This window comes from Cavia porcellus, unplaced genomic scaffold, assembly GCF_034190915.1.
Source record: "Cavia porcellus strain 051 isolate PalLab524CR breed Dunkin Hartley unplaced genomic scaffold, mCavPor4.1 scaffold_5, whole genome shotgun sequence".
In the NCBI taxonomy this organism is placed as follows: Eukaryota; Metazoa; Chordata; class Mammalia; order Rodentia; family Caviidae; genus Cavia; species Cavia porcellus.
The window spans coordinates 73,704,559-73,828,455 of record NW_026947488.1 but is presented as its reverse complement, the minus strand read 5'-3'; the positions used below and the strand labels follow the sequence as shown (position 1 = coordinate 73,828,455).

The 123,897-nt window shown below is 36.2% G+C and overlaps 2 protein-coding genes across 3 annotated transcripts; both read right to left on the bottom strand.

Annotated features, from left to right (window-relative positions):
- Positions 1-14,130: 14,130 nt before the first annotated feature.
- Positions 14,131-41,433, bottom strand: Cpa3 (carboxypeptidase A3). The gene is made up of 11 exons (XM_003476540.3): positions 41,337-41,433; positions 41,164-41,239; positions 38,287-38,411; positions 29,597-29,699; positions 29,407-29,508; positions 28,337-28,435; positions 26,852-26,962; positions 25,901-25,991; positions 24,647-24,849; positions 22,811-22,895; positions 14,131-14,896 (listed from the first exon to the last, which is right to left on the bottom strand). Exons 1-11 carry the CDS (start codon positions 41,402-41,404, stop codon positions 14,709-14,711), a joined length of 1,251 nt encoding a protein of 416 aa, XP_003476588.1. The 5' UTR covers positions 41,405-41,433; the 3' UTR covers positions 14,131-14,708.
- A 5,675-nt stretch (positions 41,434-47,108) lies between these two features.
- On the bottom strand, positions 47,109-75,481 carry Cpb1 (carboxypeptidase B1). 2 transcript variants are annotated; one of them, XM_003476766.2, is made up of 11 exons: positions 75,341-75,481; positions 75,163-75,238; positions 68,190-68,314; positions 61,934-62,033; positions 61,744-61,845; positions 60,797-60,898; positions 59,307-59,417; positions 59,128-59,218; positions 58,017-58,219; positions 49,166-49,250; positions 47,109-47,460 (listed from the first exon to the last, which is right to left on the bottom strand). In XM_003476766.2, the coding sequence occupies exons 1-11, from the start codon at positions 75,406-75,408 to the stop codon at positions 47,273-47,275; spliced, it is 1,251 nt and encodes a 416-aa protein (XP_003476814.1). In that variant the 5' UTR covers positions 75,409-75,481; the 3' UTR covers positions 47,109-47,272. The 2 variants fall into 2 exon arrangements, with proteins under 2 accessions (XP_003476814.1, XP_063105230.1); XM_063249160.1 differs by lacking the exons at positions 75,163-75,238; positions 75,341-75,481 and adding an exon at positions 73,048-73,236.
- Positions 75,482-123,897: the final 48,416 nt, after the last annotated feature.

The following is a 123,897-nucleotide window of genomic DNA, read 5'->3' as shown; positions in this document are numbered from 1 at the left end:
TCTCTCCTTTACTTTAACTTTTTTTCTGAGAGGGGGATCAAACTCAGGATCTTGTGCTTGCCAGGCAGGTGCTGTGCCACTGAGCTATACTGCCAGCCTTTCATTTCCTTTAGTTTTAGACCTTTTCTCTTTTTAAACATCTGCAATACTTAGCTGCATTATTTATTTAAATATTCTGTCTGCTTTTATTTTTCTGTCTTTCTGTGGTTGTTACTATTTTGTATTTTAATTCTTTGGCTCTGATTCTTTTTTTATCTATTGACTTTCCTATTTTTCTTGTCTTTGCCTTTCCTTCTTTCTACCTTAGTGGTGTCCTTATATAAAAATATGTCAGGTCTTTGTGGTCTTTATTTTAAATATTCTAATTTTATCTGACATAATTCTTGACTTTTAAAGGTATTTTTAAATCATATTTACGTATTTTTCTTTTATGAAACGTGTTCATTAAACTGATTTAAAATTATTGGTTTCCATATTTCTGTTTCTGATAGACTCTGATATCCAGATGCTTATGTTCCTTAATTGTGTTATCACTTGACTTTGTGATGTCTTGGTTTTCCTTGGGAGATTTTACTCAGTCAGGCAATGAGACAGGGGAGGGCTGGACCTCTGCCTCTGCCACCATAATCGTCTCAGGGATAAGGTAGGCATATACACAAGCCTTGGCTGGAGAGAATCAGCAGATGAAAACCTGTCTATCACTGTTTCACTGGAAAACCCAGGTCAAGGTAGTGCTTTGCTCTTTGCCTGTACTGGTCAGCTTGCGTGTTGTTGGAACAAAATATCTGACATGTGTAATTTAGAGATTTATTTGGGCTCATTTCAGAGGTTTCAGATTATTGTCTATAAGATTCAAGATGGAAACATCGTGGTTGAAGGGCTTGGCAGAGAAAAGCTCCTCCATTCATGGTGGCTACAAATACAGGGTAGGGGAGGAGTCAAAGGAAAGGGCTAGAGACCAGGCCTGCTTTCCAAAGTCCCACCCAGTACTCAACGAGGGGCATCTGGAAGTGAGCTTGACTAATCTAGGCATGCCTCAAAATAATCCAACTGACAAATAAGATTAGCTATCACGCTGATGCTCTGGAAAGAGTAGCTTTAGGTGATCTTCCTTAAACATAGCAACTTTGAAATCTTTGCTTTATATCATTACATTTAACTAAAATGGAATTTGACCATTTTATTTTCTTCTATATATTTTTTTTTTTTAGATCATTGAGACTAAAGGTCTGAGCTGCTGTAGATGTGGGGTATGTACCGTATCCTATTTTATCTTCTCTAATTCTACTGATCTGCCTCTAGTGGTGGGCAAAGCCAGCCTCTCCCTCACACATCAATTCAAAGCAAGCTTCTGCCTTCATCTCAGTGATGTCTCGACCTTTCCTAGTGTCTTTTGTGATGATGGGGGTGAGAGCCAAAAACAGTACCTGTTCACCTTCCCACCAGGAACTGGAAAGGGATCCATCCGCTGCTACTACTGTTTTAAGAAAGCAATATTTTTTTCCCCCAACACAAACTGGCATAGTTTTATCTGGTGATTTCATTTTTGCAAAAGACATTTACTGTATAAAAACTAAACTACAAAATACCAGCCATGCTCTTTGTGTTCTTTTTCTAACCTGAACTGTATTGTATGCAACCATGTTTTGCTATTGAGTTTCCTTTACCTTCAATTATTTTGATTGTACTGCTTTTGCTTCATTTTTTGTTTATTTTTATGGTTTTATTATAGTTATTTTTAATATATTACATAATGTAAAAATATATATGCCAAAATTTGCCAAATTTATATTACCATAGAATGTTTAGACCCTTTTTAGTTTTACTGCAATAGATAAATATAACCTTTATAAATAAAACTTTGAAAAATTTCTTGGTCTAGGTTTATTCCTAAGAATGAAATTACAAGGTCCACGGACATAAACACTTTATGGCTCTTGCTTAGTATTGCCAAATTGCCCTTCAAAGAATGATGCTATTCTTTGAATGGTTTTCTATACACTTATTCCAATGTATAGTTAATTGCATATGCACAAACTTGCTGTATATCACTTAAGACAAATCCTTTTCTGTGTTTTTGCACTGCTCTGATTACATTTTTTAAGGATACATTAAATTAAAATGGTGATAGACTATCTCATTTTTTTGAAACTACTATTACTTCCAAATAGCCCTGTAAAATCCTCTTAATTCTAATTCTAATTTAAGTAATTAGGAATATAAATATAAATTAAGACAATGGGTGACATTTACTTTCCCTGATTTTAACAATATAGACAGCACATGTGATAGTCATATATTTGGAGGTCTTAGGTGTCCAATAAAGATACAAAATATCTTTTGACATCAGGGTGGACTTTTATAAGTTGTCTAAAAGTCTGGCTCTTTTATCTTTTAAATCTTAACATTTCCCATTATGCCGAGAGAAGGTTGGGGCTGGAGGAGAAGTCATTAGACTTCTTGTCAACCTTAACATGTGGTGCTCAAAATAGATTTAATCTGGCTTAGAAAAATGCAAATATGTAACATCTTTTACAACCTAAGGCCAAAGGACATTTCATATGTGCTATTATCTGTAAACAAAGACTTGGAATGTATTACATTTTAATAGCATAATGTAGTTTATAAGATTCTTGATATAATTATGGTTAATGTGTGCCAAGCAGTAGTTTAGATATTATAGCTTTGCTCTTTGCATTCCTCATTGCTATATAACACCATCAAGGGCTGGTGGGTTTACAACAGTAAACATTCATGTCCTCCCTCCCGATTCTGTGGGCTACCGCTGGCTCAGGTGTGCTGCCGGAATGGTGGGCCTTGGTTCCAGTGGTGGGTTGGATTTCTCTGTATTTTATCAGTGTTAGTCCCTACCTGGGGCCTGCATTTCTTACGGAAGGTCACAGAACTGCAAGCAGGCAGATCAAGCTACATAAGCATGCTTAAAAGTTCTGGTAATGTTGCACTGGCCCTCGGTGGTCATCTAGTGAAATTTAGGGGCAGTGGGATGGATATATATCCTGCCCACTGTGTGGGGCAGACTATGAATGAGTACTTCTGTTAAGAGGGTGAATAAAAAATTGATAATATTAAGCTTATGCATCTTAATCATCAAAACAAATCTGTAGATTTTCTATTGTTAACTCCCCCCCATCCCCAATATTGTAATAAAGATTTGGGGAATACGACCTTTTAAAGGAGAACCTTGGAGAGCACATTTTTCAGAATCTCTTGTCAGTAGAGTTCTGGGTCAGATTCTGTTTATGAGAATACTTATTTGAGAGACTGAAAGTGGAAAATTAGAAGACAATATTTTCTTCCAGCAAGTGATAATCCTACTTGCTTCGGGACTCACAGAGGTCTTTCATCTCTTTCAGATGATTTGGCAGTTTCTTCTTCCTTTGTTTTCTTGTCAGTTGAGGTTCCACTGAAAGCAGAACCCAAGGCTGGGGCATGCATACAAAAGAGCACAGGTAGAATGTGATCTATGTGAGCAGATGGCTCTGCGGAGCCATTAACTCCATCCCCAGGGACACTTACTGTCCTTTATTCCCAAGGCTCCTGGGATAGAAAAGCAGACATCCTTCATTGCTTTAAATAAAAAGAAAGAACAGTGACGAAGACAAAGAGGTGCTTACTGGGAAGGACAATATGGTTTTCTTTTTTTCCAGACAAAATGCAGAAAGTTGAGACTTCACATAGTACTTGCTCAATCAGAATGCATGAGGTTGAGATCTAGTCATGTTTTATAGTGTTTATACTTTTAGCCTTTGCATTTCTTCCTCTTTGATAACCAAGGGACAAATGTCCTTTGCCCAAAGTCTTGACATTTTCTATTCACTCCAAACCCCTATTACCCCATAGTGAGTTAGTAATTTGGTTGTCTCACGTAGACTGTAGAGTGTGACTGATGCATGTTCTGCAGTTGTCTGCTCCCAACACATCCTGTGGTCACTCCACACTGGCCTTGTTATCCCAGGAAGCCTCACTCTTGTTCTTATCATTGCACAGACATGTTTGATACTTTGGAGATAAGATGCAGTCCATGTAATAACGGTGATTTCCAGGAGCTGAGATGCATGTTTGGGTACGGTCCTACAAAGGCAGCTTACCAAATTAGCAACTCAAATTCTAGGTGCAGTTGCAAAAAAGAAGAACCTGTATGGACAGAAGCCCTTTGGAAAAGCCCCAAGAGGAGGCCAGGTCTGAGCAATGCTTGAAGGATGGATAGAGTTGATTTGGGGGAACCCTGTTGATAAATGTCTCTGAAGTTATAATCATTTTGCAGGCTGGAATTTTTAAGCAAATTCCATTTTAAAGATTTTATTCTTCTCAGTAACCCAGTTATCCAGTGTGTTCACTGAAACCTGTAGGTCCTAATGTGGTATTTGCCAAGAAGGAGGCTACTTACACATAGCAGAGTACTGGGAGAGACTTGGAGGGCTACCTAGGCAAGGGCTGCTTAGTGTTCCAATGCTTACCAGCTCCGAGTAAGGCTATGAATATAGTGAATCCTACGGAGAGGAAGACCTGGTGGCTCACTGGAGCAGCCAGATATACTATTGTTGATGTACTACCTAGCCCAAGCCACTGGGTCACATGTCCTGGCATTTGCTTATGGGATTACTGTCCTGATTTTGTTATTTGAGGCCAACCAGGTTTTGAGTGGACTTGCACCTAAGTAGAGATGGGCCTCCCTCTTCATCACTAGGGGAAAGCTGAAACCATTTGCTTTCCCTTGGGTTGTGGACTTCTGATGGAGACAGAAGTCTGAGAGTGACGGAGAGGGCATTAAATTTTCCTCTTGTTTACTCGTGCTTGTGAGTCTATGTTGCTCATCAGAGGGAAAGCAGTGCAAGTTTTCCACTTTAGAGACTACAATAGTCTTATGATCACCTTTGGAAGGCACTGTACTTTGGTCTCAGACTAAGATTTTAATCCTAGTGCCTTTAGCTGGAAATCATGTGTACATTCTCTTACATTAGTTGGATCTGGGCTTTCTTTATGAATAGCAGTTAATTACACCTGTCTTATAGTTTTGCTGAGAGTTTAAATATAGTTATGATGTAGAATACTTACCACAGATCTCCGGTAATGTCACTTCTCTTCCAGGGTAGCTTGACAGTCAGAAATGTTCCTTGTCTTCTAATGTAAATTGAAATATCATACTGTGATACTTGATACTAACGTTTAAAAAAACCCATTTTAAATTTAATGAAAAGCAAGGTATTTATGTATCATTTAAAAAAAACAACTCAAGGAAAAATCTTTAGATTTAAGCTGAGGAATTTTGAAGGTGGAATTACAGTTTTATTTCCTAAATGCAGTTGTTTCCAGTGACTATTTTATTCACTTTATATGGAAAATATGTCATATAGAAGAAGCAGTATAAAAGCATCTGATGAAATGCAGCTAATTAAAGACATAATTTGGTACAGACTGTGTACCCAACATATTTTGGCACATAAAATATTTACTCTGATAGACTGAAGCTGTTACTCTGAACTGGGTCTGAGTTGTTATTGAGACTGAGTGTTTTTAATCTAGTAAACAATAATGACTTCATCACTTCTGACTTTGTGTCTGGCTTACGCCTGCAATGAGATTTTATTGCCGTGCTTTCAGCTTTGCGTAAGAGTGCTAAGATCTTGTTTTTGAAATGAACATTAAATACTTATTAATTTATATTTATATTCCAAACTTTAAATCTATGGTAAACATAGGCAAGTCTCCTAATTACAACTTTTTCTCATAGTTTCCATTTATGTAAAAGGCACAAACTTACACAGTACAAAAAGTAGATCAGCTTAAATTTCTTAAAATAGTTTAATGTCTTGGTCTCTGTTTCTCCCTGCTTTCTGATACAATTGAATTAGGAGAAAAGTATAATTTTGCTCATGTTTTAAGCAGGTTTAATCGGAAGGAAAAAATGCAAGCTGGCCTGTGCCCTGAGAGAGCACTGCTGGGGTTTAATTCAGTTTTAAATGAACTTAGCTAATGTATTTAGTATAGTTCTTGGCACTAGGTCTGACTAGAGTTTTAGGACAGGAAAATTCTGTTTCTGTTCAAGAAGTTTTTTCCCCTTTACTAAGTCTTTGTATGGTTTTTAGAGATTTTGTGCTTTAGATTTGTGAACTCTAGGGAGCACAGAATCAGAGTTTACTAAGCCTCTCTACAGCTCAAGGCCCTAGCACACTGCCCTGTGTGAAGGTTCCCGGAAGATGCAGCCCAAGGGCTGAGTACAGATTCCGTGAGTCTGGAGTCTGGGTGGGTGTGGCGCTGTGATCTGCACTTCCAACAGCCTGGGAATTTTAAACTTTGACCATATGGGTTTGAATTTTTGTTTCATTGTATTTATGAGCTGGAATGGAGGCTCAGGGAGTGGGCTAGGGAAAATTGGATTTTATTTTATTTTTCTTACTGATTATTTTCTTTCCAGTCTTCTGCCAAAGCTATTCAGCATATATTCCTTACCTTTTTTTCCCTTTCTTTGTCTTTGTGTAAAATTAACCAGAGCACACACAACTCAGCATCACCATGTGGCAACTCAGAGGATGCTACACCTATGTGAACTTAGGTTACCCTAGTGCCTTTGTCTATGACAGCCAATCAACACGTCAGGAAAAACCCTCCCCTTGCTTTTCTTGAAACAAATGCTCTGAAACTCCCAACATATCTCTGCAAATATTTTGCACAGAATTTGCCCAGTTTTACTGTTAAGAAAGTTTCTATTCACTGCCAAGGGAATTCATATAATGGTTTCCAAAACAGTTTCTTAGTTGGATGAAGCCATAATAAACACAGGCCTTGAAAGAAATCACATTTTTCATACTCCAAATTTTTTGTATATAGCATTTGTGTTTAACAGTTAAGATAGACAGTAAAAGCATCTTAAAATTTAATAAATTAGTGCATAAAATAAAATATAAAAATTTAATTAATGTTAATTACCTTAAATGTTTAGAATCAGTAAAATTTCAAAGCAGGGAACGTCTAGTGTATTAAATTATTTATGCATATTTTAAAAACTATTTACATACATAATGGATTTGAAATATATATTCCAATGTTCAAATATTTGGGTTTGTTTTTATAAACTTTTTTTAACAGAAGGTAGGAATTAAAGTGGAAATTCTTATTTCTGGCCTTTACAGTCAAGATAAGGCCTATGAGTAAATTATTTTTGCCAATATGCTTCAATATGTACAATAAAAATCACACAAATGACTGAAAAAAATAATCATTGAAAAAGAGAAAGTTACTTTAGAATTATTCAGTGTCCAAGAATGAAATGAATTTGAATTTTTAAGTGAAGACCTAGTTTCCAATTTGAATTTTTAAAATGCAAATCATTAAAGCATTTTGAAATATAGTCTCTAATATAAGATGTAAGTAATAATATCTTTCCTCAATAAGTTTCATAGACCTTCAGTGATCAAATGCAGACATGCTTATGAGGGGAATTTTTAAATTATCCATCATCAAATGTTACTTTTCATATGCTTATTACTACTAGTGTGATTACACTGTTCAAAATTTACCTCTTACCTCCTTCCCCCTAACTTGTCCCATTAAAACTTAATTATCTTTTTAAGCTTAAGCTTTCCAAAGCAAAGGTTTTAAAGAAGTTGGAGACTTTAAATAAGAAGCTAGAATTCTTACAAACTATTTTATATATGAAATGGTATATACAGATTTTTTTCTTTGTCTCATGAGTAGTCTTTTAAGGCTTTAATCCACAATGTAAAATGAATCAATAGCACACTTCAGTGATACCAAGACAATAGTAATGCATCTGGAGCATTAAGTGTCAAATTTCCCTCACATATTTCAAAAATTGTTTTACATTTTTCTGGTTTAACCTCTCTTGACACCAATGAACTTAAGGCTTGTAATTGAAGGCTAAGTGAGCAAAAAGGCAGCTCAAGTGATAATATATCCATTTCAATTCTGATTTTCTGGACGGAGACCTTTTATGCTAAGTTCATGTGAGAGTAAATTTTTATGACAAAATTATAACCCTCACATAGACATTACTCAGGCAGACTGAGATCTGTCCTGGCATAATGGATTTTGTGACAATGAAATGCAAGAAAGTCTCCCAAAAGCTTTGCCTAGGAAAATTCTGACAGTAGCCTATATGCTGCCGAAATTCTCAAGATGCTATTATGACTCATTATAGAAAAATGCCTGGGTATTTTAATCATAAAATACAATTGTGTTAAAAAGGAGTGGTATAATCTTTGAAATATTGCTTTGTATTCATATTAGCCTTACTATTTAGAAAATGTTGCTTTTAATGTATTTTTGTACAATACAACTCTCCAGTTTGGAAGGGCTTATGCATTTGTTTCCTCTAATTTAAGTTCCACCCATGAATTGCTACATGTTATCAGCTGAATGAAAAGGAACCATTTGAACTTCATAAAGTTTTTTATAAGCTTTTTCTTCCCTAGGTGGTAGAATACTGTTTCTTTTCCCATTTCAGTGGGCTAATTTTTCGAGATACATGTGTAAATCTGCAATATTGTACAATCACAGTTAAAAATACTACTATGGTGGATATAATACTGTGGAGCTGTACACCTGAGGTCCAGCACTCTGGGAAGCCGAGCCAGGAGAATCACGAGTTGGAGCTAAGCTGGTGCAAGGTAGTCATTTAGTGAGGCTGTGTCTGCCGCACCTGGAAAAAGAGGGCTGGAGACCAAAAGATGGATGAAAAGGGGAGGGAAAGGAGGAGAAAGGAAAATAAATGGAACTAAGGGAAGAACAAGAACTAAGATGTAGTATGTACATGTACCAACTCACAGTGATGAATATAATTATTACATACTACAAACGTGTACTAATACAGTTAAGATTATTAGTAAAAGTATTAAAAATTGAAAAAGAATTGTTAAAATTGAAAAAGAAAAAACAATTTGGCAGGATTTAATAATTTTGTTAAATTTCAGGATTTTTAATTTTCCTGCTTTTGATCATTGGAACTGTCTTATGTTATACATCCACCTGAAGGGGATTTTATATTGTTTTCTAAATATCATTTAAAAAGCACAAAAATAATCAATGATAATAAGCAACAGTGAAAAGAAAAGATTAGACAAACTGAGATCCCCAGGTTGGAAATAAATTTTACTATTATATATCAAAATATTCTTTCAAATAATGTTTGGATTTGTATTTAAATATACTTAAATCTCGGGGAGACAGTTACACTCCTAACTGTAAGACTCATTGGAAACTTTGTATACAGGAAAATGTGCACATTCCTGAGATGCGTGTTAAATCACAGGTCATGTTGAATCTCATCACTGCAAGGCTGAGTGAGGAGTCACCTTTGAGGGAAGCAATAGCATTGGTTGTTCTGATGTCAACTAAATTTTACTCAAAAAGAAAGTGTCTGAGTCCATTCCTTCTCAAATACAAACAAAATGGAAGTTGGCAGGTTGACTTGGTAATTACATATTACCTCAAATTTTAATAAATATCTAATGGCGAGGCAGCAAGGCAAAGTGTGACAGCATTTCACTGGATGTTACAGAGGTAGAATCAGCATTCCCATCTAAACCTCCAATTATCTGGTCCCATGATTTTGCATAACGCTGTAGACTTTTCCAAGGACTGCTATGTAGAACATTTCTGGAACTGTTGTGCTAGTTGTTTCTGGCTTGTTGCATAAGCTAGGATTAACTTTGGTTGAGAAGAAGAGTGACCCAAGTCAACTGTAGCTTATGTAAGGGGGACAGTCAGCTCTATCTGACTCTCCCTGTCTCTCTCCTTCCTTCCTTCCTTCCTTCCTTCCTTCCTTCCTTCCTTCCTTCCTTCCTTCCTTCCTTCCTTTGTTTCTTTCTCTCCTTCTCTCCTTCTTTCTTTCATTTCTTTTCTTCCTCTTTGTTTCTTTTTCTTTTTTTCTTTCTCACCTCCCACCCTCATCCCTTTCTGTTGAGAATCAAATCTAGGCCCTTGTGAATGGTAGGTACACACTCCACTAAGCTGTAACCCCAGTCCCTACTTCTTCATCACATTTAAATCCTAAGTAGGTGGCGTGGCCTCAGCCTTGATCAGCATCTCTCTTGGTGAAGTCTTGATGCATTGGCCTACTCCATCATTTTCTTTGCTTCGTTCTCAAAATCATTTGTAGTCCAAAATGGTAGACCACAACTGTATTATAGCTGAGAAAAGAAAAAAAAAAAAAAAAGAATGATAGGGAAGACAAAGGGGCAAAGTGCGTGTTCCAGGGGTCTGTAAAGTACATGCCCTACCCTTTTCCACAGGATGCTTCTCACGGCTCATGGACTGGAGCAGCACAGTAGCCACCACTGTTTATAAGAGAGTTTTGAAAATAGAGGTTTTATTTGATGGCCATCTCTCTAGTTCAAAATCGGGTGGTTTATTACTAGGGAGAGTAGAGCCGAAAAAGAAGGAAAGGGAAAGAAAAAATGAGATTTTAGAGAATAACATGCAGTCTCTAAGGTTGAGGTGGTCCGCCAGTCTGGACTCCATTGCTTCCTGTGGATGCTGCTGTTAATAGGGCTTCGACCAGTGTTACTGCTGCTGCTTTGTATTATGTCAACTCAGGGAAAGTCAACATTAACTGAATACTATAATACGTTATTGCAGGTTTTGGGGACCAAGACATATTGGTGTTGAGAAAAACTCTTACTTATGTTTTTAAATATATGAAATATTAAAGGTTAGTTAATAGTAATGAGAATCACTTGGTGGATTAAGAAGAGTCCTTTATTCTTGATTTATTCCATGTCCAGGAACGGATGCTGTGTCAGTTTTCACTAGAGGAACAGATTTAACATAAAATACATGTGTAATTATACACAGGGTTTACTAGGTAGGCTTACACAATAGGAATCAGAAGGGTCTCAATGGCTGTCTGCCAGGTCAGAGGAGGAATGTAAAATGACTATGTGTTGGTGGACTGGTAATTCATTCACAGATCAAAGACCTGGAGCTCTCTGCAGAGTCCAGTGCGATTCTGTGTCAGAAAGCTCAAGGTCTGTCCTGCAAGCCTGAAGCTAGTGGAGATGGAAGACAATAGTGAAGTCCTTTGAAAAATAAAAAAATTAAGACTTCTTTCTCCTTTCCTCTTAGTCTGTCTAAGCCACCAGCCTATTGGTTGGTGTCACCACATCCAAGGCAGTGTTCCCTCCACGGTTTGCAGTCTTCCTGTTATTCACCCACAGACACACAGAGCTTTGTCAATCTACTGTAGCCCTTACTTAAGTTGACATATCAGAGTTAATGATCACAGCCATCACCCATTCTTTGGAATGGTCAAAATAATTTAAAAATATTTTGTGAGGATAAGAAGGCTAGGAAAGAAAACGAGAGCAAATTTAAACATCTTTTGTGGGGCTAAGGAAGAATATGAGAACAGACAAAACATTCATGTTCTAGGTAACACATTCTAGATTTCTCTCGGGTTTATTCTTTGCTTTTTTCCTTTAAAGAAAATCTCAGTACTGTTAAGAAAGGAAAAGAAGAGAAAAGAAAAGAAAAGGAAGGGGAAAAATGAAAAAAGAAATGTGTATCGGGCATAGATGTTGTGTCACATAATTAATGGAAACTCTTATCTGAATACCTAAAAATTCAGTTAACCAAGGAGCCCTTTTGTGGTTATAGACAGTGTTCGATATGTGGGATACAAAGAGGGTTTTCTGAAAGGACGTTTAAAAATCATTTTGGAGTTCTAATGCTTGCTGGAAATTCACTTATTTGCATTAGTCAAAATAGCCAAAGAGATGTTTCATTTTCTTGTAGAACAAAGATATGTGTCACAGGCACAAGGCCTTTGCCATAAAATGACAACTTCAAAGATAAAACATCCTTTGAGTGAATTTGATAGAAAAATTGAAAAAGGAATGATAATTCATATGTTTTGCAGGATATATTGTCAAAAATACCATTGAGAAAGTGCTTGTGATTTTAATACAAAGCCCTTTTACTGATAAAAAAGAAACAACAAAGGACAAATTGCAGTACAACTACTCCAAAGTTTTCTTACAAATGAAATTTTATTTTTAAACTTTAGTGTAGATATTTTCATCACATTTTTCATAATTCATATGAGTAAAGAGACAAAAATATTGTGGGATGTCATACAAGACCTATTTAATTAGGATTAGGAATGGTCTTATTAAAATTCTTGATTTTTGGTCACTCAGATATTTCTCTAATTTAGAAAAGAGATGTTAAGCTGCACAATAGCTCAAGCAAGTGGTATGTAAAACTTCTAGGTCTTTTGTAAGCTGGGTAATAGACAGACATGAGGCAGTGTTCAACAGTTGAGATAATCTCACTCATTTCCTCCACCTAAATCCACAATGGAATTAAGAGAGGTTTTTTTCGAGTATTTAAGCCCTGTCTCAGTTGAATGAGTAGGAGTGAGTCAATACATAATTTCCACATGATGTGTTTAATGGAGTAAACTTACATTCCCATGTTCAAAACCAGTTTGGAATACTGAATATTTAGGTATGGATACTGTATCTTTCCTGAGACAATAAAATCTTGTCTTTCACTTTCTTGTCTTTGTTACATTTTCCTCCTCTTATAAAGCAATTACATTCATCTATTTTCATTTCCTCCAGACAATTTGCATGGAAAGATTTTACTATATAAGATATCCTGATAGAAGAGCTCAGTGGAGGAAAGTGACCCACCTCATGGCATCCAGGAAGCAGAATAGAGGGAAGGAGAGAGAGGGAGAGAGAGAGAGAGAGAGAGAGAGAGAGAGAGAGAGAGAGAGAGAGAGACAGAGACAGAGACAGACAGAGAGACTAACAGAGAGAGACAGACAGAAGAAGAAGAGGAACAAGAAGAAGAAGGAGGAGGAGGAGGAAGAGGAGGAGAAGAAGAAGAAGGGAGAGAGAAAGAAAGTGTTACAGGCTTCTGAGTTAGATAATAAATATCATAGGCAGTCAGACAGGGCTAGGTCCTCAAAGGAGCCAGTACAAAAGCCCAGATACCTTGCAACTACAGGGGAGACAGGCACCTCCTGTGGTGAGCCAGGCCTCAAACAAAAGATCAAACAAACGCACCCACATCCTAAGGGTTGATATTCTAAACAGGTCTCTATCACCCTGAAGAGCCCAGGAGTCATCATCCCAGCCCTCTGTGGAAAGAGTCACTACTCCTTAAGCATGCTGACTTGCTAGGTGACTCATTTCCTCATTTGTCCCCTACTTAATTTTACCTGAGCAATTAACCTTATTGGTTAACCATAATTCTGTCCCACCTTATGCCCACTTTGGGAGTTTCCAGGTTTTCCTCACCTTGAACTTGTCTCACTTCGTGGTTTTACTTTATAAAAAGTCCCTGGAAAAGACTCGAGACCTCTTCTGTCTCTCAGACAGCTTTCTTTCTCTCAATAAGTATATTCTGCTCACTTCTGTTGTTCCTAAAATTCATTCTTCAATGTTAGAGAACATGAACTCATACTGGGGCATCTGCTAGGTTGGGAGTTTCATTCCCTTATAACAAAAGGGGTCAGATACTAAAGTTATGATGCCATGACCTACCCAGGCCCACTAATTCCCTAAGTGGTTCCCCAAGTCAACCATATTGACAGTTGAGTTTAACCATCACAGTCCCTAAACTGTGAGTATTGTCTCAGGTTGTTTGTAGATTTAATTCTGAGAACTTTACAGGATCTGTGAAAATTATATCCAGAATATCCAGAGTATTCAGAGAAATACATTTATGAGAAACCAACTAACTATATGCCTATCTTTATTCTGGTCAGCCTTGTGGTGGGTGGTGGTCTTCTGAGTTTCTAGAATGAGAACACCACCTCGTTGTCACTTGATCAAGGGATCAGTGTTGACGGGATTGAGGGATCAGTATTGCGAGAGTATTGTGTAACAGCATCTTAAGCAATAGAATCACAGACAGTGTATGAGTGACAAGTTACCGTGACTGCCTTTGGTAATCACGACTTTGCTCCTTCAATTTGAGATCCTTTCTATGCATTGGCAGGGCAAAGGTCACAGCTGTGTCTGTGGCTGCTGAGAGATGTTTTGGCAGATTGTTTTCTTTTACTGTTTCAGGTTAAATCTATTTTGAATTTGTATATTATGTCAATGAGAACTGAATTGGTGCTTAAATAAAGTACTGAGATTCTTCTCATCAAACAATGTTTATTTTTATCAGAAAAAGTATGTGGGCAACAGATATTTAAAAACAAAAGATATTGTTTCTTATTAACAGAATGAATAAAATAAAAAACCTTGATTATTAATCTTAATAGAGAAATGCAGAGCATATAATTTATAAAAAATAGAAGGTGCATTTTTAAAAGCATTGAATACAATTTATTTTGTCATTATATCAGCACACAACATGATGAAACAATGTGATAAAAATAAGATTCTAGAGAAACTACAAGTTTTTATTTCTTTCTTGTATCCTACAGTTTGTCATCTTTTAAAATACTAAAAAACAACAAAAAAATGCTTTCTGATGAGTCAAACTTTCCTTATAGCAAAGACACGTACTTACAGATTTTACTTAAAACTACTTTGCTAAGGTATTAGTGGGAAAAATTGAAAGAAAAAAATAATAAAAAGCAGGACTTAAGTGAGGAAAATCAGGACCTGTTCAGGTGATGTGGAAGCTACGTCCAGGAAGATTGACTTCCTGGCGTGAGGCACATGCATACATGAAGGGCTGGTGTATTCCAAATGAAGGGAGATTGTTTAGCAAGCATGCTTGAGAATGTATTTGGCAATAAATTTGACAGCCAGCATGGTCTCTTTGCAGGTTGGCTTTATCAATGACTCAGGAAGGAGGAAACCAAACTTGCCTTTATCACGGAGCTCAAAGGCAAATGTGTATTTGATGCCCAGGTCATAAGCCCAGTCTATAGAAGAACCTCCTACTGGATCTGCAAAACATAAATAATACATATTTAATTAGAGATAAATGCTAACATTTTCCTTGAAATGAAACTCACTGGTGTAAAAATTAACAATAAAGTTTATGTGTACAGTTAATCGCAGTAATGAATGAGAGTAGTGATCTGAATGGTACAGAGCACATAATCATTAATTTGTAATCCACTATACATCTTAAATACATGCTATATTTAAAGAATTACACTTTGGTTGGGTCAGTACTGAATGACTATCTCCTGGACACACAGTGCTGCAGACAGATCAAGTACAGGCAGTGGAGGAAACCAGCTGAGGGGTTGTCACACTGGTCACTGAAAGCCACCATGGAAAACTCCACGTTATTCGAAAGCAAAGTCTTTCTAGTAGTTTAGGTCTCTGTATATTCAGGGGTTAAGTTTTGTAAGTGGAAGATCACAAAAGCTTAAATTAGTGATTTTAAAGACATATTTTATCTCTTAATATATACTTCCCATGTCAATTTTTATGAAATTCAATTATTCAGTTTTGAGATTTGAAAATTTGTACATCTAGAGGGTATATATACATATATCTCACATTTAGAAATTATATGTAAATATATATTTTACAAATATTTTAACATATTTTACTTTATGTAATAGAAAAGTGCATTTTTATAAAATTATGTTCTAGAACAAGTAATGAGCTTAACTGATACCAATTCGTTTATGTTTGAAAGATAAAATTCAAAGCTCTGATTAAGAAAGCAGAAGAGGAAGAATATTTTAGTGGAAGGAGGTAGAGCTGGCGCTTAGATTATTAAACAAACATTCATTAACTCACTTGGCTACAAAAAGAGTACAAGTTACAGAGAGGGTGCCTTGGGCATCCAGGGACTTATATCTTAGCAGGGAGAAGTCAAAGTGTAAATCCACACAGGTGGGAAGTTATGTTATGAGCCATCAGACAGCACAACATTGCATAAAATTTAAAGAAAAAAGAGATTATGCTTGATGAGGAGGAAGCTAGTTCATTCCTGGCCTGGCCAAACCCTGCCTTTGTGATACAGAAGGTACTTGAGAACCACGAAGAAAGGTAAGTATTTTTCCCAGTGCAGGTGCAAGAAAGTCATTCTGGCTAGTGAACTATCAGAATGGAAAAGCCTGCAGGCATTTTAGGGACCTGTGAGAGCCATTTGGGTTGGAGTGAAGAAAGCAGTGAGAGTTGAAGGTAAAGCTTGGAAAACCTGGGGGTGTTTAAATTTGGGGAGACAGTAAGCTACTTCTGCATTTTCAAATGTTTAATCTGGGTTGGAAAGAGCAGGGAACAGTGAGGAGGAATAGTGAAATGAAACTTTAACCTAGGTAGAGCCAAAGCACTGGGAAGAAAATTGAAGGACTTATTTAAAAAACATTGATTCGAAAGGGTAACCAGAGTTGCTAAAAAGGATTAAAATTTCAATCTGGGTATTTGGAAAAAATGGCATATTGTTAACAGAAATGGGAACTCAGAGAGCATTTGGATGAGGGAAAAAATGGGAAAGGAAGGAAAAATGATATGTTTATCACTAATAAGACATTCAGGCAGCAGCTCAGGAAAATGAAGTTTGAAATTATTGGCAGAACAGCATAGGTGAAATTGGTATGCACACATTTAAGATCATTGTCTTCTTGGTGAATTGATCCTTTTCTCATTATTAATGCCTCTCTTTGCAACTAGCAACTTTGTTTTTGTTCTGAAACGAACTTGATCTGATATTTACCCATTTTTTTAGAGTTTTAAAATTTTGTGGTGCTGGGGATCGAACACTGGGTTTCATGCAAGCTAGGGAGTTCTCTGTTACTCAGCTGTACCCATTCCTCTCTGGTCTTTAGTCATTAATATAGCTTGACAAACATTATGTTTTTTTATTTTAATCTATATTGTTATGTTTGAAATTAAGTGTGTATGTGTCTGTGTGTTTGAGGCAGGGTCTCCCTATGTAGTCTAGGCTGGCCTTGAACTTACTAAGTAACCCAAGCTGAACTTGCACTATCTATGGTCTTTCTGCCTCAGCCTCCTGACTGGTGGGATTATAGATGTGTGCCACCACACTTGGCTAGAAATTAGACAATGCATTGTTGATCACAATTTTAAAAATTTTAAAATTCTCTGTATATTGGAACATCAAATCTGTTATAATTTTTTAATGTATCATCACACATAAAAGAGACAACTTACATTATATTTCATATAGCTTTCTTATTTTCTGTAGTTTGTAGTCTTCTCTGTCACTTTCTTTTTGTTTAGAAGATTTCTCTTAACCACTATCTAAGGGTGAGTCTGCAAGAAACACGTTCTCTAAACTTTTCCTGACAATGTCTGACAATGAACAGTGTTATTTTCCTGACAATGAACAGTGTTATTACTGGATTTAGAATTTGGGTTTGATAGGATTTTTCCCTTTCAGCCCTTGAAATAATGCCCTTTCCTCTGACCTCCACTATTTTAAATGACAAATTTGCTGTTTGAATTGTTTTCTATCTAGATCATTTTCCTCTGATGGTTTAAAAAGAAAATTTTTTTTGTCTACTGTTTGTCAGAAGTTTACTTACAAATTTTCCTGATGTGAATTTCTTTGAGTTTATTCTGTTCGGAGTTTACTAAGTGTTTTGAGTGTGTTGATTTGTCTTTGTCAAATTTCTTAAAATAATTTTTCTAGACTTCCTCACTTTTATTCTACCCTTCTCTGACTTCTATAATATACTTATTTGTTTATGTTTAATTTTAAAGAAAACAAAATTAAACAAAACAGACCAAAGCAGATCAGAACAGAACAATGCATGCAATACAGGACTTCAAAACAAGACAACAGGAAATCAATGGTGGCTACCACAATGTCTCTTGTTTTCTTTGAAACAGTTGTCCATATCTTCTCACACAATGAATGCAAACAAAACAAAATAGTATGAAACCAACCAAAACAAAAGAATGAAAGCGTTACTGGACTTCAAAACAAGCCTATAGGAAATCAGCAATGGCTACCATAATGTCTCGTTTTCTTCAAAATATAATACATTCATTAATATTACATTTTTGTTTTTCTGCTTTTTTTCAATTTGTTTTCTTTTTTGGGGGGTGCATGAATTCTACTGCATCATTTTTAAATTCACTGATTCTTTCCTCTGCCATATTGATTCTGCTTGTGAACCTCCCTTCTGCCTTTTGTTTGTTGGGGTATTGTAGTTGGCTCCCTCTAATAGCTTATATTTGTTTGATTATTAATTTTGATTTGTCTCATAGCTATACTTGATTGTTAAATCATTTTTTAATGATGGTGACTTTTAAATTCTCAGATGATTCCAGCAATGAAATTGTCTCAATATTGGCATCTGTTGACTGTCTTTTTGCATTCCAGCTCTGATTTTTCTTGTGTTTAGAAGAGCAAGTATTTATTGATTGTACTGTGGACATTTTGGACAGTTACAGTTTAAATATTAATTTAAGTTTCCTGTTTTAGCAGACAGTCATTCTTTATTGCTTAGTGTGCAAGCCCTGACCTACTTTGTATTTTGTGGTTTTGATAACAATATAGTTTTAAGAACCCATGCATTCGTTATTTTAGACTGATATGTTTGCGTAGGGCTGCTAGGTTCCCATTGATCCCTACAGGTCCAAAAGTGGTTGCTTAGCTGGGCCATCTGGTGTCCCCAAGTGACAAATGGGAGGCCTCGCCTGTAAAGATAACACTTAATGGTGACAAAGTCAGAAGGCAGAGGAAGGGCTGAAGAGAAAGCCTTGGGAAGAATCTATATATTGTGTTAAATTTGTTGTATCATGTCTGCTTGCTTGCTTTATTTATATTGTGAGACAGGGTCTTGCCATGCAGTCTATACTGGCCTTCAATTCTCTATATAGTTTGTGCTGCCCTTGAACTTGCCAAGATCTCGTGCCTCAGCCTCCCAAGTGGTGAGATTACAGATAAGCACCACCATACCATAAACCTGTCTTCTTTTAGAGGCAGTCACCAGAGATAGGGCACAAGAGGAGAGCAAGAAGAATTAGGAAGTTTTAAAGTCAGAGAAGCCAAGGAAATGGCAAGAAGAAAGGAGTTCAGCAGGGCAAAAGTTGGAGGGCATTTGAGGAGCATGGAGCTCAGACAGATGAACGAGGTTCAGAAGACTGACATTTTTAACTGGCTGGGCTTAAGTTCATTGGAAAGAAGGCACACAAAGAGTTTGGTAGGAGAGGAGGTAAGGTGCATAGAAACGATGTAAAATGTGATAATTCAGAGTGTACTATATGCACTTACTAAACGTGGCCAGGTTTTAGGTGCACCGCTTCCCCTCTTGTGTTTGTGCTATAGAAGCCAGCGCGCTTCTCTATTTGCAGTTCAGTAAGCTGCTATGATTTCAAAAGGTTAAAAGATATGATGAGTCTGAGAGATTTACATTGTATAAAATTTCTCATTAACAGTGGTGATTGAGTATGTATGTAACTTGGGCTTTTTCATAATTAAGTGATGCTATAAAATGTAGTGCATTTTCTTTTATGATGCTACCTCTTGCATCTTCTAGACCTTAAATTTGTAAATAAAGCATCAAAGCATACAGTGGAGGCAGCACTAAAATTTGCTCAACATGATATTTAGCCTTTTATTTAGTTCTATGAGTAGTTATTAAGATATAAGTACATTTATCAGTTATAATAATTCCTTGATTAAGTTTCAGACACCCTTCTAAATGGTTTATGCCTCTTAAGCCATTTAATTAATTTCTATTTCAATATTATGTAAGGACAAGCTGTCATTTTAAAGAAGAAGAAATTCAGGTACAAAGAGTAAAATGCAAAATGCCCATCAGGAGCAAGTACAGGTGACATTGAAATACAGGACTCTAAAAGTCATACACCAGGAATCTCTGAAAAGGTAACAAGTGAAATAAAATAAACAAATCCACGAGGCTATGGAGGAAATCAACTTAGAAACAGTTTCTCATGTAAAGAGAGAAATAACAGGCTTCGTAAAGGAGTTGATCAACATAGCCAGAGAAGAAATAAATAAAAAAAATACAGGATCATCGGAAATTGATTGGAACCTTGAATGAAAAATATAGAAAACAAGCAGAATCTATGAAACAAATTCAAATTGATAGCCCAGAACCAAAATATTAGATACAGAGATATTAAGCAATGTGCTGAAAGACGTGTAATAAGTGGTTGAATCCGGATTCAAACACAGAATATATGGGTTGAATAACAGAGTTCAACTGTGAACCATTGTATGGTGCTACCCATCTTATGCCAATCTATGATTTGCAATATAATTTTTTTCTCTTAGTTCTATAATTGATTTTATGTTGACAATATATTTCTAATATATCAACTTCTGGGAAAAATACTTCCTACCCCTTTCAAGGTACAATATTAGGTGCAATATAAGGAACTTGTATGTAATTCAAAAAGTCTAAATGCAAACATACCAAAGTAGGAGTCTGATTTCAGGTCAAAGGATTCTATATAAAATGATTCTGGTGATGTAATGTGCACTGAATTTTCTGTTTCTTGATATCGCACTTTCTAGAAATTATGTCACTTTGAAAAGTACTACTGAAATGTACTAAATACAGTATCCTGTGCTTGTATATTAACATTAAGTGAACATTTAACAAGAGCTAAATCTACAGCTATGTGAACATAAATTAAAATATTTCCTCCGTCCTTCTAGTCCCCTTAATGTAATCTCAGTTTGAATGTCTCTTAGAAAGTAGACAATTAGCTTGTGTCACGAGCTGTAAGCTTTGGCTTTTCTTCTTTTCCCACCCTAGAATGGTACGGAGGGAAAGAGCACTTAGTTAACAACCAGGAGCAGATACAGCAACTTTTCTGTGTGGGAAGAGCGTAAGAAGAGCATTCTGAAATCAACTTCTTAATTCATGTGACTCACATATAGATAATAATGCTGCATGGTTCCTACCTATACATATAACTGTTTTTGCTCGCTAGATACTGGGTTTAGTTTCTTCTAAAATGGTGGAATTAGATATGCGGGTACTATGCAAATGAAAACATTTTGAAATCTTTTAAAAATTTTATTTAAATTTTGTGCTATGTAAATGTTGTTTTGGGGCTAAGTATTTGGTTTATTGTTTCAACTGTGGTCTAGAATGCTGACTTTTGTTCTTGTATTGCTAAAAGGTGATAAAATCTTCCTACATTTTAATTTTACAGTCTATAAATAAGGAGGTCAGCCTAGATCGCTGTTTCTCAACACTACTTTCATCTTTGAAGCATCTTGGGAACTTCTTACGATTCAAGTGCCTGAACTCCACCCAAGGCAGATGAAATCACAGTCTCTGGAAGTGGGGCCTGGTAACCTATGCACCTTAAAAGCCCAAGCATGAAGACCATGAATTATATCATCTTCTAGGTTTCCTACTGGCTCCAACATTTATAATTCATCATATCTGATATATTTGCTTTCAGGGTTCAAATTGCAAATTTACACTTAATTTTTTCCCCGAATATCCAAGATCTCTCCCTAATTTGGGTTTAAGTACATGCTCTTAATTGTCCTTTTGTTCTGATCGCCATCAAATCAAGGAATGAACAATATAGCGAGGGCTAGGCCTTTCCTCAAATTCTGGGTCTTATTAGGTGACGATCAGGATGTTGGAATGACTAAACTTTAATCATGAGATGCTTTTATTTTACATTCTCACCAAGTCAATTACTTCATTACTTTCTGCTTATCATGAATGTTTGACTAGTATTCAATCAGATGCTTTATTAGAGCAGTTATTTTTTGAAATTTTGGATGTTATCAAACTGCTACAGCCTTATATGAAGGATATGAGTCTATACAAATTTTACTTTCTTTAAAAAAGTTTTAGTACAATATAGTAAAAATTAAAGTACTTCATAGTCATACAAAATAGTGATTTCTGCTGACCTTGTCTTCTCATTTTGAAAGTGACACATAATGGGTGTAGTTATAGCACCTCTGGCTATCTGCTTCCCCCCATAGAATGCACCTTCCCTGAGAGCATTGCTATGACTTAATTCTTTCTACTATCTCTGAAATCTCTGAATTCCTAGAGTATTTGGTAGGTTCTGTTTTTGTTCACTAGACGATTATGATACAGTGTGATACATACCTCCAGAACTAGTGTTTGCACACATGTACACACACACACATCATTCCCACATGTACACAAGAAAGAGTCTAATTCAGTTTAAACAGTTAAAAGGTAAGTGTGGACTGTGACTCAATTAATTCTTGTCAGTTCCTGTAAAGATAAAATGTTGCTATTGGTGGAGATGTGCAACAGGAAGGATATTATGGCTTGTGTCTAACTGTCCTCCCAAAGACTCATGTGGTCATTGGAGGTCATTAGAGTGTGTGACACTAGAATTGATTCATGGTACAATGCTAGAATCAAAAGCACTAGGATTAAGGTGTGAGTGTTACCTGCCCTAAATATTCTGGATTAGACATAACGTATGGAAATAGCTGTGATTGTTTGATTTTGCTTTGCTACCTTCTACCCACCATGTACTGTTTCTCTTCTGCAATGCCCCTCTGTCCCACGCCAGTTGCCTTGAAGCAAGCTGATTATGAATTGAAACTTCTACATACTGTGACCTAAAAATAAACCCTTCCTCCTCTAACTTGTAGATGTCAGATATTTTATCTTAGCAAAAGAAAAAAGTAACTAAGACAAATTTGCAACTTTGAATTGATTTAGTAATTTGTTAACCCTGTAAACTTGTAAAATTTAATATAATTTGTTTCTAGAAAAATTTTATTCTCCCCCAAACAGGCACAATCTAGTCCCTAAATCCACATAAAATCCAGAATCTCCTGTGAAAACTGAAGTTCAAATTAGCAATTTGAACTAGTTTTCTAATCCTAACATATAATTTGTTAGTTTTAAAAAATGTCACAGTGAATGGCTTGAGAAACTTACAAATTGTTGATGCTATGGGACCATAAATGTAGCTGGTTTCATATAGAGTTGATACAACATCAGTGCCAATCTTTGCAACTTTGTTCTGGAAAGACAGGAAAGTTATAGTGGAATAATAAAATACTTCCATTAACTCAATTTACTAGATGCTAAAAAGCCACCTTACAGGTTATTTGCCATTTGAATATCAAGAATAATATAAAAGGTTAAATGAGAAACATTTTCAGTAAGCTATGAGTGATTACAAGACTTCTAAATGTGAAATCAATTGTATATAGTGACACTTCTCTCTCTCTCTCTCGCTTTCTTTTAAACTATGCATTCTTTTTTCAGCATTTTTTTTCTGAGGTGGAGTTCATATATTTGTCTCTTCCAAAGCCAAGTTTCCAGGTTCCCCATTCCTTTGTGTATGATAGATGCCTTATGGCTTTGGGACTTTCTCTATTAATCTGGCTTGAGCATACCTTGGGAGGAAAGAAATTGCTCCTTTCAGGTATTTGGTTAACTAAGGTTTCTCTTTCAGAGTGGCATTTAATGATCTTTGATGACCATTAGTGATTTGTATTATGAAAATTATTATTGGAATGAACTTTAATGAAATATAGTCAAACATATTTGCATTTCCAATGAAGATTTTTTAGTCTGTATATATGGTGCATCTAACTAAGAAATAGTTTTTCCTAAATTAATTTAGCTGCTGTGTAAGAACTTTTATTGTACTTGAAGTGGTTGTTGTACATACATGCATTTTTAAAAATCTGTAATATTTTTCTTAGAGTAAATTGAATTTGTGTTGCTGTTTCATTGCACATATTAATCAAATGTGTTGATATTCTCAACTGGGTTGAGTAACAAATAACTTTACAGGCTACATATTGCTTGTATATTTCCTTTGTTGTATACATATACATTGATTTAATGACTTCTTCAAATCTGTGACCTAAGTCAAATCAACTACTATTACGCTAATACAATGGACTGAAGTAAAAGTGAAAATTGAGATTTCTTTTTTCCTCAGATTAATTTTATAAGGCAGTACTTGAAACATAGTTTTTACTTCATATTTGCTGACTAGTATGGGATTCATGCTAGTCTTTATCTATGTTATATCTTTTCTTCTACAGCAGTTTAAAATGTTTATTCTATTCACCCATTCACCTTGTCAGTTATTTGTTTTTTTTTTCTTGTATCCATTCGTGGAGTATTTTTTCAAAATTAATAAATCAAATCAGTTTTTGTGGAAAGAAAAATAATGTACAGTGGATCAAAATTTTGGGAAGATAGTATGTTCTCAGTGATGAAGCTAACAGGATTAATGTCACTTGCAGTTTTTTTTTCAGCATAAATATATATAATACATCTCTCTAAGTCTTTTGTCTTTTTGAGACAGGGTCTCTATGCAGTTCAGGCTGGCCTTGAACTCACTTTGTAGCCCAGGCTGGTCTCGAACTCGCAACGATCCTCCTGCCTCAGCCTCCCGAGTGCTGGGATTACAGGCCCGGCTTCTAAGTCTTTAAGGACATGACTAACAACTGTCTTCACTGTTCAGTTAGGCTTTTGCTGTTTGTAGCTTTGTAGTGTGACCAGTGGTAAATGTTCCCTGAAAATCCTACTTTGATTTTGATGTTTGTTCCTCCAGGTTTTCTGTCTAGAGTCACATTAAAAGATTTCCTTATCTATATACTTTTATCAGATGGAAATGAAAGCTCATGACTTGTACTCCAAATAAAACTTAATTAGTCCTTTGGTATTAAAATATAAAATTATTATAACAAAAAACAGACTGAAAAAGAATGGTGATGTCAGTGTATAATTCACAGATTTTTTCCTACATACCAGGTCCTTATGGTTGGGTGGCCATTTTTTTGTATATCCATAGGGAAACAGAAGCATCTGGGAGTAGGAATGGAAGGTGATGTAAGCTTTGATGGATTTCAGGTGGCTTCGAATGAAGTCAGTGACAGCTTTTGTCTCTTTCTCGGACTCTGGTGAGGAGCCCCTGTAGGTGTTACTGCACGGATTATCATTGTTTAGAGAAGCTGCGGAAGACATGAGTGAGATCACCATCTGCCTCGCCATCAGTACAGTCCCTGCCTCTTCTGATGTGAATCCCCAAAACGTCTTAAACATTCTGGCCTGTCATGTTTGTAAAGCTACCTCATTGTCTCTTGTGACATAGACTATATATGTGTCATATTATAAAATTTAGTCCATGGGGATATTCTTAAACTTGTCTATTTTCCTGCTTGTTTCTAATGGTCACAGAGCAAACACACCAAAAGCATCCTAGAGCTTAGAGCCAGTAGGCACTCATTTCAATTCTATTCCAGCTCTTAACTTGCTGGGGATTTTGGGAAAAGACCTTTGCTGAACCTTAGTTTTTTTCAACTTGTTTCAATAGGAAGCTTTTAGCTAGTGATACCTACAATCATCAGCATATTCATAATGCTAGAATTAAAACCTGAGTTGATATTTTTAACTGAATTAAATGAAGAAGAAATACATGGATGGGGCAGTGGTGATTTCTGTCCAAAAGAATAATGATAGTCTTACTTGAGTAGCAACAACATTGTCTGATAAGTAGTCCTCATATTTTTGCATTTCTATGAAATATTTTCACTTTTGCCCCCACCTCCACCAGATGTTTCTTTTCATTAAGAATCTAAAGAATTACTTGCATTTCCGTTTTACTCACTAGTATTTCTCAACTTTTATCAAAATAGGAACAGGAGGGAACTGCAGTCTCTTCAGTTTATCTGAATTTTCCTATATCTGGATTTCAACTGTTTTTAGAGGGCTAGATATGTTCAGTGAGATGGTTTGATAAACATTTCCCCCTCTAAAAAATCTTCACTCATCTCTCTGTGGAAGTGATGTTTATTTTTTCTTTAATAGATGAGGAAATTAATGCTGTCTCAGAGAATGCTTATTTTTACTAAAAAAAGGTATGGGAGGTTAGTTCAGTTCAGTTTCTGCTTAAATACCACATGGTCTCTTTAGTATGAGAATCTCTCTCTCTTGCTCCATACATGTATCTATTTAGCTTCTAAATGCTCATACAGTGTTCTCAAGACTAAGTCCATGACTCACAGTGCCATGAAGCATCAAAATTCCGGTTGAGGTCAGTGCCAATGCAGCTGGAGTTTGGGTTCACAGAACGATTTTTTCTCCACATTCGATTCTGCCAGTTTAACACATGGAAGCGTTATGTCAGATCATTTTGTACTTCTCAATTTGATCATCTCAGATTCTCTTTTTAGGTATCTACATCTTTATTTGAAATTTACCTAGTGAAGATGAGCCCTTTTATTTTAAAGAAAATATTGTTTTCTTGCAATTTGTAATTAGAAATGGATGCTAATATTCTGAGGATGAAATAATTTACTTTTTAAAAAGCTGTTGTATAGTTCTCAGTATTAGAGAATTGTCATGTTCTGCAATTATGTATAAATTAAATTATAACTTGATTACACCTTCTATCATTTATAGATTCAGATAAAATACAGGTCAAATTGTGACTATTTTAGAGCATAGTTTTCAGGAAAGAACTTGCTGTTACAGTATCTGTCTAAAAGTTCAAAGTTAGATGACAGATCAATAAAACAGCCTGTTAAAAGATTCTGACTTGTCTTCATTTGTGTTTTGATATTATGATTCTCTCTCAATCCTTTCCTCAAATGATGAAATAAAATGACTTTTGCTTTGAAGTCAATGTGTTCATAAAAGTCTCTAAATAGCTTTTATTCTTAGCTAGAATATGATTTTATTATTTCATAAAATCATACAATTCCTTTATAGTAACTGCTTTATTTCATTTTTCTGTTGTGCTATCTTTAGTGGCAAAAGCTTCTTATTATTTCGAGAACTTGTACAATAAGAAATAATAGTTGATTTAACTTGAAATTGAAAATTTTAAATTATAGATTCCTAAATTGGAATTAAATTATTGCCCCAAACTTATAATTAATACATAAGAAATATGCAGTAAACTCAGTGCATAGTACATTATTGAAATACATATGAGAGAATACAGAGCAGTACCTGTGTCCATGACCAAATATAGCCATCCACATTGAACACAGGAAGAACATAAAAATTCATTCGGTCCAAAAGTTTGGTCATAATTTTGTTTTTTCCATAACTTTTTGTTGCCTAGGAATGAAAAAAAATCAATATACTGATGTGAAATTTGGCTACCATGTGGAAATCTTTTAATAGTCTGTAGCTATCATTCCTTGAGTCATTTCCCCATATTTCAGTGACTTTAAATATTTTTCTTAACTTGCACAAAAATAAATACCCCTCAAGATCACAGAAAAATTACTTATGTATACTAGTGACACTAACTGAGGTATATTCTTTAATGGATCATTTAATTATTGTAACTTTAAGCATTCAAAATGTAGTGTGCAAGAGTCATTTCATGAGAGGTGTGGAGGCCAATTAGAAATTTAATACTGCTACTTGTTTGGCGTGTTTTTTTCCCCTTATACTTTCTATATAAATACAAATTGAGTTTATAAGCATAGGAATATGGAAATATTGGAGCAATATCTTAAAATGTTTATAAATGGGATTAAAGAAACATTTATTTTCTTTCTGGTGCTGGGGCTTGAACCTAGAGCCTCATGCATGCTAAGCACGTGCTCTACTACTGAGCTACACTCTGAAACAAGAAAAAATTTTATTAGTGACAATCTCAAGAATTTAGAGATTGATCAGTCTAGTCAAAATTTTCCTCGTACCTGACTCAAATTTTTCTAATTATCTAGGTGTTCTGTGGCTACAGAAAAATTTCTTGTCATTCTTGGAAAAATTTTCCTAAGTATTTGTTTGTTGAGCTAGCAAGTTACTTTTAGTTGTATGATGTGTGTTCCTTTATGGACTAAGGGAAACTCTTGTTCCTTAGCTGGAATTAGCATACTTGTAGCAGTGAGTCAATTCTACTGCTTCTTCTTTGCTCGTGAACAAATTGATGGCTGGATACTTATCATTATGCACATATTACGTGCAAACATTGGTAGAATGAGAAAGTTAAAGATCTTAGGAGTCCAAGTGTGTTAGTAGAGTATGAAGGCTAAAAAACAATATATACGATTTTGACATTAAAAATTGAGTTACTTCTCACTTGGAAAGGAGGGTTAAACGTAAAATTTCCATGTTCATGCATTGACTATGAAATACCTGAAACAAAGGTCTTATTTTGAACTCATTGAAAATAAGGCAAATTTTCAGGTTATAATATGGACTTAGCTTCAAATTTTGCATATTTAACTACTGCGGCAAAATAAGTTTCTTTAAGTTTCATAAAGTCTCAGCTAGAGATTAAGAAGTTTGATGGAAGGTGTCGATTTTATAAAAACTACAGAGATGAGTAAAATCTGGAATATGTAAGTCCTTAACAGCACTACATAAGAGCTGCTCTTGTTAAGTGGACCTGTGCTCATTCAGAAAGGGGTGTTACCTCTCAGTAAAGTGCCGGGGACTCCACAGTGGAAGGAGAATCATGTGTTCTGACTCATTTACCTGATAGACAAACCACTGGCAGAATGCTGGGGAGATCCATTCTCGTGCATGAATGCCACAGTCCATAAAAATAGCTTTTCTTCTTTCATCTTTTCCAATCTAGTTAAAAAGAAACTTGAGATGTGCACAAACTCACACATCGATCCCATAGCTCATTCATATGCTCAGAGCAATACTTTCCCTGTCTGCTGTTGCATGGGAGCTGTGTTTGCACATGTTTTTCTCAGGGAAGATGAGGTCACAGATCCTTTAGTGTCTATACATAATTCATAATCTGGTGCTTTGAATTTTTCAATTTTTTTTTTAGTGTCAGAGCAGCATTTGGGTTTTCTTTTTGTTTCAAAATGTAATTTATTACTTTCTTACTTTACTGATGATATTCTATGTTTTAAGATATAAAGTTACTTCTGTTTTCTTATATTTTTTCTGGTTTTGGGTGGAGGGGTGTTGAGCCTGAAGTGGAAAAGATTTTGTATGGTGTTTGGAGTGAGGAGAGGAGAAAGAACAGTAGCAGACATTTGATAGTCTTCCATTGTGAAGAGTTTAGAGTAATTTTGGGGTGGTTGGAGAGACAGTGGTTGGAAGGGAAAGGATTTGTATCCAGTAATGAATATTTCAGGGCTATATCTTTGGTCAGAGAACAATCTGGCAACAACTGAGAGGCAATGGTCAGATCTATGCTAGGAGGAAATCCCCCATCAGCACGGAACTGAAGTACCTTACATACCATTTTGGGGTCCTTTGAGGCTACTACATTAAATATTTTCTTTGTGACATTAGTTCCTTATTTTCACTGAATTTTAGTAGGTAGAAAAGAACTGTACAACTCAGAGGTATCTCAAATTTTTGTTACGAGGCTGTGGAATGAAATACTTGTCCGAGATTACCCACTGTGCAATCGCTGACCAATATTCTTAATTCCATTGAAAACCATCCGTTATTTCTATTCATGCACTTATGTCTACAGTAAATATTCTTCAAAATATCCAGCTTTTTGCCATCTCAAACTTAGCTGAGTAATAATGTTTTTCACTAACAATAAGAATCAGTGGTTCTTGAATTGTTTTTACCTTGAGAACATATAGTGGGTTATCTTCAACAGTTGACCCAATTTTAATTCGAGAGACCATTTCAGGATGCTTATTCACCATTTTTTCAGTCCAAGCTACAATCTTAAGAGAAAATCAAAGTTGAGGGTTTACCATAAAGGAAAACTGTAAACAACAAATGGTGAAGATCACTTTTTAGAAAGAATTATACCTTGTCCCAGTTATTATATTTTGCATAACTGTGCCTGCCAGGGATATCTTCTTCAACATCAAACTGTTTCTCAGTCTCTTCTTGTAGATCGTGTATTAGAATTCTGTTTGACAGGAGAGTGATAACATACATATTTTATCATTGGAAAGAATAACACAGTTATCTTTCTTTTGTAAAAAATTCCTCTTCCTTCTCTATTTTGAATCAAGTTTATTCTTTTTAAAGTTATTCTTCTCTAGCAATTTCCTTTGGACTCGTCTTTTGTGTGGCTTTTGAGTTCCCTTTTTGTCTAGGGATTCTAATATGATAGTCTCTAGTTACAAGCGGTTAATGAGCACTTAAAATCGGTCTTGTCTGGATGTAGAGATTGCTGAATGTTGAAGTTTATTCTAAATTTTGAAGTATTAGTTTTAAAATTATATAAACAATCCATAATTATGTTGAAATATTTGGAATATATTTGGTGAAATAGAATTTATTGCTGGAAATCAGTTTTACCTATTGATCTTTATTTTTTTAATGGCTACTAGAATATTTAAAATTGCACATCTGGGTTAAGTTATATTGTTGTAGTATTCCCTATCCTTTTCTACCCCACATGCACACACACCCACACACCCACACACCCACACACCCACACACTCACACACATTCACAGACATACAACACAGTCAACGATGGAAATTTTAATGCATCATCCACAAATTATTGTTTCTTATTTCATACTTTGTGGGCTGGGAAAAACTTGAATAACAATAACAATGATAATGATATTAATAGACAAGTACATAGCACTTACCATGGGCCAAGCATTGATCTGACTTCTTTATGTATTTAACTCAGTTCGTCTTCACATGAAATTATGATCTTCATTTGAGACACAAAGTGTTTAAATGACTTGCCTATACTTAATAAAGCTAGCAAATGACTGAGGGGTGTGGTTTAGAAGCAGAGTAAAAAGAGGCAAGAAAATAATTGAGAGGCTAATAGTGGGGGTCAACAGAGGGGTAAGTGTTAAGTGAACTAACTCAGTCACACAAGCTAAATATCTCATAGTTTCTCTTATATGAAAAAATCATTATATATAAAGTACAAAATAAGAGGCAGTAGAAAAAAAAGATTAAAAAAGGGAGTGTAATCCAGTATGGACAATGTATATAAAAACATATCTTGATTTACTACAATTATTTTACTATTAGTTGGTTTCTAGTCTGCATATATAATAATTAACTTTAAAGGTTTTATAAAGTAAATAAACCCAATGCTGGAAAAATAATAGATTGGGTAGAGGGAAGGGTCAAAAAAGAATTGAAATGTATTATATACATTCAATGTAGTTATTATGTACTATAAACATGTACTGACACAAGTAAAAAACAAAAAACAAAAAAGGCTTTTGTCTCCACGGTGTGCCAATTTTCATCTCTTTCAGCATCATCCCATCTTCTACCCCATCTCCTGAGCCCCGCTGCTGTAGTGATGGGTTGTCTGATGCTTGGCTGTCCCTGAGTGTCCAGCTCTGGCCTCCCCTCCTGAATTCCAGACAAGTGTATCCACCTGGCTTCTCTATATTTTCTTACACTGCTTTAGATTAATATGAGCCAGCTACTGCTTTACAGACATTATTTAGTCTTAATCTTTCCAGGATCACTAGTGTTTGATAGATGAGGAAATTATTGCTCCAGAGAGTTTACATATACATGGTTTGTATGTGATGGAACTGGGTAGTTTGGCTTTAAAGTGCTTTAAGATTTGCATTTCAAAATTGCTATCTTCATCATATAGATATTTCTTTTTAATATTTTGTCTGTTTTGGAATTTTCTATTCAGATCTATGAATATGATCTGAATATGAATTAATTCTTAGGTAAGAACAAGTCATATTTAAATGTAGCAAAATTTAACATTGGAGAGTCTGCTTATTCTTGTTTTTAAATTTTTGTTTTGTTAGAATTACTTTGGACATCATTAGAATCATCGAAAAAACTAAGCTTTTGACAGAAATTGTATTAAATGATAAATTTGAGATGAATTTTATTAATATGGGACCATAACCATTGAATAGAACTGTCTCCAATTTCACTGTATGAATGTCCACTTTATATGCTTTAATTTTGTAATTTGGACAACTGTTCCTGGGAAGATAATATGTAACCTATTAACTGGAGATTTCTTACTGTACATTTTTTTCTTGAAATACTGTATTATTTGTACCCTTTTACTGCTTTGCTTTTTAATGTCCTTTCCTTTTTTCTCTTTAAATTAAAAAAAATGGGATCATAATATAGTTACTTTTTAATTCTTCAGTAACATTTTATATATGGGGATGGTTTATTCATATATTTTAAAATTAACCTTTTGCATGGTTTTTTCCCCAAATTTTAAATTGGTTATTGTTTATATTTAGAAAAACAAACTACTTTGGTCATATTTATCTACTAGCCATTTTATTATCTTAAACTCTCTTTTTACTTTTAAGACATCTTTATTTGATTTCAGGGTTTTGTATGCAGTTAATACTTTTGTTATTACTTTCTCCAGCTGCTATTTTCTTCTGCATATAACATTTTTGTTTTGCAAATTTCTATTTTCCCCCAATTTTTCCTCGCTCTATTGCATTGGTTAAACTCTGAATGATGAAAAATAATAATCATCAAAGTCATCTTTTTTCTAATTTTGATAGGCAGAATTAAGTATGATATTTATTGCCATGTGAGGTTATTATAACGACATCTATTTATGTGATGTGGTTATTACTCTCCACTGAGGTAAATCTGTATTGAAGTCTATTACTAGGTTTCTTAGTAGGTTGAATATTGTGTTACCGACACAGGATATTTACAAATAGCCTCACAAAGGACTATTCTTTTTCTTGTGCATGGAACTCTAAAAAGCTGGATTAACCTAGAAGAAATTCATCAGATGTTTGGGAAATGACTTGCTAAAAGTGAGTACACTGGTATCAGTGGGTGTTAGATGATAGAAAAATGAAATGAGAATGAAATTACCTAAGGAGAGGGATAAGCAAGCACAGGGGTGCTTTCATTTGATCCCTTAATGGTGGTCCAGGCACTCTGACATACTTTTTTGTTTTAACTTCCATTGTCTTTGAGAATATCATTCTCTTATAACACAGTAAAAAAATTATATTTGAACTGATCATTCTTTATGCAACGTTATACTCTATTTTGTAGTTCAGAGAGCACTGTGGCCCATAATGGAAATATTGCAACGAAAATGTTTTAAAGGAAAGAGTTTTTTAAGTTATCTACTCAGATTATTTCCTTATTTGGATTATCTCATTCCTTACTGACTCCATATAAATAAAAGTACTACTCTATTGTTGGGTATGAAATACACATACATTTTTCTTTTGATAGCAATGACTCTTGGGTGCAAGACTGTGCTTTTTTAAACATTTATTCTAGTCTTTCTGTAGCCTAGTTATTTACCTATGTAGGAAGCAATTGCCTGTACTCAACATTCTTGAGTTTCAATCCCAGCTCTGCCTCTTAAGATGTAATGTGGACCACTTATGTATTTCTCTGAGCTTCATTTTTCTCACTTTTACAATAATACCAAATGCACTACAGAGGATTGTGACGAGGATGACGTGAAGAGAAATAAGAGAGGAGCTTGGCGAGCCTTAAGGATCCAGAGAACTTCAGACTACTGAAGCTGATGTACAATACTAACAATCATTTCATGGAATTAACACATTTTAAACTCAAATTTAATGGTATACCCTTGTTTGATTCTGAAATTTTCGATTTCCTATGAAAATAAGTGGTAGAAGTGCAGAGCTCCTTTCTACTGGGTTTCTTCTTACAGATCAATGGGACTCATCTGAGTTCTGATGCGGAACAGAAATGTGGTACTCTCCTAATTAGACTTTATTTAACACATGGGACCGAGTACCACTTATGAATATTGATTCCCATTAACAGCACGGACAAGCACATTATTATGCACATTACATGTAACTCACTGTATGCTTTACTTTTGACCTACGAATCTGGAATTTCTGAGAAAGTAAATGTGTGACAGCAATTTGGGGGTCAGGTGGGACATGTTTCACCAAAACTCCGAGGGAGCCGGAGGAGGTTTGAAATTATATTTTGGGCGATTGCTACAGCTATAATTAATGCCTTTAAGGGAGAATATAGCTAAAGAGAGAACACAGCTTTTGCCCCACCACATTAATAGAAAGTAGAGAAATCAGACAAAAGAGAAGTTTTGTGATCTCAGAGGCTGATTCATAATATAAGGCAAAATTAAGCAGTCATGGGAAGATTGTATCTAAGAATATTTTTAGACTTATGCACATCAATTTAAGTCTTGTGAGAGCAGCCGCAGAAAGCAAATCATGTGAGCTAAAATACGATCCTTCCACAAATGCAGCTGTGGAGGACATCAGAAGGGTGCCAGATTGTTGCTGATAGGGAATAGAAATTAAGCCTAAGGCTGGAAATTAAGAACCAGGACCAGATGTTATCTTCACGAGCCCTTTCACTAACCAGCAGCCAGGCTTCAGCAGTTGAAATCAAATTACTTTCCACCAAATATTATTTTAGTGCTCCAAGATTTGCTTACTTTGTTAAAATAATTCCCTAAATGTGGGTGAAAAGATAAACATTTATCACTGGGGATTTAATAATACAAATGCCTGATGTTAGTTCTGTTTTTCTTATGGGCCAGGCATGCTGCTAAGCTCCGTATTTACATTTTATCATGTCAATACTGTCAACATTGGTAACTGGCAACCATTATCACCCCCCACCCTTTTATGAAGGTTAAATCTGTTTCCAAAATTGTCACGACTGTTAAATACAGGAGATAGGGTTTTGAACTTTGAAGTGTCTGTCTCCAGTACCCTCACTGGAACTGTCATTCAAGAGTATCTTCACCACTAGAGTGGAATCCTTGGGAATTGTCATGGAATCTGTCCTCCCTGCAGTCTTGAGAGGTTTCTGCAAGGTTTACTTCGTTGTCCAGCCCTGGAAGCTTGTGGCCAAGGGTAGGGACCAGGTAAGAGGTTCAGAGAAGCAAGATGAATCAGACTGCAACAATTTCAAGGTTACTTTTAAAGAGCAGAGGCCTGGAGACCTGTGCCATGGACTCTAGTGTGTGTGTGTGTGTGCATGTGTGCTTGTGTGCAGCAAGGAAATGTGTTTTCAGAGAGGCAGAGTCACCGTTAGGGAGCCTTTTATTGGGTTGAATTTTACTGATACCTATATTATACCAGAATAGGAGCTGTTCATACAGTAGGGTTTTGGGTTTCCACAAAATTCAATTTTGTAACTCCCTATTTGGGTTACCGTGCATCAAACTGCACTTAGATTTCCCAACTGTGTGCTACCATGTGTTAGATAATAAAGTTTAAGGCATTAATTCATTCACTATGAAGGAAAAGGAGCATCTGGTGTGAGCCTCCAGTTATTCTGTTACACTATTTGTGTGTGTGTACATGTGTGTGTGTGTGTGTGTTTGTGGGTGTTGTGTGTGGTGTTTGTGTATCTGTACACTCACATACACACATGTATAAGTGGCCTTTCCTCTCCTTGAATTAATAAAGAACCAGTCACTAGAGATTTTATGGTTCCAGTCTCCATGAAACTCCCTATGCAATAATCTCCATTATTATCACAATTTTACAGATGAGATAAATGAGATAGCAAGAAGTTAAGTAAACTCAGTGTGAAATACCTGTGGTTTTCACGGTGCTAGATACAAACATGCTTCAGAATTCATTTCCTGACCTGCCGTTCTCCTGTTTCTTACCATGACCAGTATCTCTCTGACATTCCTAACAGGCCTTATCTACATGTTATACTGTTGAGCAAATATATAAAAATGTAGAACAGTAGGGAAAATGAATGGATCACACATTAGATCAGTCATTTTAATGATTATTTGATTGAGACACTCATTTGATAAGACTGCATATATACTTGGAATATAAGTTTGTGTTTGGCTGAACATTATCAGGTAATCAGACATTGATCTGAGTGTTGATTATCACTGTGGCAGTTTGGTATATATCTACTTTGTATTCTCCACTGCACTAAAATCTTATGTGAATCTTAATGATAATTTACCTAATAATACCATTTGAGTTGTATTATTATATTAATATTTGTTTTCTGAATTATCCTTTGTTAGCAACTCTATTTTCTAATTTTAATTTTTGACCAAACAAAGGGCCATATTAAGGATTTTCTAAATGTAAATATATTTAGCAACTTGGACTTTAAATTGCCAACTCTTAAGTATGGTATCAGTTCTCCAGGGCTTAGTCTAGAGATAGTGGCTTTCTCTCAACATTTGTCCACTGGTGTGTATGTGTTATTTGTTTCTTGGATGTGGCCTTTTGTGATAAAGGAAGTAGGGTTGCTACTTTAAAATTAAATATGGCTTAGTAATTTCATTTTCTAAAAATTAAGAAAGAATCACACACAGATGCTTTAAACTAACTAGTGTTTATATGCATTGTCTAATGAATGGTATCTAACTAAATCATTGTGTCAAACCAGCATCTTAATATGGTTTTATTCAGCCTGGTGCTCGGGCTCAACCAGATGTTTCTGTTCTTAGAACCCTCTTCTGTTACTGACTGACACCAAGTAACACATATAATTAATATGCAAATAAAATTATCTATATAATTAGTGCTTGGAGACAAGATTTTAAATACTTCTTGTCTGTGCAGATCACTTTACATATTTATATTTTTGAGGAAGGTAACTATCTAATTATGTGGCTTTCCCACAACTGTGGCTAATTTGGGCCAATTTCTTGAAATCATGTCTTAATTAGATAAAACTAATTTTTAGAGGTACTTTAACACTTTGCTTCTTGATGCAGCTAGCAAGAAGCTATGTTGGCCCAAGAAAAAGTGAAAAAAAAAATCCCACAAAAACATGAGGATCTAGCATAGATGGCTACTTGGGTCAGAATCATTTTGGGCCAGTAGAGGCTTAGAGGATCCAAGAAGAAAAAGGTACATGTGAGTCGTTAGATGCAATGGAAGCTGCCAGACACCTGCCTAGGTATCGTCCAGTGATTTATTCACTGTCCACTAACATAGCAAGTAACTAGTCTTTTGTCTACATTAGAAGGATGCAAGGAGAACATGATATCTGATTTTTTATCCTACTATCATGCCAAGTTGTATATAGGGTGGAAGGGTGATTTCTTTTAGATGACAAAATCAAAATGGTATCTGAGCCCTCTGTAAACATATTCTAAAATATACGGTAAGTTTCTGCAATGGGAGCATATTTATGAAGTGTCTACTTCTAATTTTAGTGGTGCAACTTACAAAAATATAAGTCAGTATATTAAAGGGAAATGTTTTATGCTGGTATAGATCCTGAGTTACATTTGTTAACTTCTACATTTGTATCACTACCCTCTTTTAACCATAGTGAAAGCCAAAACAGTGATCAATAATCATCACAAATAATAGTCTGCTACATTTTAAACATGAACAAAATATTCTTTGTTTCATGTATATGTATATCTTTTCTTAATTTCATAGCCTTTATATTTATTTGTTGTATTTTAGTATACCATAAATATAATAAAGTCATGAGTATCAGTCAAACCTCTGTAATACGGTTACAGACAGCATAGGATCTTTCTTAGTCAGAGGAGGTCATTTGTATTAATTTTTCCATGCCTACTAATTCATGAGGTATGTTCTTTTCAAATTCTTGTTCTTGGAATTTTTCTAGTTAACATATATTAATTTCTTGCAAAAATTCAAGAAATTTCAATCTTTGGCATAAATGGGTTAAAGCACTAAATTAGGTAAAGAGGGCATGATGTAGTAAATTAAAAGCGAAGAACTAATGCTTAGCTTTCTTTTGACAGTAAGAGTCTCAGTGAAGGGAAATCCTGGAATGACAAGACCCCAGGGAAGTCGCAGCCGAACCTTCAAGTGTATCAAACTGCTGAATGTTTGTCAGTGCAGTGTGAAGACACATGTTGTTTTATAACTCTTGCATTGATTTGTGATACTCACTGCTATGTTTTCGTTTTTATTCATGGTTTCAGGGACCAGATTGTAGATGGTCCATAGTTGGTGCTCACTAAATTTTTAAAAAATTTCTCTGTAGGACTAGAATGATTCATTTCTGCATCTTTGTCTCTTTAAGGTTTTTCTCTATAAGTCTTGTTCTACTACTTTGCTGTTGTTTACTATGAGGAAAAATTTCTGTCATGAAGAATTATTCATTTATTACATATTTTATATTACAATATCTCTGAATTTAAAGAGGTGAATTTTAAAAAATCTTTTATGTCAGGAGGATTCAAATACAAAAACATGGTGCCGATCAGCATCCTTAGCTGATTCCTTCTCAGTGGAGAAACTGGGTGGATAATCTGTCCGAGTCTACTCAGGAGGGATCTGAGCTTAGGAGAGGCTGGTTTTACAGACAGCAATGCAGATTGTTACTTTTGCAGATCCAAGTGAATGCAATGATAAAAGCGAGCTGCCTATGATCTTATCACCTCTATAAGCATGGTTTAGTGGTTCATTAGGAAGTAAGTCTGAACATTACCTTGCACACACAGGTCAGTTTTTTTGTGGGGCTCAATTTAAAATAGTGCCCTAGTAACTCAAAATCTCAAGGCTCTCAAAATTTTGAGTATCGAACACATCTGAATATTAAAAAAAGACTTACTTGTGTTGTATTTTATTTTGATCCAAGGCAGACTGAAGAGATTGGGATTCCTTCTCACTAACTCGGAAATCCACTGTCATGTTAGCAGTTACATGGTGTGTAGCATCTGGATACCAGAGGTCAAGCTGCAGAGACATGTTCACTGTTAGCATTAGCCATTTATGTGATTACCAACACATACATATTAAAAAAAGACTATGTGTTCCACACCATGGAAGGAATTTGGGTCTCAGTGTAACTAAGGCCCCTTGCTTATGAACTAGTGAGCTTTTTCTTGCACATGCATTTAAGAACTGCTGAATATTAAGGAGCGAGAAAGAAGACATTTATACTGATTCCTGTTTCAGGATATTGTATCTATTAGTGTAGAAAGGATGGGTGGCTCTTTTGGGCAATGTCTTTGCTTCTCCTATTTTGGAGTTTAATAGGATTATTCATACTTGATTTAGCAACAGCATCTGGTTCAAATGGGGAACTTGTATTAAATATCCGCCTTCTCCCTTATCAGGCCTCAAAACCAGATGTCCCTGTAAATTCCGGAATTTCTGGAAGGCTTGTATACAACAAGAAGGCACAGTCTCCCAGGCTTACCACGTTTTAAAGCAACATGTCATTGGCCAAGTTACTAAAACCCTGTATTTCAGCTCTCTCTCCTGAAAAGGGGGGCTAGCAGGACTCCATGGAAAGTATGTGGAAGGTTGTAAAATGAGGACAAGGTCTGGGATGTGCAGGGATTTAATAAGTACTGATTTCCTTCTCTATTCTCCTAGCTGAGATTTTCAGAAATTTAGTGAATGGTCCTAGAAGAACAATATTCATGTTAAAAATAAATTTGTGGTTGTTCAAAATCGAACTCAATTGAGAAAGCAAAGGGAGTGCAGCATTCCAGTCTGGGAGATATAAAGGTAATAGCTGATTTCTGTCCATCAAACCAAGGTTGTGGGCGTGTCAATGTCTGCTCAGCTGACTCTTAGATGAATCTCACTGTAACGCCAGATGAATTCGTTAGAGCACAACATGGTTTCTGTGAACCAATCAGTAAGTCCGTTTAATTAGATTGAAAAGTTACAGCCTGAGTTAGACGTCTGAGAGATTCAGAGTGACTTACAGGTGATTTAGGACGGTCATGATATCACAGTAGCAATTCCTCTAGCAAGGCATGTATGTGAAGTAAGACTCCAGAACGTGGTGAACTGTCGTGAGTATTTATTGAACACCAGGCACAGAACTGTATATCACAGTTGACGAATCTAATAGGGAAGTTATGAAAATAAGAAGTTTTGTGTGGAAGGTGAAGCTTTCTATACATGTCCTAACATGTTAACCGGCACTAGAGGAAGGGCGGGGTGTCCCAGGAAAACAAGGAACAAGCCAACGTGGGTGGTGAGAGTCAACGTACAGATTCCTCCAGCAGGAGACATTGGTGGAGCTGAGGCTTGAAAAATAAGCAAGACTTAGCCAGGTGAGAAGAGGAACACATTCTTTACGAGAGAAAGGATGCAAGATGGGTGACATCTGAATGTCTGTGGAGTTTAAAGAGCAAAATAATATAGGAGCAAGAGAATAAAGAGCATGGCAGTTTGATAGATCACAAAGAACTTTGAATAGTACACCAATAAGAACTGAAAATACAGGGAGTGCTTCTACAGGGTTATGATAGCCAGGGAAGTTTCTGAGACCTATTCAAAGCCTACTTAGTCTGCAAGAATGGTGGAGAGTAGAAGTGATAATTAGCTACATTTTACAGAAGAAGAAATTGGGAACTTGTGAGGATCAGTAAGTAACTTGCCTACTGCCACAGAGCCAGTGTAGATCTGGGAGTTGAACTTCAGTTTATGGCTCTGAAGAATGTGCTTTTCCCACACAAGGCTTCTCTCAAAAAAGAGCTTGAAGCAGAGAAATACAATTGTCAAATTTTAGAGAAACAATCAAGTTGCAATGCCGACAAGACTAGAATCCTGAATCCTAATTAAGGTACCACTGAAATTATCCCAGTAAGAGGCAGGAAGGACATAGTGGCAGTGGAGAGGACAGTGTGGACACAGGAAATGTTTGGGAATTAGAATAAACTTTTGATTGTTTTGATGTGGAAATAACAGTGTGTGACTAGAATTCATATCAGATTTGTTTGTGTGTTTAAATCTGATATGGAATCTTGATCATTTAATTTGCATCTTTGAACTTAATTCCTCTGTCTTAAATGGTTAAAGTATGATCACGACAAAGTAAACCTGTTGGAAAATCTGCAGTAATTCTGTGAAGATGGGGGGCACAATGAGCCTTGTGTAAAGGAGCACGTGCATAAATAATAAAGTGGGTTTTTTTTTTGTCTTTTTCTTTTTTATCGGTACCAGGTATCGAACTCACGACCACACACTTGCAAGGCAGATGCTTATGCCGTTGAGCTAAATCCCCAGCCCCAATAAAGTGGTTATTTTGGCTTGTTGGATTTTAAAGGACTGATCTAACTTCAAAGTACACTTGCTCTTGGAGAGGGTCACCTTGATTTCAGCCAGTACTTTGACTTTAGCAGTTTGTACTGTAACAGAAAGTGTGTCACCAGAGATCAGAATGCGAGTGGGGAGATTTGACATTCCTGGGTAAGAAGGGAAAAGAGGACCTGCTAAAGTGCCAAGCACATGTCATTATTTTACAGTTTTACCTAGAACAAATTGTCACTTGCAAAGGTTTGTGGAGGAATATCAAATAGTATCCTATGAAAACAAAACAAAAAATGGCTGAATTATCCAAGTAGCTCTGGCTGTTTCCACTTATGTTTGATAGTCTTTGGTTGCCTTGTGGGCATTAAAAATCAAATAAAAAGAAACAGCCTTTAGAGAGCAGAAAGAATGGATAAAATATTCTCAAATGCTTTACCTCATTGGTTTTCACCAACTCTTTGATGATGTTTGCTTGTTTTTCATCCTGGGGCTTCACACGGAACACCTTCTCCCTTTAAGAAGACAAATAACGAAACTGTGAACGGTAAGGAATCTTTTTCGTCACCTTCTTCCCGCCCAGGGACTGGAACAGAGGATAGTGAGATTTACCTATCAAAGCGAACAGGAGCAATTCCAAGGGCGGTAGCGATCAAACTCATGATCAAGAGGAACCTCATGGTTCTTCTCTGCTTGAAGTGAAACCTTCTGCCAGTTTTATGCCTCAGTCTTTATCTGGAGGCACAGCTGATTTCCTCTTGGGGTTTTGTGGCACGAACTGTCCTCCCTCCCTGCACTTTTTCACTTGGGGAGAGAAGGGAGGACACTAACACTAAATGCCCAGTCCACTTAACCTTTATACTAGAGAATGCCCGTTTTACAGGAATAGGACAGAAGCAAATTAATTAAGCAAATACATCGCTCAAGGTAATGCAGACTGCACGCTCACAGAGCTGAGACTGCAACATAGTCCTATTTGTTCAAAAAAACTATTGCTTCACCACACTTCTGTTGAATGAAGGAGGATATTGGCTTTAAATTTGCACTTGCAACCTGTGATGAATTGGAGTTTCTGACTACAAAACCTTTGTGGGTCTTCCTCAGTAACATAAAACGTGTTTGAAACTTTACTATAATTTGTCAAGTTAAAAACATTTACATTTAAATATATGTTGAATATCCTAAAAATGTAAGTTCTGTGGAAGTGTTTATTTGTTCACTTTCTGGATTTTTAGATGGTAAAACTTTTGCTACATTTGCTATCATTTTATTTTATTTCTTATTATTACATGTCTGTGATACAAAATAAATGCATTCATTGTGGGGAATTGGTAATACACATGTTGCAATTTAATCCTTTTTTACTTCCCTTCCTTCTCCTCTTCCTGCATCTGCCCTTATCCCTAGACCCCCTTCTTGTCTCCTGCACAGAGACAGCTTTCTGTTTCCTATTGTCTGTCTTTTATTTTGCACATCCTTCTCCCTTTCTCTTTTTCCTATTGCCAGAGACAAACCCTATTTCTAAAGCAAGACTGAGGACGACTTGAGGGAAAGAAAAAAGTGATGCTGTAATGTTTATTGGACGTTGTCTTCAGAATCAGGATGCTGTGGATGCCAGAAGATGACTTTTAAAAACAATTAATGAAAGCCATTGATTTACTATGTGTAAAGTATGCAGAGACATCTTCAGTTTTGAACACACCTCAGTTAACTATGAATTGTTTGGGAGAATAATACCATGACCTAAAGTCATAGACAATAGAGCGAAATGAATTTTTAAAATCAAATTATTAATAATTTCATTTCAAAAATTTTTTCCTTTTATCGGCAAATGGATAGATGGTCATATATGAATCTTCTTGGAGTTATAGATATGCATTTTAGTTACCAAGCTAATATTGCCAGGCGAATGTCCCTGTTACATGTTCAACAACAGAAGCCCCATTCCTCTTCATTTGATGGGTGTGTTATATCATTTACACCCCACCCCCTGCAAGTATCTCCTTGGCTCAACCCTGAAGATAAGGAAGAGGACAGATTCATAAGCACCTTCGTGTTTTTAGTGTGAATCATGCTCATCAACAGTAGAAACTCCCCAAACAAATGCCTGCTCCATTGTTTTTGTCTAAAGGTCCTTTGACCAGGGCACAGTGAAGAGGAAGCTTGAAAAGAAGATTTTTAAGATGATATAATCTCAGGAGCTCCCAAGCACTAACTATATCATTTTAAGCAGGGCTTCCTTGTACTCTGAGCTTTGGAGTCCTTACCTGTACAATGGGGATGCCTCTGTGGCTCTCCTAAGTGACTATGAGGGCTGACTGGGGTAGCACCCAGAGGTATTGGGGGGAGTTAGCAATGTGGGCGTGTCCTCTAGTCAGCTGTTGGGTTTGTGAGCAGAGACATAGAGTTGGCCACCGTCCGGCCACAACTGAGGAGAATCAGCACACATCAGCTGGTAGATGAAAGTGGTGTCTCTGACCTTGAAGGATGAAGCTTGTCTCTTCATTTTTAAAAAATACTTATTGCTTATTGGTACAGTTTAGGTATACGTCGTGATCACATTCATCACAGGGAACTCGTATCTGCACGTGTGCCTTAGTTCCTCCTCATCTCTCCCATTTCCCTCCGCTCCTTCAGTCCCTCTTCACTTCTTTCGTCTCCATTTTGTCCTTTCTTTTCTCATTTTCTTCTTCTCTTTCCTCCCCACCCCCATACCCCTCTCCTTTTGAACAATTTCTTCTTGTTTCGTAGTATCTATTATACATTTTTGGTGCTTATTTGCACTTTTGTTTTCCCACATCAAAGAAACTATTCAGTATTTACACACGTGGGTTCAATTTATTTCACTTAAGAGTACAGTGTCAGGGTGCATTCATCTAGCTATAAATGTCTCAAGTTTATCCTGCTTTATGGCTGAGTGAAGCTCCATTGTATAACAAGCTACATTTTAAAAAATAAATTTATTTTTTAAATAGATTTTTCCCACGATTTAGCTATTACAAACTGTGTCACTATAAACACGGGTGCGCTATAAACGTCACTGTGGTATGATGCTTTTTAATTCTTTTGAAAAGATATAAGAAGGAGCATACCAGGGTTGAATGGAGCCTCTAGTTCTAGGTTTTGAGGAATCTCCACATTGATTTCCATCATAGTTGCACCAGTCTACACTCCTACTAATAATGAAGGGTTCCTTTTCCCCACAGCTCCTCCAGCATTTATTACTGGTTGACTTCTTGATCATAGTTATTTTTCCTGGAGTGAGATGAAATCTCAGCATTGCTTTAATTTGTGTCTCTCAACTTATCAGTGGTGTTGCACATGTTTTCATATATTTATTTGCTTTCTGTATTTCTTTTGAGAAGTGTCTTTTCATTTCAGATGCCCACTTATGGATTGGATCTTTAAATTTGGGGGTATGATTTTTTTCCAATTTTTTATGTTTCAGAGATTAGCCCTTTGTCTGAAGAACAACTGACTGAGATTTTTTCCCCTACTCTGTGAGTTGTCTTTCCACTACTTTGGTGATTTCTCTTGCTGTGAAAAAGCTTTTTAATTAGATGAGGTCCTAGTTGATTGTTTGTACTATTTCTCATGCCTTTGGGATTTTGTTCAAGAAGTCTTTGCCTCCACCTATGTTTTGAAAAGTTCTACCTATTTGCTCCTCCAACAGATTTAGTGTGTCTGTTTTTCTCTATTTATTTTAATGAAGATTAACAATAAATTTTCTTTGCAACTTTTGCTTTTTGGAAGTCTGTTTTCAGATTAAAAATTTAAAAATTATGCAGAATATAATTTTGCAAAACAAGATATTTGAAGAAAAACTTGAAATCTCCATTAGTTGTAACATTTCAATCTCTGAAAGTATTTCCTGTGTGGTTGGTTTTGAAGATTTATAGAGGAGACTTTGGTGTCTGATATTTTGAGACAAATAAGAAGAGAAAAGAAATAAGAAAGAAACCTCTATTCTGAGTAGATAAGCATTTTGAGGATCCTGATATTCTGAATGAGATGGAGCCATGTGGTACATTCCTGCAATCCATTCAGCCTCAAAGGAAAGGTAGGGTAGGTAGACTACAGGAATGTTCTGGAGCATTTCCTAGGAATGTGTGCTATTTCTTGGCAGTTTCCTATAGCCTTTTATTATTGCCTCAAGATTTATAAAAAGCCTTGGCATATGTAAGGAACAGGATGAAGAGTTGTTGTCAGTACATTATTTTAGGATGGATTATGTAAGACTGTGATGTTTTATAGGTTAAACTAATCTCTTTACAAAACAGTTTCAAGTGGACTGCTTCACGCAGCAATAATTTTCCATCTTTTGGAAGTTTGCATTCCTAGGATTTTTGTCGTAGTGGTTATTTATGTTTCTGTGTATTTTCAAACATATTGAAATATTCTAGAAAGCAGTGATTATTTAATGGGAATTTTCACACAATTGTCCATCTTCAAATTTTAACCCAGTAAATTGCTGTAATACCTCTAGACACCTCATCCCATGGATGTTGAAAGGCAAATTTGGTGCTTTTAGTTGTAGATGTTGGATTCTTAACATTGAACTAAAACTATCCTGTCAATGTTATAGAGAAATTAGTCTTCTCCAAGCAAAGGTGGAATTTTCAGAACAATGTGTGGACGCGTGATTTAGGCTGGGTAGGAGGGGAAAAACTGCTACTCTGATGTTGGGGTAGCGCATCAGAATGCTATTTGGCCTCCCTATTAACTTGTTAACTTGACTATTAACCATGGCTCTTTCTACCTTCTGGACATTATGTGTTTGGCCAAGGAAGGACTAAGGCAGGCTTCTTCTCTTTCTGATTCTCTTTTTATTTCTCTTTTTTTCTTTTTTCTATTTTTTGAGACAGAGTCTCTCTGTGTAGTCTAGGCTGGCCTTGAACTCACTATGTAGCGCAGGCCGACCTTGAACTCATGGCAATCCTCCTGCGTCAGCCTCCTAAGTACTGAATTACAGGCATGTGCCACCACGGTGGGCTTTTTCTGTTTCTCTTGTGTAGCTTGAACCTGTGGGACTTCTAGCCAGCTAGCTGCTGTGAACTTTTGGTAGGCAGGAATTAGAGCAATAATATCTCAGGTACAGTTTGTTACAATTCATAACATGGATATAACTGAAATACAGGAAGGACAACTTGGATAAATTGTACTATTTTTGTTATTCTCAATACTGTTAAAGTTTATGAAAGAATTTTTTTCACTTTAAGATCTCTCTATTTAAATGATATATTACTAAATTATTTGAAGGTGATTGACAAATGGTAGCAGCCCCACTTCTACCACCTAGTGGACAATTAATGCAATTAATCATTCTTTGGCTTGACAGCTTCCAAACTTGTGACTGCAGGTGATTCTTTTTAGAGAGAACATAGCTATGAATATTTTAACAGGTTACACTCCATATGAAATCCTATTTTCCATGAATGCACATAGGAAGTAGTGAATCAAAATTTTATTTTCTGATTTCTAGGAGCTGCCCCCAGATTTTAAATTGTGTGTATTTTATTTTAAAAATTAAACTTCGCACAATGCTTTCCAACCTTAGCACAGTCCGTTCTAACTCTGAAAAATATCAAGTCATATGTGATATAAAGATCAAGGAGTGGTAGTTTCCTTTTTCACGGATGTAGCTAGTCCATCCAGGTCCCTGGCTGTCTCTTGTCTTATTCTTATCTGTTTTCCACATCTTTATGTGAAAAACATTCCAGGGACCACTGACAACTTAACATTTTCAGTGGTTTTCCATTGTTCTCAGACCACTGTGCCAGGTCCTGAACATGGCCTGAGCTCTGCCCCAGCATCCTCCCAGGTCCATGTGTACCTCTCTTCCCATAACCCTCCGAGGGTTTGAAGGGTCCCAGAAGGGCTCCTGCTTTGTCCAGCAACACTTCCTGACAAAGCCTCCTTCCCATACCAGGAAGCAAATTCTCCAATGTCCTTTGTGTGCAGTCCATCTAGCTTTTACTTGTTTCATGTAAGTTATATGACTCATTTTTAAATAGTCAATTTGCTAATTATTTAATGTCTCTTTTTTTCTAACGGTCTACATACCCAACAAGTGAGAAGTGTTATCTTTATTTTTCACTGTTCTGTCAATTGCTTGGCCAAATTCTTGGCATGTAGTGGACAGTTTATTATATAATGAGTTGAGATAAAAGCTAAAACAACACAGCATCTTCTCGTCTATTCCAGGTTTTACAATCTTCTATTTCCCTTACTCATGAGCCTCTCATTGTAACTGTGCACCTGGAAGGTGTTGGTTAAGCCCCCTTGGGACTTTAATTCCCTATAACTGATCACATCACCGTCTGTGTGCGTCTTGCTTACTCATTTGTTCACTATTCTTCCTGCAAAGCAGATAATTTGTCATGATTTGCAATTATTGTGATTCACTTTTATTATGATTAGTTTTAAAAGACCCAAGCTTATATGAAATACTGGGATCAGAAAAGACTCCAACCAAAGAAAGATAAGGGGTCAAGACAGATGAGCAATAAGCAGTAATCATTCTGGAAGAAGGCTTTCAGCCTCCTTGACTAGTACAGATGCTCCAGGACATAGTTGGCAATGTACTTGACTGCAAGTAACGTTTCCTCCGAGGTGGCTTGGATTTGGGACTCCGGAAGCAGAAAGCCGTATCTGCCTGTATCCCGGAGTTCAAAGGTGAAGGAATATTTGATTCCTTGGTCATAAGCCCAGTCATCAGAACCTCCAGCAGCAAGATCTGAAATGAACAAGTAGCAGGGGAAAATTACTTTTTAGGTCCAGGAAGTCAATTAAAAAGTTATCAGCTTCCTTTTGTAATTACAAACATTTCACTGTACGAAATCTGAGCAGGTCAACTTCCTAGTAAATTGGATCATAAAGGATGTGGGTACTGGTTTAAAACTTAATCATACCTTACCTATAGATCTGCTTCATGTGATTGATATGTTTAATACCCCAGAAATAATGTAATCTACAATATAAACTTTTCTAGTGTGTTTATACACTATGGTAAAATAAGATATATTTGTAGTATATATCAAAGTAGTATATAAAACTACACTACATAGCTTAATTTACAACAGTATATACATGCACTGGAAATTTATATATGAATGTGTATCTTAGGTAAGTAATGAAAGCTATATGATGAGAAGTCAGAGGAGAGGACTCCAGGCCCTGCAGGAAGTGTGCTGAACCTGAATAATGAAATGGGAGCAACCTGAGAACAGAGCTGGGTCTTTATTCTTTTTCTATTGTCAGTGTGGAACCCTGGGCCTCCTAAAAAGTCAGCATCATTTAGTTATTAATTCATTCCATAGAAATGATCTTGAGACTGGTACATAATGCATTCATTGTTTATCTCTCTATTTTCCAACAACTGCACAGCCCCCACCAAACTGCAGGCCATGTGTTTAGTTCTGTCCCTTAAGGGCATATAGTTTAATGGGAAAAGAGCACCTAATTGAATTAGGCTGAATAAGCATACGTGATGTTCACAACACACAAATAAGTGAGTCATTTCTGCTAGAAGCTGCTTAGGAAGAAAGTATACCATTTCTTATTTGGAACACCTTTTTAAAAAGGAGAATATAGGAAGCTATTTTATAAAAAGCTAAAAAACCCCAGCAACTGAGGATTAGAGCCTCCCTAAATGCACTAAAGGACTTTTGGATTTGGTCTTTTTTTTTTCTTGTATGTATTTCTGTTTCTTTCAGAACTCAGAGAAAAAGAAATCATTTGAAGACCAAGGAAAATAGAAATTGGAAATGGGATCTGTGGTATATGCCTTTGCAAAGAAATCCAAACGCTGAAGCATTCATGGCTCTGGGGTTCAGTCCCTAACCCTCTTCCACTCCCATGTTCATGCTGAGGGACTGGTGAGAGGACTGATGTCCTTGAAGGTGGCTTGTGACTCAAAGAGGCCTTGTACATGAAGTCTGTTTAGCTTAGAAAATGCTCCCTCATGCACTTTGTGCCAGCAATGGTCCTCCAATAAGCTGCTGAGCCATCACTTGGGAACCGGTTCAGGTTGCGTTGGCCAGAGGTGTTCTTTGTGCATCCTAATGTCACAGTGCTTAGCACCTGTATCATTTTTCTTGCTTCCATATTGTGAGTTCTTTGAAGGCTGTGCTGGTCTCCTTTCCCCTCCCTCTCCGCTGCTTCCCTTCTCTCCACCCTCCCTTCCCTTTTCTCTTAGCACTTGCTGAGGGCCTGGTACACAGTAAGTGTTCAGTAGGTGGACACAGAGAGGAAATGTTTCTATGGCTCAAAAATTTTTTTTCTTTCTCTTTTTAGATAGAAAAATGGTCACATATTTCATAAAGATATCACGATCGCAAAAGTCATATGTTCTAAACAATTAGAAAAGAAAGATGCTAGGGACCGTTTGGTAGCTTTTTAGGCACAGGATTGCTCTGTGCAGTCCTCAAGCTAAGACTCACAGATTGTCGAGGCTCCTGGACCATATTTGTACTTGGTGCCATACAGCGAGGCAAGTTCATTTGCAGCAGCTTTAACCACGGAATTCTGCAAAAGAATCCACAAGAAATAAGTAAACAAACACACAGGAACACACACTGTCAAACAACACAATCCTATACCTCAATTTCAAGACATTGAAGGTGTTTATTTCACACTTGAGTTAGTGTTTTATACTAACACAGTCACCATTCTAATTTTTCTAGCTACCTTAGTCACACAATATAAATAATTCTTGCTCAAGAATGTATTCTATGAAGCCCTCCACAAATACTCAGTCTGAAATTTCTGTCTTGCTTCTGCACTTTGTAAAAAGAAAAATAGAAGTCAAGGAAATCTTGATGGTTATGCCCAGAGTTTGGCTTGAGACACACAGACACCAAACCAAACCAAACAAACAGCAGTTGGTAATGTGGAAGGTATAAGGCCAGCACTGAGTCATGTCAGGATTGAGGGAATCAGGACAAGTGTGTTAGAAGCACACAGATGAAGGATGGGGAGTCTGTCCAACATTCAGCGCCAGTCTGGAAATGCTTACAGCTGGCAGTCCCAAGGATGAGTGGTTGGTCCAGGTTGGAAGACTTTTAGACTGAAAAACTAGAGAACACTTGTTCTGTTTCACTATGCTGAACATTTGAATTCCAGGATAAAGTAGTAAGGATTAACATGCCTATTTTTTTTTCTTAGAAGCAGCATCACCTTCTCATCAGAACATTGCCCCAGCTTCCTGCACACGAATCCTCAAGGAAGTGGGTACTCTGCACCCAGATATAACTTTATTGATGTTCCTTTCTATCCATTTTAATAAGGACTTGAAAAGCAAGACCTGATTCAGCTTCCCAGGGAACACACAAATCTGAAAACTGATTTTTTGCTACAGCAGAAGTAGCTATAATTCATTCTAGTTATGAAACTTGCTATATTTCATACTTTGGCATCATAATTATTTCTTGTACATATGTTTGGAAGACTATGAGGTTGGTGATGAAATCAGAATAATCTGAGCTTTATGAAGTGAGAACTTTTATTCCTTATTCTAATATTAAAACAGGTTAGTAGAGTCTTATGTAAAACTGATGAAGTATAATTTTAAGACTTCAGAGATTCAGTTTTTAAGGCATTACTGCTCCATCAGTCAGGTGGGACATTGGAAAATCTAAAAGGAGTTATACATGATTTTTCTGTTTTGTCTCATTGAAATGATGCAACTAGTTCCCTGGAACTAATTTCTTATTTTCAGAGTTTTGTGTCAATAATTTGAAATGTTAAGGTTCTGTTTCTCAATTTCTGGGCTGTTAAGGTAAGATATGCTTTTCTCTTGTTATCTACATATATCACTCTTGTTTTACCTTATTTTAACCAAGCTGATTGTCCTGGGTCCTTTCTTGAGTCCTCAGTATAAGCCCTATTATTGACTGAAATGGGAATAATCTTAAAAGATTTCATAATGTTAACAGTATTTTGTTTTACTAGTCTATAATTTCTTGCATTTGTCAAAGGAAATTTCTGGTCAGTTATTTTCCTGTACCACAAAGTCTCTGGTCCCAAAGAACTCCTATCCCTTCCCTAGATCCCTCCCTTAGATTTCACTTCTCTTTCTTTAAACTTAGAATTATAAATTTTAGCTAGTAGAAGTACAGTTCTTCAGAATCAGTTCCAAATGTGGACAGTCCCAGAGGTGAAGTTATAAAGAAAAGTTATGTGGAAAATTTACTAGTCATTGTCATTATCTGTTAAACTCATGCCTCTGTTGTCCTTCTAGTCTTTCAATGTATTTATTGATGTTATGTAATGATTAAATTTTTAGTCCAAACTGAGCGGGTCTACTCATGATATGTTATCTTCTTTGGCGTATCAATTTATCAATGTGGACATGACTACCATTAGGGCAACACACACACACAAAGTTCTGTTGGTTTTCCTTCAAACCACGCTGTGGGCATGGTTTCCAAGCCCTCAGACACATCTATCATCTGGAAACGGTTGCTCTGTCTTTGATGCTGACGATTGATGTTAGCTTTAAAAGGGCAGTAATCTTATTCCTGTCATGACACACTCTGAAGGAACATTTAGTTTGTTCCTCACTGTCTGCTTCCTTCTCAGCTCTCATCTTGCTGTCTACCTATTGCTCATCTTCTGAGGGTCACTCACCATCTTATCTTCAGTGGCTCTATTGCTTTGTATGAACGTGGCATTCTCCTCTTCCAGTAAAAGCAGCCTTTTCTCTCGAGCCATGCTCCTTGTGCAGTCTTATATTACCTTTGAGTAGATTTTCTTAAAGTCTTTCCCATTCCATCTCTCCCTCTTCCCCTTACCTCCATTAGTTTGGGAGACCTTCTTTCCCCCTGGAATCATCTTTTCTTTTCTGCTTACATGGAAGATTTTCGTTGGTACTTCAAATTCACTTAGAGCACTATCCTCTTTGTGAATCTGTCCCTAACTCTTTAAAGGCACAGGACCTCCTTTCTTTGTGGATAGTCACACTCTGTGTTTTAAAGAGTTGTTTGTGCTTGCATCTACTTTCCCTAAGGGAGCTCTTTGTGAGAAGGGATTCTTGGCTAATCGTTTTGTATCTGCAGTGGATTGCTGAGCATCTAGCAATGGTTGGTTGACTGAGCCCTATTCTGGGGCTTTTGGGGCATTATAAAGAAGAAGGATTTGGATGAGGATGCAGAGTGCTGAGCACCACAAAGGCTGAGGTGTGATCCACCAGAGTAGAGACTAGAGATACTATTAGAGAGGGCAGCTATGATGGTGGATGGGTTGCTACATTTAGACATTTCATATTCTGTGCACTTTACTTTTATTAATTAAAAAAAGAGGTCTGTGGACCCTTTCTCTGAGCCTCTCCAAAGCCAAGAGGCCAAAAAGAACAGACATCAATCAACGAAAATAGCATACTTAAAATTCCAATTATCTTGACAAAAATCCCTGGAATCAGTGTGGGTCTATTCTTGTGAAGAGTTTAAATAATTTCACAAATGTTACTCATTTATCTTCCCAACATTATCTGTCCACATTTCATCACCCTAGAATTTTCTAGCAGAATGGAATGCCACGTGAGGCAGCCAGCTAAGGAATCTTACGATCAAGTTGGATTGATCCTTGCCAGGAATGAGATAGAGAAAAGCAATGCTTTCTTTGCTAAAGTGTTAATAATGGTAACTCTTTTCCCTGCACATATCTGTGGAAAGGGACTAAGATGACAGAAGATGCAAGAGCTACCCCACAGCAGAGAGCATGGGGCACACCCTGAAACTCCAGTTGGTTCTTTCTCTGGGAGAACCATTAGAGGAACAAATCTTACTTTCTCGTTCAGCATGTTCAAAATAAGAACTAACATTTACATAAAACCTTATACTTTGCAAAGAGCTCTTGATAAGCACTAGATATTTTTATCCCCATTTTACAGATAAAAGAACCAAAACTCAGAGATGATAAAAGATCTTGCCCAAGGGCACACAGCCTTCTAAGTGCTAACTTGAGCTAGGTTCCTCTTCTTTTAAATTCTGTGCTCTTTTTCACTTCTCCTTGTGGCCTTCAAATACTTCAAAAGAAGTGTTGCTGGAGCTGGCTTTACCCAATTGTAAAGAACAGAAGGAAGCTAAATATAAATCAGCCTCACAGCAAACTTTGCTTTCAGTCAAGGCCAAACATGGCCAGCCTTTATTAATCCTTAGATATGAATTTCCTACCACATCTTATGCATGTTCTCTTTTGTTATCTGTTTCCTTAAAAAGAGGCCTTGGTCCTACAGCAAAAGACAGAGAGAATCTAAAATGTCACATCCAGCTCAAAGCCCAAGAGACAAAGGACAAAGCCATGTAATGTTTCCCAGGCCTGGGCTCCAGGGGCCTGGTGAGATGAATAAGCCCAGGGCGTTCTTTTCTGATGACCTTCATTCCCAGGTACCGTGAGATAATGTAGCCCTGTCTCATGACGGTGCACAGTCTTCATTCCACCCTCCGTGCACACTGCCTGCCCCATGACAGGGGGCTGCCCTTTCTCATCTTCTAGCCATCCATTATTACCATATAGGGAAAAAAAGCCTCCAACCCACTAGGAGGCATTGCACCATTCAAAGGAAATTTTCTTCAGAAGTTTGTTTCTAACTTGAAGCACAGTTTAACCATCCCTGTGGGTGAATGCATGTGATAATGGAAGCCTCAAAATGATCTTTAACTGCAATTTCCTTCCTTGTGTCCTGTGACAATGTGTGACTTACACCCAGGGACCAATGAGAAATTTAACTGTTATAATTTTGGTGCAAAAGGGAGCAGCTCTAAAAGTCTACAAGCAGGCACGGAGAAGAAAGCCCTCAGAACGGGAAATAACAAACAAGTTTTTATCCGGGAAAGACTTGATTGGGGAGCTTTAGGCAGTGCCTACAAGGAGTGCCAGAACACTTTCGCTGACATAAACTGGTGTTTTCCCTTGGCTGATCTGTGTACATATTCTTCAGCTCTTTAAAATTCAAGGGAGATGTGAAGCATGAGTCAGCTGAACTTGCAGTCCAGCAATTTGGTTTTGGGTGAAAGTTGTGTTTCTCCCAAATAAACTTAAAAAAATAAAAACTATGTAGTGGGGCTGTGCCAGTTTCTGGCTCTTGAGGTTTTCAGAACAATGCGTGCTATTTTTGAGGGGGCTATAAGGTGTCATGAAAGCCAAGAGCCCTTGGCAGAGAATATGACAGCTCTTATCTGTGTTTCAGGCAGGGTTTCTCAACCTCAGCTCTCTTGCCGTTTCAAGTTGGATGAGTCTTGGTTGAATGTGGGACTGTCCTGTGTGCCGTTGGCTGTTTATCAAATTTCCTTGCCTCTACCCGCTGGGTGCCAATCAAAAATGTTTCTCAAACACTGCTAACTGTCCTTTGGGGTAAGTTTGGGGGGGGGAATTAATGGAAAAGAAAGTAAAATAAAAGATATTAGGGAAAACATGAGTTTACTTGTGCAAAAATGTTAAAAAGGGAGACAAGTGGGTTTTAATGGTGCTCAGAACGCCTGCTCCTTGGTTGGGGACATTCTAGCTGCCTCTTGAGCATCTGTAATAGCCAGTCTCCCTCCAATGATGCTTTACCAGTAGGGTTATCAGATTCAGCAAAAGCAAAAACAAGATGCATCGTTAAATTTATATTTTGATAAACAGCAATATGTTTTCAGCATAAGTTTGCTCCAGGAAATATTTGGGACATGCAGGAAAAATTATTTGTCTGAAATTAAAATTAAACTGGGAGTCCTATATTGAATCAGACCATTCCATACACTGGTTACTGGCTCTAAGACCTGCTGTGGCACAGGATTTGCTCTGATACTCAAGTGCCTCCACAGCCTGGTCATCTTATTGCCCAAAGCTCACTTCCCCATCAGGGTGACACAAAGCAGGTCCATCCCTTTCTTTTCCCTCCTCAAGTCCATGTTCGAGTCCTGCTCTTGCACATTTGTTGGCTCCTTTCTCAGGCCAACATGCCCTGTTCCTTTCTCTGCCATCCAAATCCTGCCCAGACTTCAGGGCTTAGAACAAATGTCACTCCTCTGTGTTACCTTCCTTGGATACCTTCAGCACACACAGCCGTTTCTCTATCGTACAGTTGTGTGCAATTAAAAATCCCCAGTTCTCTCTTTTTCTTGGATAGCTTCTGATATCTAGAGTTTATAATTTCAGTAAGATCCTAAGGTCTCAGTGGTAGGGACCATGGTTTATGATGAGCGCTTATTAGATACTCAGTGACATTTCTGATGATTGCCTGATAAGTGCTGCACGGACCAGGCTCAGCAGGAAAACCTTATCAGGGCAAGAAGTCATTCAGCATATATAATGGTACGTCAGTAACCAGATCTTTAATCAAAGACATTCTGCTGATTCATTTAAAACTTTTCATCTTTTATGTGAAATTATAAATAATAAGAAAACTCCTGAAGCAGATATTTTATTCCCCTTAGAAACTGGAAACTTGCATGACAGGGTGACTGGCTTTGTTACACTAGTTATTAGGCAGGAACATGGTGACAGCTGCGGTGGGTGTGCACCTGTCCTGCAACTGTCTCCTCCTAATCAAGCTACTTTTTTCCCTCGGATTTATGTATTTATTTCTACTTGTGGCTTTGGTTTATGTTCACATGCCGGGGTGGAGCAATGGGTTTGTGTCTCGGTGTCTCCTTAACTAAACCTTAAAGTAAAATGTACTGCTGCTCGTGCACTGGAAGATTACACTTTAGAAGTGGATTTATTCCTTTTGACTATGTTTAATGCTCTTTCAGGAAGATTATTCAATATCCTCTAGTTATCAATACCTTTCTTCTGGCTAATTAATATGTACTTATTGAAAGGATGGGCCAGAATCACATTCTCCATCCATGAGTAATATAGAGGCATTTGTACTCTAGATTAAGACAAGTTTTTTCCCTTGTGGTAATGATGATCACAAATAAAAACTATGACAATTCCTATATCTGTTTATCTATCTATCTATCTATCTATCTATCTATCTATCTATCGGCATATATATTCAAGTTCTCCCTTGTTACATATATATTTGAAATTATACTACAGTTCAAGTTTGTTCTAGAAAAATGTGCTTTTATGTAAGTGAATTAAAATGATGCAAAAAGTATGCAAAAAATCTTTAGTTACTCAGAAGATTAAAGTTGCTCTGGGTTTCAAAATAAATCCAGATATTGAATGAATCAATTCAAATAGGATTCACTCTGGGTTTTACTAATGTCAGATATTTTAAGAAAGGAAAAAGTTTAATCACAGAAAAAATATTGGAAATTAAAGTAAGTTTTATATCAATAAAGATACAATTTTAATTGTTTTACATTTTAGTCACTTGTCTTATGCTCTGGAAAAGGTAAGAAATGACATCACTTTGTCTTGAATTTACTAGTTTTTTGAGTATTAAAATAAGCACTCAAGGTAAAATTATTTTGAGGCTTGTATTTTTTCTCTTTGAAGAATAGATTATGAGTATTTTGTTTCAATAGAATTGTTCAATCCATTTCTTTTTTAATTAGACTTTTAAAATAATTTTGGAGGACAGAATTTTGAATACTACAGCTTTTTGTATCACCCTGACTTTAAACGAAGAAACGGTTCTCAAAGGGCACCGTGGTTCATAACCTGTTGGAGCACTTTCCCACCACTTAGGGCACAAGCAAATGGGTCCATTAAATTCATTAATCCCAAGTCTCGGATATTTTCCTAGATAAATTCCCACAGGAAGTAACAAAAGTTATTCACAAGATTCCAAAGGCAAAACTCACTTGATTCCTCTGTAACTATGGTTTGAAGACTTTTGAGAGAAGTTCAGTTTCTAGGTTATTGTATGCAGAAATGGACACAAAATTATTTCATCACTAAAAGGGCTTCAACATACTCTCCAAATAAGAAAAGGTACTGAGCCTTTATGGAAGTGGATATATTTTCAGTTCGTATTAGGCTTTAATATTTTTATAGCTAAGAGTAGTAGATATCGAGCAGATGGGAAATATTTATTACTGATGTGTTTTATACTTTCAGTTTTGTATTTAATAATTCATTAGTGCTCAGATATTAGGATTTTGTTTTTTCTTCTTTGATATGGTATAATTCAAATATTTTCACATGAATTAAGCACATGCTCCAACCTTGTCATTTCTGGTGACCAGAAATCTAGGACAGAAACCAGAGCCAACACTTAAAGAAGAGGAAACGTAACTGGAAAACTGAATATTTAGTAGTTCTTGTTTGTTTTTGACTTAGGATAGGGAAAATTAGAAGCTTTCTGAAATTTTTCAAAAGATGCGGTCACCTATGAGCAATCAGTTTTCTAGAAGACAGTTGTTGCTCTGTTTTGCTCTTTTGTGCAACATCTTTACAGCATGACATGTTTTATTTGGTCTCTGAGAGACTGAATCTGAAAGTGCAAAATAAAAATTTCCAGTTTTTAAAGTTACTGGGTCTTCAGATTCAGGTAAGCCAAATATCTGTGTCATTGTCTAAGTGGAATACTTTATTTTCTATTGTGCAATTCAAATGCTTTAAGTCTTAGGCTAGCTCTTTTAAATCACTTATCTCAAGGTCTGGCAGCCAGATGTTTCATAAATTTAAAAAAAGTCATTTAAAGGATTCAAAATCATTTAAAAAGAATTTATGCACTGATGCATTATATTTATTAATATGACTTCTTATAAAAACAAAACATTTAATTTCTCATATGATTATATCTTAGTTGTCCAACAAGACTACTAGTTTTTAGTTTCAGGTAAATTTAAAGAATTTTTTTGTATTATTCCCCATATATGGAAATACTCGTTCAGATAATTTGTTCATTGATTGATTACTTTTGTGTCTCACTTAGTCAAACTACAGAAATAAGCAATTTTAGGATCTCATTGCTAAACCTGGTATCAACCAAATGTTCCTAAAGACATCTGCCATATTCTGAACTCTGTCAAATCCAGCTCTAGTCAACTTGACGAAATTGACTATGACAAAGGTTATACTTAGGGGAAAGTAACTTTGTCGATTATCCTAAACATATCTGAAGTCATCCTTTGACTGTGGTGAAGACAGAGGAAATGGGAGAACTGCCGTTCTGAAGATGAGTAAAGAAACCGCATGTAAGGAAGTGCTCTCTGCACCGAATCTCATTTCTTTTAGCCAAATTATCCAGCCAACTCCAGATTCACTATAAATGCACAATTTTCCCCACTTCTACTACCTAAACCAATGAAAGAACTTTCAAAACTGTTATTGCAATTTTTCTCTTCAGGATTAGAATGAAATGAGACCACCTCAGCAGTGAGATGCACTGTCCACTGCCGGTCTACTTACCAGCTCTGCATTGTTGCTGGGCAGTTTGTAGGAATAGGAGTACGGGTAGAGCAGCAGCTGGGAGTACGAGTGGACTGTCAAGTATGCCTTGATGGAAGAGAGGTTCTTCTGGATGAAATTAGTTAGAGCTTTGGTTTCCTTTTCAGACTCTGCGGTGGGTCCGCAATAAGTGTCAGAGCAGGGGTCTTTAGAAGCTCCAGTTTCTGGGTAAAAAAATATTAGGAAGTTAAAAATCAATTGTTCTCAAAGGAGTCCTTGTAGTTATCCCTCCCTGTACATGTTTAGCCCAAGATTAGGATGGTATATTTTTAGGATGACGTGATAAAAAGCCACACATGACATCACCCATGTGGCCCTGTGCAGTCTTACACCATGGGATCGATATAATGTAAGACAATGGATAAGGTCAAGACTAATATTATGATAATTTTTAAAAATTTTGTTTTTTTAAATTTTATTTAGTAATTTTTTCTTTTGGTTGTTTGCAGTGTATAGGGTTTCTACTCCTTGTGCGTAGTGTATATACATGTAGATAAGACATCTTTTTTCCTTTTTTCAATCCCTTTCCATTTTCCCACCTTTCATCTCTCTCCACCTTTTGATCCCCTCCCCGTTTGAAAAGATCTAATAGGAAGATCTGATAGGAAGATCTGCTTCCTATTATCTCTTATTTTGCCTTTTATTTATACTTTGGGTTTCTCATATAAGAAAAATCAATGGAATATTTAAGTTTATGGGTCTGATTTATTCCCCTTTATATTATGGTCTCAAGGTTCATACATTTTCCTGCAAATAACTCAAATTCATCCTTCTTTCTGGTAGAGGATGGCCTTCTGTAGAAATTCACTAAACTCTCTAGACTGGATTAGTAGTTTGTTTTGTGCAATATTAAGACTCTAAAATCTAACACAACTGGGAAAATAAAAGAATGATTGATATATTTTTGTCAAGTGAGTTTATAAACAACTTATTGTCTGTGCTTTTAGAAGATTAGAACTCTAATATATAAATTCCTCACCGTCTTTCTTGTTTTAGTGACTGATAGGTTTTCTTATGTTATTTTCCCTCTTATGATTTTGAAGTGATGTGTGCAAAATAGCCAGATACTTACCACACCAACCAGCTTTAAAGTTTCTGTTGGGGTCTACACCACGACAGGAGCTTCCGGTCCGTGAAGAGCGGGTCTTTCTCCACATTCGACTCTGAAAGAGGATACTATGATGAGAACATGTGCTATAAAAAGTTGTTGGTTTAACTGTTACCAGTTGTTCTCAATAGTGGTTTGTATACCTTGGTCCAGGAGTACACGTAGCCATCAACATTGAACACGGGCAGGACGTAGAAGTCTAATTTGTCAAGCAGCTTTGTCATCTGAGCCTCCTGCCCATAGGTGCGGACGGCCTGTATGTGAATTACAAAGCAGAATTCTAGTCAAAATTCACACAGTCTGGATAGATGTCGAGTCTCACAGTGAAAGCAGTGTTCCCTAGTGATGTGGTCAAAGTTAACAATAATAAAATGACATGCAAACTATCAGGTTTTTGTTGTTATTTGTTTAAAACTACTGTTTCTCATTCTCCTCTGCTTCCTGGACACTTCTGTTTCATTCATATATAACTCATAAAGTTATTAGTTTTATTTTAACTTTTTCTTGAAAGATTTAGCAACATGAAAGACTTAAAAAATTTCCCTCGGGATAGCAACTGCAATAATTTGTTATCAGAGAGTGAGAACTAATGCTAGGAAGTGAGGAATGTCTATAGGTGACTATGACTGTTCCTTAAACTCATCTAGAGATTTATCTATTACCCTTAAAACTTCCTAACATTTTCTTATTAAAGGAAAATATGGAAGGAAAATGAGAATGTCTCTTCTTAAAAAGTCATTAGTGGATTTTGAGAAGACTCTTACAAATGTCAATTGCTTAATGAATGGAGGTCTCCTCTTTTTCCTCTTCTAGAGAAAAGAATCCCACTGATGAGCCAGTTCTCATGATTAAGCAATGTGAACCCTGAACTACGAATGAAGGACATTACGCTCATTTAATATATTCTCTTAATCACATGCTCTCTGCCCCAGCATCATATTAAATTTAAATTCCTTGGGCTTGTTTGAATAAACTTGAAAATATATGATTTCTATGTATGAGTGATGCTGATGTACTTTTTGTAACTATCTACAAAGAGTGTATTTTCTTCACTGTACGTTTTGCCTTTTAATTAATATATTTTATACCAATACTTTGTAACTTCACAAATGTCCTGCTTTTTCTTAAACATTTACTCACTTATTTTTGTATTACTCTGTTGGATTTTTCTGAAACAGCATTCTAAAAATGATTTTATATTTTGTTCATTCTTTCCACAAACTTTAGTTATATTTTTTCTGCACATAAGTTATTTCTTCTCTCCTATTTATTTATTTGTTAATTGAATTATCTATTTAAAATTTTTATTTTTAAAGTTTGTTAGGAGATCATGTTCAAGTTGGTATTCATCCACAACCATTAATTTTTAAATGACCAATCCACCATACTAACTGTTAGCCTAACAGAGGTGAATTTAAAATTTCAGATGAGGGAAATTCAGATAAATACATATTTTTAATCTTAAAATCGTTGTTTACACAATATGATGGTAAAAGTTGAAACCAATTTCCAAATATAAGGATTTGGAATTGTGGTTTTTTTCTGCATTATTTTCTCTTATTTTAGGTTATAAGGCACCAATTAAAATTAAAAATACTTTCTACTTCCTTTGCCCAAAAAGCATTGTACTGACCTCTTTCACAAACCACTGGCAAAAAGCAGGAGAAATCCATTCTCTTGCATGGAAACCACAATCTATGAAAACAGCAGGCTTATTTGAGCTAGCTTTGCCAACCTATAGTAAACAAAAGAAAAAGAGAAGTCGTGATCCATCTCATGCCACTCAGGGTCAACATTCACTATCCTTCTGGGCTTTGGACTCAACAGGTGAAACCTGACAACACCGAGTCATATATCCTGTGATTAAATTAAAGCACAGTACTAGCACAGTGTGTTCTTGCCTCTAGACACTTACAATGGTTGAGCTGAAAGCTTACATGGCTGTTTATTATTTTTATTAAGCTTGAAAAGCTTATATTTCTAGAAGATGCTTGATTACCCTGCTTAATTATACTCACGTGGAGGTTATTTTCAGTTGCTATTATTAGGTGACATGACCAAGACAACTGGATGAGTAATTAGAAGTAATCATGAGTCTTGCTAATCTTCTAAGAATTTTTCCTTCTCTCTACTTCTTTATCTTTTTGTTCCCTTCATTAGAATTACATGACAAAAATGACATCAGAGGCTGACAGAAACAAATTGTTGATACGCTTTGTAGTGTTTTCTGATAGACATGAAGTTTATGAACCTCTTTAGCAAATGAATTTGCAAACAACAGCTGGGAGTGAAGAATTTCATCAAGGTAGATGATCATTTACGTTGCTTACAGGAATGTGGTTAAATTTATAGTACTTCTTTTATTGCATTTTCTTTTTGAATAAATCAAAATAATGATTTAAAATTTCACATATGATAAAAGAAGCTGGGGAATCTGTTTGACTCCCTAGGGGATGCAGGCAGGAAGAATTATGCCAGTGTTTGGGATAAGCATGTTGTCTGTGAAACAGATGTTAATGCATTAGCATTCGTTGATTTAAAGCCTTCAGACATGGTAAGGTCAAGATTAAGAATAATTACCTTGAGGAGGTACATTGAACGTCCTTCAAATGTGGTTCCGATGACGCTGCGAGAAATGAGACTTGGATTCTGAGCAGCAATTTCTTTAGTCCAGGCCTCTATCTACCAAAGGGAATGATTTGTGGATTAATGTGATATTCTTGGCTCCATTCCCAAAGCAATGTCTGTCAAAACCACGTGTACAAGGTACCGTTTCCCAGTTGTTGTACTTGGTATAACTGTGTCCAGCTGCACGGCTGTGGCTGTCAAACTGAGCGTCCATTGCACTTCTCAGGTTGTTTATCAGTACCCTACAATGAACCAAAGTGGATGCTCCTAAGGACATGAACATATCTCCCCCACCCCGTCATCACATGTGAAACCACAGAGTCACTGCTTCAGTAATGGTACCATGCATTCTCCAAGGAGTCCTTTGATTGCTCCTGGTGCTCTTCAGTCAGAGTTTTGTTACCAGTTATAAGGAGTAAGACTGAGGACACTGGAGGATGTGCACTAGGCCGGCTCTTCTTCAGCCCAAACTTTACATCTTTGGGTGTCTTTGGTCCCCTGATACCTGGGCATCCTGGGTCAGGGTACTGGGTGCCCAAATACCAGGATGTACTTGAGGCCTGTCTATGTCATTTGTATGTTTTAGCACTATGCTCCAGAAACCTACTCGGCTCCAGATAAACAGAATCCATTGTTTAATCTAGGTTTTGAGAGACATTTTTTTTTGTTCCTGGAAAGTGAGAATTATTAACAAGCTAAAAATTAATTAGGTAAAAGAATACTAATTTTAAAGAACTAGTTTCTATGTGCATATTTGGCAGGTTTAAGTAGTTTAATAGTAATTTGGTATCAAGGTAATATGAAAATTGGCAATACAATGTTTGAAGCTGGTCTCTTCTTATAAATGCATGGTGCTTCTGAAAGTTGCAATTCAAAGAAGCAGGCCTGTGTGTGTGTGTGTGTGTGTGCATGCATGGTGTGCTTGTGTGTGTGTGCATGCGTGGTGTGCTTGTGTGTGTGTGTGTGTGTGTGTGTGTGTGTGTGTGTGTGTGTGTGTTCATTCATTTTCCTTTGGTACTCTGAGTGGAAATTGGGTTTGGAAGGAACACAGTTTAATGATCATTACTGTCCTCGATCAGAGTCCTATGAACATTTACAGACAGAGACCAGTTTGCAGAGCCTTCCATTATGCCCAGTAAGCCTTGAGACGGTTTTATCTGACAGAGAATTGTAGACACACATCAAAAGTCTGCTTTTCTTCTGCTGCCCCAAGGGCATTCTGATGAAGTCTGTCAGGAACTTCCTCTGAACCTACCTTCTAGTTGCTCCTTCGTGTGGTGAAGTTGGTTGTCAACTTGTGTCTATTTATGGAAAATGTAATATATTAGTACTAAATGGTATCTGCTTCATTGTGAACGGAAAATACTGTCTTGAGGATTTAATTGCCTTAAGATAATACTGTATCAAAAAATGAAAAGGATCAGATCTTACAACTATTCTATGAAAAGTAAACTTTCCTTTGGACAGTTGTAACTTTTTGTTTGTATATTCATTTTTATGGCTTCTTAAATTACCACAAACTTAGAGGCTTAAGCCAACACTCATTGATTATTTTATAGTTCTGTAGGTTAGAAGTCCAGTACAGGTTGCAATGAACTGAAAGCAAACTGTCAACAAGAATGTGTTCCTTTCTGGAGTTTTTAGGGAGAACCTGATTTGCTGGAGCCTTCTGCAGCTCCTAGAAGCTCCTTGCATGTTCTGACTGTGGCCCTCTTCCTCTGTCTTCAAAGCTAACAACGGTGAATCACATTGTCACATCCACTTTGCTTCTTCTTCTACTTTCTACTTTTAAGGACTTACATGGTTCCCCTGGACTATCAGGCTTACCCAGAGCAGTCTTCCTATTTTAGGTCAACTGGTTAGGAACCATAAGCCGTCTATTACCTTAATTTCTCTTAGTGAGATACTGTAACATAGTCGGACATACTGGGGATTTAACATCTTTGGGGGACATCATTCTACCTATTACAGTTAGAAATGATGATTAGAGTAAGTGCCATAACTGTATTCTATACCGGAATTAGGTGATTAGGATAGAGGGTGCAGTGAGAAGAAATCTTAAATTAAGAATAAAAAGATCAAAGTTATAGTTTGACTAAAGTAATTAACTGACCTTTGAAAAGTGATTTTTACTCTCTGGGCCTTAATTTAATAAGTTTTATAATGGGAATATTTGAGTAGTGGATACTTAATGTCTTTTTGAATTTTAAAGTACAGTGATGTGACTCAGTTCACAAGGCTTAGTCATTTACAGGATGTTTTCTGTGACATATAAATTTCTTTTTGACCAATTACCACCTTTTTTTTACTCTAAGAAAAGTGCAGGAAATTAAAGCTTAGAATAGAGGTGGTTTAGGGAAAATACATAAACAGAAAACAAAGCAAACAGAATGAAAACTCCTGAAACTTGGAAAAAATCAAATGGAAGAAAATAACTATATTCCAGTATCATTAATTTGAAACATCATCCTAACAAGTATAAACTTCTCCAAGTGAATAACAAAAGAAGAAACGGGAGAGAGAGAGAGAGAGAGAGAGAGAGAGAGAGAGAGAGAGAGAGAGAGAGAGAGAAGAGACACATGCTTTAACTAAATTTTCCATTGTCAGTGATTAAGCAAAATAACATTTAGGTCATACGGCTTCTATATGGGTGCTCAGAGAAAAGATATTAGTCAGTGATGCCAGGCATTCACATCCTTAAGACTTTTAGTAGATACTGTGTATAAGGCTGTATCAATAGTTATTTCTGACCTGTCAAGTGCCAGTTTGAGGCAGCGGTGGAGAGCAAAACGTCCAGATCTATCTCTGTTTTTTCACTGCACTAAACTCTCACTGACCAGTCGATGAGCACACAGGGGCTAGTATGGTTTTTGGCACTAGGCAGATACATTCTGTTAAAGTTATTACTTTGCTAAATAGTAAACATTTCCATCAATAACCAGAACAAAGAAGCATTAAAACAACTGTTAAATTCAAGATGACACCCAAGAGTAAAAGTATTCTTTAGTAACTTGTGAAAGAACATCAAAATGAGGTTGAAATGCGGTGCTAACTTTTGCCTGAAGACAGGGGATTGACCTCAAATGATCCTTTCCAGCCTCATGATTATTTGATTGTATTAGATTTAGGACAAAGCACTACTGTAGCTGTATAACAAAATATTATTATTAAATCATGAGCTACTATTGTAGAAGATTAAAACAATGCCTCTTAATATAATAGGGACCACATTACAGCTCCAGAAGAGAGAAGCGTGTGCACTATTTTTTATTTTTATATGCACTTTTTATAATGCCATCCAACTTCTTTTTCTCCCTTTTTAAAATATGCAAGAAAATTATATGACTGTGACTCCCAACAAAACAAGTAACACAATGTCTGAGAAGGAAAGGAAGAAATGACTCAATTTTACCTCTCCTTCAGATTCTGGAAAGCAGAACATTTGTTAAGTTCCTGAACTATGCATTCATCCCTACTGAAGAAGACCACTATGTGCCCACTGCTGTCCGAGAACACTTTCCTGACTCTGAAACGTGCAGAAAAATCTGATCGGTACCAATCTCATAGGTGGTGAACAACAGTTGGTATATCCCTGGATTGTACAGGGAAAAGGCAAACTTCTTGAATGTGTAGCAGAGAATTCTGTGAAGGGCTGCCCACCAGTGGGTTCTGTGAACTTAACTTTAAATCATAAGTCGAGATTCACATTATCCAATTCCTAGTCTTCCCCGTATAAGGGTGCAACCGAGGCATATAAAACCATAGTTTCCTTCTTACAAGCACTTTGCATTTTTTGCATGATATTTAAGGATTTGGCTAAAATAATACAAGTTTTGCTGAAGAGGATAGGATCCATCAAAGAAATCTAAAAAGCTACATAGGTGGAATGTGCAGCGTGCACACATGCGGTTATATGCAAACACAAGTGCAAGTCCTTGCCAGCAGGAAACCATCTAAATACACATTTGTTACCCTATGAAGTAATAATGAGATGCACAGGGACTCCTTGCAACCCAGCAAGGATATTACTGGAGTACTTCTCCACAATTTCCAGGGACTTATTATTATTTAATATTTAGAAAATTACATGCTGCAATTGTGCTCAGCAGTGAATAGAAAAACAAAAATTAACAAGATCTTAGCCCTCAAGGAACACCCTATGTTCTGGGGAAGACAACATTCATCCATAATTCCCTGAAGTTTAATACTAAAAAAATGAAATAAATTTTCTGTTTAATAGAGTAGATGGAGATGGAGGTGGGATCAGAAGCTATTTTACTGTTTTGTGGTGTAAGTAGAATTGTGACATAATTCAGGTGTTAATATTAGTCTCTTCCTTGATCTTCCTATGATCTCCCTTCATTTTTCCTTAAAAAATTCTAAAGAAATCTCATGTTTCTGAATGATACTGAGGTTCTTAAAAGCTAGGATTTTATAATTCTTTCCTATCTAATAAGAGCAAAATGTCATAGACATGAATCTTAATCACATTTTGAAACTTACTAGGTTGCATTTTTGTTTTAAAAAGACACTTGATTCTAAGGGTTATATTTTGACACTTCCCTCAGGCAGAAGCAGATAGGGAAGCTAGATGAGGCATGATAATGGGGTCAAACATAACGGTTTTGCTCATCCTTAAAAAAGAGGAATTCTTTGTATGGTAGGAAGCTATGGCATCATTCTCAGTGATAGTAATACCAGTTGCAACTTATTCACATACTATTTTATTTCATTTCCATTGCTGCCCTTGGGCATTATGTCTTTATTTTGGATAAGAAAACTTCAGCACAGAAAGTGTAAGCAAATTACCCACTGTCTCACACCCAGGAAGTTGCAAAACTGAGGTCAGAATTCAATCCAAGGCTTTTCCCAAAGCCTTTACTCCACGTGCTATGCTATCTCGTTTCTGATGGTGGTACAGATTTTACAGGGGGTGAGTCTGAGGGTGTTACTGGTATTAATACTGGTTTTCTGTATTACTGAGATGTGGAAACAATACAAAGTTTCTAATGTGAGAATTATAAAGGTCCATTTTCTCAAAACATAAAGAAGACCTATGAATATGGTAGGAGCTTTTTGGATGAATATTTGAACACTTGGACCTTGAAATTCACTTTGCTCCTCCCTGATCCACTTTTGGAGAAACAGCTCTGCTTTGTACTGAAGACCTTAGTTCTTGCATTCCTTTCTGCAAATCTCCCAGATTCTTTACCCCTCTAAGTCATGGCCTATGGTCCATTTTCTGTCTAGAGTGTGGTTTTTCCTTGACTTTGTCTGGCTAACCTCTACTTATCTGTCAGTTCTCAGGTGAAGCCTCATTTCATAAGGTAGACTTTCTTGACTGTTGGACTAAGTTGTTTGCTTCAACCTCAGTCTCTCTGCCCTTCCTAACATCTATTACACACTATTGAAATTTCTTATGTAAAGCCTACTTTTTCCTGCAGGAGGTGAGGCCATATCCATTCATTTTTAGTACTTGATACATATAGGCACAAAACATGTATTTGTTGGATCAATGATGGACAACTGTCTCTTAGGAAAGCATTGTCATCTTGGAGGATCTAGGTGGGCCAGTGTGGTATTTGGGGAAGAGCAGACATAGCAAATAGTATAATCAACTCTACTGTAGATCTTTGGGGGATCAGTTTTCTTTCTTGGGGTTCTATTCATCTTTTCTTCTACCAGCACAGATAGTGGTAGGATCTTGGGACAGGTCACTCAGATTGCTTCTAACCTTCTAAACTAAGGGGGCAGAAAGAGCCCTCTTGTCTCAGAACTGGTCAGACTACTCAGAAGGAATATTTGACAATATTTGGGGTTAAAAATGTCTGAGCTAGGTGTGGTGACATGACCCGTGCAAAGCCCAAGAAGGAGGATTGCAAATCCAAGTACAGCCTGGATAACTTAGTGACTTTGCAAGACCCATTTTCAAACACACACACACACACACACACACACACACACACACACACACACAGAGAGAGAGAGAGAGAGAGAGAGAGAGAGAGACATATTTGAATATTTAGCTCAGTGCACAGGCTCAGGGTTCAATACCAGGTACCACAAACAAAACGAAACAAAGTAAAACAAAAACATTTATATGTATGTAGTTGATAATAGAATGTTCAGTTGTTTGGCCTGCATTCATCTACAGCAATAACAGATCAGATTTCCAGCTAAAGAACTGCAGTTCATGAGTTAAACTCATTATCACAATCAAACACAAATTCACCAAGACAGAAGTCTTAAGTAATCTAAGACTAGTGCTGCCATTACCTCTTGGTGAGTCCATGGGGAAGGCCTGGTTTGGGGCTCACTTTTTCCTTCTCAGAGTTATTCGAAGGCTCAGACAAAAGCATGCGTGGGAGGGAATTCGTGGCTATGGAATATAAACTTACTCATAGTGCAGTTCATTGTGCTCCAGAAAGTCTTCCACAGTGAGAACATCTTCTGCTTTAACACGGAAGTCAACTGTGGTGTGAGGTTTGATTTGTGCGACAGAATCTGGCTTCCAGAAGTCAAGCTAAATAATTATCAAGGCATACTGTATTAGGTTTATATAATTCAATACAGGAACAATCTGTTAGCACAGTTATGCTATTCCGTTGAGTTATTTTCAAAACAAAATTACCCATGTGATCTCTTAAAAATATCTCCTTTGAGTGAACAAAGTTTGGGACCAAAAATTTAGATATCTATGAAAATGCTTACAAATACATATATAACATTAATTGATTACCAACAAGCATGAAGAGCATATCCTTGTTTTCTATAATACTAGTTAATAGCAGTGTTCTATAACTGCTCATTTCTATGTATTTATTTTCTGCAGTACTTGCTTGTGGTGGTAACAGTCTTTGACAATGGATACGTGTCTGAATGAATTCTAATGAATTAACTACAGCCAGCAAATGTGGCAAGAAACTGAGCTTTCCTTTTCCTTTAGAATTTATTTCATGAGTTTATCTTGGAACTTAATTCTGTACAGTGGTAATAATGTGTAGAACTAGGATCATCCTTGACCTGTGGAGGGTACATAGAAAGAAACAAGGTATCTTTCCACAGCAAATGTCTGGGCACCATGGCTAGAAAGAAAACACACTTGGGCATCCAGTAATATACTGACGTTTTCATTTATTTAGTTATTATCAGCTATTATGGTGGGCCTATTTTACAATGGTCTCTGTGCTTGAGATTATGGATGTTGTAGTAAGCATATGGAGCATGACCTCTGTCTCCATGGAAGAATTTTAGAGAAAATTAAATAACAAATAATAATTTTAGAGAAAATTAAATAAATAAAATAAACAAAATAACAATGTGACATATTTGATTTTTTTATGCATTTAATGGGAATATGTAGTTTTAACTATCCATCGCCCTCAAGAAACTATTAGCTAAAGTATACTGTCGCATGTAGGAGCATGCTTTCCTGATTTTTCCTTGAGCTGAGTAGAGGCCCAGAAGATTGGTGTGAGCCTGACATTGTGCCTTTCTTTGTCTCTGTGCTTCACCTAGTTTCTGGTTGGATGTCTGTAGGTTAGTCCTAGGCATGGCATGAAAATGATGGTGATGTTAGAACCTGGAAAGGAAGTTTGCGAAGACAAAAACTACAGAAGAAACTGAGATGGTAAGGCTTTAAGAGCATTTGATTTATATCTGTGGGCAATTATCATGGTTTATGTCTGTGTCCCCCAGGCCTCATGAGTTTGAATTGTGCATCTGTGATTCGTTCATTGTCTAGTGCTTGGATTGATGGTGTCAGTGCTCCACCCACAAAGGGGTGGAGCCAGGATGTGATGTAATGGCAGGAAGAAGGTGTGTCTTGCTCTTTGCTGGTTCCTGCTTGCTGTTTGCAGCCACCATGAAAGGCGGCCCAGCCATGCCTGCCTGCCTGGCAGCCAACTGAGTGTGGACTGAAACCTCCAAAAACTAAAGAAATAAACCTTTCCTTTCCCAACTTGGGCATCAGGTATTTTGTCTCAGCGATGAGTAAAAAATAACTAAGACAGCAATCTAGTAATCTTTATCCTGCCCTGATTTTGTCTTTATACAGCTGTAGAATTTCAGTGGGTTCTGGGCCATGGGTTAGGCCTAAAGAGAATCCCAGGCCAATTTCTATTCAAAAGAATTCCTGAAGCAAAGGGTGTGAATGTGGTTATCACCGGAGGGGTTGAAAGGAGAAAGTATTGATGGTTGAATAAGGATTAGTTGTAGCCCAGTGAACTAAGGATTACAGGACAAAGATGAGAGGTTATATGATAGAGAAGGAAGTACAAAGGCATGCCATGTTAAGAACAGAGGAAACAGAGGGTTGGAGATAAATTAGCCAATGCTGGGAAGAGAAAGGCAGTGAGGATGAAAATATTATAAGACAAAGTATATTTTTGAAAGTTAGATCTACATTTGTGTTCCTAATACGTTCCTCTCGGTCCAAGGTAATGAAGCAGAAGGAAGTGTGCCTTTTTCATAGATACAGAAATTTGGCACTAGTAAAGCACATCATGTCTCAAGGAGTTGGTCGCCCACCAGGACGGTGGCTACTTACCTGCACATAATCACTGGGACTTTCATATGCTCAGGGGACTCCTTGCTGCCCAGATTGACATTTCTTTCTTTCCTCTAGTACTGGGAAATGCCAATGTCAGCTCCAAGTTAGCAGGAGGTGCCAGTGATACAACTTTCGGTAGAGCTAGTCAACCAGTGACTCTGAGGAGTCGTCTAGGTTCTCCAACTCCAGAACTTGGAATAATTTTGAAATGTGTAGTTTGTACTCTTGGGAAGTTTCTCTGTGGAGTGAGCTGTGGAGTTTGTACTCTGTGGAGTTTCTCTGTGGACTGGCTCTGTGGTAGCCAGTTTTAAAAATGCTGCCCCTTTCCTATCTACCACGTTACTTCTTACTTTTTAAAATTTTCTTACCAGTGATACCTACATTCTCAAAAGAATCCTTTCTATCAAATGTTTGCCTCAGGGTTTGCTCTGAGTGGATCCCTGTTAAGATGCTAGCTTTCCAATCTGCATGATGTCTTTGGTGGTGGCTCTAAGGAGACCTTAAATATGATTCTATTTTTGATGTTAAATTGAAAATTGCTTTTTCTAATGACCTAAGCTCTTGCCCATTGTCCCTTGCTCTGCCAAATTGGAATACTGTAGGATTCTGCTGTAAGAATGGGTTCTTTAATGGGGCATGTTGAGGAAAGGTTGCAGACCTAATCTTAGGTTAAAAATTTCAGTTTGACAGGGAAACAATTGGTCAGTAAGTCTGTCAACGTCCAATGGTGTGGAGCATTGCAAGTGTGATGCAGACTCCAGTACATGGAATAGAAATACAGCTTGACATCAGGAATAACACTTGATCCTCTGAGCCTCTTGTTCACCAGGTATGGACACAAAGAAACTCAAAGCAATGACACAAGGAGATAATATGAACTTCAGGAATTACCAAGAATTTATAAATGAGATTAATATCAAAAATTTAGAAATGGGCTAAAATATATAAGAAACAGAGAATTGAATTGTATGTTAAGAAATGATGAAATTGAAGTTGTAAATGATAAATGCAGGACTAAGTGCACAGAACCATACAGAATGTTTATTGAATGATAGTGGGATATCACTAAGTGATAACTTCATGAGAACATAGACTTAATCAGCCAGGTGGGTAACAAGCACAGAATTTTTCCTAAACTATATCACAAAACCAGCACAAGAGCAAGATAAAGTAGTGTACAAACTTTAAATTCTTCCAGGAATAAGACTGGAGCATAAAAAAAATCAGTGTTGGAAATCTTTGGTTCTTCTCAAATTTATTATTTTTCATTTTGTATTTGAGTATGTCAAGCACCTCGCAGAGCTGTAATTTATCTTATAGACATTTGTCTTTGTTAGAAAAGGAAGCAACTTCTATTCTAGTTTTAATTTCAGACAGCAAGGAGAAAACTTGTGATGAAACCACAATGACCAGAACACAAGAAGACCACAACTATGTTACCAAAAACATTGAGAAAAACACATCCTAAATTCAGGGAAAACAGAATCCAAGAAAGTCCAGAGAAAACAGATTAGGTGTTACGATGACTGTCTCCAAAGTGAACTAGTGCAACCTTGATTGCAAAGAGATAAAATAAAATTCTTACTATACAATTATAGGTGAAGGAGAGGCTGCTGGAGTACAGTGTGGTCACAGATCTCTCCAATACACTCAGCTTTTAAAAGGACATGTTCAAAAGCTGGGAGGAAGGACACACGTCCAAGGATGAATACAAAGACTGGATGCCCTTGTGATGATCTTATCAGGAAGGCTACCGCTCAAAATATACTCATCCACACTATTGCTAAGCAGAATAAAAATCTTTTTATTTCATGTTGGAAATAATAAAAAAAAGAACACAACAACAGCGAAAAACCAATGTGTCCTCCTGTTGGAGCAAAAGCCCATGTCTGCAACTGAAGGAGAGAAAGTAGCCTTCGAACTCTTTTTTTTACTTCTATACTAAGGAAGAATTAATGCTATTGATTAGCATTGATTTTTCTACTTCTAATAGTAGATGAAATTACAATCAAGATAAAGAATTTTTCACATGTTGTTCAAGCAGAAATATTGCTTCAGGAAGAACATTGAGGCCCAAGGTAGGTGAAAAGGTGGGTAATTATACCAGCATGGAAATTATATTCAGAATCCCGTATCTAATGATAGAAATAAACAAATGCTTATAAGCTCTTCCTATTCAAATTATTTTGAAGTGCTTTACTTTTATTCTTTTAACTCTCACAACAATGCTCTAAGGCAGGTAGCATTATCATGACCTTACACATGAGAACAGTAAGACCCAGAGTGGTGTCTGAGGCCCAGCCGCAAATGGTGGGGCCAGGGATTGATCCTGGGCAGTCTGAGACCAGATTTTCTACTCTTTGACCATTACAAAATGCTGAATTTTAGATAAATTTTAGATAAAATGTACTGCAGATGTGATTACAGAACTTTCTCAGCAATACTGGTAGAATCAGGGCTCGTTAGGGAGTACAGGAGGATAGTTTCAGATTTCATAAACAGGAAAACAGGTGAAGGCCAGAAGCTGGGGCTCCTGGGGCCTGGCATGGATCCTGGCAAAACTGCCGAGTAAACTGGAAGCAGATGGACTGAGAAAAGGAAAGGAAGCTCAGAAAAGGAAGCTGTGAGCTCTAGGAGCAAGCATAGTTTAAAGCAAGAGTAAGTCAGGTCCAATTAATGTCATCTTATTATTGGAAGAGACTCACCTGGTAGAAACTGCATCTTGATCTCAATAAAGTATTTGATGAGGTCTCTGTATTGATATCCTTTTTACAAGCTGGAAAGTGGCACAGCATTAGCTCTAGATAAACACCCCACTAACTCAGGGTGGTTGAGCAAATTTATCCAAGGAGAGCGGGTTAATGAATCACTCTTAGTACCGAACACGGTATCTGGTGCACTGGAGAGTCATGGCAAATATGTACTGACTGAGGAAAACATAAAGCAGGCATCGATCCTGTGCTGATTCCTGACCTACTTAATACTTTATTCAGTGCCAAATAGTCAAGAAGGCACACTTACCAAATTTGCTGGTGATGCAAAGTTAGAGGGGGAAGCATTATTTCCTTAGATCATTGAATTTATTTTTAAAAAGATCTAAACATGTTAAAAGCAGGCTACCAAGATACATCTTAACAGCATAAATCTGAAATTCCACTTTACGTAAAAAATCAATTAGGCAAGCACAGAAGGAAAGATATCTTGTTTGAGGGTGATGCATGTGAAAAAAACTTTAATAGTTTTGATTGAACACAAGTTTAATAGAAGCCAAGAGTGTTCTATGGCTGCTCAAAATGCTGAAAAGAATCTTAAGGTGCATTAATAAATGCTTCCTTTTCAAATGAAGGTAGGCAATGTGCTTGTAGGATGTATTAGTCAGAATACATTGATGTCAATTCTGGTAGCTACATTTAAAAAAGAAATACAGAAAGAAAGACTGCACTGTAACCACAGGAAACAACAATGCTGAAAAGTATGTAATATGGTGCTAAAAGAAATGATGAAAAGACTGAAAATATAGATCTTAGAGGTATTTGGCTCACATAGGTCTAATGGGTCAAAACTAGAGAAGACAGATTTTGGTTTAGAATAAGGAAGAAAACAAATAAGATGATTATTAAATACACGAACTATTACATAAATGAATCTGTTGTTCCTGGAAGTACCTGGTACTATTTCCTGGGAGGAAATTCTAGATTTAAGTGGAAGGATGGAATGGATGAGTATATTGTCTTTCTTTTTTTATTTAAAAAAGATTAAGATAAAAGTGGATATAACAACACATGTCAGAACAGAACAATTTAAGCAACATAATGTTTCACCACAAGACAACCCGACATAACAGTAGTTACCATAGTGTCTCTTTCCTTGAAATATTTGAGTATACCTTCATATACTATAGTATCAAACATAACAAGACAGTGTAAAACCATTCAAGAGAATGAAAGTATTACAGGGTATTCAGAACCAACTAACAGAAAAGGAACAATGGTTACCAAATTATCTCCTTATCTTTCAATTCTAATCTTCTGATTTCATGATTGTGGCACTATCTAATTCTTTCTTCCTCTACATCTGAAGAGCTAAAAACTGAGATGGACTGATAGATGAGAGACAGATATTTAGGAGCTAAAAGATTATTTTATAGATTCATGAATCAATGACATTGACCCAAGTAGAAATACTTGTGGTCAGCAAGAGCTTCCAGCCACAACACATACATAATTAAAAATGCTAATTCTTGCCCCAGATACAGTGGTTTTAAAAAAGCAGTATGGAGATTTCAGTTTCTTGAAAGCAAAGCAAAAGTAAAGAAGTCACTCATTTTTTAAAAAAAATCTTCTTTTCAGCCTTACACTCTATCATTAAGTGAACCGAAACCAAGGTATTGAAAACTCAGGTAGTTTGACTTGAATTGAAAGAAAATCAAAAAGGGTAGATGATACATGGATTGTAGAAATGAATTCAAAGTTTGACAAAAGCCTAGTTTTTCAGGAATATCCAAATTGACCATTTTTCTCTTTTGTGTTAGAAGGTGACTTCACAGCAGATGTTTTAGAACCTTCAAGACGGTTCCAACTCTTTCAGTTGTACTCCCAAATTTTTTAAAAGTATGCATGGATCTATCATACTATGAAGTGTACCATGATCTAATTCAGCAGAAAAAAGGTATTATGACATTAAATATTTTCCAAATCTTTCTTTCTTGCTACCAAAAATACTACAGCCATTATTTCATGTTTTTCCTTTGATGGAATCACAGCATAAATAGCTTTTAAAGTAGGTGTGAAACAAACCTGAAGTATAGAATTGCTACTTACCTCGCTGATACTGGCCAACTCATGCATCAAAGTCATATGATTTTCATCTTCAACACTGACACGGAAAACCTTATTGCTATGTGACAAGATAGCAGAAAAATAAAGAATTTAAAATTGGGTGGTGTGTTCAAACTTTTGGGTCAGGAAGTACTTATTCTTCAACGAACTATCCACCTACCCTTCAAAATCCTCAGCATGATGAGAAGATGCTAAGGCCACAGTCACCAGAATCAGAAACGCCAACATTGTGGCAGACTGGGTCAGTGGAATGATCCAGGGTCTCACCTGCTTTTATATGCTAGAGTGTTCCTTGCTGGTCCACATTGCAAATAGACAATATCGGATTTTTGATTAGTGCTTTTCTTGGCATTGTTGCTTGGTAGCTGTGTAAAGTCTGAGAAGATCTCTCTTTTAACACCTGTGGAAACAGAGTAAGTAATCTCTTTTAGTTATTTAATATGAATGGCAGACCTTGAATAATTTGGAGGAAATTCAATTTTAAATAAATCAATATTCCAGTCTTTTTTAAATTGAGAATTACAGTCAATTCTATAGAATTTAACTATAAAGTTTGATGAGTTTTATCAGTGTGTATACATTTACATATTTATCAGTTTTTTAAAATATTATTGGGTTGTTCCTTTTTATCAATAAGTAATATTCCATTGGAGAAGTATACTATAATTTAACTATTTTTCTGTTGGTAGGTATGTTATTTCCAATTCTGTGTCATTAGTGTATCAAACTGCAACAAACATTTTTGAACAAGTCTGTTGTTCACATTTATTTTAACTTAAATGGGAATAAATATCTGGTGAAACTGTTAAACAGTCATGTAGATTTAATATTACAAGAATCTGCCAAACATTTTTTCCATAATGGTTTTATCATTTTTAAGCACCTCCCCCCATTCAGTTGTTTTGAATTTTCTCCAATTTTAATTTTATATTGTCTAATTTTGATAATTCTGATGAGTGTAAAGTATTTAATTGATTTTAATTTGCATTTCTGAGATGAATAAAAATATTGAATATCTTTCCATGTATTTATTACACTTCTGTGAAGGATCTATTGGAGTCTTTTTTTTTTTTTAAAGAGACTGGCTGTCATGTTGCAACTTAGGGCACTGGGAAACCAAGTAACCAGCTTGCCTCCCTGGTAAGCGGCTGTGGTGTGGCAGGCTGCAGCCACCTCAGGGGGAGAACCATCAGTGACTCCTGAGATCCATGCCATGTTGGAATTTAGGGTACTGGGAAATGAAGCAAGCAGCTCTCCTCCCTGCTAAGTCCTAGTGAGCCTACCAGTGGGCGGGCTGAGAATCAAACATCCCACCTACCCCTCCCCCCATTAGCAAATGGGAGCCAGAGGTCTGAGCATCTCTTGGGAGACTGCAATATAGCAAATAAAGGGGGATTTCCTTCTACCATCTCTTTGAAGGCAAATATTTTTACTACTGTTTTACTTTATTCTAATTAATGGTGCTGCTCTATTCAATATTCTGTTTTGATAGGTTCTATAATATTCTGTATTTTGTTTTACTTTGCTATATCTGATTGAAACAACAACTATTGTGAAGATAATGAGATATACTATGGTACCTATTACTTTTATCCCTGTAACCTGCTGTGAAGTTCTGTACCAGTTTCACTACACTGTCTAAATTGGCTTTGTTCTGTTGTATTTTACTACCGTCAAAATAAAAAAAAAAAAAAAAAAAAGTAAAAGATTGGCTATTTGTCTTTTTCTTCTTGTTTTGTAACACTTTATACAGTTTGAATACAGATCTTTGCTAAAAACCTATATTGCAGATATTTCTTCATTTTCACTTTCATTTCCTCAATATTATCTTTTGATAAGTATTTTAAATTTTTCTATTTAAAATATTCATTTTATTTATGCTTTTCTTTTCAATTAATGCCTTTACATTCTATATTAGTCAATGTTTACTAGAATCAGATGTAGGATGAAAGACATCTGTCCAAGGCTGGAGACTGGAAGAATCCAGCAGAGGGCCTGGAGCCCAAAACAGTATGTCGCATGAGTTCTGCTGAAGCTCAAGACCTATAGTTCGTGGACCGCAGCAAGAAGCGGAGGAATCTGCACTGCAAGATCTGAAGGGAAGAGAGTCTGCTAAAAAGTTGGTGCTGAAGACTCCAGAGAAGCACGAGACCACACCCAAAGCAAAGACAAAGACCGGGGCTGCCAGCCAAAGGACCGTCCAGGAAGGCCAGCACCAGAGCTATTCTCAAGAGAACAAGAGCCCCGCTTGGCGAAAACTGAGACTTCTCTGAGGGAAATCAGCGTAAAAACCTGCTCTCCTTATCTCCTTTGAAACCAGAACCTGCTAACTGGTACCAGAACCATGCTAACTCAGTTCAGGTGGGCATTGTCACTCAAGTTGACCATCAGTTAACCAACCACACAAATCTTTTCCACAAATCTTTGTCCATCCTGAGGTGTCAGACACATTGATCCTTGTTTGCTTGTACAAATTTTACAGCTACGAATCCTCAGGTATGGAGTGAAATCTGTGTAAATACCTTTTTAAAACAATGGCTATCCAGTGGACCCACTTTTATTTCCCCATTGAATTGCATTGGTTTCTTTGTCAAAATTCATTTGCTATAGTTGTAGGGGGCAATTTCTGGACTATGTGGTCCATGGATATGTTTGTCTAATTTTATAGGACGAGTACACTGTCTCAATTAATATACTTTAAATAGAAATTTTTAAGATCATAGGGCATATAAGCCTTCTATTCTTTTGTAAGATTGTTCTGGCTGTTTTAAGCATTTTATATTTGCACATATATTTTCTGGTTCCATTGGTATGATGTCCAGTAAGCCCAAAGGATCCTGTTTATATGAGTCTATGTCACATTTGTATACTGAATTTAGGAAATTCTTCTAATGTAGGGGATGCCAGAAAATCTACCCAGTGTTTGCCCTAGAAGAGATATTAGCTTTATTATCCTGAATAACAAACAGATCTTTCCTTTTCCCTGAAGACAGGCAGCATCTCTATCGTTCAATCCTACTATGAAAATATCTTTGAAAAGATACTTCAGAATAAAAGTTGTCCCAAGACAGGGAGAAACATAGGGACTCATGAGACATAGTCTCTCAACCATACCTTCTGCTTTTTACACTTTCTTAAATGAATCTACTCATTAATATGCTATTTGGTTGGTTACTTTGATTCATCTGACTGACAGGGCTGGAACCAAATCCATTCAATTTGTCTAAGGTGGCATTTAATTAAAGTTAATATCAGTAGAACTCCAAATAGCATGATGAGGCTAATCTGCAAAGCTGACCTCAACAGGACCTCCTTAGTGACCCAAAAAAAATGAAACAAATTGCATACACAATCAGTGTCTGCTTTAGAAAGGTGGACAGGAAACCTTTTCCTTAATTTTAGTATTGACTATTCTCTTTAGATTTAGAATTTGGGTATAAGAGCATCCATTTAGTATTGCATGCACTCTACAATAGCCTGTTAGGAGATAGGCTAGGGCAATTCTATTGTCTACAGTAACCTTGGTCATTGCTTTGGTACTGACATAAAGTCTTTCAGGGATAAGGTGTTGTTTATTGTATTTTGTGTGCACATATGATTAGAGTGCAGTGCATGATGTCTTCTTAGTCTCCTTTAATTTGGACTAGAATCTCAACTTGTATCTTTACTAATGACATTTTCAAAGAGACCAAGACAGGTACTGTGTACAATGTCCTTCAGTTTGGTTCTTCTCCATGTTTCCATGATTCTATTGAAAAATTAATATGTTTAATTCCAATTACATAACCACATCAATGCTGCTAGTAAAATGTTTAAAACTTACGGTGATTCATTGACTTCAAAAGCCTGCTTCTTTTTCAGGTATTATTAATTATTTCCTTCTCTGTACTTTTTTGTAATGCTTTGCTCTTATCTCTGCGTGTTTATATTTGTATTCTGGTTGAATAATTGTGGGTCTTTTCCTTTTACTATGATTGCAAGCTCTGCGAGAAATCAAACTGTGTCTTACTCATTTTAATTTGTTGTGTAGCAGGTTCAGGGTTCTTTGTTTAAATGGAGGAATAAAGAAATAAGGACAATCTGATATTTCACCAAAATGTCAAGTTATTTTCACATTGTCAAGTAACCACATTATAAGAGAGGTTAATAGTAAAATGGGTATTGATTTCTTTGGAAGGTCAAATTTTCTTCTCTTGGATTACTTGTGAAAACCTCCTAGAATTTCTTTTGGCTTTATGTCTATATAAAAAATTTACATCGAAGAAAAATTATGAATTACTCAAAGTCATGAAACTATTCCTCAACCATTTTTGATATGAAAGTCAGTTTCCCTGGAGAGCTTCTTAGAGTCTTTTCTATATTTGAATTGACATCAAGTGGTGTCCACATAGGATGTGTCTAGATTGCCAGACCCATCTTACCCTATGGTCTGGGATCCACATACGTGGTAAATAATATCATTTGCTCATAATTTATTGTAAACCACTGTGCTAATTATGCATATTCTGACTTTATGATTCAGTGTTCTTTTCTTTCTCTTTTCCATGCTTTGTCATTTGGATTTACTTCTTCGTTAATGTCTTTCCAGACTTGACCTTTGTATTCCATCATTCCTGATTTGGATTCTTTCATCACTTAAATTCCTAAGTTGCAAACAACCTAGGAAAGAAAACAAAACAAAACAAAACACCCACAAAACAAACAAAACAAGACAAAACTGAAGTAGCTAAATGAAAGCAGGAATTTGTTATTCACATAGCTGAAAAGTTTGGAAATAATGCTAGTTTCACAGGCTCAGTTAGCAGTGGTTGCTAAGCCTAAATCTCTGTTTTTTTCATTAATTCTGCCATTAACAGGAACAGTTGTACATCTGAATTAGTAACTCATTTGGAAAGATAATTTATTATTCCCAAAATTTATAACCCAGATCTTTAGATTTGGACTAATTTATGAGATCTATCTGTCTATCCTTGAAACAATTCTTGTGATCAAGACGATAGAATGAGGTGATTGATCAAATCTTAGCTACCCCTAAACTTTGAACTAAATCTTGCACAAAATATTTAATGTAATGACTATAGCTGCTGTGCTTTGTTCTCTAGGAAAGATCTCAAGAAGTCTTCATTTTGTTTGTCACCATCTCCCAAATCAAAGTCAAGCTCACAGGTCAATGCTTTTGATGGGAAAGTAAGTATTTGATTTTCAACTTTGATAGTGTGAAGAGTCGCTGTTTCTTATGGATTTTTTTCTAGAACATTCTCCAAATTTAGAGAATGGCTTCTGATCTTGATGATGAAATAAAGAATAGAAAAAATCCACTAAGGAAAGATGTAATCATTTGTGGCTGATTTGTGATGCTACACTTGGAAATATAAACATTGTAAAGAGTTCTCAACTGATGCTTTGTGAATCAAAGTGGAGGACAATCAGATTTTTAGCTAATTAAAATTTAGTAATTTTAGTGATTAAAATTTATTTTTTAAGTATAAAATTTGGTATTTCTTCCCTGTGCCTCATGCTTATACTTTTAAATTCCATGTGTATGTGTGTGTGTTTATGTGTGTTGTTTGTGTGTGTGTGTACAGCTTTTGGTGATTAATAGCACAAGAAACTCTTTCGTATCTGTTTCATGTAATAGTATGAAATTTTGAAGTCTTCATATTGACTCAAGGTTTTATAATTAATCTTTTGTGGGGTCTTAATTTTAGGAACAGCATTTACTTTTTTGTGTTGTAAGTTATTAAGTTGAAATGGTTTCTAAGGTTAAATATGTTTGTGTTAAACTAAAACTAGAATGCTCCTTTAGTGTAGGGCTTCTCGGGGTGTCAATGACAAAATAGTACTCTGGTTTATGGCATTTCCCAAGTGTTTCTCCTCATAGTGGAGGCTTGAGCTGGCCAAGTTCAGTTAAAATTAGAAGACTTAGGACCATTTCTCCTATTCTGATGTGTTTGACTGTGGAATATTTCCTTTAAAGACATCACTTTGGACTAGTGGTTTTGGAAACTCATTCAGAGAAGTTCTAGACTGAATTCATTACTGGAATTAAATTATCTTAAAGATTTAAGCCTGTGTACTTCTGGTCTGTTTTGTTCAATATTGAAGAATTGTGGCTGGGGGTTTAGCTCAGTGGCATAAGCACTTGTCTTGCAAGCGCATGGTTGTGAGTTTGATCCCTGGTACTGATTAAAAAAAAGTATTGAAGAATTGATTTTGTGATTTACATGTTAATGTCACTGGGCTAAGGAGCGTGGGGTATTCAAAGATGAAATGAGCTTGATTGTTGCTCCTTAGGTCTGCTGTACCAAGAATGCAATTTCAAGGAAATAGTTTCCTCATTCTTCTCCTTTCCTTTGTAGGTGTGTCCATTCTGTGGTCTGTGGTTTGGACATGCCCAGTTTTCCTAGGCCACATTGAGTGAAGAGGAATGGTATTGTGCTGTGTATCAATTATTTAATATAGATATCTATACAAGTAACAAAATTTCCTTTATTTTAAAATATTTTTGTTATAACACGGGTATGCTCAACTAGTAGGCCGTGGGGTAGATAGTCCTATGTTAGAGTATGGGTTTAACAATTGAATCAAATGGCAATTTTGGGTGAAATATTGCTTCAGTTTTAGTGCTATCTGGAACTGATAGGTGAAAAGCAATTAAAGGGCCCTTCCGCATTAAAGGGGCCAGATGATAACCAAGAAAGAGAGATAAATCAGGAAGTGTGCATTTTTTTGGTTAAATCAGATAGGCTAGTTTAATTACTTGGAGAGATTCAGTTATTTTGTGTCTGTATTTCTCTCTGTTGGGTACTGGAAAATACTTTCACACAAAAGTATTTACTTGGAAACAACATTATCTGGTTGCATACAAAATACGTTACTTCCAAAATATGATGGTAGGAGACCAGAGATATAAAAATTATTTTGAAAAACAGCAGAGATAAAAGATGCTCTGAAAACAGAGTATTATCCTTCTAAAAGACAAAGTTACTTCCCCAAAGGAAATCTCTGTTTGTAAGGGTGATTACTTCTGTGTGTACCAGGAAGAGAGGGATGATCGAAACCATATCACTAGCAACTCTTTAATAGGGAAGGTGCACACTTTAATCTGCATAGTACATCTTATTGATTTCATGTATTGATTTTGATTTGATTTCATCAATACATCTTATTGATTTCATGCATCTTGTCTTTTTTAAAAATTAAGTTTATTGGTATATTTTAGATATAAATAATGATCATATTCACTGTAGGAAATTTGTAACTGAACACGATACAATTTAATTCCTCTTTTTTCCACAATTCCCTCTCCTCCTTGCAACCCCTCTTCCTCTCCCTACTTACAAAGCTTTGTTTCTATTTTATTGTTTTAAAAATTGTCTTTGTCTTTCACTTTTCTATCCTTTCTTTCCCCTTTCCTAGTTTCTCTTTCCTTTTGAATAATTTCTTCCTGTTCCACAATATCTGTTGTATATTTTGGTCCTTATTTACTCAGTTCCCCACATCAGGGAGGCAATGTGATATTTATACATGTGAGTCTGATTTATTTCACTTAAGCGTATGGTTTCAAGTTGTATCCATTTACCTAGAAATGTCTCAAGGTTATCCTTTGCTTATGGATAGGAAGAACCAACATAGTGAAAATGGCCATACTCCCAAAATTGTTATACAGATTCAGTGCAATCCCAATCAAAATCTAGTTTCTCACAGAACTAGAGAAAGCATACTTAAAATTCATTTGAAATCAGAAGAGACCTAGAATAGCAAAAACAATTCTTGGCAGCAGAGGGAGGACAGGGGGCATCAGAATCCCTGACTTGAAATTGTACTACAAATTTACTATGATAGAAACAACATGGTTCTAGAAAGAAAAAAAAAAACAGACCTGAAGATTAATGTAACAGATTAGAAGATGCAGAAACAAATTCAGCCGCTTATCTTTGGCAAAGGAGCCAAACATGCTTTCTAAAAGAAATATAACATCGTTGATAAATGATGCTGGAAAAACTGGCTTTCCATGCTAAAGACTAAAACTGGATCCATGTCTATCATCATGCACTAAAGTAAAATCAAAAATAGACCAAAGATCTAAATATTAAAACAGAAATGCTAAGTCTGCTGTAGGAGAGAATGGCAGAACTCTTGGGGAAATAGGTATAGGCAAGAATTTCATGAACAAAACTCCAGTTGCATGAGAAAAAAATACAAAGAATAAAAACTTGGATCTCCTCCTATTCAAAAGCTTCTGCATGGCAAAAGAAACCACCAACAGAGTAAAAGACAATCCACAAAGTGGGAAAAATTCTTAGTTAGTTGTCCTTGAGACAGAGGACTTATATCCAAAACATATAAAGAACTGAAAAAAGTCAGACCTCTTAGATTTAAAGACCAAATCCAAAAATGGGTGTCTGAGGTGAATTTGCACTTCTCAAATGAAGAAATATAAATGGCAAATACATACATGAAAAAATGCTCAGCATCATTGGTCATTTGAGAAATGCAAATTAAAACAACACTGAGATTCCATTTCTTCAGAAAGTATAGTGCTTCTTGTTGTTTGTCTGTATTGCTTTTTGTTGTTTTTCTTTTCTGTGTCTTTTTAATCTCAAATAAAAAGAAGAAATCAATCAGTAACAAATGCTAGTGAGGCTGTTGAGGAAAAAGGATTTTTTCTCTTTGTTGGTGGGAGTGTACACTGGTACAACCACTATGGAAATTGATGTGGATTCCTCAAAACAGTAGGATTGAAGGTACCATTTGACCCAGATATTCCCCTTCTGGGTATTCTCCTGGAAGAATTAAAAGCATCATACACAGTGATATATGTGCACCAGTGTTTATAGCAGCATAGCTTATAATAGCTAAATCTTGGAAATGACCAACATGCCCATCACCTGAGAAATGGATAAAAAAGATGGATTTTTTAAATACAATGAACTACTACTCATTCTGCACCTTATCTTAGCTATGTTTCTCCAACACCCTTCTTTTTTTTGTTGTAGCAGACGATGGCTATCTTTCAGAAGGTTACCCTTGAATTTTAGTTGTTTTATATGTGTATGTCTGATGAATATGTGAGGATTACTGATCAAGAAACTTCCACTTGTTTTTCACTGACTACTATGTCTTTTTGTTGTTAAGATTTTTTTTCACTAGAAACTCCAAAAAAAAAAAAAAAAAAAACAAAGGAAAAATAATTTTTCTTCCCCTGCATCATATTCTAGCATCAATTCTTTGGCTGTTACTATGAAAAGAGAAAATTTTTGCTTCAATTCTGAAATTTAAGATGCAATAGAATTTTATGTGACAGAGAAGGAAAGCTCCTAAATGGGGAGTTATTTCAGAAAAGTTAACTACTGTTTTTGTTAGCACATAACCAGGATAACTATCGGTTCAGACAATTCAGTGAAAATGCTACTTGTAACATTTTTATTAGTATTTACTTGCAATACATAATAATTACATTCATCTTGGAGAGTTGGTACATATACTGAACTGATCTTGATCTGTTTGCCGTTTCCATCCTGTGCTCTTCCTGCTTCCCTTAGAGTCCTTGCCATTACCATAGAGTCTACCTTGCTACTTACAACCTTTCCTTTCCTGATTGTCCAGTTGTTTGTTAGACAGCCAGAATTTGCCTAAAACTTGATGGATCTATTTGATTGATGACCCAGTCTCCTGGTATTGCTCTAGGGAGGGCAAAAACTACTTGAAATGTTACACAGGTGCACTTATGTCCTATTAACTTTATGTATTTGTATTTAATATTCAAACAAACCGTCATTTTATGGAAATGAAGAAGGAGGCTAGTAAACATTTACTTGGCTGATTTTCTTTCTGGTATCTACTATGTTGGTGTATGTATTTTTTTAAAAAAGAAACATGATCATCATCATTAATGGGCAGAATCTACATGTCTGTGGTGAGAATGTAATTTGTTACTGAGTTTCAGGCCAGTATTTTTGCAAGCTGGGATATAAACACTATTTCATCCCATAAATTTTACCACTTGAGTCATCAATTTACAGTTCCTTATCGAAATAAGGAAAACATCTTTAACTATGCAAACATTTGGAAACTGCAAGCGTATCTCTATTTGGAATTTGAGAGATAATTAAAATGGACAAGTTATGATTGATTAACACATGAAGAATAGGTTGGTAAGAAGGCTGTGAATTCTCATCTATCCTTATATCAACAGGAATTAAGAAAACAGCATAACAAGACCCCAGCTCCTCGCTGAGGGCAATTAATCAGGACAGAAGAGGAGGGAGGTGAATTGGAGTGGTACCAAATAAATCAACCTGTTTCTGTTGCTACATTTATCTTTGTTGATTTTCATAGGCCTTCTTAATATTTTAATCTTTGATTTCTGGATTAAGTGATATATTTTAGAGAAAAGTTCCCAAGTTTCTAAAATCACTAAATAATGATTTCCATTGATTTCCATATTAACACCTTTATTGGAAACAAATTATAAGAAGATTTACATTTCCATGTTTAATTAATATATGAAAAAGATTTGTTTTCTTCTAGTTCGTAATGTGCAACTATTTTTATTCATGAAATGGTATAATAGAACATTAAAGCACCTTTAAACCTTTTGAAGAAGGCAGGGTTTTAATAAATAAATCTTAATAATATAAAATATTACAATGGTTAGGACATAAAATCACAGATCAACTCAAATGTTGGTATTTTCTGATAACCTGTGTACTGTTTACATGGTGTGAATCTTCAAAAAGGTCCATTCTCTACTCTGTGTAGTTCCAGTTCAGTTTCAATTTATTTGTAACATTAGTTGGAAAAGGTGACCCCGGGCACATAGACAATGCAGCTGACGTTATCACTTGCTTATCTCATTGTAACTACAAGATTGATTTTTTTTTCTGCTCTCAGATTCTAAGTCACTCTGATTCTCATGTTCCTTTCTAGTAAATGGTCATGGGGTAGTTTACAGGCTGACCTCATGATGATCACATGGGTTGAAAGAAATAGGTTTCCATGGGATTCTTCCAGAGTCATTTGAGAATGCTGACATTTGAGTGATCTGAGATGTAGGCAGTATAATAGACGAGAGGAATCGAATTTTCACCCTTTAGAAGTAAAATATTTTAATGTTGGGATATTTTACAAGACATGCAAATGTTGGAAGGCTAGGGATTATATTAGGCTTTTAAGCAATACAATCCATCCAAATAACTCAGACATAAACTGCTAAATTGACACTCAGAGATTTAAAAACTGATTCCAGAATCTTGTTCAATTTCCTTTTACCTTAGAGTTTTGTCTTCATAGGCAAGGGTAGCTAAGCTCTCTACCTAACTTTGCAGCACCGTATATTGCTCCCCAACATTGATCTGACTTAGAGGCAAGTCTGTTAAGCATATTATCAGTGTGAATTATTTTGACGGCTGTCAAAACCAGTGGGGGGAAAAAGACGTAAGAAGTTTGCATTTTAAAATGTGGTGGTCCAGAATACTGTTCTGATACTAATCCGGTATATACTAATGACTCAGTGTTTAAGAGATGTGCTCACAAGGAAAAGTGACCATGACATGGCCATGACAAACAAAGTATGTATCAGTGTTCTCAGGGAGAACTGAAGAGTAAGGCTGAAACAAACAAAACTATCTGCATTAGTTTCAGGTGAGAACAACAAAATCAAAGTCAAACACTTTCCTTTGACGGTCTCTAGTATTACTTTCTTGCAATGAGTAGTTACACCAAAGTATGTATAATGCTGCCACAGATACTTGGAGTGCTGGCTGTGGATAGGATACAGTGGTCCTTCTTAAGATTGATGGTTAAGCATCATAGTACGTGATAAGCTTGCTTGCAGTATGGTCTTATGTTTTCTAACAGCGATAGATAAACACTGAGTATCTGCATTTCAGAGTGGTAACACAAGGATAAATCAAATAACAAACTGAATTTAGGTATGCCATCTGTTGCCTTTATTTTATGAATTCCAGCCCACAGGACATGGACTGGGCATGAATGTATAAGCCGCTGTCTTTTATTGCTGGACTTAACTACAAACATTGGACAAATGTTCATCCATGCTGTTGTCCTTCCTAGAAAAAGTAAATTTTAACGAAAGAGAAGCTTTTTTAGTTGTTTAAGTTTTCTGTTTTAATAAAAATAAAACACAACAGAAGAAAAGCCAGCATGCACTCCTTTCTCCAAGTGCAACATCTCAGCAGGCTTCAGGGACTCATCCACAAGGGGTAAATTGTTTAATGCTTAATTCTAAGCAGAACTGTAAAAAAACATATTAGGCTTCCATGATTTTATTCTCTTCTTCTGGTAAAAGATCATTACTTCTCCCTGGGTTCTTAATGGTTAAGCTTTTTATAACTTTTCCATTTCCAAGGATGTTCTTGATTTCTTCTGATGATGACTTTTAGTGCCATGTTTTCCCCAAGTTTTTGAAGAAGATTTCCCCCTCATTTATTTTTAATTTATAAATACATAGTATATAGTGTGCTATATGATATTTTAATAGAGGTACATTATAGAATGAATGGCTAGATCAAGCCATCTAACATATGCATCACATAGTTATCAATGTTTTGTAGTCAGATCAATTAAAATGTACTCTCAGAAATTTCCAACAGTCTAATATATTGTTATTGACTTATTTTCATCACGATGGTCAATGAATTGTTTGAACTTATTTCTACTGTCTAACTGAGCTTTTGTGTTCTCTGATCAACTTTTTTTGGAGTAGACCAAGATAAGCAAAAGAAATTTTCTTATTGTTTTAAAACATATTTTAAATGTTTTAAAATATTTTAAAGTATTTTTTACAGGAGCAATAGGTATATTTTCACTGAACAGTTATTTTTGGATAAAGAGCTACATTTTGGTGCTATCATCTAGTAGCAGTTTTATCTTTTAATATTGATGCCAATATTCAGTAACATTTTCTAAGTCACAGTGTTACTAGGTCTAGTAGAGCTGCTTTTCAAAGACTTTTGTAGGTTTTTAACTAACACTATAAAATGACTTCTCTATTTTTGAAGCTAATAAAAGTCTTAATGATATGTACACCCAACAGATGGGACAGAGGGTTATTCTGGCAATGGGCAGTTGAAATCGGCCCTTAGTTGTTTGTATAAAGCTCTCTCTAAAGTCAATAAAAGGTAATTTTCACACACAATTTAGTTCAGAGTATAAAATGTTGGGAAGAGTATCTGGTTTAAATCCAGTGGGCATAAGGTTAGCAGTTGGTAAAAGTTTTGTATGATGACAAATTTTAACTGACAGAGTGACGGGTTGACCAAGAAAAACACAGCACTGAGGTGCAATTTGTGGGTAGTGGCAGAATGAAGGACACAGCTGAAGCAGTTGTCCATAACTTCCCTGGCACAGGTCTTGATGATTTAAAAAACACCCTCTTTCTCTCTCTTCACTCTCCAGTATTCTTCCTTTCCATTCTTTCTCACTCCAGTGTTAAATCTGTTTTTTGAAGTTTCCCTTTAGTACTTTGTCTAAAAATATTCACAAAGCCAATTGTTCATAAAAATTACTATTCTGGTGTGGGACTATCACAAACGGTATTGGGAAGATCTGGAATAAACTGTCCACACTGAGCATGGTAAATGGCTAAGATCACCTGAGGTGTAAGAGTGCCTCCTGTATTCTCTCTGGTTATGGTGAAGGGATATTAAGTTTAATAATGCTAAGGCTTTAATGGGCCTGAGAATTTGCCTGGAGACAGTTTCACAAGTGAAAATTATGAATAGAAACCCAGTGATGTTGTTTTATGCATTTAGGAAATTACTTGTTAATGACTTATACATATTAATGACTTACATGAATTTGGGAATTAAAACCTCATCAATGATATTTTTCTGACATGCATTATTTTATCAGATGCTGTTAAACTCTGAATATGGTTTGATGTATACATGGAAGATTATGCAGAATAAGTTTGTACTCTGATGGTTTTTCTTTTTCAATACTAAGAAATAAGCCCATAGCCTTTCCACTGACCTATATCACAAATCTTTTGATCTTTTATTTTGGGGCAGGTTTTTACCACGTTTCTAAGTTTCTCAGGTTGGGTTCCAACTTTCAATCCTTCTACTTCAGTTTCTCAGCATGCTGTGATTACAGGTGTATGCCAGAATGCCCATTTGGTTCTTTATATTGTTAAGATAGAGTAAAGTGAATGTAACTGTGTGTATCAAGAATACATGACAAAGTTGGAATGAGATCATGATCAGAATTACCAACGTATTTTTAGACTTTTCCAGGTTTCTCAATCTTAGCACTGTTGACATTTTTGGTTGAATAATTTTGTGTGTGTGTGTGTGTGTTGGGGTTTTCTTGTGCATTCTAGGCAGGTTAGCAGTACCCCTGGCCTCTATTAATAAAACACAAATACCCTCTACCCAATCTCTTCTTCCTCACTTCAAGTTATAATCACCAGTAATAGTGTCAGATATTCCCTTGAAGCCAAATCTGCCATGTTGAAAACCACTAGTCCACTATATGATTATCTTGCTTCCAAAAAACGCTACTGCTTCAATGAACTTTATTGAGACTATGGACATAGATGGAAAGGAAAATTAGGAAAAAAAGGTTCATGAGTAGTTTATTTAACATTGGCATTGTCCATGACTTTTTAAAGAACTTCATTATTATCCCTAAGAACCCATTAAAGCTTAAACTACAAGACAATGCAGAGACAATATGGCACGTAAATGCCAGTGTGAAAACAATGCTTGCTGCAATAGATTCTTCTCTGGAACTGTGCAGAGCAGAGAGATTGGTGGCCTTAGAGGTGGTGACGGTTTTGAGAGGTGAAATGGAGCAACTGTACCCAGGACAGAAGATATGCTGAAGCGTGGCTGAGGAGTCAAGACAGAGATGTGACTAGCTGGAAAGCAACCACAGCTGGTCTACTAAGAAGGCAGCAATTACTGAGTGGGAGGCTTTTCTTGAGTAGAGATAACTTGATTTCCTTAAAGTTCCTTGGCATTTGTTCCTTCTGAACATCTGCAAGTGCTTCTAGTCTCTCAGAAAAATGGAGTTTTCTGCACAGTCCAGCTGAGTTTAGAAGCTGTGACCATAGTTCATGGTGCTGAATACTGCCTTACTATTTCTCATCTCCTTTAAACTAAATTTCCTTCATCCTTTGCAGGTAAAGTAAACTGGGGCAGAGAAAATTAGGAGCGAGAATAACCTGGATTCAGTTCTTTTTCTATAAGTTACTGAGTTCTGTATTATAGTACCTGGCAGGTGGCTAAAGTTTTAAAGTTTAAAAAGAGAGCTGTGAGATCTGCTGGTATGTTTATGCACATTTTTGCATGTATATTATACATAAAGGATGTTTTTGTATCTCTGGGTGGCACTGGCAACATTAATTTGTAAGAGAACTATAATCGACTTAAAAATGAGTACTTACATAAATGAAATATTCCTAAAACTGCTTGAGATGTAGGAACTCATTCAAATTCTTTCTAAATTCATGTGATGTCTTTAGTTACTTTCTCATCACTGAGACACAATACACAACACCCATAATTTAAAAGAAAAGGTTTTCTTTGGCTCGCAGTTTGTGGAGGTTTCAGTACATACATAGGTGGTTCCAAGGCAGGGCAGCACAGCACAGCAGAGGAGGTTTGCTTACTGTATTGCAGTAAGGAAGCGGAAGGAGGAGTAAAGGGAGGAAAGAGAGAGATGAACCCTTCCAGGTCACACCCCGGTGGTCCACCTCCTCCCATCGGGCTTCATTGGCCAACGTGACTGTTAGGTCTCACTACTCAATCACCAGCCCATAGCCCCAAGCCACGGGAACATGAGGCTTGAGGGGGAGGGCACTTCCAGATATAAATCACACATATTACTTGGATAAACTTTTGGTAAATAAAATTAGTTTAAAGTTGTCAATTTAATAAAAACAAACAAACAAAATGCACAGTTTATCTTTTAGGTTCTTGTTATGGTGCTGACAGCCTAACCTGCATGTGCTATAAAAATCGCTCACAGAGAAGTGGTTGATGGTTAGCTTTGTTTAACGCTTCATTAAATTTTTATAAGTAATCTAAGCATAATTGCTAAAAACAAGTGAATTAAATAAATGTAAGTGTGATAAAAGTTTATAAATGGACATCTAAACAATAATTATAGTTTTTAATATATCTACTTACAAACTGTTTCCCAAGTCTCTCTGGTAACTAACACCTTTAAGCTTTGCTAAATTAAATTTAAAAAAGGGTACTTATTGAATATGTAGATCATTTCCAAATAAAATAAAGTACTGAAACATTAATTACTAAGAGTAAGTTTAAGTTTACATGTTCTTGGCATCTTGTTTTTATATGGTGTAGAGTAGTTAGACACATCTGGGTTTATCAGCAAGCATGTCTAGTGCCATACTGAAAAATTTTGTTATGAGGAAGCGCATGCTTCTAGAAATTAAAGTTACTAAGAGTTAGGAAATCTGATTAATATATGTAATTAAAACTCTCAGAGATAATAAGAGGAACAACTCTGTATGCAAAGTATATGAGGAAAATAGAATATACATTTAGTAAGGAGTGTTTTAAGGTATGAATGAGGAGCCTTCTTTAATTCTGTACTAAAGTAAAATAAAAAGTTGTTTTAAAATGGAAACATAAAGGATATAAAACTAAAGGAAATAAAAATATAGAGATGGGGAAGGGTGGGGATGGAGGAGTGAAGGGTAGAGAGGCGAAAGGAAAGAAGGGAGGAGGAACAGAGAGAAAGGGAAAGAGAAGGGAGGCGGAGGGGAGAGAGTCTGGTGAGGGAACATAGATCCTGGGTGCCTAACCTGGCTGTAATTAATGAGTTTAGTATACAAATTAGAAAAATAGGCCTTAATATAAAAAAGCATTACTGCAAAACTAGAATCGGATTTTTCTATTAAAAAACATTTCTTGGTGACTTTGTTTGCTCTTGATACAAGATAAAGACAAATTTTGATAAAAGATAATGAAGTTTTTTTTGTCTTTAGAACCATCTACCTAGAAAACAGAATTTTGTGTCTTGTGAAAAATTTCTTGAAATTTAGGTTGCTATTTTTTCAGGTCTTTGATTGCTTAAGAAAACTTAGTTCATTTTATGAAAGACCTAATTTTTTACAATTATTTCAGTTACTAAGTTAACTTCATGTATTTGCCATTGAGTCTTTTAATTATTATTCTGGTTAAATGAATGATTATTTTTCATAGTGACCCGTGCACATATATGTTCATGTATTTTAAGTGTTTTGACAGCCTCTTCAATTCCTAAATTAAATCTTTGTGAACTTCAAATTAACTTTGGTATTTTTCCAGATATAGTCTTCAAATAATTGAAGAATTTATTCTTTAGCTTTATAAATGGAAAAATATTAAACTAATCAGACTTATTTGAAATATTAAATTTATACAGGAATCATTGTAAAATACATAATATTTAATTTTTTGGAGTTACATGAATATGCCATTAACATGTGTTCCAGAAATTATATGAAATTCCTAGAAATTTGATGGCTCTGGTATGACAGTATTAACTATAATTGTAGTTATTATCATAAAAAGTTGCAACAGAAATTATGAAATGTACTTGTTAATTGCATCATTATTATAAATGAAGTCTAATCACATTGTTTAGGTTCTTAGCAAGCCTGGAAATAGGATCAGAGGAAAGTGCATTACAACCTTTGATAACTAAGTCATCTTTGTCCGTAGTTATTTGGCTTTCCTCACCTCGTCACTCCAGAGTCTCCAAGGGCTTTCGTATTATCTTGTTACTTCTCTAAGAATTTAGTGCTTTGCTGAAAATGTTAGAGAAACTGGACTTCAAAGTTACCTCTTTTAAAACTCACTCCTTGGGTCAATAAATTTCTTTCTCTCTTCTTTATCTATCTATTGCAACCTGTCTGCTCCAGTAAGTAAGAATCTAGGAAGCTGTTTTACTTACCGACAGCTTTGAGGTGGCTTGATTGTTCAGACAGTTTTGATAACAGGCTGTCTCAAGATGGCCTTGGTCTTTCTAAATGCCATAGTTACTCAAACAGAACAGCAGCTTTCAAACATCTGTGCTTTTGCTCATACTCTGTCAGCTGCCAGAACACCTTTCATTCTGCAGCGCAGCTGATGAAATTATTCACTTCTTTACCACAATTCACCGAATGTAAGACAATGTGTTTTGGTTCTGTTTCTTCACACTTAAATAGCTCTCGATTTGCTAAGGTTCATTGTTAAGTGATGTACAGTCTCCACCAAAAAATGCATACACGCTTCAGAAAAATAAGAAAAATAGTGTGATGTTTTTCAACAGATGGTTTTTTCAACTCTCGTATGGGAGACCCCAGAGGATGTTATATGTTGCAGAAAACCCACTACACTGCTGGCTTTTAGAGAAAAAATTGAGAATGCACATGCAGCAACCTGAGTGACTAAAGTTATCCAAGCAGCAGTTCACTGTGCTAATCAATGTCTGGAAGTTAATGGTCACCACTTGTAACTGTAGAGGGCAAAGGTAACTTGTGTTACTCTTACCATGTCTCTATTAATTTAGTACTAAAATATTTACATGAGTTTTCTTCCCTGAAATGTATATACATGTTTGGTTACTCCTCTTCTCTCTCTCTGTCTGTCTCTATCTCTTTCTATATTTTACTATCAGTGGCAGTTTAGCTTTGATGAAATGCTGTTTATAAGTTTGTATTGACTGACAGTGTACAATCCAGATTGCATGTGCCGGAGGCAGTTTGAAATGATGAGCTGGGTGTGAGGAAACCCAGTACTCTCTAATATCTCACTATAAGGCCTCAAAAGCCTACTGCTAAGATATCAGTTAACTAAGGATTGTTGAGAAACCGGTGATATGACAACCAGCAAGTCATTGCTGATCTAAAATAGCCTCTAGGAAGGGGAAGTAGGAGTCTTAGGGCTTTGGAAGAAGTGAGGGGATGAGCAAGGTGGGGAAAATGTGGCAGGAACTGTAAGCTTGAGAGTTGTTTTTCAAATGGTGAATGACCTTGTCTGTGTTTGTATTCCAAGGAAAAAAAGTAAGAAGAGCTTGAATGTGTGGGAGAAAGCGTTGGGTGTAATGGAAAGGGCTAAAGGGCAGAGGCAAGGGGGTTTGTAGTGGCTCAGTGGGAAGAGGACGTAGGTGATTTTCTTCAGAGTGGCCTTGATTATCTCTTTGAAGCAGAAGCAAGGCCATCTGCAGGTGATGGGGGAGAAGGCAGAACACAGTTTTAGGGAAGTGAGGCTTGTGGTAGAGAAGGGAGTCTACAGGGATTCAAAGGGCTCTGCTGATTCCGGAATGACAAGAGTATGTCCATCAGTACTTACAGAACAATCTCTAGTTTAGTGGCAGCAAAATAGTCTACGACTGGAAAGCTTAAGAAACAGAGTCTTGATTGGTTTGAAATAGTACTACTATTTTATTTCTGTTAAGACACTCTATGATAATTGGTACATAAGGAAGTACCTAATATCCTCTGGGTAGTGTCATTGTTGAGAGTGGATGTTGGAAGGACAGGTAGTTTAGGGAATGGAATGCCTATTCTCATGTTTCTATATTTTTATTCAGATGAAAAAATTGTTAGTTCTGATTGATTACTGTTTTGGATGTTAGTAAAAACATATTTTATATTTAACAGATGATTGTTTTGCATGGCATGTCTCTTTATTCAAGCTTTTCCTCTGTGACAATAGTGTTTGGTCTTATTAATATCTTTATTGAGTTGTGTACATATCATAAAATTAATCTATTTAAGTGTAGACTTCAGAGATTTTTAAGTAAATGTATATATCATGTTACTAGCACCAAACTCTGATTTGAGAGCCTTTTTGACCCCTCCTCCTTCTTTGCCCCCATTCTCGTTCCAGGTGGTCTGCTTTTTATCTCTATCGATTTCTATTTTCTGGACATTTTATTTAAATTGAACAGTATAATGTGCTATTTTTGTATCTGACTTATTTTGCTTATTGTGGTTTTTTTGTAGTTTTCTATAGTAGTTATCAGTAATGGACATCTTTTTTTTTGCTGAGTAATATTCCATTGTCTGGGTGTACCACATAAAGTTTATTGATTAAGCAATTCATGGGTATTTGTAATTGTTATGAACATTTACATGTAAGAATCTGGATACGGATTTGCATTTCTCTTGGGTAGATACAGAATAATTTCTTGATAAATTGTAGATTTTCATCACCAGAGAAGGTAGATACAGAATAATTTCTTGATAAATTGTAGATTTTCATCACCAGAGAAGGATGCTGTTTGGTATGCAACTCTGAAATTTTCTTTGCACCTGGTATTGAACTGAAACTTTGAGTTATATATCTAAAAATTAAAATGCTGACAATAAACAGAATGTGAGAATTGCATGTAAAAGAATGTTAAAATTCACTTGGTATCTGGTACAATTTACTGTCACTCACTAGTAACTACCTCTAGTCTTCCTCCACGCAGTACAAATGATGTGTGTATTACTGTTCTGCTAACACAAGCAAAAAAATGCAGCAATTGTCATTTCTAGGCTGTCTGCTGTGAAGTGATCTAGCAATCTGATTCTTTGAAATTGTATCTTTGAATATATTGTTTTGTACCTCTTGTTTTATTTTTATCCTTTTCACATTTGAAAACTAGGATTTAGCTTGGTTCTTGAAGAGGTCAAGAGGAAAATAAATTGTTTTAAAACCATTTCAAATCTAGAACAACATACAAGACAGATTAATTTAGCAAATTGCTAAGACTGCTAAGCCTTGAGTGGCTCTGTTCTCTGACGTTCTCTGATGTAGTTTGCAGTACCATTCTACACTTGTGCTTTTTGAAAGTATCAGCAGGAAAACTGTGATGATATCACCTTGTGACGGTATGAAAATAATGTTGTAAGAACATTTCTCAGGAAATTTCTGCTAAATTGGTACGGATTGATTAAGAGTTACAGTGTAGTCTTCATTCATTAATTAATTTGCTAAGCTAGCCTTTTATTAATTCAAAAGGTATTTGTGCAGTACCTTCCGTGTGTCAGACTCTGGGCCACAGCCGAACGATAGTGGGAATTGCAGTTTAAATTGCACATGCCAAAGGGAGAAGCTGCTTAGTAGAGAGTTTTGCCAAATAATTAAAAGAGAAAGAGTTAATTTGCTTTAGAAGGAGAAATTTGCAACGTTTTGCTACTTGATTGAAAGATCTTTGGGGTTTCCCCTGAGCTCCTTGGGAGAGCAGTTTCTTTGGCATTTCCCCTGGGTCACCTGTGGGCTTATGTACCAGCTTCTAACACCATGTGTAACATGACCAAGAACATGAAGACTCATTCTATAGTTTGAAAGTTTCAAAACTTCTCACATCATTTCTTATGGATCTCTTGCTGGAATTTAACTTAAAGGAAAAAGATAGATATTGTTCAAAAATAAAGTCATAAAGTTAGTTACAAGCACTTCATATTGGATGAAAATATTGTAATATGTCTTATTTATCTAAAATTCTCACATACTTCCTGACTCTGCTGATCATGTAAAAGATACTTATCATTTACTTTAGTTGAATATAACATAATGGGTCCTTAGTTGAAAATAGCTATTCTTTTGAGTACCAGATTCCCAGATGAATTAAGATTTGATTTTTAAATTCAGATTTATCTGCATTGAAATGCCTACCCCTCAGGTGATATCTATGAGGTGAATTCTCTATGCCATGTTATAGGAAGAAAGTTGATCCTATTATTATCTAACATTTTCAGTATGTATACCAAATTACACCTTAATTATTGATTTTAACTCCTAGGGCTTTAGAGTTGTTCAGTGGCCCTAAAAAAGAAATCATCATCACAGTAAAATGTCTATTCATTTTCCAAAGTGTAGCTATCTACAATTCTTCATCAATATCACTCTAGTTTTTTTCTAGACATTTCTTATATTGCATCAAGAAAACTGAGTTTCAGCATTAACCAGTGTCAAATTAGCAGGTATACTTTAGAGATTCCTTATTTATCAGTGCAATAGCTTTTAAATAGAAAAAGTTTAGTTTGCTACTAAAATACCAGAATGGAAATGTAGCTGTGTTCATTGTCTGTCAGAATTAAAATTAGAGATGGTTTGTGTTCTGTAAATATGTCCTCACTACTGCAGCCTGTTGGAGAAAGCAGAGATTTTGAATACCAAAGGAAACAGACCCTTAGGAACACTTAGCTTTCTGTTTTTTCCTGGTGCTGTGCATATGTTGATGGTGGCCAGGTGGAGGATTTGGCTACTCCAACTAATTGCTTCTATCTGGAGGAATAAGCAATAGAGCCGTAACAGTGTATCACCCCCAGATACAAATTAAACAGCACTAAAGTGCACTTAGAAGAAATTAACAAAGCTCCAGAATGGAAAATGACTTTAAAAAATTCATTCTCTTTTTATTTCAATGTTATGGTTAATGGGGAATGAATAAAGGAAAAGAAGAGGGGGAGAGGGGGAAGGAGAGAAAAAGGAGAGAGAGGGAAGAAATTATTGTCAAAACACAAAACTTTTATAGATCTGTATTTGAGCATGCTGAATACATAAGATACATTTTTAACAAATAAATTTTCTAGTTTGAAAGATTTTTGGCATTGTTTTGGATATGTCCAGGTAAAGCCAATGCATTTTAGATTTCAAAATCAAACAATTGCAAAACTTTAATTTATTGTCCTGATTAGAAATACTATTATAAAGGCCGGGATTTAGCTCAGCCATGTAAGTGCCTGCCTGGAAAGCATGAGGTCATGAGTTCGCTCCCTGGTACGGAAAAAAAAAAAAAAAAAAGAAAAATAAATACTATTATAGCTTTCTTCTGATGACCCAAGTGGATGTGATTTTTTACTTTACATAATATCAAGCTAGGTGGTGTAGTTCTAAGTATAATATGAGCAGCTTATTATTTGAAGTTAAAATATATATCCACTAAATTTGGTTTGTGAAAAGTACCATAGCATTAGCATACCAGTTTTGTGTATTGCACAAAATAGGTTTCTAATTAGGGAGAAAGGATTCCGTATCATGTGAAATTCAATGGCATGTCCTTCTTAGAGTTCTAGGTGGTGTCACTCCACTGACTGAGCTGCTAACTATCATTCCTGTATTCACTGAGAACTCACTGTGTCAGACTCAGTGCTTAACATGCATTCTCACATGGTTTTCCTAATTGCGTTATGAGTTGCCTCTATTGTTTGAAGAGACTAGGACTTCTCTCTTTGCCCCAACTTCTGTTGTTGGGTCTGAACAGACGGATTCGAGGTTTGTCCCTGATGGGTCTGCTCATGTGCTGAGCGCTCTGAGAATTAGAATGTGAGAAGGGAAAAAAGAAAATGAAGTGAAGTGAGAGAATAAAGGGAGAAATCAGGCAAGAAGGAAGGACAGATAATGACAGACAGAGAAGAAAATTGCAGAATAAGGGGTAACAGGAAGGATTTTCAATGATTTAGGAAATTCTGGGAGAAGGAAAGAACAGGAAACAAGAGAGAATTTTCCTTTTGGTTTCTTTCTCTAATGCAGGTTGTTAACCCAGAATCCATGAAAAAAATACAGTGGATCTATAAATCGGGATTTCAAAAAATTATATCCTAATTTCCTTTCACTTTTGCCTAAAATTTGGCATTTAACTATAAGCATAAATTACAAATCTCCACATGATTTTGCCTCTTATACAAATAACAAATATTTTCATATCATGATGTAATTGTAGATATCTAGGAATATGACTTATAATTTCTTTAAAATTAACATTGACCTTATTTATTGCTTTAATAGATACATCTACTGCTGAACATTTAATATATTATGAACAATATTTCAATATAATCAGTATCCTTTTTAATTGCATCAATTTTATTTTGTGCATTTAAAAATATTTTGGGAAGGAGCTCATAAGTGTCACCTGATAGAAAATGAGGTCAATATAATAGAAATGTTAGCAGCTTATGCTGGGTGAAAGAGCTTCCTGCATGATGGCTTCCAGTGTGCCTCAGGTATATATTCTCGGTCCTCAGAGGTATGAGCCTGAGATTCACACCTCAAATAGCCTCATCCTTACAAACATGAACTATGAGAAGGAAGAGCATGGCAACACTGCTTTAAAGCCTAAACTGTTACTAGCGATTTAACTCTAGGCACACTGGTCTCCCGTAGATGCTACATTTTTTTTTCAAATTCTCATTATACATGGTGTTCCTATTTTTGTTTCAAGTAGAGAGAAGCTTTATTACAGCAGGGAATGTAAAATCACATTCCTAAAACTCTTGCAGACTTGAGAATTCTTTGATAAGAACCAGAGTACTCACTTGCCAAGGAAATAGTCTCGTATAAGGATCCGTTTTTGACTTCTTTTACAGGACAGAGGAAGATGTTACCAAGATTCTTTTCTGAGTCCCAGAGACTCTATGATTCAGACACAAAGTTCAAATGACTGATGAGACCAACACTTATCTACCTCACAGTTCATAATTCCTTAAGTTTCACTTCCCAGAGTGTACCCTTGTGTCTTCACTGTTTATAGGTGGGCATAAAGGGCCAATTTCTTGTCAATGTACAGAACTTCCTGTGAGAAGCTGGAGACTTTCTCTTCATGCTTTCATCTCTCTCCTTTCATATGGTTTGTGAGTTCACATTTTAGTAAGTCCAGAGTCACACTCTATCATTTGTAGTTTCTAGTATAAAATCTATTTATGTGCCAATTTCTCTTCAGTGCTTCAACAGTGAAATTAGTAGAAGAAATTAATGGAAAAACGAGCATTGTAGTTGAGTGAAGAGGCTGGGAATGTAGCTCAGTGCTACAGTACCTGCTTGGTAAGCATGAGATCTGAGTTCAATTCCTGTATGAAAATAACAACAACAACAGCAACACTGGTAAGTAGTTGATTGGACTGTTGATTCCTTTTATAGACTCTGTGTCTCACTTGATTATCACTTGGTGTCTGAATCTCAAACTTTGCAGTAGAAAGCTTTGAAGAAAATGAAATCTATTTCTGTAACAAGCAACGATGGTTCATTGACTATACAGAAAATGTCATGCTTAGGTGCGTTGTACTGAGTGTAAATCACCAACTGGCTATCAGTGACATATCCTGTATCTTGGTCTCCAGCAGACTGAGAATCACTGGGTTTTCTTTATCTAGGCTGCAGCTGTCTTGGGCCTGTTTCTAATCATTTTGATCTGGTGAGGATTCTTTTTGGCAATGTAAATACGATTGAGGAAAGGCTGTAATGCCATGATAGTGACAACAGAAATGCGTTTTCTCTTTTTGATCTAGGTGAATGTTCTCCATAGTATTGCTTGACGATCATACGCTTTTCCCTCTCTCACTTTGAAAACATTTTTTAAAGAGATGAAAAGATATTTTGCCTCTATTAGACTCTGGACAAAGAGCAATCGTGAGCCAGTGTTGGTTAATGCATCATATTGTGATGTATAAAAAAATCACTAAGCAGAAAAATCCAAAGTACCCCTGTGTACTTCCCTCTCTCCACCTACCCCCAAAGAATTCATTCATCAGGAGAGGCAGCCTCACAGATTTGTTGGCCTAATTATGATATATTTCCTTTTAAACAATGTGTATACAATAATTGATCAAAACTGTTCATAACAGGCTTCCCAGAGCAATTCATTAGTTCTATGAAACAATGTGAGCAATAGTTGCAGCACATTTACTTCATAATCATTTTGCTAGGAAAAAAACAAACCCACAGCAGCTGCAGTTGAGAGTAGATAGCCATCTGAAACAGTTGATTTATCAAAATGAGTGGATCTTGGCAGTTTCCATTCTGGGACTTAGATAGAGAAACACAATTAGAATTCAGTGCTGTGCACACAGCCAGAACAAAGTAATGTTGGCTCATTTTCCAGGCACATTATGGGGTTACACCATGGATAGATAGAAAATCCAGAAGTTATTCAACCATACAGATTGTCAATAAAAGGAGTAAAAGCATTCCCTCTTCTCTGTCCATTAGAAAATGACAGGTCAATATCTTCCTCCAAACCTGGACCTGCTACTTTATTCCAAAATAGAGAGAATGAGAAGTAACACAATATGTCCAGCATACCAGGAAAACAGTGTTAAGGCTGACCTTGCAAAACGTCTCTTCCTTATCCCAGTGACATGGCTTACTGCTCCGAGATGCTTTAGGGTTGTTATTGAGAAACCCCTAAATCAATCAGCGCTTACAAAACTGATTTTTAGCCATCAACCAGAGCCCTGTACAGCTGCAAATATTCAAAACCACTATACTTTTTCAATCCACATTTTCTCCCTTCTTAAAAACTGTGGCTTGATTCATTTGGGTTAGCAGCTGCCTCCTTCCAACACATGCCTCCCAGATACACAGATTACATCGATAACTGGCCATCTGTGCTCGACAGTCATCTGCACCAGCTCCAAATCTTCTTGGCTTCCCTTTCCAAGCTCTCAGTGGGATACTTGACCCTCAGGTGCTGGGAGGCAGTCAAAGATTCAAAGAACCCTGGATCACACACAGGGGATGCAGTGCTGAATGACTCCATAAAGTGGCCTGGATGAGAGAGTGAGCATTCTTTTTCTTAAATGTAGGGAGACACTAAAAAGACTTCAAACCTATTCTCATGTTACCTGTTTTGCCTAAGAAGAGGCATATTTTTCTGGGTCAGTATTTGTTGTTGCCATTTAGATTTTAAGGTCCAAATTAGGATCTTACTCCCACTGCCAGGAAGAATGCTCAGCTGAATATATTAACTGACATCAACATTTCCTCAATTCTGGAGACTTTGTGGTCTGCCTCTGTTCTGCGGATGCCAAGTGTTTTCTGCAGGGACCAGTTGGAGAATTTGAAAGACAATGAACTCTATCACATGCTAGGAAAGTCATGGTCACAGGGCTAGGAAAACAAACCAAAACCCCAAATCCCACAGTAAAAAATCTCTAGTTTCTTGCTGAATAAAGGAGTTCAATGGCCATGCTTTACTTCTGCTTAGAGGATGATATGACTGAAAGAAGTCTGAAGGTCAGAAGCTTTAGATTGTTGCTCAGTTTAGATAGTATTAACTTCCTAGACCTGCCAAGTTTTTATGCTCAATGTAGCCACGAACCATAGTGTTACAGAAATATGATGGTAACTGGAACAAAAAGACAGAATACAGATTTGGCTTTTGCAATATTACCTTGCTTTTAAAGTGCAAAATAGCTAATAGTGTGTCTTTCCATGTACACAGGCAGTCTGATTAAATAAATGACTCTACAAAGCAATAATCTACAATTGAAGTCTCAGCCTCCAGAGCCAATCCGTGTTTCCACTCTCCCCTTGCCTGTGTGTCTTAGGATAAGAGGTAAACTGGGAAGGGACCTAGGGAGCACGGATAAAAGGTTTTCAAGTCTTGTGATTTGGGGATATTTTTGACATATTTGAGTAATAAATCTTGTTGCTAATAGAACCCCTGCACTCATGCTTTCCCCTAAATTAAAATTTCTGCATGGAGGTAATTTTCCGTGTATTCATGGGCATCAGCAGTGCCAGCCATAAGAGGACTAGGGCAGAGGATGAGCTGGGGTAAGGTGTGCTGGGCAGCTGTGTGATGTTTGACAAATTACTTCCTGAAAGCACTGTTACTCTGAGAAGTGAGAGGGATCCTTTGATAATAAAATCCCACCGTTGATCTTTAGAAAATTCAAACAATGCTTAGTGCTTTCAGGATACACGACAGGACTCTGTTAGTGTTTGTAAACACAAACTATGTGTGTTAGCATCAACATAATATGAATGGAAAATCTTGGTAGGCATGTAGTGATAAGTGTCAGTGAATTTTCTTTCATGCCCCTCCCATTCGATGTCAGTTTATGACAGGAATTCTGAGGATAATGCTATTTAATATTAGTAGGAATTGGACGGTGTAGTAGCATCTAAGGAAGCCTGTTTCCAATGCTGTGCTGCAGTCTCATCATTGCCCAGGGCTTTCCCTCACTTTTTGTAGTTCCTTCTCCCTAGAGCCCTGTGTCAGCAGCAATGAATGCTTAAGTAGGCTCTGTCAGGAAAACTCTCCCTGACCCCAGAAATGGTATTTAACCTTTTGTGGATCAGCATTGGAATTGCAAAGCAATAATGACAGGAACTCCTCCTTCACAAGTCTTGAGTTGTGACTAAGAACAGGGGTTATAAAACATGCTGCAAATCCTAAATGCTACGGACATGTCTAATAATGTTAATGACTCATGGCTCAGGCCCAATAGCTGTCACTGGACTCTTAAAAATATTTGTTTTTGGAAATCCAGGTCACACCCTGCTGGAAGTAGCAGAACTTTCAGCAATATCAGATGATTATTTACAGGAAAATTGAATTTTCTGAAGTAGGTGTAGGATCCACAATGCTACGAGCAAGATTTTTCCCATGGTTAAGCTGAGAACATGTGTACTCGGTATGAGTTGGTTCACAAGCACCAACTAAAATCTTTACCTTTTTTAAAGAAGGAGGAAAAAAATACAGATGGCATAAAATATGGAACAGCCACAATAAGGCTTTCTTATGTATGAAAGACATTAATAATCAGCCCCATGAGGCTTATGTAATTTAAGAATATAGCTTTAAAAATCATATTACAGGCAGCAGTACTTAAGATTAATGCAAAGGCCATTTACTGTTTTATTATGTGTTTTATTAGCACTTAGCAGCTTGATGTATAAAAGAAAAAACGTCAAATAGAGCGTGTCAAAAGAGAAAGACTGTGCTGTAACGATTACCCTAAGTAGGTGATACTTTACATTTGAGTTTTAGAAGAGAAAGTTGTTGAAAGTTTTCAGTGCAGAGTGTAGCTGTGAGTTTTCTGGAGCTGATCTCCCAGAAAGGGCCACCTGAAGTGTCATAGAGGAGTCTCAGGGGACCACGGGAAGACCAAAAGGAAGAGTTTATGAATGGGGAATGGAAAATAGGAGACCAACCCAGACAGAGGGAATAGCATTTGCAAAGCTCCTCAGACAGGAAAAAGTAGTGTATTGTGGGAATGGGATATTGATGGAGCATATCAAAGAGTGAAGTTTAGGAGATATGTGGTTAAGGTGCACACCAACCACCATTAGGGATGCTTTCTGCCAGTAACCAGCTCAGGTCTGGGAGGCAATGGCAGCCTTGCCCATGTGCACACCAGTCACCATTAAGTATGCTTCCCACTCCTGGTAGCCAAAGCAGACTGGGAAAAGCAGCAGCCAACCCTGCACTGGCACACCAAGTGGCCACTATTGGATACCCATAGCCAGCACTGGCTAGGAGAACCAAACAGTCATGTTTCAGAGAAAGAGTAGCCAATGTGAAAAGTGCCTGGGACTCTGCTGCTGGCTTGTCCAGAAGAACCCAGGAAAATGTCAAGATAAAGAAGCAAAAGGCAGTCTCTGGCGTCTAATCCATGACAATTCCAGTATATGTAAACATGGAGGCGATACCTGATACCTGTCACATACCTGAAGTTTCTCAAATGATGGCAACTGAAGTAAAGAAACGTCATGAAGCATGAAAGAAATTAGAACAGAAATGCTATTGCAAGTAAAAGAAGAAATGAAAAGTGTAATAAAAGAATTGCTAAGCATCTCTAAAGATGACATAAATAAAAAATAGAGGACCATAAGAAAATGAGGGAAACCTTGAATAAGCAATATAACAAGGATTTAGAATAATGAAACAAATTCAAAGAGATGTCCAGGAAATGAAAAACTCCAGTAAATGCTGGCAAAATTGCTTGAAAGAAACTGAGGATAGACTTTCAGATCTTGAAGACAGGTTTGCAGCCCGAAAGGAAAGATTTCTTCAAAATAATAAGGAACCAGAAAATAGCAAGCCAACAGCTGCAATATGATGCAAAGAAAAATGATTTATGAATAGTAGGTGTTAGCGAAAAACCAGGGGTCAATACAAATGACATAATAAGTCTACTTACAGAAGTAATAATGGGAAACATTCCAAGCATGGAAAAAACATTATGACATAGAGATAAGTGAGCCATATAGAACTCCAGCTAGCCATACCTAAAATAAATCTACACCCAGTCATATAAGATCCCAGAAATTCCCAGAAGATTCCAGAAAAGAACAGAATATGAAAAACTGTTAGAGAAAAGAAACAGATCACCTATAAAGAAAAGCCCATCAGAATCATAGACTTCTCAACACAAACCATCAAGTCTAGAAGAGGTTGGAGAAAAATATTTCAAGTCCTGAAAGAAAATAACTGCCAACCCAGATTGATGTACCCTGAAAAACTATCTTTCAAAATTAATGGAGAAAAGATACTTTCATGGCAAAGAACAACTGAAAGAATTCATAACAATCAAACCAACCCTACAAAGAATACTGAAGGACATTATAGAGAGAGATGAAAATGACCAATATTCCAGGAATAGCAGCAGAGGAGGATCGCTGGGGTGGGGCAGACGATTGAATGGAGAGGGAAAGTAGGCAGCCAAAGGCAGGAAAAGCATATGGCAGACATGAGCCAGTGCATGTTGGCCATAACTATTAATGTAGATGGTTTCAGTTCACCAATAAAAAGAAACACAGGCAAAGTGGATTAGGAGATGGGATCCATCAATGTGCTTTATACAAGAAACACATGTAACTGGAAAGAAAATTCACAGACTGAAAGTCAAAGGAGAGAAATCAATGCTGCGTGTGACAGGGAACCAGAAACAGGTAGGAGTAGCTTGCCTATCAACCACAGAATGGATAAGCAGGAAATGGCATTTTTATCAATGGAAAGCTACTCCGCTATAAAGAAAGATAACCTTGAGGCTCTTTTAGGTAAAAGGATACAACTTGAGATCATGCTCATAGGTAAAATGGTTCAGAGTCACATGGGTGAACATCGTATCTCCCTAGTATACAATGCTAACGGAGTTAGTGGGATCCGAAATGGACAATACATCCTGTGAAAGTGAAAGGGGAAGAAATGTCTAAAAAGGGAAGGCAATGGCCGCTGTTAACCTATTATCAGGTTTTGAAAGCTTGTATTGTTTTCATTGTTCTAATTTGTTTGGTTTTATTTTTTTGTTCGATTTTATTATATTTGATGGCATGGGAGGCTATTTCAAAGATAACAAAATATATTATGGAACTATTATTGATTTCCTATTATCTTGTTTTTAAGCCCTGTATTGCTTTCATTGTTTTGTTTTGATTGGTTTTATTCTGTTATGTTTGTTTGATTTTATTATGTCTGATGGTATGGGCAGTTATTTTGAAGATAACAAGAAGTATCCTGGTAGTCATTACTGATTTCCTTTTATCTTATTTTTAAGTCCTGTATCACGCTCATTGTTTTGTTCTGATTGACTCTATTCTATTTTATTTTGCTTGGTTTTATTCTCTTCAAAACAAAGAGGAGATATGCAGTTAAAATTTTTTATGACAGAAATACAATTTACTTGTTAATGAACTGATAAGTTATTGTATCTGTCATAAAAGCATGCACATATTCCAGGCTTATATAAAATTTTCCTTTCTCCAGCCCTGGAAATAGACACTTTCCCAAGGGGCCCTGTTTCCTTTTACTGGAAAGTGATTATTCAGAAAATAAGATCTGGGTGATGAATCCTCCCTTCATCATTGTCTATAGATATAGAATTATATACATATAGGTTTCATATATTTTTGTACATTGACTTCCACGTCTGGCTGTGTTGATACCCATGAGTTCCACTGATATTTCCAATTCTAATGTCTTTTCATGTTCATCCCTTCCTTCTCTAGCTATTGGGAAGAATGCCCCTGTCTTCATTCTATTTATTTATTGCATCAGTGATGACTATAAGTAACTCATTTCTCGTTTCAGCTATGACCTTCACTCCTTGACCTCACATAACCACTTACTTTGCTCAACCCATCTAATGACTTTTGAGCTGAAACAACAAAGGATTTTTTATAAAAATTATATTAATCATAAGACATATTTCTGCATTTTTTAAAAACACCTAATTTTTTTCTGTTCCTGACCCAGTATTTTTATGCTTTTCTCTATTGCTTTTATCACTTGAGACTTTCATATTTATTTGCCAGTTTCTTTTAGAGTTTCTTTCTTCTACTATGGCTCAGTACAAAGAATTTGATTAGCTGCATCTACTCACTCTGCTGTGGTATGTCTTTGTTCTACACAGGGTTTATAATTTTTTATTTAGCATGAATAATTTTTCAATATGGCTTGTTTATCTCATAAATCCCAGCATCCAAAATTGTGGAATTGTCCCTGTGGAGTCAGTCATTCCTGGGGATGATTTTGTATTTGCCTCTGTCAAAGACCTCAGAGTTATATTGGATTAGACAACATATTCTATTAATTCCCCAAGTTGAGATTTCTGTACTCAAGAGCCTGATCTTTATACCCCACATGGCTGGGTGTTTAGCCTCTATTCCTGTCACTTTTTTTTAAACTTCAAGCCTGCGTGCATGGCAAGTTTCCTCATCATTTCCCCTGACTGGTAAGCAGAATTTGTAGAACAAAATGCAAAGCCTTTTGTGTCTCCTTGTTTTAAATAAAGTTTAGTTTTGTTTCTCATGGATGTAACTTCTCTCCCATCTCCCAACTTCTGTTAAATTCCAGATCTAGCCCTATAGCATATGCTGAAAATACCTCTGGAAAGATTTCATCTCCCGTATATCCCCAGACTTCTAGATTTCTGTTTCTGGCACCTGAGAATTTCCCTGACTTATTTTGAACTTGATTACGTATTGCAATATTTTTTAAAAATTTTATTTAAAAGGAAAAAGATAAAAAACAAAACAGTGTAAAGGTACAAGTAATACAGAACTACAAAAAAAAACCAAAACAAAACAAAACAAAAAAAAAAACAGAAATCACCAGTTAATAGACTACACATTATCATCTTAGAGACAGTTGCTCAAGTCACAGGATCAAAGCATACAAAATGGACATTCAAACAGTGAGACTGCAAACAGTTGTGTTCAATGATCCAACCAAAAACATTAATATGGTCAGCTATTTAACACACCTAAACTCACTTGCAGTTGTATACTTTAGAGCACTTCCCCCCCCCACCCTTTTTACAACAAAATTTACACATTTTGGGTTTTATTACTCTCATAGTTTTTACTACTTTTTTTGGAAGAGAATAAAGCCAAATATGACAAAACAAAGCTGTCAGTCAAAACCAAGGATAGACATAGCACATGATGTAAAAACAGAGTACAAGGTTATCAACAATAGTTACCATAATGCCTCTTGCTTCCGTAAAAGGAATTGCCTATATTATTAGGTATTATGAAGTTGAACAAAACAGTACAGAACAAGACCAATAAAACCTAAACATTGTAAACATTACAGGACTTCAAAAGCAGATAGTAGTCAAACCAGAATGGGCATCATAGTGAATCTTATTCCCTTCAAAGTAGTTGCCTATATCCTCAAACTTGATACTATCAAACAGAATGGAACAGAGTCTAATCAGTCAAAACAAGATAGTGGGAGTAATACAGGACTTCAAATCATGTTAATAGGAAATCAAAAAAGTTACTATAATATATCCTGCTAATTTTTTATTGTTCCCCTTAATTAAAGATAATAAAAAATAACTAAATCATTTTTTAATGAATAAGGGAGAGATTGAGATAAAAGAGGACATAACAACATAGCAATGTAGGTCAAAGCATGACAATTTCAGCAACCTAGTGCTTCGCCACCAAATAACCCAACTTAATAATAGTTATCATAGTGTCTTTTTCCTTGAAATATTTGAATATAACTTCATATACTATAGCATCAAATATATCAAGACAGTGTAAAACCATTCAAGTGGATGAAAGTATTGTAGGGTATTTAGAATGAGCTAACAGAAAATGAACAATGGTTTCTATATTATCTCTTTGCCAATAACAATTTTTGTTTATACTATCACATATAATAAAATCCAGCAAGATACAATATGATAAGACCAATGGAGACAGAAGAGCCATAGTTCGGTGGGGCTTCAAAACAAGATGATAGTAAATCAGCATTAGCTATTATGATGTCTTAGTTTCTTCAAAATAGCTGTTCATTTCATCACAGGCAATAATATCAAGCAGCCTAGAATAAACCCATTCCAATTAATAAGTGAAAACTTTGTAAGGCTTCAAGGCCACATAATGGGGAATCATGATTACCACATACTTTATATATTTGAATCATTTCTTACACTAGGGAAACTATTCGGTATTCACACATGTGAGTTTGATTTATTTCACTTAGGAGTATAATCTCAAGCTGTGTCTATTTATTTATAAATATCTCAATGTGATCCTTCTTTATAGCTGAGTAGTACTCCATTGTATAAAAATACCACAATTTTTTTTATCCATTCCTCAGTTGATGGACACATGGGCTATTTCCAAGATCTGGCAACTACAAATTGTGCTGCTATAAACATAGGTGTGCATATATCACTGTGGTATGATGCTTTCAGCTCTTCTGGGAATATGCCTAGAAGTGGAATAGCTAGAACAAATGGGATTTCCAATCCCAGCTTTTTGAGAAATCTCCAGACTGACCTCCACAAAGGTTGTACCAGTCTACACTCCCACCAACAGTGCAGGAGAGTTCCTTTTTCCCCACAGCCTCTCCAGCATTTGTTGTTGTTGGTTTTCTTGATCCTGGCCGTTCTTTCAGGAGTGAGTTGGAATCTCAGTGTGGTTTTAATTTGCATTTCTCTAATGACTAATGATTATGAACATTTTTTCATGTACTTATTTGCCATTTGTATTTCTTCATCTGAGAAGTGTGTATTCATCTCAGATGCCCATTTTTGGACTGGATCTTTGAATTTTGGGGGTCTGAGTTTTTTTAATTCTTTATATGTTTTAGACAAAAGTCCCTTGTCTGAGGGGGAGTTCACTAAAATCTTTTCCCAATTTTTGGGTTTTCTTTTCACTATGCTAGAGATTTTTTTTGACATGCAGAAACTTTTTAATAAGAAGTGGTCCCAGTTATTGATTCTGGGAAGTCTTTCCCGTGTGGTTTGAGTCCTGTTCATGAATTCTCTCCCTACCCCTATGTCTTCAAAGTTTCTACCCAATTTGTCTTCCAATAGATTTAGTGTTTCTGTTTTAATATTCATATCTTTGATCCATTTAGATTTTAACTTAGTATATGGTGATAGTCATGCATCTAGTTTTAGTTTTCTGAAAATGGAGAGCCAGTTTTTCCAACACCATTTATTAAAGAGACTATCATTCTTCCAGTGAACCTGCTTGGCTCCTTTATCAAAGATAAGGTGGTTGAGTGTTTGTAGTTGTGGTTGTATCTTCTAATATTTTCCATTGATCTTCAGCTCTGTTTTGCTTCCAGTACCATGTTGATTTTACTACTGTTGCTTCAAATCAGAGATTGTGATGCTTCCTGCCTTGCCTTTGCTCTTTAGAATTGCCTTTGCTATTCTAGGTCTGTTCTTGTTCCAGGTGAATTTTAGGAGTGATTTCTCTAGATCTATAAGTTATGTTGATGGTATTTTTATTGGGATTGCATTGAATCTGTATAACAGTTTTGGGAGAATGGCCATTTTTACAATGTTTATTCTTCCTATCCATGAGCAAGGGATGTCTTTCCATTTTCTGAGATCATCTACAATTTCTTTTTCGATTCCTGTAAAAATACCCCGGTAAAAATACAAAAATACAAAAAAAAAACATTACATTTTCAATTTCATTAACAGAGATTGGGTTATTCAGCAGTCTTACATCCTCTTGATCTAGCTTTGGTACTTCATATGTTTCTAAGACTCTTTCTATTTCTTCTGTTATCAAATCTTTGAGAGTAGAGGTTTTTGAAATAGGTGTTGATGATCTTCTGTATTTCTATAGAGTCTGTAGTGATTTCACCTTTTTAATTTCTTATTGCATGAATTTGAGCTTTTTCCTCCCTTTTTTAATAAGGTTGGCTAGGGGCTTATCGATTTTATTTATTCTTTCAAAGAACCAACTCTTTGATTCGTTGATTCTTTGGATTGTTTTCATAGTCTCTATTGCGTTGATTTCTACTCTGATTTTTATAATTTCCTCTCTTCTTTTGGCTTTGGGCTTGACTTTCTCTTCTTTTTCTAGCTGTTTGAAGTGTAGCATCAGGTTATTTATTTGTATTCGTTCTGTTTTCCTGATGTGGGAACTCAGTGCAATAAATTTTCCTGTGAGGACAGCTTTCATTTCATCCCCCAGATTCCAGTAAGTTGTATCTGTATTTTCATTTTCTTGTAGGTATTGTTTAATTTCTTATTTAATTTCCTCTGTGACCCACTGATTAATCAAGAGTGTGTTATTCAGTTTCCATGTGTTTTTGGGATTTTTGCAGTATCTTTTATCATTAGTTTCTAATTTCAAAGTGCTATGATCTGATAACATGCAAGGGATGATTTCAACTCTTCTGCATTTATTTAAATATGTTCTGTGAGCTAATATATGGTCTATTTTAGAGAATGATCCATGTACTGCTGAGAAGAATGTGTATTCTGATGTTTTTGGGTGGAACATTCTATATATGTCTATCAAGTCCATTTGTTCACAGGTGTGATTCAGTTCTGTTATTTCTTTCCTTACTTTCTGTCTGGTTGATCTGTCCCTTGGTGTCAGTGGTATGTTAAGGTCTTCTGTTACAATTGTGTTAATGATAATTAGATTTTTCATTTTTGTTAATAATTGTTTTATATAACTGGGCGCTCTGGAATTTGGTGCATATATATTTAAGATAGTTATCTCTTCCTCTTGGAGTTTTCCCCTAACGAGTATGTAGTGACCTTCTTTGTCCTTTTGGATCATTGTTTAAAGTTCACGTTGTCTGCAAACAGAATGGCTACTTCTGCTTTTTTTTTTGGATTCCTGTTGCATGAAGTATTGTTTTCCATCCTTTGATTTTCAGTCGAGTATCTTTCTGGGTTAGATGGGTTTCCTGTAAACAGCATATGGTTGGATTTTGTTTCTTGATCCATTCTGCTAGTCTGTTTCTCTTGACTGGTGCATTGAGACCATTTACATTAATGCTTATAACTGTTATATGTTGGTTTATTGTCGACATGTTATCTTTCTGCTGTTGCATTTTTATCTTTCTGTTCTGTTTAATTATCTGCTTTGCTTAGTGGTTTTTTCCTTTGTGTATCTAAACTGTCTCTCAATATTTTTTGCAGGGTTGGCTTGGTGTTCATGAAGTTCTTCAGCTGTTCTTTGAATGGAAATATCTTATTTCACCATCAATTTGAAATGATAGTTTTTCAGGGTACATCAGTCTAAGTTGGAAATCATTTTGCTTTAGGATCTGTAATACTTCACTCCATGCTCTTTTTGACTTTATCGTTTGTGCTGAGAAGTCTGCTGTGATTCTGATAGGTTTTCCTTTATAAGTGACCTGTCTTTTCTCTCTGACAGATTTTAATAATCTATTCTTGTGTTGGATTTCTGGGGTAGTGATTATTATATGTCTGGGTGTAGTTTTATTTTGGTTATTACTATTTGGAGTTCTATAGGCTTCACTGAACCTGATGTCGGTTTCTGATCTCATGCTTGGGAAATTTTCAGCTATTACTTCTCTAAATATCCTCTTGACATCCTTTATGTTGTCCCCTTCTTTTTCATTAATCGCTGTCAATCTTATGTTGTTTTTCTTTGCGTCATCTTGCAGTTGTTGAATTGTTATTTCCTGATTCCCTGTTATTTTTAAAAGCTATTTCCTTTCCTCTTCACTAGCTGCAATCCTGTCTTCAAGGTCTGAAATTCTATCTTCACTTTCATTGAGGTGACTTTTACAGCTTTCAGTGGAGTTTTTTATTTCCTGTATATCTCTGTGTATCTGCTTTATGTATTCTGTTTGTTTCTTATATTGCTCATCTAGGGATTCTACCTTTGTTTTAGTTCCTCCAATTTTTTAACTGTGTTCTCTTAAATATATTCAGCATCTCTTTCATTTCTTTTATCATTTCTGCTTTTACCTGGGAGATTATTTTGAGTTTGAATTCCTTTAAAGCTTCCCAGAGTTGCTTGTTTATTTCAGTAGCTATTATGTCCGATATTTGAGGTGTATGGCATATATTTTCTTCTATATACATAGCTCCTAGGGTTTCTTGAGATGGGCTGGAGGTTTGAGGTTGTAATTTGGTCTTTCATTTTGTCATTTTCCTGTATTTCTGTGTTTCAAGTGTTATTTGAAAGCTTCCTCAGGTTCTGTTGGAAATCCACTTCTGTGTTCACAGCTCCTGGGACTCTGGCACCCAGTTCCCCCAGGCTGCTGGGCCTCTGGAACCCGTGGTGCTTGCCTGCCTGCTTAGAACTCCGCAGTCCCAGATAGGCTGGGCTCTGGGGACAGTGTGCGCCTGCCTGCTTGCGTGGAACTCCACAGTTTTCTGAGCGCAGCCAGAACAGGGAGGCGGATGTAGGCGTCTCTGACCTGCCTATCTACTTCACTGCACCGGGAAGGCTCAAGGGTCCCGAACAGGCTGGGCTTGGGCGAGAGTGCGTGGGGCACTTACCCCAGGACAGGGGGCCTCTGGAACTGGTGATGATTGCCTGCTTGCTTAGAAAACCACAGTCCTCCAGACACATTGGGAGGCGGATGCAGGTCCCCAGACCCACCGAGCCATTCCACAGCACCCAGATGATGTAAAGGTCCCAAATAGGCTGGCCTCCGGGGACAGTGTGTGCCTGCCTGCTTGCTTGGAACTCCACCTGCAATATTTTTTAAAATTTGAATTTTTGATTGTACCTCAGGACACACTTTAATATTTTGATGAGGGAAGTATGTTATTTCTTGTAATGAAATATTGTGACTTAAATGTTTACTTATAGTTGACTATTGAAACAAATTATACTGTAACTGAAAGTTAAAATATATAACTACTATAAACAATATAATAGAAATATAATAAAGTGGGTAGGAGATACTTGTAATATTAGATTCAGAAACATGGTACAAAATTTTAAAATGTTATGTAATGAATCAAAAATTGTATATAGAAACTGTCTATAGGAATATTATAGAATGTTAAGAATACACTCTTTGGTTTCTAGGATTGTTTTTGAGTTATTTTTATTTCCTATAGAGATAACAGAAAATTAACTTTGACAAGCATTTGGAAATCATAGAAATCTTCAAATAACAATACCAGCACCAGTAACAGTTTGTAACTCCAACACAAAACTGGAGACTAGGGAAAATAGCAGTTACAATTGTGACTTAAGGGCCTTATTTTGTTTTTTTTTTGTTGTTGTTGTTTTGATATTGTTTTTAAAAACAGTGAAAGAAATGTAAAGAATGTTAAATAACTGAAAACTTCATGACTGGATAAACATTAAAAGAAATGACAGTTTTGTTGAGCCGTGATACATGCTTATCAGTTGTGCTATTTGGGAGACAAAGACAGAAAGAATTGGAACCAAGCGACTGAGCGGGACCCTATCTCAGCTGCACTGTGACTGCTTGGCAAGTGAGAGGTAATAAGCTTGATTCACCACCCCAAAAAATTATTGTATTGCCTGGTTCAAAAAAGTCTAGACATACATCAGTCACCCAGGTGTGTGACCAGGACCTCCTGATTGATCTGCCTTAAAAATGTGGTCTTTGTTCTTTTCATCTATACGTGCTATGTGACCTGCTTCCCTATTGGATCAATATTACCTAAACAGCCATACATGTAATCTTATTTGTTGATAATCATTTTGTTTTGTTTCTTCTTCTTCTCTTCCTCCTCCTCTTCCTCCTTCTTTTTTAAGATAGGTTCTTTCTGCGTAGCTCAGACTAGCCTTGAGTTCATAATGTAGCCCAGGCTGGCCTCAAACTAGCAGCGATGCTCCTGCCTCAGCTTCCTGAATGCTTGGACTACAGATATGCACCCCCAGGTCCAGCTTTGATAACAGTTTTGATCCATGTTGTACCTATCTTGTGATTTCATACACTTCTCACGATTTTATTCTATAAAACTTCTTTTGAGAATTGAGCTCATTGGCAACCTACTTTTGGTCTCCTGACTCTCAGGAGCTATCTCCTCAATAACTTTTTTCTACTCCTAAAATAAAGGGTAGGTGGAGATATAGGTTAGTACTCAATGTCCAATACTGCAAGCAAACAAGCAAATTTTAGCAAAATTTTAGAAGGTTAAATTCGTAGTTTTCTCCTATATTTGTGATTGAAAAAAAGTTTTGAAAAGAAGATCCTTTAATTGGAAGTCATTGTGAACATTTTCAAAGGGAAATTATCATTTTATTTTGAAGAATAGTAAGAAAAACCACATAATTAGCTAAATTAAGTCTAAGTACTCTGTAACTCAGCCCATCTCCGGTTTTTCTTAGTAGACTAGTATTTACATTTTGAATTTTATTCTCCTGAAGAAGTATTACTTTTTACCAGCACCTGAATATATTTACATTGAAGCAAAATTTTATATTAATTAATGAAACAATTCATTTAAAAATTCACCTATGCAATTAAAATTCAAATAACTAAGTCCAATTTATAAATAATTTTAGAGTCCAGTCAAGGAAATACAGATTTGAGTTAATAAGCTTTAAAAAAAACCCAAACAAAACAAAACAAAACATTTTTGACTTTCCTGTGCATATATGCCAAAAGCAGATTTTAGAATAAAGTAGTATTTTGAATACTTTACTATTACGTAGTGTATTTTATTTGTTTATTTAACTCTTAATCCTATTATCTTACCTGAAAATTCCTACTCTAGTAACTCATGTTTCTAATTTTTTAAATTGATGACATCACCATAATTTAAAAATGTTTTTTGATGCCTTTTTACTTAACTTCAAATCGTTCTTTTCATCAGTGTTTGTCCATCTTTATACAATTTCACAATTTCCTTTGATGCTTGAGTATCATTTTTTCATTACCAAAAAATACTTTATTACATAGTGTGATAAACAGATAGAGCCACTTGCTCACAAAGCGCAGAGGCTGGGGAGCACCATCTCAGGTCACCTGTCTTTGTTGGACTATCTGTTTCTTAGACAGTGGCGGGGGTACTGAGAGAATTTGAATTATTCTTTTTCTATTTTCTTAGGATTTTATTGACATGATTTTAGAATTCTCATAGTGTTAGCCATTTTTGTACTTATTTGAACTTTAAAACTTTTGATTAAATTAGTAAAGTTTATAAAAATTTTTGATTAAGTGATCAAACAATTAAAGGTATCATAGTTAAGAATGGTCACCACTAGCGTGTCATTTGTTCTCATCAACTTATACCTTATATGTGAATAACTGTGGTTTTCCTGGGACCAGCAGGTGATGATTGTGGATGAATTGCCTTGAGAGGTGAAGGGAATATATTGTCTGTCAATTCTTGAGGAAAGGTACTCAAATGTTTATAAATATGCACAAATATTAAATGCTGGTTTTATACGATTATAGTTCCCTTATCTTCCTCCTCCTTTCTCCTCTCTGCTTTCTCCTATCTTCTCTTTTGTCTGTCTCTTTTTTAGTTCAGTTTTCTGAGACATTTAAGCCTATCAAGAATTTATCATGTGGATAGAATAATATAGCTCAGTGGTACATGTAGCAAGAGTTCGGTTTGATCCCAGCACTTAAAAAACATATTTGTTTTGTAATTTTTCTTGCGTAACAGGAGTCAATTTTTTAAAATAAATAATTGTCCAGGAACAACTCCAAGGAGAAAGTAATTTCAAAACCGTGTTGTTTTAAAATGGGAGTTACTTTTTGTGTGGCAAAAAAGAAAAAGTCTCTCTAAGAGAGGTGGGAAGACATAAACATTTAGTAGCAGCTAACTTGTGCTAGGAACTACTTCAACCTTTCGTGCAGATATCGTCTATTAACAGTATTATATAATATGACTTAAATTATATATATATTGTTCATTTTTGCCTCTGCTGCCATGAAGCAATGAATGGAACTGATATCAAAGTATAATTTGATCACTCTTTAGTTCTCTAGTTAAATGATCTTTTTATTTTTCTTCTGATTCTTACTTACTTTTCTATATCTTGGGGTTCTGGTTCACTCATTTTTTAATTATATTTTCTTTCCTTTTTCTGAATAAATAACTTGAATAAATAAGATGAGAGTTGGGCTAGGGCATCCCAAGAACATTCTATTATTTAATAATAATACTACAAAAGCTTATCAGAAATTAGAATTTCTTTCCTTCCATCCTTAAAAATAAGGGTGATTAGTACAATCACAGGGTTTTATGCTATATCTTAATTAAAATATCCCATTGCTACACTATAGGCTACAAACAATTTAAGATTTAGGCCTTCATAAGCATTTCACAAATAAAAAAACTGGGAACATTTTTGTCTGAAGGCAAAATGTGGTAGTTTATACAAACCATGCTAACTGAAACTTCAAGAAATAAAACTCATAGAAAAGATAATGCTCTATCTCAAAAACTTTTGTGTGAATTCCAGTTGTGAAATAAAATCTTGGAAAGCAGATTCTTTCTTTTTGGGTAGAATGAAGGAATTACAAAATGTTGGATAGAACAATATACTGAGATTTAAAGATTATTGTGAGGTGTCTAAAAAGAACTTTCATTTTGAAAGACACAGTATCACATATTTTAAATCAATTTCTTGGCTATTCAGCCTCAAATAATTTAGACAACTACTGGTGCCAGCTTTCCCATCTATGAAAAGAAGCCAATTGTGTACTTTGATAGCTGTCACTTAATCTGCTCATAAATCATAGCTGTTATTAACACTGTCAACAGTGCTTGGTTTAAGTTCTATTCTTGTTTTTGTGTGATTGTGGGAAAATCACCTTGTTTCCTGGATGAAGTTCTTAGTCACTGACTGTACCTCTCTGGGAAGAATGTTATGAGTGAGTTCGTGTTGGGAGTCATGAACCCACTTGATGTCAGCATCTCATGTAATGGCTAAAGCCACCAAGGGTAAATCTTGCTGCTGGGATTTGAATCCGAACCATGACATTCAGTGGCTATTTGACTTTAGGAAAGTTGCTTCATTGCTTGGGTCTCAGTTTTCACATTTGTGTTACAAGGAGAACAGAAGTACCAATCTTACAGAGCTGCTGTAGAAATTATAACATTTAGTGTGCCAAAGTGGCACAAATATCATAAATACATATTTCACACCAGGTATTAATAATACTTGAACCCATTTCAGTGGGACTATTAGTGCTAATATTAAAGGACAAGGGAGTGTGGTATAGAGGAGGAGGCATCAGATTTGTCATGAGACTAAGGGTCAAAGATGTGCATTATTTCTAGCCTTTCATAGGTTCAATTTCCTATCTGCTAAATTGTAGTACCATTTTTTATCTCTTGCAGTGCTTGCTTGCCAGGGGTTAAGTGATCTCTTGGCTTCTTATCACAGTGGTAGAAACTTAGTAGGGGGTAATTCCATTTTCTTGGTACTGGAGAAGTATAGTGTGGATGGTAGCTCAATTAGGAACTTTCAATCACTGTACTGGGATATTTGTAAACTAAGTTTCAACTTTCAGTTTTTTAAGACCACCCAGGTGTGGAAATTTTATTTTGCCACTTTATTAAGCCAAGGAACCTAAGAGATGGCCACATTTGATTCTCTCCAGTGGCTGTCTTGCACGACATGGACAACTATCTTCAAACTCTTCAACATTTGCTAGACAGTCTGATGTCAGCCACTTGCATTGCCAGCTTTAGTTTATTCTGCCAAAAAACCTAGGGTTGGGCAGTACCTTTATTGTCAGATAATCAAACTGGCACCAGCAGGTTGAGTGACTTGCTCAAGGTTATATGAAGAAAGATTTAAATGGATGAAACAACTGCATTTTGACTCCCCCATGAACCAAACACAGACCTCCTGCTGCACTGGCGGAGGCCTCTGGCTTTGAGTTGAGGATGCCAGTATACAAAAACCAAATTTTTAACATTGCCTGTAGCTTGAAAGAGGCAACCTTGCTCTGTAGGTTTGAAATATAAGTAGGCCAGGGCAATTAAATTACTTTTTAATTGATTTTTGAAATTAAATTTCTTGGCACATTTTAGATATACATTGTGATCACATTCATCATCCAGAACTTACCCTGTACATAATATATCTTGATTCTTCTTTTTCCCACCCCTAACTTTTCCTTCAACCCCTTATTTGCAAAAGTTTTGTCTCCATTTTTCTTTGTTTTTTTGATTTTCCTTCCTTCCGCCTCCCTAATTCTGCTTCCCATCTGAATATTTTGTTCTTACTTTGCAATATTTATTATATATATATTTTGGTCCTTATTTACACTTTCAGTTTCTCACACCAGAGAAACGATACAATATTTACAACATGTGTGATATATGCATACTCATGTTTAAAGCAGCACAGTTTTTAATAGCTAAATCTTCGAGACAGCCCACATGTCTATCGGTGATGAATCGATAAAGAAGATGTGAGGGTTTTCTATACAATGAAATACTACACAGCTGAAAAGAAAGATAAACTAACTGGATATGTAAACCCACCACTTTGGAGCCTGAGGCAGGAGGATCGTTGTCAGTTGGAGCCCAGCCTGAGCTACAAAGTGAGCTCAAGGCCAGCCTGAGCTGCATAGCAAGACCCTGTCTCAAAAAGTGAAAAAAAAAAAAAAGAGACATTTCTAAATAAATGAATACAACCTGAGACCATACTTTTAGTATAATAAATTGGAAACACAAGACGATAGAATTCTTACAAGGCAAGAAAGGCATTTAACTAAATATATTTGCAATTAGACTTCTGATCCAATAGTACTTTTTACTTTGATCACACTGCTTCCACATGGATCTGGGCATTAAAACCAAGGGGGAAGGTAGTTTCCACAGGAACCGCATACCCCCAGAGTAACCAGTGGCCCCTGAGAAAGTTGAGGACATACATTCCTGGTTTATATGGTGAAAGGTTTTGCTTCAGTACAATTGTGTCAAGTTTTCTAACAGTGTTCTTTTGACACTGTTTTCACCTACAAGTTTTCATTTTGAGTGTGTATTGGAAGCTTATCTCCTTAATTTGCATAACAGAGACAGTGACATTTCTGTATATCCAACTTGACTGTCATACTCAAGAGGACTGACAATTTTAGGAGATGGTTTTATGATAATATCACAAACTCTTTTGACTGTGCAGAGGATTGCAAAAACTCAGTTAGCAAAGGAAGAATATGATCTTCAATGCCTTATTATTGCTTGACATGTCTTCCACAGAAACATTAGAGCAGAGTAATTGGAAGTTCATTTTATGTTATATGATCTGCACATTCTCAAATGCAGAGGTGTCATATTTTTTCTAAAGGACAATGTAGGTGTAGCCATATGTATCAAGACAATCTTGATGAAGAATACATTCAGTTTACCTGTATCCCATTACTGGATCCTTTGAAGCATAGGTATATGTATAAGCATAGTATATATATAAATTGCCTTATTTTCTTGTGATTAATATAACTATTGCAATTTTTGGTCTTTAGTGCACTAAATGAATGCACTAAATGCTATGGAACTGTTTACTTTTAAATAGTTAATTTTAGGTTTTGTGAGTTTTACATAAATTATCAAAAAATTAGTTCAGCAAATAGTTTTGATTATATCAGGAAACATTTATAGGAAAAACTTTTGAGGGGAGTGGTTATCTGTAGCTTTGAGGGCAATAAATAGGAGGGATGATACTGGCGGTGTTAAGAATACCAACATTGATGACAGATTGCCTGAGTTTTAAATATCAGTCCTGATACTCTTCAACTATGACATTGAGCAAGTTAGTCAATCTCTGCATACCTCAGCCTCCTTAATTGGGGAACATGCAGATAACAACTTATAGGAATTATCAAAAGGGCTAAATTAACTAATCAATGTAAAGCACTTGGAATACTGTTGGTCACCACAGGTCTTCAGTGATTGTTTCCTAGTGGTTTTTGTCAGTTTGATTTCTTTGGTTACACTCTTGACCAATTCTTTTAAGTTTGGGCTGCATTATTTGTGCTTTGTAAATCTTAGATCAATTATTGCTCTTCAATTATTTAAACACAAGACTTGAGTCAACTGTAAATTTTATCATCTCCAAAAAGCTACCTTCAGGTTCCACAAGAACCTCTAAATTCCATAGAAATTTTTCTTTGCCTACTTACTGCAAAACAAATACCCAAAGAAGATGAGTTAGAATAAAGAAATGTATTCTCTTAACAGTTCTGGAAGTCAGAAAGTGAAACTGAAAGTGTCATCAGGGCCATGTACTTTCAATCCTCCAGGGATAGCATTTTTCTCTCCCAATTGCTGGTGGTTCCCCGTGTTCCTTAGCTGGGGCAGTTTAACCCTAATCTCTGTCTCTGTCTCACCTGGCTGTCTTCTTGTGTGTCTTCACATCATCTTGTGCATGCTTGTGCCCAGGTTTCTCCTTACTTGAAGAGCACAGATCTTAATGAATTAGAGACCTACTCTCCAGTATGACCTAGTTTAACTGATTTAACTTGCAGCACCTGTATTTCTAAAAAAGGTTATTCAGAGGTACCTGGGTTAAGGCTAATAGATCTCTTGGAGCATACAATGCAACCCATAAGATCTACCAATTTTTATTTCTTTATTAAGACACCATATTCATAAATTCCACTGTCATATTTCTATAGCTCTTACAGGCCAACTAGCTGGGGAACAGACTTGAGGGCGCAAAGCTATCTCTTCTTGTAGACATTATAGCCATCCAATAAATAGTACTCTACACATGCACTACCGTGGTTTGGTCATATTTGGTTTTCCGCTGGTCTGTGATCTTCTTAAGGGTAAAGTTTTTGTTATATTCAATCTTAAAGGATAAAAAAGTACTACTGTCCAGGCAAGTAGATTCCAACAGATGTGGAAAGAAAAGGAATGAAGGAAGGAAGGAGGAAAATAACTCAAATGCCTATTGTCACAGCAGTTGCCACACAGAGTTACCTAGGGCCCTGCTTCTTCTTTTTATTTACATTTGAATTTGTTTATTTCTTCTTTCAGTTTTTTCAGTTTATGCTTTGTGTATTTTGTAGCTCTGCTGTTTGATGGACATACAGTTAAAATTGTTACACTTAACAGATTGACTTATTGAATAATTGCATTATTCCATGTTTAGTATTTTTCTACCCTCTGGACGCTACTTTGATATTAATATAGCCACTCTTGCTTTCTCTTTATAAGATTCTGGCAGCACTCAGAACACAGGAGAGTAACATTTAGTTCAATAAAATGGCTAGCATAACTTCTCTCTACTGAACCTACTGAGATTTTGTCCATTTGAGTATGAACTGCTACAAAATGAAAGGACCTAGCTAGCATTGTTATTGAAACTGGTTCATTTATGTGGATATGTAAGCTTGAATGTGGGTGCCTAATGGATGGCAGGAGATGTGGGGAGAGCAATCTAGTGTACAAACAAGTACTTTTGTGCACTGCAGTACCTGCTTGTCAGCATTTCCCTTTGGAAATGAATGGTTGAACCCGGACTAAGAAGGACTCTCACACAGAGAGCTGGAAATAATATCTTAATTAGCTTTGAAGTGAAATCTGTCCTATTTTTATTTTTATTTTTATTGGCACATTTGTGGTGTATAGTGATTACATGCCCCATGTTCTTGTGTGGAGTTGGTACATGTAAATGACAATCTTAATTCTTTGTTTTTGTCCCTCTTCTCTCCCCTCCCCTCCCCTCCCCTCCTCTCTTCTCTTCTCTTCTCCTCTCTTCTCCCCTCCCCTCCCCTCCCCTCCCCTCCCCTCTCCTCTCCTCTCCTCTCCTCTCCTCTCCTCTCCTCTCCTCTCCTTTCCTCTCTTCTCCTCTCTTCTTTCCTTTCCTCTTCTTTTCTCCATCTCTTGGCCCTATTCCCTTTTGCAACTGTTCTATATCTCTATTGTCTATCTATATCTGTCTATCAATCAATCAATCAACCATTATCATTTATATTATTTTTAATAACTCTAAAATGCCAAATGGAAAAGACTATGCTTTATTTATTTATTTTTAAAAGAAGACAAATAGTCTACCAACTGCGCGTCTGGTGAACATCTAGTTTAAGGATGTTAAAAAAAAAGACTCCTTAAAAAATCATGGATTTTGAATGCTTTTATGTGGCTTTTTCTGATGACTTTAGCATTCTCACTTGGCAGTGCCTGTACAAAACCCCTGTCTTATTGTGGGACATGTGCGAAGAATGATAGAAATAGAAGCCTGAAAGTGAGTCTTCAATTGGTGCTCATGCCTTTGGCATCCTCTTGATTATTCTTTTGTCCATGGAAGTTTCTTCTAAGTTTTTAGTAACAAGTAGGGCCACATTTCTTTAACTCATCCATGAAGTCAGTTTTATTTCTTGTGCAGATTTTTATCTAGTAGTTTCATACTAATAAGACTTTTATCTGGATATTTACACTAATAATAAGTTGAAAGCAATCTGTCCTAGACAGAGCCTGCACCTTCCTCCTCCATGTTAGCATGGGAATTGATGTTGCAACATCTCCACAAAAAACCTGAAATCAGCCAATGGAACAAATTTTTCCTGTGAACACAGCAGAATACCCAAGTTGTCTTATGCTCTCCCTCAGCTGGAATGCAATTTATTCTGCTTAGATTTTGTTCCCCTTACATTGTAAGGCAGCGAAGCTGTTAGTAGGATTTACCTTTTGGTTCTTTCTTTTATTGAGAACTAAAACTTGTGGAGTGTGCCATTCAGCATTTAAAAGAAGACAGACTGGAAATGGAAGCGAAATGGAAGCTATCACTAACCTCTGAAACATGAAAATGTGAGCTTGAATGTTGGCTTAAAAATTCATCCCTTTCTAGATAATCTGACTTGACAAAGCTAGTG

What these genes read in the sequence shown, in the direction of transcription:
- Cpa3 (XM_003476540.3), bottom strand. Translation starts at nt 41,404, where the DNA reads ATGAGGTTCCTCTTGATCATGAGTTTGATCGCTACCGCCCTTGGAATT. An exon ending in ACCCACTATATGTTCTCAAG is followed by an intron (nt 28,436 to 29,406) that starts GTAAAAACAATT and finishes CTTTTTAACTAG; the next exon opens with ATTGGAAAAGATGAAAGAAG. An exon ending in ATATTTGGTCATGGACACAG is followed by an intron (nt 25,992 to 26,851) that starts GTACTGCTCTGT and finishes TTAAACTGGCAG; the next exon opens with AATCGAATGTGGAGAAAAAA.
- Cpb1 (XM_003476766.2), bottom strand. Translation starts at nt 75,408, where the DNA reads ATGTTGGCGTTTCTGATTCTGGTGACTGTGGCCTTAGCATCTTCTCAT. An exon ending in AGTTGGCCAGTATCAGCGAG is followed by an intron (nt 68,315 to 75,162) that starts GTAAGTAGCAAT and finishes ATAATTATTTAG; the next exon opens with CTTGACTTCTGGAAGCCAGA. An exon ending in CTTTAAAGCTGGTTGGTGTG is followed by an intron (nt 58,220 to 59,127) that starts GTAAGTATCTGG and finishes TTTTTTACCCAG; the next exon opens with AAACTGGAGCTTCTAAAGAC.